Here is a 126768-nt window from a genome sequence, read left to right on the forward strand (position 1 = left end):
CTGGATCATCCAAATGGTCATTGGCAAACTTAAGACGGGCCTTGACATGTGCTGGTTTAAGCAGGGGAACCTTCCGTGCCATGCATGATTTCAAACCATGACGTCTTAGTGTATTACCAACAGTAACCTTGGAAACGGTGGTCCCAGCTCTTTTCAGGTCATTGACCAGCTCCTCCCGTGTAGTTCTGGGCTGATTTCTCACCTTTCTTAGGATCATTGAGACCCCACGAGGTGAGATCTTGCATGGAGCCCCAGTCCGAGGGAGATTGACAGTCATGTTTAGCTTCTTCCATTTTCTAATGATTGCTCCAACAGTGGACCTTTTTTCACCAAGCTGCTTGGCAATTTCCCCGTAGCCCTTTCCAGCCTTGTGGAGGTGTACAATTTTGTCTCTAGTGTCTTTGGACAGCTCTTTGGTCTTGGCCATGTTAGTAGTTGGATTCTTACTGATTGTATGGGGTGGACAGGTGTCTTTATGCAGCTAACGACCTCAAACAGGTGCATCTAATTTAGGATAATAAATGGAGTGGAGGTGGACATTTTAAAGGCAGACTAACAGGTCTTTGAGGGTCAGAATTCTAGCTGATAGACAGGTGTTCAAATACTTATTTGCAGCTGTATCATACAAATAAATAGTTAAAAAATCATATATTGTGATTTCTGTTTTTTTTTTTTTAGATTATGTCTCTCACAGTGGACAAGCACCTACGATGACAATTTCAGACCCCTCCATGATTTCCAAGTGGGAGAACTTGCAAAATAGCAGGGTGTTCAAATACTTATTTTCCTCACTGTATAGAAAGAACAGACTCTCAGCTTTAAAAAAAAAAAAAGAAAAAAAAAAGTTTTTATTCTAGCTTCATGCATTCTTTTTTTTTTTAATCAACATTTGAATATGGGTAAGTTTCATAAAAATAGCAACATTTTGATCAAAAAGCTGAGAAAATCATCCAGATTGCATTCAGAACGATGATCAAAACACAGATGGAGTAGATCGAGTCCATCAACACCTCTAATGCTTGCATGGTTTTGTAGCTCGTCCTGGGTCAACATTTTATTCAGTAACATTATTAATATTGGTGATCGTGTTAATTTACATATGAGATCGCTTCGCTTGTTTCGGCATCTTCTTTGCAAGTGTTTTGATCAGGAGATTCATAAGTCTTTCAGACGATGTGTAGCCTAATAGCGCCCCCTACCGTAATGGAAAAATACCGTCAATGGCGGGGAAAGAGTTAATTGCTAATTATTTAATCATTACTATGCATGCACATTTTCTGAACACATACTGAGAGACTACATGGAACAGTTGTATTTTAGAATATAACATTTTTCACAAGGAACACAGGAACACTTAAAAATTAAATGATACCTCCTGCATGGTTAACCTACAATTTTGATGTTCATAAAAAAAATTCAATGGAGATGTCAATGACTCAGTTGAGACTCAAAGCTGTTCTGAGTCACAGGTTGATAAAAAAAAAAAAACAATACAATAACTGGGAACAAACTCTGGATGAAAAAGCATCTAATCCTGTCGCTGTCTCCACGCTCTCTTTGAATGAGCTGTTAGCCTCCACAGCTTCATCCGTAATAAACTGTGAATATCTTATTGTTTGGTAGAGAGCCTGAAACATTGCCATCTTGCTGCTCAACTGACTGTTACTGATTAAAACATACAATCATCAAGTGGTCAAAGATAGTTTAATTTAAAAAAAAAAATCTACAGTTTTCAACCTCACATCATCAACAATAGCAAAATCCAAGCAACAACCAAACAACAAACATTTCTGTACATTTTTAATCACTATTTTGTACTTAATCAATAAACAAATATAACATTTTGGAGATTAATCAAGGTGTATGTAAACGTATGACTAAAGTGTAAATGTAATAAAATCATAACATTATTAGAAGCCAAAATGTTGCTATGGTTATCACGTTTTCATGTTGCTATGGTTACTATGTCAGTCATCGCAATTTCATGACTCACAGGACTACTCACATTTAAATTCAGTTATTATCACTCTTTATAATTTACAATGTGAACGTAACCAGTGGTCCTCTAAAAGCATGAAAAACAAAACTATTATTTAGATCAATAGCGCTCCCTTAAAGCCATCACTTCCTTACCGCGTTCTGCACTCTCACTAAAAGTTGGACAACTGAAGTTGTCCGCACTGCACAGTGAATCTCTTATTTATATCGCGTATACTTTGTTGTTTATGAGGGGATTTGCGAAAAGATAAAGCTCGTGCTGATTCTGAACATACATTTTGAGAGAATTCTCCGCATGGTGACTCTAAAAAACGCCTCTGATTTGCCACTGCGTTCATGCGCTTAATATACATGTCTGTGATTGGCTACAATGCTCAACGCTGAAACAACACAAGGAGTTTCGTTTCGTTTTTGAATAATATGGTGTCCTCCAGTGCCTGGACTCGACTGTACTCCAAAATGTCCGAGTCCGTGTCAAGTCCGAGTACAAATTCACCCGAGTGCGTGACAAGTCCGAGTTCATTCAAAATTGGACTCGAGTCCGAGTACCGTGTTTTCAATGGCATCCACTGTAAAAAGCTGTAAAGCTCCTAGATCACTTATAATTTTCCACAGCTGAGCTCATATTGTGTTTTTTTTTTTTTTTTTTTTGGTCTACTGACATATATTTATATTATTCGTCAGCCAATCCAAAAACACATTAAATAACTGTACAACCCACTGAAGAGATGCCTCGCTTGGCAGATGGCGCTGCTGTGAATGCACTTTTTTTAACGGTCGCAAAGTAAATTAAAATCTAGTAGTCTACCTTCTCAGACAGTATGTGATTTCGGACACAGCAATTGTTGTGGAAACAATTTTCACTCAGAAATTGCTACTAAAGTCGACAATAAAATAAATAAATAACGCCAACACACTGAATTGTGAAGCAGAAAAACTGAAATAGTATTTTTTTTAACGTAACTTACTCTAATACTTTTTGCTTTATTTAACTAACTTTTTTACCGTGTATAAAGCTACAGAAAATAATTTCTAGAAGACTGATATGTCTGGAGTCTACATTTAATGTCAGTGCACATCATTTTAATGACAGCAAAAGTGATGCATATTGTTTTATGTGTAAAATCTCGTAATAAGCAAAAGTACACTGTGCACCTTTACAATAGGTGTAACGAAAGTCCTTCAACGTAACAACGCCCGCAGAAGCCTCTATGAACTTTAAATAAGCACTGTCAATCACGCTTAGATATAATTAGAATCATAAATCCACGTGACCTCTAATATCTGAATTCGCAGTTTCACTTTAAGAAGCATGTAAACAAAGGCTCTTTTCTGCGTTAGTTTCGGCGGTGGAGGTTTGCCGTAACGGTATTCACGAAGCCTCGAACGCACATCTGGCTTTATCACTACCTGCGTCAATTGCGTATATGTTCCAGAGATTGTGGGCAGATGCGCGCATGCTCAATGTCAGGGGGAGTGAGAGGAGCATGAATGGAGCAAAATGGCGGATCATGTGCAGGTAAGTCAATGATTTTGTTTTGCTATTATTAAATTAATGTATTGTGATCCACTGCAGTCTAGCGATAGATCCCGGGGCTTATTTCGGCGATGCGTACGTGTTTGTTTTAAATGCATGCGTCGCGCGGCGGGAGAGGTTTACTCGCATGCTTTATTGGATGCGATTATCAAGTGTTGACTTGTGGCCTGTCATCATGTTGATTTTAACTCTGTAGTCCAGGCTAACACACAACTTTGCCAGTTGTCTGAAAGTTGTTTTGAAGCAAGATGCAAAGACTTTTATTTTCTGCAGCAGAGATTGGTAGATCCCGAGAGATCAATTATACTACACTGCATGTAACTCTATAGCCACAGTGATGTTTTACATTGTAAACAAGGCATCATCCCTCATCCAACCGCTTGCAATACAATAAATACACTGGCCTTGTATTCACAAGCGATAGTAACTCTCGCTCAGCGATACTTTTTCCTAGAGAAAAGCGTCTCTGTAAGCCCAAAAGCGTATTTGCATTCGGTTATCTGTCATTCTGTTGTTGCTAGACGCAAATGTGTCCAGTTTGCTGAGCTCTCGCGCTGTTAGCCTGTAGCTCGCATGCTAACTCATGAGATTCTCCCGCGCGCCGCCTCGTCAAACCAAAAGCCCGACCAGAAATGTGTTTTTCTTGCAAATTATAAATTCGCTATGCACGTTAGCGTCCTTCGTAGGTTGTAAAAAGGTAATGGTTTTTAAAGTCATCCAAATATATATATACATATATTACTTAACTGTATATTTTCTTCACCTGTAGCGGTTGAGAAGAGTTAAATGACTAACGTTACGCGGAATAACTGCCATTATTGGATGACGTAAATGTAGTGAACCAGAAATACCCTTTTTGAGATTTTATTTTCACTATATTATGCATTATATTTAATGCTGTATTTGGTTTATGAATGCTTCGAGGTGTGTTTTAAATAATTTAATTACACTGAAACGAAAAAACACGATATTATTAAATTCCATTGACTATCACGACATTGTTCTTGATAACAGGGGTTAATGAGCCAACCAAAATAATTTAAGGTGTAATTGACAAATAAAGGCTGCTCAGAATTTAAAGAAATTCTATGTCTACTCCTCATTCACTTTTGACAGGCTCAACACGGTTGTCATAAAAATCTCAATACCTAGACAGCATTTTTCGGGCTTCACTGGTGCGTTAAACACTGTACCATGTTTTCAGACACAGCCACTGCTTGTCCTGTGTCATCTTGTAAACAAGCTGCTCAAGACAGGTCATATTTGAGGGCAAAGGTTAAGGAGGTCACGAGGTTAAACACAGTGTTGAATAACTGCTTATTCCCATGAAACTTAATGAAGTGGGGGACGATGCAGTTGTTAACCTGACTCTCATTTGCACAGGCAACCGTAAACATGAGCTTTCCAGTGTTGTTGTCACGCGTCCTGTTACTCTGTAGGTGGTAAAGAAGCCATTCCATTTGCAGTAATAGATTATTAATTACCATCAGAGCAGCCCTATGTCTTACAGGCCACGTTAGTGTTGCTGATCACATCTTGGTAGTGTAACATACTTATTTTATGCATAAACCAACCAACCAATTCTTCAATATGTATGTTGATATAATTATCAATGCATAGGTTGTGAGGCCAGTAAGTTAATGACTCAGCAGAATTTCTGGCTTTTAACATTCAATTCCTTTCTTGTTTAACAACTCAAAAAGTTGTGCACAATGTCTTAATTTTGTGTTTTTCAACTTAGAGTTGTCTTATCTTGTCTGTGCAGTTCCTTGCTAATTCAACTTCTTTTTTATCTATAGGATGCAAATGCATTTTCTTGTATCTTTATGGGTCCTCCCTGTTCTTTTAGGGTCTCTTGATTCGGTTATCACCAGGTTGCATCAAGCAAAAATGTACATGGGCATGCCCTGAATACTAACTTAAAGTTAGTTATATTTAAACTGTTAAAACGTATTTGCGCAAATATTAAACTAGCCTACTTAACCTTGTTTAACTATTGAGCGCGAAGAATTTTGAAATAACTCTGTAGGCTGTAAGATTCAGATTTTTTTTGCATAATAAACATTAACGTTTTCATTGAGACTGTGCATTTGTTGCAGCTGCTGTTTTTCTGCTGATGCTGATTTTGTATAGTTAGTTATGCTCCACAAGGGAACAAAGGACTGTTTGGAGTCAGAGGCTTGTTGCTGCATAACACGAGTTAGCTCGTTCATTCTCCTCTATTATTACCAAAGTGTATCACTGACTTTTTCTCCAATCACCATAGTCTTTCATGCATGCACGAACCAGATACTCCCTTAGTGACCTAGAACAATAACTTGCGCATTAATTTGCCTAATGGAACATAAGTGTCTAGTTTTTCATAAACCCGCTGTTTGTTGTTGTGATTGTACAGTATGATACTGAAGCTCTCTGGCCTCTGGTTTTAGGATTGTAAGACTTGGCATCTTTAGCATTTGACAATACTTCAAATTGTGTCTTTTTTTGAGGAGATGTGCTGTGGAGTTATTTAATGACTCTAAAAATGCCATGTGGTGTAACCAAGTAAAAATTAACTACACATTTTCCTTCTAATCTTGAATACATCTGAGTGTGTTTCTTGATCTTTATTTTTTTAAGGTTAATGTATTATTATTACAAATAATATATTTTTTTACAAATAATAAATTGTTGAATTGTTAATTCATAAATATACATTTTTGTGGAGTCACACCACATGATATTTTACAACCCGAACTAACTTTATTGACCCTGATGCACAGATATAAGATTAGGCACCACATGACTGATGATTTTGCGTGCAAAAAATTTGTTCAAGTGCTTTTGTCAAAATTGTCTTTTTTTAAAACCGAGATTAAATATTATGCCAAGCTGCTGAGTTTTCTTTATTTTATATATATATATATATATATAATATCATATCATATCAGGACACTTGACCCTGACTTTTTTTAAATACTTTATTTCCCCAAAAAATGATCAAAATAGATTTTAATGCAGAAATTAAAAACATGCTTATCTCAGAAGAGGTGTATTCAAGTCGTTGTCTGTATGCGTTTTAATGTATTTTTGGATGAAAATAGTAGATGTGGTTAATGTCATTGATTGACCACATCCATCATCTAGCTTGATTATGCCAACACATTTCTGCAAGTAGAGTTTATAGAACTTGGTTTATAAAAATAGTTTAGACGTGCTTAGTAAGTTCTTGGAAGACTGCAAAAATATCAGGAATTTTATTGGTTCATCTCACAAATATCCTCTGGATGTTTTTTTATTTTTTTTCTGCCACTAAACTCATGTGCGTCTCTTTTTCAGAGCCTAGCCCAGCTAGAGATCCTGTGCAAGCAGCTATATGAGACCACAGACACCACCACACGTCTACAGGCCGAGAAAGCTCTGGTGGAGTTCACCAACAGTCCGGACTGCCTGAGTAAATGCCAGTTGTTGCTGGAAAGAGGAAGTGTAAGAATTAAACTTTTTGGAAGCTGTGAAGAGCTGAACTGATCAGCAATGTTCTCAAAAATCCTAGTTCTTCCTCCATTAGTTTGGGTTAAGCAACTGTTTAAAAGTGTTTGGTTAGGTTTCCTCGAATTGCAGATTGCTTACTTGACAGTGTATTTGCTTGCTTCACAGTCCTCGTACTCGCAATTGTTGGCTGCAACGTGTCTCTCCAAGTTGGTGTCTCGTACAAGCAACCCACTTCCCCTGGAGCAGCGCATTGACATTCGTGAGTTTATACCATCGACCAATTTGAGATTTAGACCTAAAAAAACCTTGAAGAGACAAAATTGTGAAATAAATGTCATATTGGTTCCTTAGGAAATTATGTACTCAATTATCTGGCAACCCGGCCAAAGCTTGCTGCCTTTGTGACACAAGCCCTGATCCAGCTTTATGCCAGAATCACCAAGCTTGGCTGGTTCGACTGCCAAAAGGAAGATTACGTCTTCAGGAATGTTATAGTCGATGTGACAAGATTCCTGCAGGTAAGGCATAACAAACATTGATATGGTGAGAAAACAACATCCATGTGAACATATACATGTTCTTTGGATTTGGTCTTGTTCAAAACTTGAATTTTGCAAGGACATTTTGTCCTCATTCATGAAACATGAAAACAAATGTTTTTTACATAAATCATTCCTAAAACAAATATTATGTAAACTGCTGAATTAGAATGCAAGTTAAATGCGTTAAAATGTTAAATTTCCATACAAAAGGGATTATTAACACATTACTCACATTAGCTATACTCCTGTTTCATGAATGAGGACCTTTAAACTGCACAACAGTCTATAGAAACATGGTTTTGAATTTTCACCACAAAAATGTTTCCTAGGACTGCACTCTCAGTGAATTACATAATTTAAATGCTAATGCAAATCACATCTTGGTTTTGCTTTATGCCCCAGTTTGTTTAATTTTCGGCCAAAGATTTTCATTCCAGTGCATCACTCAAGCTAAGTTGTCTCATGAGAAGTGTTTGTCACTTGTCACTCATTCTTTCATACTCATCGTAATGGCATAGATGATTACATTGCGTGTTATAGGCAAATTAGACTAATGTTCAGAAATTATGAAGATGTTTATAAGGTTTGCTTGGTTGAAAATATTTTTAACATGCTACATTTTATGATGCTTTCAGGATAGTGTAGAACACTGCATCATAGGAGTCACAATTCTTTCCCAGTTAACCAACGAGATTAACCAAGTAAGTTTCTCCGCTCACAGCAGTGTGTCTTCATTTAGTCTTTCCTTAGTGCTTGGAATTTTTTTTTGCTGTTTGTTTAGGATCAATAACTGTATGCCACATTAAAGATGAATTACTGATTCCTTGAATCTTATGTTCCCCCAGGCAGACTCATCACATCCACTTACAAAACACAGGAAGATTGCCTCATCTTTTCGAGATTCCTCTTTGTTTGACATCTTCACCCTCTCCTGTAACCTCCTCAAGCAGGTGAGGCTAATGCTTAATGACTCATGGACTGCACCATGTATCTGTATATACTCCTTCACAACTGCTAAGCCAGCGTGCTTGAACATTATGTAAAGGACTCAATGCTCTGTTCTGTTTGTCTGCAGGCGTCTGGGAAGAACTTGAATCTAAACGATGAGAGCCAGCACGGGCTGCTCATGCAGCTACTCAAACTGGCCCACAATTGCCTCAATTTTGATTTCATCGGTACATCCACCGATGAGTCCTCAGATGATCTGTGCACCGTCCAGATCCCCACCAGCTGGAGATCAGGTGATCTTCCATTTTTTGGCAAACAAAGAAATGGTGCAAACAGTGTTTGTTTAAAGTGTCTGTATTTTTTTAACCTTCTTAAGATATGCTTATAAAGTGAATTTTCTTGTTGTTGCTTCTCTTGTCTACTGTACCTTTAAGTATGCAAATTATTTTGTTATGGCTGGCTAACCAACTAGCATGTATGCTACCGTACAAAAGTTCGGGGGCAGTAAGATTGTTGGCAAAGATATGAATGCTTTTATTCAGCAAGGACATCAAATTGATCAAAAGTGAAAGTAAAGATATTTATAATGCTACAAAATATTTCTATTTCAAATAAACTGTTCTTTTGAATTTTGTTCATCAAAGAAAAAACTTTCCACAATAATATTAAGCAGCACTACAGTTTTCAACATTGATGATAATAAGTAATGTTTGAGCAGCAAATCAGCCAATGAGAATGATTTTGGAAGGATCATGTGACACTGAAGACTGGAGTAATTATGCTGAAAATTCAGCTCTGCTTCACATGAATAAATTACATTTTAATACGTATTAAAATAGAAAACAGTTATTTTAAATTCTAATAAAATGTCACAATATAAAAAATGTGACTGTATGTTTGATCAAATAAATGAAGCTCTGGTGAACATGAGAGACTTCTTTCAAAAACATGAAAAAAAAAATGTGACTGTACCCAAACTTTTGAATAGTAGTGTGCACGTTTAGTATAAAATGAGGCATTCATGTTTAATTCATGCATACTTTTGGCCTTTTTCTCTCATCTGCAGCCTTTTTGGATTCCTCAACCTTGCAGCTGTTTTTTGATTTGTATCATTCCATCCCTCCCTCGCTGTCTCCCTTGGTGAGTGTCAGATAAACAGCATGATATGCATATAAAGATAAACAAGCCTTTGCCTCATAGATACTGTTAGACTCTTCCTCTAATGATGTGAACTGTTTGTTTGTCTTTTAGGTTTTGTCTTGTCTAGTCCAAATAGCATCTGTCCGGAGGTCTCTCTTCAACAACGCAGAGAGAGCAAAGTTCCTCTCCCATTTAGTAGATGGTGTGAAGAGAATATTGGAGAACCCTCAAGTATGCTGTCCATCTTTATATTTGTTCAAGTGTCTTTATAAATACATTGTAGTATTAGATATGTAGAATAATTGTCATTGCAATTAGGCATGATTATTTCGGACTTCTGTGATTTATTTATTTATTTATTTTTTTAAATAAAGAAAAACAATTTAAATAAAGAAAAAAATGAAATTTAAATAAAGAAAAACAAAATTAAGTTAAATTAAAAACGAGATTAATTTAGATTGATAATAACGGGTAAAAAGCTTAATACATTTTGTTTCTATTATTCTATTTTCCACAATGTCAAAGCAACGCAGCTTAACCCAAAATACAAGCTCAGGCATGCACTTCGGTCCATACACACTCCGCTGTTCTGCGCTCTAGCCAGAGAATACTCCTGTTGCAGGAACACTTTAGTAGGCCAAGAAGAAGCAAATATATTTATTAAGTATAACGAGGTTGGGTTCCTTCAACTGTCCATTCTATTAAAAATGGCTAGGCTATATAAGATAATTGTAAAAAAGAGTATTTTATTACGTCAGATTTTATAGTGTTGGAACATATTCAAGCGCGAATGAGAACCGTTTCGAGGGGGATGGCAGGTGTGCAAAAAAAAACAAAAACAATATTCGAATGTCAAATTTTCAAATCGAATACCAACCCACCGAATGAATATTCGAATATTCGGATCCAGACCTTGGTAGGATGTGTCTTCATATAGGGATTAGCTATATTGGTCATTTGCCAGCATTTACAAGTTAAAGCTGACTGGATGGGTAAGCATAAGTTAATTTCCATTAGTTATTTTGATTATGGGTCATTATATCTAGCTTTCTGCCCACTTTAAATCAGACACAGAAATAAAGCATTGTGGTAAGATTGCATTTATTTGAATGAATTAGTGAAAAAGAGAGAGAGAATGTGTGTGAATTGTGAAATCTATACATAGCAATTGGTATATTGTTGATTGGGCGACGTGGCAATAATTTATTTATTTTTTGTTCTGTAGAGTTTGTCGGACCCAAACAACTACCATGAGTTCTGCCGACTACTGGCTCGACTCAAGAGTAACTATCAACTGGGAGAGCTGGTTAAAGTAGAGAACTACCCTGAGGTCATAAGACTGATTGCTAACTTCACAGTAACTAGTCTGCAGGTGAGTGAAAGACTTCTGATTTGTGATTGTTAACGAAGTTTTGAAAATGTGAAAATTGGCTTTTCAAAGACTGATAATAATTTGATGTGTCCCAGCACTGGGAGTTTGCCCCCAACAGCGTGCACTATCTGCTGAGCCTGTGGCAGCGTTTGGCGGCATCTGTCCCTTATGTGAAGGCCACGGAGCCCCACATGCTGGAGACCTACACCCCTGAAGTGACCAAGGCCTACATCACGTCTCGCTTGGAGTCCGTGCACATCATTCTGAGGTAGAGTGAGCGCTATCTGAAGTCACGGGTTAGGTCCGATCAGCGTGAATGTCAAATATGTGTAATGTTTCTATTAGGGTTGGCTAGATACCTGTAGTTTAGTATTAATATTAAATCGATACCATACAGGGTCTGAATTTCAGCTCAGGTATTGAGCATAATTTTACTCATTCCTGCAGGTTTTCGCATTGATAATGTGTGAAATTACCACGAACATTTATTAGTAAATTAATCAACACTGATTATCACATCAAATCGGCAATTTGGAAACTTTTTGTGAGATGTAATTTCACAAGCGGTGTGAGAGAATCATCAGTACCTCGTCTCCCCTCTCTCTATCTCTCAAATTGAGCAGATTGCTTCTGGCTTCAAATCACATCGCGTCTCCACTATAAGCGAGCTGGGACGCATAAATCGCTCTCAGGACGGCTGACGGAAATATCACTTGCCCACGTCTTTTTAAGCCTTGTCAATTTAAACATGCAGGCGTTTTTTTTTTTTTTTTTTTTTTTATTTAATCGTTCAGTAGTACTCGTGTGCTCTTTGAGAGATGTTTTTCTTTGCACTCATACCCACAGCATGCACACATAAAGCCGCCTCTCAAAGAGCTTGTGCGTTCCAAAGAGATTTCTTTTTCACAGCTTATTGTGGTCAAATACACACAAAATTGTCAAAATGTCTGTCTTGGTTAGTACTCACATAAACGCAGTCAGTTATGTCTTAAATGAATGTAAACAGTTGAGAAAGAAAACGCATGTGTAACAGTATATCGGATCTGCTATCTGTCACTAAATCACTTGACTAAATAACTTTTGTAACTTTAATTGTAAGGATTTATCTGTTTAATTTATACAGTGAAGACTATCCAGTGTTATTTTACAGTGTAGTATTTCTGCACCTGAATACTACTGTTACTCGAGTGCAAATATTGTGAGATCTAAACATCATTGGTTCTAGCTTTATCAACGTTAAAAGAAAATCAATGTCTAAATTAGATCCGTTTGAATGATGTACTCACCTGTCGATTTTGTACAAAGTCAGGATGGTCAAGCAACAGGTGCTCTTCAAGGCTATACCAATACTGGTATACTGCAGTCAACCTTAGTTTCTATATACAATATCCATTCTATACAGGGATGGTCTTGAAGATCCCTTGGATGATGCCGGCTTGGTGCAACAGCAGCTGGACCAGCTGTCAACTATCGGGCGGTGCGAGTATGAGAAGACCTGTGCCCTGCTGGTCCAGCTCTTCGATCAGTCGGCCCAGTCATACCAGGAGCTGCTGCAGTCCACCAACTCCAGCACAATGGACATAGCAGTGCAGGAGGGTGAGCTTGAAACACCTCACATTTCTTGATGCACACACATACGTTATGATACAACTCTTACGTTATGAATGTTGTCCAGGTCGTTTGACGTGGCTGGTGTACATCATTGGTGCAGTCATTGGAGGAAGAGTATCCTTCGCCAGCACGGATGAGCAAGATGCCATGGATGGGGAGCTTGTGTGTCGGTGAGGAATCGGGATCGAAGGCTGTTAAAGCAACACTAAAGATCATTTTTATACCTTAAAATAATGTTTCCAAAATCGTTTCAGTGGTTCATCAAGTCGTAACAGGGTGAAAGGCACTTCTGCATTCGCTTTGCGGCCCTATATCTGCTATAACCACACTATGCAAGTTTGCCAGATTGGGTAGCGTTTCTGTAGTTCAAATGAGACATAAGAAACAACAAATTTGACTTGCTTTACGGTAAGCGTTACAATAGTCATTATTTTGTTTTTCTTCGTTTCTGATGTCACAATACATCATACTTTCATAAAATCATGCAACATACTCTACCTTGTCTGTGGACATCGTTCATTCCAAAGCCGGTGCTGGATAATCAGCGAGCGTGCGTGCGACAGTAGGCTGCGCTAGGCTAAATTATTTACAACAGCGGTAATGGACAATTCCGCTTCCAACCTGTAGGGCGACCGAAGAGGAAAAGTTCTTTGGTGTTGCTTTAAGGCTGTTCACACCTTAATGTTCGGCATTAAAAGTTTCACATGCAATTTGATCGTTCTAAAATCATTCTTTGAAAGTCGGGGTTCAACGTCTTCAGATTTTTTTTAAAGTGGACATTTATGTGATGAAAGTCGAGTCGACGTGCTGCACAGCTTTCTGTTTCTGACACCCTTTTGTCAAGGAAAATAAACGAAGTCAAACAATATTTACATATTTTATTAAAAAAGCTGTTCAGATCTATGGTGTTAATCAAACCACACCACATACAAGAGTACAGAGGTAAGAGAGCTGGGACCAAATTCTTCCCCTGTAGTTAGTTGTGCCATCACTAAATAGGCTGTTTTAAGTTTACAAAGCTAATTTAATATAAGAAATAAATATTTTTTAAAAAGCATTTTTGGTTTTTGGTCTAGAGCATCCAAAAGTTTTAGTTTTGGCCCAGAATTTTAATTTCAGTGCATGCCTAGTTCAAATCCACAGCTATCATTGCACATGCTAAATGTAACTTATATAGCATGTATATTTAATGAACTAGTAAGATATAACTCGTCACTGGCATTAGCTCAGTCATTGCTTATAGAGTCAATGTAGTGTTTCCCCTCATAGTCTATTCTTCAGCACAATGGTAACCACAAATACTTCAACATAACAGAAACTCTTTTAAATGTCAAACAACAGAATTAAACACTAACAGACCTTTCCCTTCACTAAAAAACTAATGAAATAAAATGTTAATTGCAACATTTATTCTCCTTATCCAGTCCTATACAAACCATGCAGGAACTAAAAAAGCCACTATACCCAATTTCTAGTTATCTATAGCCTATATAAAGTTACATTTTAAAAACACTAGTTTAATAACAGCTAAATGTAATCTTTAGCCAATCTAAAAAACTAAATCTTATTTTTATAATGATGTGATTCCTAATTTCACGGCTGTTAAAAACAGTTGATTTATGGATTTTGTGCTTAAATTTATTCTGACAAAGTGGTAAAGAATTACATTTTAATGAATCATTTGGAGATGACTAGTTTTTGTGGTTTATTGCTTGAATATAAACTTCATCTTTTGTCATTTTCAGAGTTTTGCAGTTAATGAACCTCACAGACTTGCGGCTGGCTCAAGCTGGAAATGAGAAGCTCGAGTTAGCCATGCTAAGTTTCTTCGAACAGTTTCGGAAAATCTACATCGGTGACCAGGTGCAAAAATCATCAAAGGTAATTGCAGTTATTTTACAGTTGTAGTTTTTCTGTTTGCATGAGCACAAACTTCAAGCTGTGGTTTGTTTGGACAACATTCAGCTAGTATAGAACTGGTTATTGATCTCTCGTAACTTTCACAGGGTTTTGTCTTTGAACTTTCAGAATGGTTGAATTTGGCAATGGTGTTGTGTCTGGGCTTTGAAAAGAGACCGTCGATTCAGCTTTTTTGCATGCTTAGTTGTGGTTTCACTCTTTTAGTCTGGCTTAATTCTAACTTGACCTGTAGTTTTGAAAACAAATAGTTTTTTTGTTGGAGATGAAAGTGTCCTGTCTCAACTAACCAGTAAGCTGAAGTTTTCTCTCTTGTTGCTCCGATTCTCTGTTCACAGTTTGGAAGATAAGTGCACATAGAGAGACTAGCTGTTCCTTTAAAGGCCAATTCACTTTGCACCGACAGACGGCAACAGACACTTCACTGAGTTTTGTCAAATCGATGTAGGATCCTGTCGGTGTCTGTTGGCATCTGTCGAAGCTTGTTTTCGCCGAGTGAACATGTTTAGTCGTTGCTTGTCGTGTCGAGAAATGTTTGAGAAGTGACGTACTGTAATCTGGTGGTTATCAGCATTGGTCGGCGTGTGTCGGTGCAGTGTGAATTGGCATTAAAACTGTGTTTAGTTCCGCTTTAGCCTGTTGTCCTTAACCTTGGAATTAAACACCTTAAAAGTGCTCCTCATAACTGCAAAAATCATTATGAAGTATTATTTGATCTTGATGTATTGACTTTAATGGCGAATTTGTGTATAGTGTCCCAAATGGCACACTTAATTTGGATTGTAGAGATGCAGACTTTATAGTGTACAATTACATTTACATATATGCATTTGGCAGACACTTTTATCCAAAGCGACTTACATTGCATTTCAAGGTACACATTTACATTCTTATCAATTCTTGCTTTCCCTGGGAATCGAACCCATGACATTGGCGTTGCAAGCGCCAACGCTCTACTGTTTGAGCTACAGGAAATTACCCAACAGCCCGTGCAGCGTAGTGTAGACTCAGGGAAGGGTGCCATTCGTGACTGGGCCATAATCAGGACTCAACTACAATGATTATTTTCCTTCCAAGAATATATTTTTAGCAGTTTAATTTTAGAAAAATATGTATACTGTATTTGCCATTAAATGTTACATTAAGTTTTTAATTTGTAAATTAAACTGAACCGCTTTATCCCCCTATTCTCACCAAACACCCTGTGAATTGTCACAGTTGCTTGCTTCTCGTGGCTTTATTCCCCAGTTTTTTCAGTAGTTTAACATACTAAATGCGTTATAAAATGGATGGTTCCAATCTTGGATGCTGATTGGTTAATCAGTGTTTCCCACAGGATTTTGTGAAACTGGTGGGTGGACCTCTGTCCCTCTATGGGGGTCCGTGGGCACACTTTAAATTTTTGCTTGTTTGACAGCAATGGCGCAAAACACAACAACCTTATATGTTATCACGAGAAGTTTAAATATATTTTCGGGCCGCCACAGTCTAGTTAATGAATGGGAAGCACTGAAATCTATTTGTGGCGGTCAGTGCTGATATTGTGGCGGGTTGCCGCAGATAAATGTATGGGAAACACTGAGTTATTACATCATTCCATTTAAAATGCAGGATATATTAGTAAGAGCTACAGTGTAAAACACCTGTTCAAGATGAATTCAAGATGACATGAATTAATACTACTTTTGTTTTATCCTTAGTTGTATCGGAGACTATCAGAGGTTCTTGGCCTGAATGACGAGACCATGGTACTCAGTGTTTTCATTGGTAAAATGTGAGTATATGTCAACTAATGATGGATATAATTAATAGGAAACCTTACTTTGTCAAGAATTATAATTGAAAAACATTTTTAACGAAGAGTTTTGTTTTAATGCAGAATCACCAACTTGAAGTACTGGGGACAGTGTGAACCAATCACATCTAAGACACTACAGCTCCTCAATGACCTCTCTATTGGATATCCTTACACGCATGTTGCTTTAAATAAAAGTCCATCAACCTCAGTAACAACGCTGACACCGTTTAAAATTAAATGTAAATGTATAGAACCTTCTGTGATGTTTTTGACGGTAAATATTTTCTTGTGTGTTTCCTTAACCTTATTTGTCACATACAGCAGTGTTAGAAAACTAGTGAAACTCAGCGCTGTCCAGTTCATGCTAAACAACCACACAGTAAGTGAACAACCTGAGCTTTTTTCTTAACTGAACTTCAGCTTTATTTGACCCTGTAATATAAATCAAAATATAATTTTTTTTAAATAATAATTTCTTTTAAAAACTATTTTACTCCTTTTTTTTTATTCATTCCTAAAATCGTTTCTTCAGTGACAAGCTGACAATGTCTTGTTTTTCTTCCATGTGACAGAGTGAGCACTTTTCTTTCCTGGGTGTGAACAATCAGGCCAACCTTAGTGATATGAGGTGTCGGACCACTTTCTACACAGCCCTGGGAAGACTTCTTATGGTAGATTTGGGTAAGGGTGTACCTATTATAGTTCATATTTCAAATTCACAGTGGGCTGGCCTTAAATCATCAGATATGTGTGAAATAGAACATAAGTGTCATGTCAAAGAACATCTTTTACAATGTTCTGTCTTTGACAGGTGAGGATGAGGACCAATTTGAACAGTTCATGCTTCCTCTCACTGCTGCGTTTGAAGCCGTAGCTCAGATGTTCAGCACCAACACCTTCAATGAACAAGAAGCAAAAGTGAGATGTCATTCTTTATTGTTGCTGACCTTTATAATACATCTGTACCTCAGTGTTTTTACGTATAATAGATGATCAAATGTTTTGCTTTTTTCTTTCTTTCTTTCAGAGAACTTTAGTAGGACTGGTGAGAGATCTAAGGGGAATTGCCTTTGCCTTCAATGCCAAGACCAGCTTTATGATGCTTTTTGATTGGATGTATCCTTTTAACATGTATTTGTTTAGTTTTTTTATGTGTAATTATTTGTGTATTTGTTTATTTTGTGTGCTGCTTTATTTTTGTTTTTATTTTTTTATTTTTCATTCATTTTTATTTTAAACTATTTTAATTAAAACTGCGCATTTCAGATTGAGTGTCAATTTTAATATGTTCCTTAACAGATCATAGTTACCCCACTTACATGCCCATCTTGCAGAGGGCAATAGAGCTCTGGTACCATGTACCTGCCTGCACCACACCGGTCCTCAAACTCATGGCTGAACTTGTCCACAACAGGTACGCACAGGGCCTAAACTACCTTTTTGCCACCTGCCAGTGACTTAAGAAAATTTACCAGCCATGAGTATTTTTTTTTACCAGCCAGGAAACTATTTTTGCAGAAGCAGGCAGTTATGACACCAAAAATTTAGATACCAGTGAAAATTCACAATTTCCAGCTACAGAAATTAAATAAGTAATCAAATGTAAAATAACATTGCAAAATCTTCATTGTATAAATTAAACATAGATTAATCCATTACTTATTAAAGTTTCAAAAGTTATTCAGTCAAGAGCAGTGAGTGATTTTTCTGACTGTTGTTGTTTGATTAACATTATCAGAAGGTATATAAAGGTAGGGACACACCAAACCGACGCCAAAGAACTAGCGCTGTTGAAAGCGGTCTGTGTTGTCGCTGAGTCTGGGCAAAAAAGCTGTGCTTGAACACCGAAAGGACCACATTCTGCGCCTGCGTGTAAATGAGACAACTGTCTATTTCTGCAGATATATTCGTCATTCAAAAAGGAAAACCGACGCTGCAGATACACAAACCGTAAACAAAGCAGCGCATGCTTACCGTTTCGAATATCAGTCATGCTGATTACTTTCTCTATTCCCCTTGGCTCATGTTATTATGAAAATATTCGCCCAGGATCACTCGGGTAAAATGGCGTAAAATTAGAACAGCCTTCTATGGTTCTCTCACTGACAGCCCGACGCCGATTCTACATGCTGAATCGGCCCCCAAAAAAACCCAGACGCCGTCTGACTAGAGCCAACGGTGCAGAACACACCGAAAAAAAACAAGTTGGCCTACGCTCAAAAACGGCTTGACATTGTCTGACGGCCAATCGTAGGCTTGGTGTGTCCCTGGCTTAAAGCTACTTTCACTTTAAGAGTTAATGCACAGATCCAATATACTGATACACGTGTTTTATTTCTCAACTGTTTATGTTCATTTAAAACAGGACTGACTATGTTTACAAGGATCCTTAACAACGGGTGCATTTTCAAGTGCAAGAAGACATGAAAGAGTTCAATTCAGTATTCACGTGCTGTCTGAGACACGGATTTCTAGCCGCATGCTTCAAGTGTTTGCGCACAGAAAACTTCCCACACAGCGAGTAACGAATTGAACTCTATTTCGCATCTTCTTGCGCTTGAATATTTAACTTGCATTGTTCATGTTCTCACATCATTGCATTGTTAGGATTCATAAAAATGTTATCAGCCAACTGGCGATTGATACGGTTTCATATACTCGCCAACACCGATTTCTACTCGCATTTGGCGCTTGGCGAGTATTAATTTTAGGCCCTGGTATGCATATGTTGCATTTTGCACATGTCCTTGAGAGCTGTGTTTGAAGGTCATGCATGTTCTCTGACTTACAGTGTGTTTTTTACATGAAGGTCACAGAGATTACAGTTTGACGTGTCGTCACCAAATGGAATCCTGCTGTTCAGGGAGACAAGCAAGATGATTACAACATATGGTATAATAATGACCCAGTTTTCATGTTTTAAATTAGCTATTCCTCTGGTTTGGGGTAGAAGTAGCATTAGATTGTAAACACTTTGCCTTAAGTTAAATAATCATTTATTCACTCATCTTTTTCTTTTTTTTTTTTTTGCTTCAAGGGAATCGGATCCTGACTCTGGGCGAGGTGCCAAAAGATCAGGTTTATGCACTGAAACTGAAGGGAATCTCCATTTGTTTCTCCATGCTGAAAGCTGTATTAAGCGGCAACTATGTCAACTTCGGCGTCTTCCGTCTGTACGGCGATGATGCTCTGGACAACGCCCTGCAGACCTTTATTAAGCTGCTCTTGTCCATCCCTCACAGTGACCTGCTGGTAAGAGCCGTCAGGTATCAGGATTGTGTCCTTCAGCATTCAGATTGGTTGATTTTGGTTGGTTGTTTTTCCTGCAGGACTATCCAAAGCTTAGTCAGTCTTACTACTCTCTTCTGGAGGTGCTAACCCAAGACCATATGAACTTCATCGCCAGCCTGGAGCCTCATGTGGTCATGTACATCCTGTCCTCAATATCAGAAGGGCTTACTGCACTTGGTAGGGACCTTCTCTTCAAACATAGGATTTTTTTTTCTTCTTCAGGTGTTTGTGAACCTATGAGCCTGATCTTCGTTTCTGTTTGTCCCTTCACAGACACAATGGTATGCACTGGTTGCTGCTCAAGCTTGGACCACATAGTTACTTATCTATTCAAGCAGCTGTCACGCAGCACGAAGAAAAGAGCGGCGCCCATGGCCCAGGAGAGCGACCGCTTCCTTCACATAATGCAGCAGCACCCTGAGATGATCCAGCAGGTGAGGCTGCATCTGTAGCCATCTGAGGCTTTGAAGGACATCTGAAGATACAGAACACATAAAAAATACAGTTTTACATCATAAATTTAATTATTTGGTGTTCAAGAATTTAGTCTTTTGATTTGTTAAAACATAATTTGCAATGAAATATTCACTCTTTGTTTATTAAATACATTTTCCTCATATGCATCTATTTACTTTGACGTTTAGAAGTGTATTGGAGATATTTGATCTGACAGATTTCTCACAATCTTCTTATCCAGATGCTGTCGACAGTGTTGAATATCATCATTTTTGAAGATTGTAGGAATCAGTGGTCAATGTCACGGCCACTGCTTGGCTTGATTCTGCTCAATGAGAAGGTATGTGGGGTTTGTGTGTGTGTGTGTGTTAGAGATGTCGGAAAAATCAATTCTCTGATACTTCATGATTCTCTCTTCAATGATTCTGAATCGATTCTGAAATTTTGTATTTATAATTTATAATTAATTAGCACTACAACACTATTTGTGATCAGTGCATTGTGTTTGTAGTATTTTGCAGATCTGAGGAACAGCATTGTGAACAGCCAACCACCAGAAAAGCAGCAAGCCATGCACTTATGCTTCGAAAATCTCATGGAGGGCATAGAGCGAAACTTGCTCACCAAAAACAGAGACAGGTCATTTGATTTCATATTCTCATCCTGCTTTGCATTTAAGTTTACAGAGAAATACTAAAGCATAATAAAGTTCCTTTAAAATATAAATGAAGTACTCATGCGCGCACACAAATGTAATTTTAATACTTTTAATACTAATACTAATTTTATAACTAGTGTTTTCTGAGTCAGTGTCGTCTGCAAAGAGGATGTTGACGACGCTGACTCGTCATCCGCAGTATAGTGGATGGAATTTGAGAAAAATGCACGCTAAGTTAATCGTCATACATTAAGCGCAGTTCTATTCTAATTTAGCTTTCATACAAACATTTGGATATTTGCCTAATAATAGCACATATTTATCTAGATTAACGTTAGAGAGAGCAGCCATGTTAGATGGCTGAAGTTGAGCTGCTAATTGCAAGTTTCTAATGATAAGCTTTGTTTGAAGTGGATGAATGATAGACGAAAGTTTGGATTTCCTGCCTGACATACTGTAATTACCACATGGACCAGCCATGTTAACGATCTGTCATGGACTACTTGACTTCACCAACTGGATTTTTTGTAACCAGCCAATTAAAATTTGGTTGACGAAGCCTTCTCCTCAACTATTAGGGGGCAGCCCTAGAAGCTTCACTTTTACTATATCGTATATCCCTAAAGTTTTGAGAGTATTAAAATAATTTTTCATTTATATTGATTTTGCCATGCTAAAAGACAGAAGCTGACACTCGCACTTTCTTTTCAGATGTCATTTAAGTTTATATACTCATACATGCATGCATATATACTCAACAATCTTTCTTTATTTTGCAGGTTTACACAGAATCTTTCAGTATTTAGAAGAGAAGTCAATGACTCCATGAAGAATTCCACATACGGGGTAAACAGCAACGATATGATGAGCTGACATTCCATAGAGCACCAGGCCATGTGGCCCGGCCCCGTCCCGTACTCCCACCCGCCCCTGGCCCGGCTGCCGGGGGACCACCACTGCGCAAGCCTGCACCTCCCGCTCCCCAGTCCCTAAAAAAACCATTACCTCTCTCCCCTCACATCTCCTCCCCCACCCTTTTTTATATATATATAAATATATATATATATACACATATAAATATATACATATTTTAAAGCCAGTTTCAAGAGGTCCTTCTCCTTGACCATTCTCTTGTCATTTGGGGCTCAAAGTCCAAAGAGAGTGAAGAGGGTACGGCTGGGGAATGGTTGGGAATGGGTTTGGGGTGTGGGATGGCACCAGTGTGGACTCTAGAGTGGATGGCACACCCAAACCGCTCCAAGGGATGATGGGAAGTGGGCGTCTGCGTGTGTGTGTGTGTGTGAGAGTGTGTTTGAGAGCGCATGTCTGTGGGAGGAAGGGTTAGGATGAGCTGGTATACATAGTGCTCTGCTTTTGCCTGCCTTGTATAGAAACACATAAGGAAAAAAAAAAGTGTACATTTTTTTTCATAACATTTTCAACAATGTTTATAATTATTACAATTTAAGACAAATAATGAGTGTGATTGAAAACTTTTTACAGTCTAGTAAGTTAGTGCGGATTTGTCTGTATGGAGAGAGTTGTTTATATCCGGGTGACCATGTGGGATTGTGGCATGAGTGCTGGGATTGACACCTGTCCGCAGAGGGGGTGGGATGAAAAGTCATATAGGGTCACAAGTTGTACATTTATTTCCTCCCCCCCCCCTCAAATTGACTCTATAGAACAAAAACGGGAGATATGTAAATACACAGCCCCTCGCATTAGCTATTTCGGGAGGGATAGTTTCCTTGAAATCTTGGGCATAATGAAGTCCGTCTTGCATCAGCCTTCCCCGTTAAGGTCATCGTGACATCCCCACCACCTCCATTGCTGAGGATGTTTAGTTCTGCTCACCTCTGACTTGGAAACGGTCCCAAAATCACCCATTTTAGTGTATGATTATTTCCGAGACCTCCGTTAAAGGAGAACGCACGTGTAACCTTTTCCCTTGTCTCTGAAGGGTTTGATCATGTCGTCTGTGGATTTGATTAGATAAAGTGACTTGGTTGTGGTGAAGTTGCTCTCTGAGCTTTCGTCAAACTGTTTTCCTTGCTTTTTAATCTCACAGACTTCCAGTCTCTCGTGGCTTTATTGTTGATCTGGCGTTCTTCGGTAGTGAAGCCTATATAATGTAGCCGTGTCCTTCCAACAAAAAAAAAAAAAAAAGACCCTGGTACTCAAGTCATTGCGACAGGATCACTCTCGACAGTTTCTCTAGCTTTAACCCCGTTGTTTTTTGTTTTTTTCTCCCCCTGGATTCCAGATTTATTTTTAATCACAGAAAACGCATCGGAATATGGTAGATTTAAACAGAGGTGAATGGAGTATATTAGCAACTTGTGCTACTCAACAGATGTTGCTGCTAACTGTTTGTGAAGAACTAGCTCATCTCTTAACCATGTCCAACACTCATGGATGTTAACTCTTTTTTTGGTTCCCTGATGTGAATGTGTTTTTGGCGACTGTGTGTTGGGTCCATTGAGTGATAAGGTTGAACTGTTTGATTGTTTGTTTGGATGTCTGCTACATATAGTGTAAGCATTGTGACTGCAAAATAAACATCATTGGTTTGTATTAGTATGTGCACGTTTTGTGACCGCCACATCGTGACTAAACTGTCATGCTTTTAGTCAACATGGTCAAATTTGACACATTTTTTTAATAAATGCTCCTGTTATTAATAGCGACGGGTTCCCATGGTCATAGAAAACCTGAAATGTCAAGAAGGGATAGTTCACAAAAAATTGAAAGTCAATGGGTCCATCAACTGTTTGGTTACCCCCATTCTTAAAAATATCATCTTTTGTGTTCAGCAAAAGAAAGAAATTCATACAGGTTTGGAACAACTTGAGGGTGAGTGATGACAGAATTTTCTGTCCCTTAAACTATCCCTTTAACATTAACTGTAAATCATATTCGTGGTAGTCTGCAGTGAATATTAATATTTTTTCTAGTTATGCTCTGCTCAATATACTACTGGACTGAATTTACTATCTATTAGAATAATCTCAGTGTGGCAGTAAAGGTTATTGCAAAAATGCCAAACTTGCAAGAAAGTTGGCATTCGGATACATCAAGATGTTCTCAAGGGTGAACTTAGAACTCCACAAAAGAACCTTTGAATCTGGAATTCCTACTGCATAATTGCATTAATCTAGCTCATTAATTACTGTGAAGTTCTGCTTTTTGTTGAATATCCCGCTTTACTTAGAATGACCTTTTACAGTGAAATGTGAATGCAATTTCATGGCTTTCAAGCCATGATTAATCAGTTACAATATGATAAATTCACACAGTACAGCAGCACTTTTCAGGGGGAAATGTACTGTTATTTATTACAAAAAAAAAGGTGAGACATTACAGGAAAAACAAAACTAAATTTTATCCACCTTCCGACTTATAAGAACAGATGGAAAAAGCTCTTTTACATACATTTACATAGGACGTTTATTATGTATTTCTCCACTTTTGAACTTGATGTGTAAGATCTCTACTACACCAAGAAGGCCACTTTAAATAATACACTGTCATGATTAACTCTCATCTTTTTTAAGTTGTTTGGTTTTTGAATTGGCATTATGGACGATGTCATTGAATCCTTCTCGGTTTCTGGCAATCTCAATGGCGTAAAACTGGATTCTGGTAGCTGAAATGAAAATGGGGAGGAAAATTAGGCATTTTCCCTGTGCGTTTCCTTCTAGCAATATTTTGTTTTCTATTTCCAAGATACTGATCTATTTCTTGGGGACTGAAATGAGTGCATGTGTGGCATTGCATACCAAATATTGTGTTCTCCTCCGTGTAGTCCTTCTGACAGTCTAGACGTAATAATGTACCATAGTTGAAGTCCTCTACAACACCTTCAAACTGGTTACAAAAGGGCCTCCATTTCTGGAAACAAAATTGAAACGGAGCTTGACAGACTCTCTTTGAGTAATGTATAAAATGAAACTCTTCTCGCGTGCAAAAGTAACGTCCCAAACCTCTTTAGCGTCTGCTGACTTCAGCAGGTCCGGGTCCAGAACTCCAATACTGAGGTCAGGAAATGCTTCCCGGAATTTAGTGTATATCTGCTCGTCTGATTTAGTTAGTTTTAGAAATTTAGGCTCAACGGAGGAAATAAGCTGTGGAGAAAGAAACTGTCAGTTAAACTGGACATTCAAGTGTTCCAAAATCGCCGCACGATAGATTGTGACCATTCATTCATTCATTCACTCACTCACTTACATTAAAGTAAATTTCTGCGTGATTGTAGGCTTTCATAGCCCACATTACTTCCAACTGGGCCTGATAGGGAACAAAATACGGTTAGTGTGTTAAAGTGATGATGCTTTTAAAAAAAAATAAAAGTTTTGCTTATTTGTGCAAATATCAAAACATCTCATCTCACATCATTTCCATACGCTTCTGCTGGAAGAGAGAGCGCATGCGCAGCAGCAGTGGCTCCTTCTACCCCCTGTGTATTAAAACAGAAATATTGAATGATACATTACAGAACATTAATACATTTTAAAACGTAAAATTCGTGCCATTAAACCACACAAGACACTGCGATTATCAACGCTGTCAATACCCATGTTAGGCTACTAAAGAACTATCAAAGCATTTTAAACCTGGATTAATATAAATTTCAGTGATTATTAAGGATATTATTATTATCTGTTTTGTTTGTGTTGCCATGTGCTCATGACATGCTTGTTAGCATGCAAGCTAACTATGATTTGTAGCAATATGTGCTGTAAGCAGTAGTGAATATCCGTTAACTGAGAGCATCGGTTCGATAAAATACTAGGCTTGCATGTCGCGTTATTGTACAGTGCGTTGTGTTTGTTGATACGTTAAAATAATTCGTTCCCTACCAGAGATGCAAGAACATTCCCCGTATCCATGCTGACGCCTTTTGACCCGGATGAGCTACAAACACGTCATGACGACAGGTCATGTGATTTAAATGCGTTTTGTTGTTTTCAGTTGGCCGTTCAGATCAGGCATTGTTGCAGTGGAATTGATTTTAGAAGAATTAAAATAATTACAAGAAAAGGCATTTATATTAAGGTGTATAAAAATGAAACGGCATACTACAAAAAAGTTAGCCTATCTAGTGGTTAGGCTGTGTTACAGCTCTCTGTCGGTCATATGTTACAACAAAAGTAAGTTCACATTGTGGATGTGGAAGCATAATGTTAAAAAAATTAAATGCTACATTTATATAAAATGTCATGTATGCGAAATACTGCCTAATAATAAGAGGCTTCAGTGCGTCCTCTAGGGGTTAGGATCTGTAACCGTTTATTTATTTATTTTTTTTTTTTTGTTGTTGTTGTTTTTAAGCTATTTTAATTGATTTAAATAACCACAATAGAATATAATGAAATAGATCTAGACTGGACAGGAAAGAATAGAATAGTCCTTAAAACTTCAAAATAGAATATGACAGGAGAGAATGGGAATATATCGAGGCCAGACAGGAATAGAACATAATAGAACAGTCCTAAAACTAATAGAATATAATAATCCAGGAAATAATAAAATATGACAGAACAGTATAAAATAGGAGAGAAGGGCAGGGAATAGATCTACCAAGACATGAAAGAACAGAATAAAATACAAAATAAATTGTTAGAATATTACAGGGAATAGATCTAGACCATAATAAACTAATAAGGAAAGAATAAAATAGTATATGACAAAAAAATAATTGAATATGCCACAATAGAATAGACAGAAATATATCTAGACTGGGCAGGAAAAACAGAATAGAATAGAAAAGTCCAAAAACTGATAAATAGAATAGAATATGAGTAGAACAAAAGAGAGGGGAATATATCAAGGCAAGACAGGAAGGAATAGATGAGAATATAATAATCCTAAAAAGAAAATACTAGATTCCAGGAAAGAATAAAATATGACAGAACATAAAAAAAATAAGAGAAAGGGGAAGGGAATACTTCTATACCAGACATGAAAGAACAGAATAAAATATAACAGAAAGCAATAGAATATGACAGAATAGGAAGGAATAGTTCTAATAATGTAGACCATAATAAATTAATAAGGAAAAATAGAATAGAAAAAATAATAGAATAAAATAGAATATGACAGAAAATAATAGAATATGCCACAGTAGAATAGAATTAAATATATCTAGACCAGACAGGAAATAATAGAATAGAACCTAAAACCTTCACAATGGAATAGAATAGGAATTAAAAAGGAATTAATAGAATATGGCAGAATATAACAGATTAGCCCTATCCTAAAAACTGAAAAATAGAATAGAATATGAGAGGAAAGAATAGAATATGACACAATAGAAGAAAGGAGAAGGGAACAGATAGGCCAGACGGGAAATAATAGAATAGAATAGTCCTAAAACGAATAGAATATGATATGATAGGAATTAATACAATATTGTAGAATAGAATGGAGCAGAATAGAATAGCCCTGCCCTGCCCTAAAAAGTACAAAAGGGAATGGAATAGAATAGAATAGAATAGAATAGAATAGAATAGAATAGAAAATGACACAATAGAAGAAAAGAGAAGGAAATATATCTAGGCCAGACAGGAAAGAATAGAATAGAATAGAATAGAATAGAATAGAATAGAATAGAATAGAATAGAATAGAATAGAATAGAATAGAATAGAAAATGACACAATAGAAGAAAAGAGAAGGAAATATATCTAGGCCAGACAGGAAAGAATAGAATAGAATAGAATAGAATAGAATAGAATAGAATAGAATAGAATCTTTTTTAAGCGAGCTATAAGTGTAGTAGAATTCATGTAAAATAAAATGTAGACTACTCATATAAAATGTATTGTAACTGTCATAAGGCTTTACCGCGCCCTCTAGTGGTGTAAGGTTCGATTATAACCTTCGTGTTAGTTATTTTATTTTATTTTATTTAAATACATTTTTCAAATACCTCGTGTTATTCAGGTAGCCTATCAGTTGTATAGGGCCTACTTAATAAAGTCAGAGGCGACTTGCACATTTTGAATAATGTGAAATAATCACAGATGTATAAAGACCTGCAGATAAATAGCACAAATCCTTGCAGTAATACTGCATAGGCTCAAAGAGAGGTTTACATCTAGGGATGAATAAGTATCCTATTAAAAGGAACAGGACGGTCCCATCTTGAGTATAGTACAGTTGTTTTACTCTCATTGGCTGGCCATTTACTGTAAAAGATGCTTCAGACGCACATTTCCTCCACAGCGGCTGTGTTTCAAAAACTACACACCGCGTTTTGGGGTTTATTAGCGCGTTCCGAGTCAGCTGACGCCTACAGCGACTATGACGCACAATATGCGGTCTAGGTAGGCAGCTCACTGGTGTTTGAGACACGGCCAATGTGGCACGAGCATATGAACGCGTAATCCACGCAATGATCTTGAGTTGAGTGTTCAAGAGACCTTTGAAATTCTGCATCTCTGGACGGAAAGGACAGAATAAACCGCTGCTTTAAAATCTGAGGTACGAGCACGCGACATGTTTATTTCTCATCATATAGCTGGGATGTTAAATGTGCAGACTAGAGTATAAATGTTCAAATGACTGATGTGTAGTCATGTTTGTTGTTGTTTGATGTAGCCTATGATGGATGTATGTATTAATATTTTGCCGTAGTCGATTATGATCATCAGTAGAGGTTGTACATCATCGGTCACTTGTCCTTATACACGCACAGAGTCGAAGAGATCTCTAGAGGACAAAAAAAAAAAACGATTTTTAAATAAAATGTGTCGTTTTGTTTGGCCATGTACAGCTGTAACCTTCAACAGAATCTTGACTTCAGACAGACCTTAAATATGAATGTTCTCTGTATAGGCCTGTACGCATTAGGCTACTATTCATGACTCGAGTCATGCAATTAAAACAAATTGATTCAATTAAATGTCCGAGATATATAAACGCTTGTTTGATTTATTGGCGAATTACATTTACTTGTGCCCTACAAGCGTCACGAAATAACAGCAAACAGAGTAAATAAATAAAGAAAGGAAAACAGCAACTGTCTCAATGCTGGCACTAAAAGTCGCGCCCCCTAACAGCTGCGCGTCCCCGCGCGCGTTTCCCTGTCTAAAGCAACAGGAAACCACTGCTTCCTTTAAGGATAACCTCAGTCCTGCAGGTTCTTTCTGGGGAGCACTTCTTATTTGTCATTGGTTGTCCAAATTAATGTAATATGCAATGTAATGATGATAATAATAATTATTATTATTAGGCTAATATTGGTGTATAGACCTGTTTTTACAAGTGGGAAATTACCAGTGTTTGAGTAATACCAGACGCTCTGATTCATATTTGTAGAAATATAGAAGGATTGCCTGCACACAAAAACAAAACAAAGGAGCAATTTTCTGTCACATTTCCTCATGATCACACAGTCTGAATTGACAGCATTGATGGTGGCAGTGAAAAGGCTTTCTCATCATCAGAGAAACGTCTGTAAGATGTAAGAGTCACGTTAAGAGATTCTTCAGTTCCTGATGGCAGATTCCCTGCTGTTTTTTCCTGTTGCTAAATAAGCATTTATTTCATATTCCCCATGATGGTCGAGAGACTGTAGACAGATGAAGATGTGTAGTGATGCTGTATAATGAAACACTGAAGCAGGCTGATCGTCTGTTGGATATTATAAATCCAGTTAGACAGCGGATGACCTCCCCTTCCTGCACTGTTTCATTTAGATCCACTTTGCATGGAAAGTCAATTCTGAAGAGAAATAACATTTTTATCTAGTCCAATTCTTTTCTATTCTGCCTGGTCTAGATGTATCCCATTCTTTTCTATTCTTTCTTGTCATATTCTGTTCTATTCTGGTCTGGTCTGTTCCCTTTTGCACTTTTTAGGACAGGACAGGGCAGAGCTATTCTATTCCGCTCTATTCTATTCTACTCTACCATATTGTATAAATTCCTATCATATTCTATTCGTTTTAGGACTATTCTATTATTCTATTCTTTCCTTTCCTGTCATATTCTATTCTATTCTATTCTGTTCTATTCCCTTTTGTACTTTTTAGGGCAGGGCAGGGCTATTCTATTCCGCTCTATTCTACCATATTGTATTAATTCCTATCATATTCTATTCGTTTTAGGACTATTCTATTCTATTATTCTATTCTATTCTTTCCTGTCTGGTCCCCTCTCCTTCCCTCTATTGTGTCATATTCTATTCTATTCTATTCTATTCTATTCTATTTTTTAGGGTTGGGCTAATTTGTCATATTCTGCCATTTTCTATCAATTCCTTCCCTATTCTATTCCATTGTGAAGTTTTTAGGTCTATTCTGTTATTTCCTGTCTGGTCTAGGTCTATTTCATTCTATTCTGTTGTGGCATATTCAATTATTTTCTGTCATATTCTATTTTATTCTTTCCTTATTCATTTATCATGGTCTAGATCTATTCCCTTCTGTGAAATTCTATTAATTTCAGTCATATTTTATTCTTTCATGGATTATTCTATTAGTTTTAGGACCGTTCTATTCCTTTCTGTCCTCGAGATATTCCCTTCTCTTTTCTTATATTGTGTCACATTCTATTCTTTCCTGTCATATACTATCCTATTTTGATAATTTTAGGACTATTCTATTCTTTCCTGTCCAGCCTAGATCTATTTCATTCTATTCTATTATGGCATATTCTATTCTTTTTATTATTATTTCCTTATTTATTTATTATGGTCTAGATCTATTCTTTTCTATTCTGTAATATTCTATACATTTCTGTCTTATTTTATTCTATTCTTCCATGTCTGGTCTTCTATCCTGTCCTAAAACTGCAAAATGGGCTGTAATACTTTGTGTGAAAATATATATGTTGAATAGCGTTGTGATAAGACACTTTCCTGCCACTGACGGTGTCCTCCTGTCATTCAGTTTGCAGTGAAGTGATTCACTAAGAGAAGGTTTAATCAATGGGACACTAATCTGATTGAACAAATCCAGCAGTCAGTCTCTCTGCTGGTCTGATCTTCACAGGATTGTTGACTGAACTCTAGTCAAGACAATCCAGAGCTCTGCTAAACCCCCAGGCTTATGACCTGGATAGCTCTACATGCAGAATAAACCGAAGCCTAAAGAAATATGGCTGCCCAGAGCACGTGCGGCACATCAGTAGTGACGGGGAGGAGTTAGGAAGGGCTTGTTTTCTGGGACGTGATGTGCAGCATGGCCATTGTTCAAACAAGAAAGATCTTCAACAGGAGGGCTTCCTCAGGCTGTTTATGCCAGAAACACAAGCTCCCCAGATCCTCGGCCCGTCACACCGCGCTCCCAGTGGAGCCGGAAGGCCTCGCCAAGGTAATGGATCCTGTATCCATCAGCGCTGTGGAGAATTCTCTTCAGACGGAGCAGAGCGTTGCCCTGGTGACGCAACTGACTCGTCTGATTGGGCGTTGGCTGCTCTTGGTCTGCTGAGATAAGTGCTTTTCAGTTTGGGTGGAGAGAGAAGTGGGTGGGGTCTTCTAGACAGCGTGCAGAGAGAGAGAGAGAGAGAGAGAGACAATGTGGAATGGGAGAAGGATGACAGGAAGTCTGGATCTCTCAGCGTAGGATTTCCTCTTCATCACAGAGCTGGAGCTGAGGTGGAATCCTGGTGTGTATTGTGGCTTGTTTTGCCTCTGAAATTACCCTTTCCTTTCAGACTAATTATGGTTGGTTCTGCGATCCCTTCCTTAATTTATTTTCTTACATTTTTTATGAAGCTATGGATTTTTGGTGCTTGGTCCTGTGCAGTTTGACCTAAATATGCAATATATGTATATATATCATTTCTTTTGAAGTTTTTTCATACCATAAACTTATCACTGGTTTCTTCTGTTTACTTTGGTAAAAACAAAACCGAATTATTACTTATATTCAAGTCCAGATTAAAATTCGGATCATTTCCTTTTAAAATTCAATTTTTTATATCTATCTAGGCCTATATATATTTATATATTGTATGATTTTAACCCTCAAACACTGATGCACATGCTTGGAAGTGTGTTGTGATGATGCTAGAAGGTGGTCTTTTTGCCTCTATATGGGTGTTGGAAGAGTTCTGATCATTTTCTTAATCAGTATTTTTGTCTTGTCTTCCAGTAAAAATATTTAAACATCTTTAAAACAAGAGAAATTTAAAGGGATAGTTCACCCAAAAAAATGTACATTTTGTCATAATTTACTCACCCGCAAGTAAACCTGTAATAGTTTCTCTCACAAAAGAAGATATTTTGAAGAATGTTGGTAACCAGGAAAAAACAATGGAAGTCAATGGGGTCCATCAACTGTTTGATTATCAACATTCTTCAAAATATCTTCTTTTGTGTTCAGCAGAAGAAAGAAACTCATACAGGTTTGGAACAATTTGAGAGTGAGTAAATGGCAGTTTACATTTTTGGGTGAACTATCCCTTTAACAATTGTGTCAGATGTTTAGTTTTCAGAGACAAATGCTGATTAAGAATAAGAATCATATTACTCTTGCATGCTAAACCTCTCGGATGAGAGACAAGGGCATTCTCTGGATCTCGTAAGTGCACTGGCTTCCTTATCAACACAAGCTGGTTTCAGTAATGCTTGAAGCAGGCCCATTAACACCGGTCTGACACACTATGCTGTCTTTTACAGAGTAGTGTTAGTAATGGTATATCATTTAAGCTTTTCTGTGGTTGATCAGCGTACTTTGTAGTAGTACAGTATACTATTTTATCCCGTGTTGCATAAAAGCAACTAAGTTTGCTTATGTATTTTTTGTAATGTTTGATGATGTATTTTTGTAGGCCAAAACCAGAAAACAAGTTTGCATTTTTGGAACACAAGCCCAAGATGTGTTCACGTTTTACTCTACGATATAAAATACCTAATAATACCTCCTTGTGATTGTTTTAAAAAGCTTTTACTTGTCTTGCAGTTGCTGACGAGTGGATAAATGGGAGTACAGAGGTTGTCGGAACATTAAATGTCATCAGGACGAACAGATAAACTCATAAACATAAGTCTGCTTTCACAGACTCACTGTGTTTATAACCATGCTCTTGCAAACTATTATAACTCAGACTTTTCAGTGTTTTTAAAGAAAGAAAGAGTTGTCGGAAGCTTAGCAATGGTGACCTTGTCATGTGACTGTGGTGTAGTTAGTTTATAATAACCCATGTTTAGCTTTTACGCTTCAAAATTCATAAGTTGTGTTCATTTGTGAACAAAATGTGCAAGAATCAAGCTTTTATTTTCTAATGCGAAAGCCGATGGAAATCCTATTAAGCTTTTGTCGAGGGAACCGGTGTGATGCTAACTTCCGGGTTGGCCTACAAAAATACGTCATCCCAGCACCACTATTATTTCTGTATGCTATTAAAGTGTGCTTTTTATTAAGATAAAGTTGGTTAATGCGTTTGACATTGTCTCTGACTTCCTCTAATAAGATCAATATTGTATTACTAGTGGCCATTATGACTATTTAACAAAAGATGGCAGATAGTTTTGCCGAAGTAGAACTTCACTGTGAAAGAAAATCTCAAAAGAATCGACTTCTAAGGTGATGTGTGCTATCTAGCAGTATCCTGAAGTTCACAGCACAAAAACACATGACATCTCCACACAGTAGGTAACTGGTTAGTGCTGTTTAAGTGCTAAATTGTCTTCTCGGCATGTGAATCAGCACTAAATCAAACTTTATTTGAGCCAGATTGAACTTGAATTACAGGGAGCTTGATGCACATGGGTCCCTTCGTCTCAGATGACAGGCCATTTACATTGTGCTCAGAGTGATCAATCACGTCTTCAGCACACACACACACACACACCGTCCTTCACGCCAGAGTAAACCTGACTCGAGCCGATCGCTAACCCTACTAACCAGCAGAGACAGATGCGTATGGCTGAGGAAAGGAAGCAACAGTGATGTTTGGTGCTACAATAGATTTCTCTCACTGATTTTTCACTGAAAAGAAATCTATATTTTTGGCTTTAGAGTAAATAAAAAAGGGAAGGTTTAATATGTTGTTTAAGGGTGTCTTAAAACTGCCAAGGAAACTTGTCTGGATTACCAAAAAGCAAATGAAAATGGGTAACACTTTACAATAAGGTCCCATTAGTTGACATTGGTTAATGCATGCTAACAATAACTGGCGATGTGCAATACATTTGTACCATTATTTATTGTTCTTTGTTCATGTTAGTTCAGGTCCAACTTTTGATTTCAGTAATCTGTTAGTAAATGTTGAAATGAACATTAATTGAGATTAATAAATGTTTTAGAAGTGTTTTCATTCATGTTAACTTTATGATTAATTACTGTAAACTAATGAAACCTTATTGTAAAGTGTTATCAAAAAATGTGGTTAAATCTAGACAGAATTGGCATATTAGAATAAATTATATATAATTTATTTTTTTAATATGAAATTTAATTATAGTATTTTAATATTTTTATAATTATTTGATTTTATAATTTAAAATTCTATGTACTGAGAAGTTGGGTGGTCACATAATGTCACATTGCCCATTTGCCCGTAAATGCATTTCCCTTGACATTTTTGTGTTTTTTTCCCCTGAAGCAACACATGAGCAGTCAAAACAAACCGGAACGAAAAAGCTCTAGCTTTACCCCGAGTGAACTCCATCCAATCAAAAAGCTGTTTTTGCAAATAGAGTATCTTTGTCAGCTATTTTAATGCAAGGAAATGGATTCAAAACGCCTTGAGGCTTGTACCCTGCGTGTTACTTGCTCTTGTCATAAAATATTCAAGGCTCGTCCTTATATGAAATTGAAATTACTGTTAAAACTAATTAGCACATTTACGACTGCCAACCCGAAACCATCTGTACTCAGTATAATTCTCTGCTGTTTTCCGATGCTGGAACCTGATAAATTCTGTGGACAATTCTCTGCTCAAGGTGAAATTGGGTGAGCAATCTTGATGTCACTTCCCCTCCCCCACACTAACAGGATGTCTCTGCGTCTAATGAATTAATGTCTCATTTCATAAAGACATTAGTCCACTGATCCTCTTAGTGGAGATCAGACGGTTGGTGTAACTGCTTTCTTCATATTTAGTAATACTGACAGCAGCCTTTAAAGGCAATTCTTCCAATAATTGGGCAAAAAGAGTACCACCCCCATCTCATCCTATTGGTTGATCCAGTGTTGCTGTGTTAGGCAGTTTGGGATGAAGGAAAATGTTAAAAGTGTCAGAATCAGTGTTATCACTGTTAACTAAACTATTAAAGATTGTTTTTGTTAATTGAAATAAAATAAAATAGAAATATTAGATGAAAAACTTACATTAGAGCTGTTGCCTTGGCAAGTTCTAAAATTACTAAAACTGAAATAGATATAAATGAAAGCGAAATAGAATAGAAATATTGGATGAAAAACTTAAATTAGAACTGTTGTCCTGGCAACTTACTGAAATAAAATGAAGTACTAAAATGATTAAAACCCAAGTAAAAAAAAATAGATATAAAATAGAAATATTGGATTAAAAAAAACATTAAAACTATGGCCTTGGCAACTAACTGAAATAAAATGAGCTTAAATACTAAAATTAATAAAACTGAAATAGATATAAATTAAAGCTAAATAGAAATATTAGATAAAACTTACATTAGAACTGTTGCCTTGGCAACTAACCGGAATAAAATGAGTTGAAGTACTAAAATTACTAAAACTGATATAAATTGAAGCTAAACTGAAATAAAATAGAAATATTGGATGAAACTTACATTAGAACTGTTGCCTTGGCAACTAACTGAAATAAAATGAGTTGAAGTACTAAAATTACTAAAACTGAAATGAAATAGATATAAGTGAATGTTAAATATAAATTTATTTTTATTTTTTTTTGGATGGCGTTTCTCTGTAAGAGGTTTATTTTCACTGATAGTGTACAAACAGAAGCACATTTATAACTAAATTTTACACCAGGTGACTGAATTGAAGAGCATGAGCGCCAGAACCACACCGGAAGTTTACAGGGCTCCACTTTATAGAGCAGCAGCTCCAGAAATTATCTCAATGAGCTCCTTGGTGATGACGGCCTGGTGGGTTCGGTTGAAGGTCAGGGTCAGCTTTTCAATAATATCAGAAGCATTCTTGCTGGCGTTGTCCATAGCGGTCATCCTGGCGCTCTGTTCACTGGTGGTGGACTCCTTCATCCCGTAGTAAATTATGTTGACCAGAGAAAACTCCTAATAGTTCCTCAGCACATCAGCATCAATGTCATCATAGATACCCATGTTCTCTGAGCTTGCAACAGTGTCAACGGAATACAGAGGCTTCTCATCTGTCTTGTATGAAATCACAGACCTGAATCTGTTAAATACAATGGTTCCCTGGTCAAACTCATAACCAGAGTCCAGCAGCTCTGTGGCAATGATGGAAGCATCCACAAAAGTGGGAGGCCTGCGGCCCACCTCCTTGCAGTTGATCAGGATGTGTTTGCCATGGGTCCTGTAGAGCAGACCTCTGAGTTTGTCACCCACATTGACAACCATGACCTCTTTGCCGGCACCAGTGAGCTTGGCGATCTCACTCTTTCAGATTTCAGATCCTGGGACAGGAGTAACAATCAACGGTCAGTTGGTCGGGTCTAAGAAGATGAAGAACAACAAAATGAACACATATTTCGGCACCATCTCCATATACTCTAAAACAGACGGTGTGCAGGTTATAGTAAGGACCAACAGAATCGACCTGATGGAAGACAGGAACAATCACTCCTTCTCTTGGGGAGTCACAACTGAACTGATACTTAACAGGATGAAGGTCACCATAGTAAAGGAGCAACATGTTACTGTGATGATTGATGGGAGGATTTCAGTGATGGTGCTTTTGCATCGGGTGTGGAAGAAGCATCCTGTGCAGGTCGACTTCCTGGGCATTTACATGTCCAACGACAACAAATACTCTGCAAAGGTTCATGGTCTCATTGGCCAGTTTGCACAGGAACCAGAGGTGAAGGTCTACGGTGTGCATGAAGGAGCAGACCCAAAGAAGAAAGAGGCTATGATGGAAGTGAAAGGCAACAAACTAGCTGTTACCAGGGGCTGGCAGAAGGACTACAGACGTGACAAGAAACGAGGTTCAGATGTCTACTGCTGGTTTGTCCATAACAATGGGAAAGGCTTAATTGATGGGAGTTACACCAGCTATATCCTCCCTCGGCTGGACAGCTTCCTGAACGCTCTCTGAGAGCACGGGTGTGCCTTACGCTAGTTGCTAAGAGAGAACAAGACAAGAGATGGCCTCCGTGTCTTTATATTGACCATTCAGGATCAAAACTCGCTTACCTGAGACCGAAAGAGAGATCAGATTGAGAACAGGTTTGGAAAACATGAAGGCTCCTCCTGTCTGCGGATTGTCTCCGGATCACGATCGATCCACTGGATGTACCAGCCTTTGGGGGTCTCATCCACTTTGCAAAAACCTGGACACAGAATCTGAATGAGACATCTAACACTGCCGTTCAAGTTTGGGGTCAAAAGAACTGGCGGCTCCGACCGACCTTCAGTGAAGTGAACATGTTCGCCAGGACCAGCGCGGCAGTGTTCCTCCCACAATGTGGGCAGGTCAGGAATATGACTACCTTGAAGGACATCACCCTGCGATTGAAGTCCATCAAGAACATCCAGAAGATCACCAAGTCCATGAAGATGGTGGCAGCCGCAAAGTATGCCAGAGCTGAGAGATCCCTGAGGCCTGCCCGGGTCTATGGCACCGGGTCTATGGCACTCTATGAGAAGGCTGAGATCAAGGCTCCAGAAGAAAAGAATAAGCACTTGATCATCGGCGTCTCATCTGACCGTGGTCTTAATATAAATATTTGATAAAACTTTCATTAGAACCGTTGCCTTGGCAACTAACTGAAATAAAATGAGTTGAAGTACTAAAATTACTAAAACTGAAATAGAAATAAATGAAAGCTAAATAGAAATAAAAATTAAATAGAAATATTAGATTCAAATTTTACATTAAAACTGTTGCCTTGGCAACTAACCTATATAAAATACTAAAATGACTAAAACTGAAATAGATTTAAGTGAAAGCTAAATAGAAATATAAAAAAAAAATTAAATGACAAAAGCGCATAACAAGAATACTAAAACCTAAGACGAAAACTGACAATATAAATATAAAAGATAATTAAAATATGAATTAATACTATAATAGTATCTATAAATAATACTAAAATAGCACTGCACAGAATCTCAGTGTTTTACACATTTCAGGGGGGTCAGCTTACATATATTTATTAAATATTTGTGTATTGAACTGAGCTTGGAGAAAAATGTTTTAACTGAGGAATTATACCTTTCTAAACAGACTCTTAGAAGAAAAGCTTCTATGTAGAACCTTAAAGGTTTCTGTCAGGCGCTTCATATAGAACCTTTTCCCATCATGGGATCATTTTATGAATTTAGTATTAATTCATTTTTAATTAAATGTTATGACTTAAACAGCTCGTAATCATACTTGATCACTAGGGGGGAAATTAAATAACCCATTAAACATGAAAGTATTATGCAATCATTTAAGACATTTCTCCATATAGAGGGTCCTTTAAAATTGAGTCAAGATCCCTAGGGTTCTAGGGTTCTTTTTTTTTTTAAGACTGCAGATTCCTAAAACAGATGCATCTCTGAATACAGTGCAGAAGCTACGTGTGGAATAACCTTGTTATCCAAATATCTTGTGGTGGGTGATGAAATGAAATGTGTGATATGAGTGGGCGTGTTGAACACCCTCAGTGGGAGGATCAGCTCAGACTGATTTTCAGGAATGCTCCGGTGATAGAGTCTGCTAATGTGAGGCTAATGGGCTGTTTCATCCAGAAACCATTTTAATGAACTCATCTGAATTTCACAATGTTGTTTTGGAGCAGACTGTATTCATCTTTCTAAAATTGTGATTTATTTTAAATCAAAACTCATAGCAGAATATCAAGACCAACTCTCTATTTCCAATTTAATGTGTACTGTATGCTTTCGGAAGTATTGGAAATGCCTTGTAAAATATTGTTTTCCACTAAAAATATCTAAATATACAAGATTTGAAGGTTTTAAAAGTTTTCTTTGAGAAGCAATCAATACTAAGACTTGATTTAAAGGAGTAGTTCACTTTAAAATGAAAATTAGCCCATGATTTACTCATCCTCAAGTCATCCTAAGTGTATATGACATTCTTCTTTCAGACGAATACAATCGGAGTTATATTAAAAAATGTCCTGGCTCTTCCAAGCTTTATAATGGCAGTGAATGGCTGTTTCTGTTTTGAAGTCCAGAAAAGTGCATCTATCCATCATAAAAGTGCATCCATCCATCTATCCATCCATCAAAAGTGCATCTATCCATCATAAAAGTGCCTCCATCCATCATAAATGTACATCTATCCATCCATCAAAAGTGCATTCATCCATCCATCATAAAAAGTGCATCCATCCATCATAAAAGTGCATCCATCCATCATAAAAGTACATCTATCCATCCACCCATCATAAAAGTGCATCTATCCATCATAAAAGTGCATCCATCCATCATAAAAGTGCCTCTATCTATCATAAAAGTGCATCCATCCATCATAAAAGTACATCTATCCATCCATCATAAAAGTGCATCTATCCATCATAAAAGTGCATCCATCCATCATAAAAGTGCATTCATCCATCATAAAAGTGCATCCATCCATCATAAAAGTGCCTCTATCTATCATAAAAGTGCCTCTATCCATCATAAAAGTACATCTATCCATCCATCATAAAAGTGCATCTATCCATCATAAAAGTGCATCCATCCATCATAAAAGTACATCTATCCATCCATCATAAAAGTGCATTCATCCATCATAAAAGTGCCTCTATCCATCATAAAAGTGCATTCATCCATCATAAAAGTGCCTCTATCCATCATAAAAGTGCCTCATAAAAGTGCATCTATCCATCATAAAAGTACATCTATCCATCCATCATAAAAGTGCATCTATCCATCATAAAAGTGCATCCATCCATCATAAAAGTGCATCTATCATCATAAAAGTACATCTATCCATCCATCATAAAAGTGCCTCTATCCATCATAAAAGTGCCTCTCTCCATCATAAAAGTACATCTATCCATCCATCATAAAAGTGCATCCATCCATCCATCATAAAAGTGCCTCTATCCATCATAAAAGTACATCTATCCATCCATCATAAAAGTGCATCTATCCATCATAAAAGTGCATCCATCCATCATAAAAGTGCCTCCATCCATCATAAAAGTGCATCTATCCATCCATCATAAAAGTGCATCTATCATCATAAAAGTGCATCTATCCATCCATCATAAAAGTGCATCCATCCATCATAAAAGTGCCTCTATCCATCATAAAAGTGCATCTATCCATCCATCATAAAAGTGCATCTATCATCATAAAAGTACATCTATCCATCCATCATAAAAGTGCTTCTATCCATCATAAAAGTGCATCTATCATCATAAAAGTGCATCCATCCATCATAAAAGTGCCTCTATCCATCATAAAAGTGCATCCATCTATCATAAAAGTGCCTCTGTAGCGTAAATATCAGCAGTACATCATATTACTCGCATAAGTTGCGCTTTAGACTTAAGTCAAATCCGTATGTTCGTTTGGCCGGAAGCTAGTTATTTTACTTTATAAAGTTTTAAAAATGAATATTTTCCTTTCACAAACTCATCGCTTCGCTTCAGAAGGCCTTTATTAACCCCCCGGAGCCATATGGAGTTTTATATATTTCACAAATATTGAAATATTTCACAATATTCACTGTACTTTTTAATCAAATAAATGCAGCCTTAGTAAGAATACTTATTTTAAGAAAACTTACAATAGTAATAATTCTTTAACTTCTAATAAAGAAAAATAAACATAATTCAAGCAATATATTATTACTGGAAATTGGTATAACAATCAAAATATCCAGGTAACAAATAAGTTAGTTCTATAAGATAACCTGACTTGTTTGTATTTTAAATTCACGTTTGGTCTTTTTATGGTTTATTGCAGATCTGTGTATCTGGAAGAACAAAGAAGGGAGTTTTATAGTTGTCCTCAGTCATGCAGAAGGTAAAGTATGTTGAATTAATTTCATCTTGCTGCCGTGAATCATTGATCTCCAAACACTAGGGTTTCTGAAATATTTATATAGCTTTTTATTGTTTTATTCTCATATGTGTATACTAATCAATAGTCTCATATGTGTATACTAATCTATATTATATTTCTGTCAAAGTAAGCCCATTAAAGCATGATCATATCTGCACTGGGGGTTTTTCCCTTAGTGAGAATGGAAAGGGGGCGTGGCCGAGTGACAGACATAATCAGTTTGATTGATGGTATTAGATATAGGTCTTATTTCTCATTAACAACATGTCATTGGATAAGAGATAAGAGCAGTTAAATTATGACCTCTGACCTTTCTGATCTGCTCCACCGCTGCAGGCAGGGACGGCCCCGTCTTCCCGGGGTCCAAGTGCTCCTGGATCCCCAGCCACCTCTATTGTGGTAAGTAAAACTAGCCTGGACGCTCAATAGCTTTCAGTTTCGCAGATAACACATTCCGTTCTGTTATCTGCCATAAAGCACATGCTCAATATCCCGGTTCCTAGGAACCCCACGAGGCATCTCCGAGGACAACCGCTTCTTTCACGCCAAACTGAACTCAGCCTCTTTCTGTTTAACTCCCCAAAGGCACGGATGGACAATCAGGTCATTGGATATAAGGACTTGGCCGCCATTCCCAAAGACAAAGCCATTCTTGAGGTGGAACGGCCAGATCTGATGGTGTACGAGCCGCATTTTAATATCTCAGCCCTGGATCGGATGGGTCTCTCCAGAAGCAGAGAGGTCAGAAAAGAACCAGTGTCTCTTTAAATCAAGTCTTTGTTTCATTGTGTCGTTTGAGAAGGGTTATTGTACGTTTTACGGCTTCCACTTAAAGTAGAATCAATATATGTGTTTTGGCAAACAGGAAGCTGAATATAATGATGAGATATAATGTTATTAGTTGAGTTTTGTTATGCGTGTTAAATGATTTGTGTGTGTAAAAGTGGCATTTGAATGTCAGGCCTTGAAGACGAAGCATGTACTGTATGTGTGTGTTCTGTTTTCTCTCCTCGTCTTCTACAGAGATCAATGTCGCCTCACTCTATCTCGCCCCCTCCTTCCCCTGAGGTGAGACACCAGGACGGCCGCTAGTCACTGATCACTAGCTTTAACTAGCGCGTTTATCTCCCTGCACACTTCACATGTGATTGCTTTACTGAGACACTCAATTAATGACGCTGCCATTTTAAATTACATTCAGTTTCAGTTCTGTACTTTAATTATGCTTGCTAGCGTGAATATGACACAGTGTACTTTAATTTCATTTAATTCACATTAAAGACATCCACTTATTTTCCATATTATATTTAATTTTTATTTTTTATTTTATTTTTAAATAGTATTGAATTTTAGCATTATCCATTTATTGGTTATTGACCAGAACATGAAAATAATTTTTGTATCATTATCGGACAAAATTTCAAAATTATTTCATTTTTATTCATTATAATTAATAATATTAATATGATTATTATATTGTAATATTGTAATATTTTTTTAAATAATGAATAATGAATTATTAACATTATTAATCATAATAATTAAAATGAAGTCTTTATTCACTGAATAACATTATTAATTTGTATTAATTACTATATAATACTATAGTATTATAATATTGTTGTAATATTTCATATAAATATGAATTAATAATATTATTATAATTTAATGTAATGACTTTAATTCACATATATTTCAGTGCAGACATATGACCTAATCATTATTTAGCTAATATCAAAAGAATTATCCACGTATTATCCATATTATATTTCATTTGAGTTTTTTGTGTTTTTTTTATTTACTAAAATACTATTGAATTTTAATATTGGGCACTTATAATAATTAGCACCATATTGTAATCAGCTAGAATATGAATGTCATGAATTTTAACATGATTTCATATTTATTTATTTATTTATTAAAATAATACTAAGCATTATCATATAATGTTGTATTGTAATATTTTAAATATTGTTTGTGAATATTAATTAAATATATTAATTAACATTGTTATTTATAATAATTAAAATGTAGTCTTTCTCCACTGATTAATATTAGTAATTTGTATTATAATTAATACTGCTTTTCATAAAATATTGTAGTATTATAATATTCTTGTAATATTAACAATTAAAATTATCGATTATTATTGATGCTTTAATTTAATGTCTTTAATTCACATTATTGTGGTGCAGTCATAGAAACATCATTCAACAAATCATTATTTAGCAAATATCAAAATAATTATCCAAGTATTATCCATATATTTAATTTTAGTTTAATTTTATCTTATAAAATGTATTGAATAATAATAATTTAATGTATTGATTTTATATCGGTCACTCACTGAAAATAATTAGCATATTGGTGTCAGCCAGAATTGTAATATTGTGCACTGCTATTTAATTAAGTTTTTTAATTAAAAACTTACTCTAGAACATTGAACAGTGGAATCAAACAGCATTCTATGCTTCTGACTTCCGTTAGCATATTTTACTGTAAGGCATGAGTTTGCTGTGTCATATTATTGATGCAGGCAGTGAAATATGATGGTCTGGCTTCTGTTAACATGCTGAGTGCTTAAATTGTGTCCACTCTTAACGTCGGGATTGAAACATGAAGTTATGTTACCATAAGCCAGTGCTTCATTATTAGCATTTCAGAATAATAGAAGGTATATGCAATTCCCCTGTTTCTTCAGATATTTGCCTCAAAAGAGTCAAAGGAGTGGCCAGAGCAGGGGTCTCCAGGAGGGTCCAACATGGGCTCCACGGTGCACCTCCGCAAAATCAGCCCTGCCTCCAAAGGCCCCATGCAGCACTTCCACAGGCCAGGTGCTTCGTTCATCAGAGGGTTTTCATAGCACAATGTTTCATAATCATTAAAATGTGTTGTAACTGTACATCCATTCATGTTTCAGACGGTGGCATCAACATCTATAAGAAACCACCAATTTACAAACACGGTATTTGTTCATTTATAATGTTTGTTATAAATCATAGATTATTGGTTTTCCAAGGTGTAAGGACAGATTCACTGGTAACATCCTGATGTTTATCTTCTCCCTGCCCTCAGAAAGAGAGACTGGAATGTCTCATAATAAACAGGATGTCATCATTGAGTCCTCCAAGTTCCCAGCAGCCCAACCACCTGATCCCAACCAACCTTCAAAGATAGAGACCGAGTACTGGCCCTGTCCACCCTCTCTAGCTTCTATGGGTAAATGCTCACCAGCTTTCATATTTCTGTGGCATTGGACAGTAGCCCCGCCCACAATGACATTTTATTGGTCTCCCGCTCCACACCACTGAAGGTAAAATGTGGCATTTTCTGTTATTGCACCTTTAGAGAAGCATGCAGACTTACAGAAACTAGTTAACTTTTTAGCATTTATTTATGCATTTAAAATTTGGAGTCTGTAACTCAATCGCTCTAGCACCATCGACTGTCCAAATTTGCACTAATAACTTTTGAACCGTAAGGGCTAGAAACAACATTTTTTCCTCTTATTCCTTGGTTCAAGACGATTCGATTGCATCCTATGACACAATGTTTGTCTGATTTTCATCAAAAGTGGCTCACGTCATCTTCAGACCATGCTGGCAAAAAGTTATTTAAAACTCTTTTGATAGACCAAAACGTTCTCGAATAACGTGCGAACGAATTTGACGAAGAGCACATCAAAATAGATGTATTATTGCTATATTGCTGCAATGCTTTAGCGTATTCTTCAGACCAAAGATGGTATATGTCATCACAAGCATGACCTGAGGCTACCTACAGCGTTTTGGCACAGCGCCACCTACTGGTCAGGAGATATGAAAAATGGCGATTGAAAAAATTGAAATTTTTGCATATAATTTCTGACTGGTTTGCCCAAAAACTGGTCTCCTTTAATTCAGTGCAACATACCGAGTCGAATTATACCCAATTTTCCCACGCCGGACATTTTGAATTTGGTCATAAATTTATAAACTTAATGCTGTAAACTTTGTGTTGTGCCTGATTAGTAAGTGTATGTTGATTGGTTGAATGCATGCAAAACACTGGCACCCGTCATTTTTAAAAAGCCATATAAACACACAGTTTATAGCCTATATATTTACTCCGCAAACATGAAAAACAGCGAGAGATGGACCAACGTCGAAGTCCAGGCACTTCTCAGACTTTACGCTAAGGAGTAAATCCAATGCTACTTTGAAGGGACCAAGCGAAACATGATTATGTATTTCTGCTCAGCTAGCGGCATTGGGCATCACCCACATGACACACGATATAATACTTTTTTTGTATACGTTTACTTTGTTTAATAGTTCTATCTAATAACGTATAAGAAATGACTATTAACCACGCAAGTGAAGGCTTACGTCACTTCAAAGATCCAACTGCCGGTGCGAATGCGACAAGGAAAATGATCCTGGGGGAACATTTAGTTCTCGGGGGACTCCCCTGGTCTCTAGTTCCTATAACTACCCGGTGCGAAAGCCCCTTCATTGGTACAGGGCGATACACTTTTTTACAGCGTCTGTCAATTCCTCATAGAGATCGAGTGGAGAAAGAAAGCAGCCGAGCAGGGAAAACCAATGGAGGACGATGAGTTTGAGGACCTGACTGAAGATGCAAAGAGACTCCAGGAACAGGAACTTCAGAAGGTGAAAGCAGCTTCTGTCTGGAGCAGGACTCACTGCCCCATATCAATAACTCCTGTTCAGATTAATATCCCTCACTGTCTGTCTGTCAGTCTAGAATAAATCAGACGCTGGGCTGGAATATTTTCTCTAAGGCTGGATGATTAAGTGTTTTGTTTTCAGGCCATTAAATGGAAGTGAGTGCTGGAAGGATATGCACACACAACTTGAGGCCAGCGTTTAATGGAGCGCTCTAATCATGACTGGGCTGTTTGTTTTTCAGATACAGTCCAACTTGGGCAAATTGATCCTGAAGGAGGAAATAGAGAAATCAGGGCTCATCCGCAGAAAAACACGTTCCTTGCCAGATGGGACAAACATACATTTGGGTATGTGACGTCTGTTTTAGTCTTAGTGCTCTTCAACATAGTGAAGTGCTTGAGTATTTACACTCTTAAAAGTAAAGGTTCTTTATTGGCAGCTGTGGTTTCAAGAAGAAACTTTAACATCCATGGAACCTTTCCATTGCACAAAATATTATTTATAGTGGGAAAAAGTTATTTAGATTGTTAGAATATACTTTACACTAAGAAAGGTTCTGTGGAGAACCAAAAATGGTTCTTCTATGGCATCACTGCCTCAACCAGCAAGTCACAGAGGACACCCAGTGTTCAAATGATGAAATACGTTTGTGTGAATAGAAAGTCTATAGAGACATGTCTATTGTGCTTTTAATGAAATGTTTCATTTACATTCATTGCAGGATCATCAGCCATTGCTACTAAATCCGCCTCTTTACCTCCTTGCAGTCGAACAGGCCTCACAAGGGTAAGGGATATTCATCTTTAAAGGGGTCGTTTTATACATTTTAATCATAATATGTTCCTCCCCTGAGTTTGCCTATAGATTTTTCATGTGACCCTTTTAAAGATGTGCCAATCATGTGGCAAACATGTCAACTGTTGTTTAAGATGTTCCTGTAGTCCTTTAGTGTCTCTAGTGTGTGTAACTGTTTGTCTCTCTGCATACAGCTGCAGTCTGCAGACTTTACTTCCACAGACAACGGAAAAGTAAAAACAGGTAAAGTCAGAAAACGTTAGTGTACACAAGCAAGATTCTCATCGTGCATTAAAGTTCCATTATAAATGATATTAACAGAATAATACATTTGAGTAAGATTTTGAATCGAAATGCACATGAATATGAACAAATATTTGATACATCTCCCTTTTGATTTAATGATTTTAAAGCTTTTTGGACCTAAATGTATTTTTCTGAATATTTCCTAAATTATTCTGTGTTTTTTTAACTCATTCTAATCTTTTTTTTCTTTATATGTTCCTCAGGTGTACAGGTAAGATGGCTTTGTTTATTTGATTTAACAAGCATGGCGTTTGGGTTTTATGACCTGGAAACCACATCCTGTTCCTGCTACTAATGTATCTTTACCCTGACATTAGCCTACACTCCTTTCTCATGGCTTCTGACTCATGTGATCACCACATACTGTTTGCATACTTAAAGAGGTCCTATTATGCCCTTTTACAAGGTCTTGGTTTTGTTTTTGGGGTGTACTAGAATATGTTTTCATGCTTGATTGTTCAAAAAACATTATTTTTCACACATTTTACATTATTACAACACCTCTCTCCCCAGTCTGGCCCGAACGCGTCGCTTAGTTCCGGTTTCGATAAAGCCCCTCCTTCCGAAATACGCTATGATTGGTTAGCTTGCCCAGTTCACATTTCAGCAAACATTTTAGTATATCTTCTCAAGGGACAATACTATAGAAATGAAATTTGACTTTGAGCTTTAACGATGCAACATTACACACTAACTATTGTTGAAAAAGTGGAAAAGCATAACAGGACCCCTTTAATAATGAGTCAAAAGATGCTGGTTCATTATTATGGATGTAATGAAACCCTCCTCTCTAAATGTACCTGTCTCATATTGATCTCCTTTGTCCTGGGGGGCATTTTTCTCGGGCTGGGGTGGTGGTGTCTTCATAGAATGGCGATTCACAGAGTGGGAGAATGGACAGAGGAAACTCTCTTCCTAGTATTCTGGAACAGAAGGTGAGGCAGATCTTAAGAGACCCTCCAAAGTTTTCATGCTCTGCTTCTCTCTTCTAACCCCATGCCATACATTCACTCACTCACATCCATGTTGCTTCTAAGCCTTGCATCCATTGAATGCAGAATTCAATATGGCAGCATCACTGAAGGCAACAGTGAACTGAAAACTTTGGAGGCTGAATGTGCAGTAAACATTCTCCCTAGAGCAAACCTTTTGGAAGCTTTTGGCCTGTTTTCTGTGTCCAATGAATCAAACAGGATGAGTATTGAATATAATGGTCCCAAAACATAATAAAATCTCACCTCTCCCTTCAGATATATCCATATGAAATGCTGGTTGTGACCCACAGAGGGCGCAGTAAGCTTCCTCCAGGTGTGGACAGAACCAGATTAGAGGTAAGTCACAGATGAGCACTAACATTAGTAAAAAATTAGTCAGTTTGAGGTCCTTGAAAGGTGAAGTGTGTAAAACCTATCAGCTCAAAAGAAAAATAATATTAATAAAACAATATTCATAATAAATAATTATTTAAGTATTATTATTACTAGTTATTATTATATTATGTTTTCCAAACACTTCTACAATAGATAAATAATATTTTTAAAATACATTTTTATTATTTTCAAATTGTTCATTTATTATTATTTCTACTTTTCCCAAACACTCCTACGCCAAATAAATAAATAAATACATTTTAATAAAATAAATACATTTTCAATAAACTATTATTATTATTGTGTTCCAAACACTCCTATGACAAATAAATAAATAAATAAATACATTTTAATAAAATAAATACTGTTTTCAATAAACTATTATTATTATTATTATTATTGTGTTCCAAACAATTCCTACGACAAATAAATAAATAAATACATTTTAATAAAATAAATACTGTTTTCAATAAACTATTATTATTATTATTATTATTGTGTTCCAAACACTCCTACGACAAATAAATAAATAAATACATAATATTTTTTTAAATGCCTTTAAATATTTTCAAATTGTCAATTATTATTATCAACTATTATTATTATTGTGTTCCAAACACTCCTATGACAAATAAATAAATAAGTAAATGCATAATATTTTTTAAAATGCATTTAAATATTTTCAATTGTTACAATAAAAATAATACATTTTAATAAAATAAATACTGTTTTCAATAAATTATTATTATTATTATTATTATTATTATTATTATAATTATTGTTTCCCAAACACCACTACGACAAATAAATAATATTTTTTACATTGTTCATTTATTATTATTATTGTTCATTATTGTTATTTTTTTATTTATTTTTTATTATTATTATTTTCCCAAACACTCCTACACAAATATATTTATTTTTAAATACATTTTTATATTTTCATATTGTTTGTTATTATTATTACTACTACATTTTTCCAAACACTCCTACCACAATAAAATATATATATATTTTCATAAAATAAAAAATATACATTTTTCTTAATATTATTATTATTATTATTAATATGTTTTTCTAAACACTCCTACTACAAATAATAAATGTCAATAAAATAAATAAATATAAGAAATAACTTTTACTTACTATTATTTGTATTTTTTTTAAATGTTTTAATTAAAAATGACACACTTTTTCTTTTCTAAACAAATATTATGATTATGGTATCCATATTGGGTGAATTTTTTTCATATAATATTGATTGCAATATTTGAAGTTAAGTTGTAGGGTTTTGTCTCGGACTGCACGTCTACTGTAAAGTGGCTGATTTTTATCTTGTCTTTAATAGAGGCATCTGTCTCCAGAAGACTTCCAGAGCTTATTTGGAATGCCCATCACAGAATTTGATCGTCTGTCACTATGGAAACGGAATGACCTGAAGAAGAAAGTGTCCCTTTTCTAACATTTGGACATTTGGACACGGACATTAAAAACACTCTCCCTCCAGAGACGCTAGTAATAACCACTCTAATCTAATACGGATGCTATGCAGAAATTTCAAGATAAGCAAGGAAGATGACGCAACATTACCAGACGTTATTTCAATCACATATACAGGCAGTCTTTCTATATGTCTCTGGAGTACATAATTAAGACAGGGATGAAGATTCACACATCCCCTACAGTCGCTCCATATCTGAAAACTCGGATTATTAGTGATGGAATATCGATTTCATAAACCGCTCTAGCCCTTTCTTTACGCCTTATGTCTATTTCAAAATCTTAAAGTGCCCAGAGAAGTTTATAATAATAGGCCTATATATTTACACAAAGTTTAAATTGTAAACCATCACTTTTTTTCAACTGTGTTCACTGATATTACACTATAAACTTAATTTATTGTATCCCAAACATGTATGGCACTGTACATATATCATGTTATTTTTATCTATTCGTGATGTTGATTCAGTTCAGCTTTAACAATCACTAAAATTCCTTTTTCATTCATTAAAAAAATGCATGGACACGGAGTCTACATAAATTATTTATTTATAGTTTTACTGATAAAAGGCACTGCGATATATGACTCCTATTTGTGCTATTAGCAACAGTGTTAAACTGTGGACTAATTTGAAATATCTAAGCTCAGGCTTTGCTGGAAAGCTCTGGCTTTTGGTTCTCGTACACTGTTGGTGCTTCATGCAGTAGGTTGTAATTACTGAACAACACTAGACGATCTTTGTTCCACACGAAGCCACTAGCAAACCATTTACTTCGATTTCTAATGTCTGTTGTCGATGCATACATACGGTTTTTCACTGCCGTTAGTAGTTCTTCTCCACTGCGGTCTTTTAAAATGGCATAGGTGTTATCAAGTCATGCACTGCACACTTAATGGAGACTGTCTAACGATTATGTGTCTGGTCATAGTTGTGTCTCATTACCGTTTTTCTGTAACAACACGGTGTTATGTTGAAAAAAATAAAAGCTTCATGTTAGATTTTGTCAAGAAACATTTGTAAGGTAAAATTATATTCAATGAAAAACCATGCCGCATTATAATAATCTCCTAACTGTGCGCACTTGTATTGTCTTGTTAAATAGAAAATGTTGACAACAGTTGTTCTGCTTCGTATTCTTTTTTTCTTTTCTTTTTTGTGGAAACTGATATTTTTTCATAGAAAGTAAGCATTTATTTTAAATTAAAAAAAAATTGTAACAATGTAAATGTTATACTGTCACTTCTGATCAATTGAATGTCCTTGCAGAATTAAATTAATTGTTTCTTTGAAAATCTTACCCTAAAACTTAAAAAAAGAAAGATTTTCACTGTACATTATACGTTACTTCATACTTTTAACTTACTTTTAAAAATATTTAACATTTTTATTTATTATATTTTATATTATAAACATGCTTTTTATATTTTTTATTTTTATCTTACTATGTTATTTTTACATTTACAATCTATATGATAAGATAACTTATAACTGGCCTTTAGTGTTGTAGAAATGTTTAAACTATAACCATTTTATAGTGATGGAAAAAGGAACTGTCGGTGTACAAAGTATTCACTGATTTTAAGCAACAAATGTGGACACCACACTATTAATCAGTTTAAACTATTTAGTACATAACATTATGACACTTTAATGTAGTTCCATTAACATAATGACCTGCTTATTTAGAGAATAACAGGCACTGGAAAAGTGAACAATGAAAAGTGTTTCCTATTTCCTGTCTAGTCTGATTCATATAGCCTAACTGAACACAAGGTGTCAGCAGTGTTCAATACGTCGGGACTACTGTATTGTCTATTCTGAGACTCTCTTCCTATAAGCTACTTGCATAATAAATATAGTTTTATACTATATACAGGGTTCAATTGAAAACAAATGCCCCCAAAAATGAGAAAAATAAAACACAAGATAAGTGTTATATCAGGGTGTTAAACGTCAAACTAACTTCGTTAGAAGTTTACTTCTACTTACTATATCCGTTCCCTCCTGCACCCCCCTCATTAACTTGTCCACAATATGGAGCTCAATTGTATTCGTAGGAGCGCTGCTGCAGATCTCCATTGTGTGATTGGAGAGGCAACCCCTCAGGTGGCCCATCAGGTCTTTAGACTTTGCTGCAATACCTTTCACTTTCTGGCGGTCTAAATGGTCTTCTGGCTGTTTCACTCCCACGATAGAATGACTGGAGACAGGTCACGTGACCGCCTGTGAGTCAGACCAAGACAAAGGATAAACCGCAGGGAAGCCAAGTGCATTGAAAAAAAAGTGCTTTTCTTTACCCGGTTCCGAGACTGCAGCTGGTCCAGTAGTGAGTCCGTTTTACCCAGTGCTCGGTGCTCCATTGTGCTTAGTGGCCCTGAACACGGTTATCTGCTATGTATTTTCCATTCCTTTCATGTCTCTAAGCTTTAAGACATGAATGACAATTAGGTCTAATAAAACTTTGTATGTGAGGGCGCAGCGAATGTCAAAACATGCAAAGATATCAGAAGTAAAGCCTAATAATAATCCCCCATAAAGTAGCATAAATTAACCACTTTTAAGTCTCACCCCTTCGACTTTGATCCCATTTTAATTAAATGCACGTGCATGTTAGGTGCTGTATGTAACTTTTTCACTCTACTAAAGCATAAACATACCATATGTTTGCATATATTGAGGAAACATGCTAAGTTCACATACTCGTTTCTCTGAAAAACACTTCTACAGCCAGTTATTTTACTTTGAAATGTGTGTTTCCAGGCTGGAATGTTTGTTTTTGTTTTGGTCTGCCAATTTGCCAATTTTCATTGTCAATCGCGCTTGTTCCTGTTGTGTGTGCTCAAACTGGCAACCCGTGTAAGCGCCGTCCAGGCTGAGGAGCACGTGGCGGGAGAAACGACGATCTCCGATATTTTGAATTGGACTGCAGTACCTATTTCGACCACTAGTTGTCATTCTTACAGACTGCACTTTTAATTACTCAAAACACAGCGCGCTAGTCAAGCAGATACAAAATGTAAATGTAATTTATTTTGAATGCATGTTTTTATTTGCTACAGAATTCTAAAACTATAAAGTATAAAATGATCTGCTCATTATTTGTGCGACTAATAGCCTATAAGTAGTAAGCATGGCTTTGTGTTGTTTTACACAGAAATTCATTCTGCTCACGTTTTGTAAATGAAGCCGGTTGAGTGTTGAAACACTTTGAAATATCATCATCTATCATCATCTCATTTCGAAGTTTTTATGATGCAGAAATTGATGATGAAGCAAAAACAGGCAGCATCTTATCTGCCGTTCGACTTCATTTTGCATATCCAAAGCGCGCCAAAACCCCACAAATGTTGTCTTCCTCTGCTATAGATTAAGGTTAAAGTCACCATGAAATCAAAATTGAGAAATCAAAACTGAATTAATCTTTAATCAAAATAGCTTGCAGTGACATCTCTTCTCTGATGATGTGTTGGCGCGAGGGCGGGACAACCTGTCACTCACATGAGATCGACCAATAGCAAACCACAACCATCCAATCAATTCCACATGGAAAAAGTCAAGTCCTGCCCTACATGTTGTCTTGTTTGAGAAGCAGTTTCACTCGGATATAGGCCTACATCAAAATAGGGAAGAAAAGCCTATCGCAACTTGAGTTTCATGCTGGCTTTAAGCAAAGTTCAGTGTGTATTTATCACGCAGAAGGGGAAATGGAGATGGCAGAAACTCACTTGAGTGGAGGAATGCTGTGGGACGGAGAAACCAGGGCAGATGGCTAACCCTCAAGTGAGAAGATCTAATTCAAAACTTACATTTCAGTGCATAAATGAAAGTGTGTGCGGAAGCCCTTCAGCAGCACTCAAAAAAGTTATGTGATGATTCTGAGCAGCAGACTTGCACTATTTCCTCAGTGCTAAATGATGCATCTTGCAGCTTCATCACACCTCCGCTCATGGTGTAGATGCATTTGGTTCTTCAGTGCCTCTGATGCAGCCGTCATGTTTCATCTGCACACTCTGTTAAATTGTTTTGCAGAGGCTCTACACATATTAGCGTTTAGTATGTCCAACTTTCCTCAAAGAAATGAAGAGTTAGAGACATCCGGGCAGAGAATCAGTTTGATTCCATTTCATAAGTTCTAGAAGAGCTCCTTTAATTCGATTGCGATTAATTCAGTCATTTATAATGTCCATTTTGCTTTCATATGAAATAAAGTGTAAATTCTACAGGGCCGTGTTTCAGATTTATCGATCTTGAGGAATCGAGCTCTTGCATTTTGATTCACTAATAAAATGGGTAATAAGAATCAAGCCATTTGTTTCTGGAATGGGCCTGTTTACACCTGGTATTAAGATGTGTCTCTTTTGTCCACTTATAACCACTTCTGTCCTGATCTTTACCCACCATGTATGGGGGATTTTTTTTCAGATCTTTCGGTCAAGCTTTTAATGTTGTTTATATGTCTATGTGGTGTTTTAAATATGCTTTAAGACACACCATGTTCTCTAGGTGTCCTCTATGGTTTTCTAGGTGGTTGCTTAGTAGTGCTTGCCTGTGCAAAACCTACTAGTCAGTATATTTTTTTAACATTTGCATCAGTCAGATTTAAAATGCTGACTTTAAGTAAACACATTTGCACTAATCATATTCAAGCCCTACCACATAGTAAACAAGCATCGGAGACACTTGGGCTTCTAGCGTAAGCTAATGAAATGCATGTGTAATCGAATATTCATTAGGGTAATATTTATTAAGAAAACGAGTATTGAGACAGCTAGGTTTATACACCATCTTACAAAACAAACACTGAGTGCAAAGCATGTACAAGCAGAATACTGATACAACATGTTGACTAAGAAGTTTAAATTATAAATATAATATTTAGCACATCTGGTCACAATATGTACAATCTTTCTATATAAAGTTCTTGAAACCCTTTGTGAATCAATGTATTTCACCGTTTAGATTACATTACATCAGACAACAACACATTTACATTGTAAAAGTGCAGATCTAAAACAAAAGACAATGAGGCAATGTGCCACAGGCCTAATATCTACACATTTAATAAATAAAAAATGCCACAACACTTTTAAAGGGTTAATAATGCAATAGAATTCCATGCATATTTACACAGTACCTGAAGCTATGCATAACATTTCTGATGAAGAAATCGCTAAAAATCTGAAATTAGTACCCACATAATTTTTTTTTACCTATTTATTTGTTTACATTATTGTGTATTGTGAATAATTTTTCTGTTTTCATTTTTGAAGAAAAGACCATATGTTTTGTCACTCATCATAGAAATAAAGCTATCTCATGTTAAATTCAAGGCTCAGAAGCACAACAGATAGGGATTAAAGGTAGAGTATAGGCAATTTTCGGAGAGCCTAGCAATAGCGAGCTAGCTTTGAAAGCATAAGATCCCACCCTCCCTTCAGAGCGTCTCCAAAGCCACGCCTCCTTCAAAACACATGATAATGGCCTGAGAGCAAACAAAAGCGTCACAAGAGACATAACATTACAATAATACTGAACAAAAACAACTTAATGAGCTCTGACCTGTACCACCTGACTGCTGCAGATTCAGTTTAGCGTTGATAGTATTGCCATTGAAACGCATAAATTCAAGTCTCTTACAAATTGGTGTAGTTATGGCGTGAACACAGCATATTAAGTTTGTTGTTTTGGTTCAGGAGGAACTGTAAAAGGCAGCTGCTGTTTCGGTTGCGGTGCTCGGTGACTGACGTCTGTCTAACTCTGCATAGCATGAAACGCACTGATGACGTGTGATGTCCGCGCGAATAGGTGCGCGGAGGTACGTGTTGACAGGCAGGTAGGACATTCAGACCGAATTCAATGATTGGACAAACATTGTATGGTCCTACGCCTTCCACAGACGATATATATACACATGTAAATACATAGTAATTGCTATCAGGATGCAAAGAGACTTTCAACCAGCATAACAAAACATGTTTCTGGAACAAATCACCCTGCCTTTAAGACGTTTCACATGACTTGATCAGGCTTCAGCGCACCACATGAAGAATGTTGCAGATTGCATCACAGAGGGATGATTTGACAAAGTTGCTTTGTAGCATAAAAGCAGGAAATGTGCAGAATGAACAGTGAATATTACATTAATAAGAAACGGCTTGTTGAATGTGGGTTCCTGAAACTTTCAACCTCAGCTCACTGGAAAAACGTGCCTGTGGCGACATTTCTGCAAAAAGATGTTTCGTGACACTTTCAAAGCAATGAAATGTCCAGTGAGTTGTGCTAAAAGAATGTTCAGTTTCTATCTGAAACAGATTGTGAATCTGGCAATGTTTTATTTAGATGGTTGTTGTAAGTATTACGGCAGTTTGTAAATTAAATGTCAGGTGAGTGGCACTAAATGGTAAATCGCGTTTGATAATAACATACGCCATTTCAGTTGAAAACTGCAGTGAGTTGTGTGTATAGGTATGTTTTAAAGTTTTTTAAAAAAGAGGTATGTTTTTCCAGTGATGTTTTGATGAATCTGACTTATTCCCAGTGAATTCCTTCCAAACTGTGTTTCTTGACTTTTAGAAGAGTCAAGAGGATATATTTTGCACCATCCCATTATATAAACAGATTGAGAGCAGTCAGAGTTTTAGAGCCTCATGCACTCCCATAGCCGAGAGTCGACGGTTGATGTTTCGATAACGGCAGCGTAACAGGTCTTTATAAGTTGAACGCAGGTCTCGATTGAAGAAGGCGTAGATGAAAGGGTTCATGAGCGAGTTGGTGTAGCCCAACCACAGCAGTACCCGCTCCAGCCAGACAGGGGCGCAACTGCAGAGCAGCCCGCAGATGAACGGCCGCGCTGTGGTGAAGAGGAAAAACGGCAACCAGCAGAACGAAAAAATTCCCATGATCACCCCAAGAGTGGTGGCCGCCTTCTGCTCCCGCCTGAAAATCGAGGCGCTCCGACGTTCGCGGTTCAACAGGCAGGAGAGGGTGGAAAACTCCTCGGTAGCTGCAGGGTTCTTCATCCCTTGCATGCAGAGCCCCTCTACGGTGGCCAACGCTGGTTCAGGACAGGCCATCTGAATTGGGGGAAGTGCGGCGAAGTGGTGTTTGGCCCCACTTTTGCGGGCAGCTTTGAAAATCTTGTAATACATGAAAAGCATGACCACCATTGGGATGTAGAAGGCCACAGCTGTGGAGTAGAGGGTGTAGCCCACATCCTGGCTGATCAGACACACTCCCGCAGTGTTGACGTTCTGAGCCCAACCGCAGAATGGTGGCAGAGTGATGGATGCAGACACCAACCAAACGCCGACTATCATCTTGGCCATAAGCTGTCCATTCTGTCTCGCTGGGTAGGTCAAAGGGCGAGTGATTCCGAGGTATCTGCGGAAACAGAGGATAACACGTTTAATGAGGTAACTTCATATGACATGTTTCACGTTTTAGCAGAGAACTGCATTCCTCAAAACGACTGAACCCAAAGATCTCGCACGTACCCTGGTATAATCCAGATATGGCTAAAAATTCCTCAAAAGCACCAGACCCAAGAAATTCCTAATGACCTGAATTTTGCCAACAAACGGAGTGGAAAAGACATTGTGTTCACAGCTAAATCTCTGGTATGTCAGACAATCCAACTAACCAAACAACTCGGCCAACAAAAGTAGCATCCGAATATGCCTACATCCCTACCATATATAGTGGGGGAAAAACAGTGTCCAAAAGTCCAAAATCACAGTATTCATAAATTCATAATAGGCGTAAAGTACCAGGATGACCTACTACTACTGCTGAGATTCTGAGTAGTAAATCGACTGACAGCGAAAGGCACACAACCTGCGTTCCTCACCAAATGTAGTACCTACTCAGTTTTTCGGATGCTCAATTGGATTCATATACATATAAGAACAGTATTGGATTGGGTTCATAATCAGTTGTTCTTTCTTTCCGAATGCACTCAGTGTCAAGGAAAAAAGCTAAATTTCTCTGTGTGCGTTAAACTTGCATTAAGATGTCCCTCTGTTTCAGTTGGCTTTGTCAAAGACAGCATTAGCATTTTCACTCTAGTCTAGATGGCTTCAAAAGCTTTCAAAAAGAAATAGGGATTATAAATATGTAATGTTTGCATTAGCAGTAATTCTTGCTGCATCTCTCTCTTCTCTGTGCTGTTAATGCTTATAGGTATACCCTTGGACATGAAAGAAGGAATATAGCCTGTTACAGATGTTTCTGATCTCATTGTCCACATCATTAATGTCGAGACTGAAACACACGTCTAAAGTTTACAGTTGGAGCTGTGGCTTGGGGGTTATTGTGATCCAACATGTTTAGCTTTGGTGACACGAGTTTGAATCCTTGAAATAAAAAAATCACATTCTCTAGAGATTTTCCCACAAATCACTGCATTCATTCATCAAAATCTGTTTCACTGCAGTGAGCATTTCAAAAGACTTCAGTGTAACTAAAGATTCTATAAATTTTGAATAGCATATACGGTACATTGGCTTCTCTTTACCTTCTAAAGCAGAAAGTCTCTATACCCTTGCCCACCTCTAAAAATAAAAGCTTTCATTTCACGCATGAGAATCCCTCTGATCAAGAAAGGGCTTAGAGACACACTTATTGGACCGGACACTTAAGGTAGTTAAAACCTTTCATACACCTACACAGAAACTCCATATAAATCGCTGAACCATGAAACCATTTTATATTAGTTGCTAAAGTGCTCTCTTTAATTTTTTAAATTTTGTTTATTACATAGACAATTAAAACATAATGAGTTAAAGATATCAAATATAATTAGGAGGTTATATTAAAGGTAAATTAGAAATCATTCTTTATTTATTTACTTTTAAAGAAGGTTTGTTCAAATAACCCTACAGTACATATGAGCCATAGTATTAGTGAAAGCCTCTTTATGTCATCATCAAATACTGTGCTATCATATAGGCTAAATCAGCAGGGTAGCATCTTTTGATGTTGAGTACTGTCTACACTCCAGTTTGCTCTTTCTGCCTCCTGTCATACTGGATGAAATACAGCACACTTGCAGAAGCCTCTCAGAAAACAAGAATAATAACTAGATTAAAAACAGTAGTGAAATGGGAGATGAACAATGTAGTCTAGGGGCAGTTCTCAAGATTGGACGGCTGATGCTAACAGCAGCAGGTCAAGCAAATGAGCGAAAGTTACTGTAATTCTTAAAGAGTCAGACAAGATTTGAGAACCAGCAAAATGATTACAAGGGACTGCAAGGACAGACATTGGTAGTTACGAAACCCAAGCTTTGAATGCCATATTCGGTCATTAGAGACAGTACACCAGACAAAAGCAGCTAATGCTAAACGTAAGATTAACAAGCTTTCATTCAGACAGACAGGTGGATGAATGCGTTTCATTCTGAGTATCATCAGAAAGCACTTAAGTCAGTGTCTATGTACTTCAGTCATGGGCATTATGTAATCACAGCATAACATTCGCTGCTGCTGTAATTGATATTGAAAACAACATTTGCTGTTGCAAAACCCATTGAGATACCTACGTAGGTAGTATTTTAAGACATCATAGGTGTACTCTGCCTCATAAACTAAGGTAAACTCCAAAAGCTGGCCAAATAAAAATAATCAAATGTGTCCACAACAGAGAAGGCAGTTCCACTGCATATTTTAATAGTTTTGGTTAAAATTAGCAATACTGTTTTTATAGGGGCTTTCGCACCGGAGGAACCTTTTCATAGTTCCTAGAACTATTGGCGAAAGTACCTGGATTTTGGCGTGTTCGCACCGCAGGAACTAGGAACTATTTTAGTTCTAGGAACTATTTTGGAGGAAATAATTTAGCTCCTACTTCAGAGTCGGGTCTAAACCAGCACTATAGGAACTACAGTGACGTTAGTGTACGCTGATTGGCCAAACGCACGCGAAACACCAGCACCCGTCATTTTTTAAAAGGCTGTGTAAACAGACAGATTATATATATATTTACTTCACAAACTAACTCTACGAACATGGAAAACAGTGATAGATGGGCCTCTTAAACTTTACGCTGAGGAGAAAATCCAACGCAACTTTGAGGGGACCAAGCAAAACATGATTATGTATTTCTGCTCAGCTAGCAACACTGGACATCAACCACACGGCATACTAACTTTTCATTACTGTCTACTTTCTATGTATAATAGTTATATCTAATAACATATTAGACTGTTAGACAGATCGTAAACTAATGAACACGGAGAATGCAAGCACTGTGTTTTAAGGCTCTGGCGTTCTCAGCGCCGTCAAAATAAAAGTCACAACAACAACTGCGGCTTACGTCACTTCTGAGTTCCTACTGGCGGTGCGAATGCAACCAGTAAACGTTCCTAGGGGAACCATTAGTTCTCTGGGAACCAGACTGGTGGTTAGTTCCTAAAACTAAGTTCCAAGAACTATCCGGTGCGAAAGCCCCTTATGCTTGAGTATTGCGCTGTTAGCTTAGCAACATGCTAATAGCAATTATAAATCGCAATCTAAATTGATTTTAAATAAGTCAAATGCAAGTCTTCTGAGTGGAACACCATTTGTATGCCGTTTGTAGCATTCCAAATGAGATTCCATGACAATTAGGAAGTTCACTTAGAAGGAAGCTGTCTATTTGCAACTAAGCAGCTCAGTAGGTTTTGGAACCCATGTTATGTTGTAGCAGCTGATTGTCTGAAGCTAGCACAAAGCAAGAGTTTTTTTGTAGCATGATGGGCAGACAAAAGTGAAAAAACAGATCAAAGCAAAATTGAAGGTCTTAATATGACAGGATTGTTATGGGTGGTAATGTTTAGATTACATCAATATTACTGAATTTGCAATGTAATGAAAAGCACTCTTGAACCGTCAAATGTATCAGAGCAAATTAACTTGAGAGAACAGCAGTAGTCAAAAACAAAAAAAGAAAAAATCTGAGGGGACATTATTAGAGATCTGTAGGCTACTTTCAGTATCATTTGACCTTCAAACCCCTTTAGTGAATAGTTTTATTAAGAGGATCTTTTCAAATTGATAAATTGCACTAATTTACACTAACTGGATCTTTCATGTCTGTTGTATTTTCGCTTTCACATGCACATGAATGGTATTAAGTGTGGTATTAAGGTGAATGGTATTAAGTGAATGGTATTAAGAACATATAATTTCATATATGCCATATAATACCTAGTATCTATAGTACTCATTTGGATTGAAGGTTGTTCAGGAACATAAAAACTAGCTCTTATATTGAAATGAAAAGCCATATTGAAAACAGAAACATCTCCATCAGGTGCATGGAGACTTTGGTTGGTTGGTATTTTGTAATTTTAACATTCGTCTTCTAAATTAAGCCTTAAAGTTGCCTTAAATAATGACTTCAAGTTGTAGAGAAAACTTTTCACAAAGCTTGTTAAAAGAGAATATTTCTACAGCCATCTATAATCCTTGAATTATTTATCTTCAGCATTTGCAAAATGTACTATTCACAGTATAATTTTAGTGAAGTAGTCAAAGTCTAAACCTGTTTTGCAGCCTTGCAATCTTATAGTCACTCATGAAACAAAGTGTAGGATGGTTGTAAAAACAGGCATAATTCTCAGCCCACCTCCAATCACCAGGTTATTCTACTTCCATGCATCTACAGGTACACATTGCACTGTCCCACGAATGCCAGAAACATTCAGATTTAGGCAGCAGATACACGTTGTCAGGCCAGCGCTTATCATTGAGACTCGTGAAAGGACCTAACATTTTAATTGAATAACCGCTGCCAAGCAGGGTGTTCCAGCATGCAGTCCTCACCTCCTGGGGTTCCAGCGCAGAACTTTATCAAAGAGCACCATCAAAATTGCATACGCACCAGGACGCAGCTTCAAAGTCTAGTTCATACAGTCTCAAATTACATGGAAGCATTTTTTAATGCTCTGTTTATTTATTTAGGGTTGCTTTTTTCTTTTTTAAATATTATAATGGAAATGGATACCCAACATGCTTTTCAGTTTTCATTAAAAAATCATTAATAAACATTGTGCAATATTTGCTTAACTAACAGATAAGTAGCTCATGTACTTTCAATTATAAAGGAGACCGGGGATATATTTTAGTATTAGGTTTGGAGTCAAAAATACAATTACATCAATTCTTCCATCATTTAGATTTGAATGTTGATACTCTTAAAACTCTCTAAAATTAGGACATTGTGGATTTTATCCTCCAACGAACAATTCCATAATTATCATATTTTGCAATAGCAAGTTCAAATTTCAACAAAATAAATGTTTATGCCATTTTTTATTCATTAATTTGTGTGTGTGTGTGTGTGTGTGTGTGTGTGTGTGTGTTTGTGTTTAATGAATAACAGATTGGGGAAGGTTTTCACACTGATATTGGAGCATGTCAGTGAATATTACTTACATGGGTTATTTATATAATTTTAATTTTTTTTCATTAAGTTATAATAAGTTTTATTTATAGGGTATTTTTCTATTAATTGATTGAATAACCTATCTATATATTTTTTATACAAAATATAGATTTATATATTTCTGTTGCATATTATTTGAAAATCATAACATCTTGACAACAGCCAAGGATATACAATTCATTGAATATCTATATAGATTGTATACTATATAGATTTTATATAATTTTGTTGTATATTATTTGAAAACCAGCCAAGAACATAGAACATTCTGAATATCTAGGCTATATATATATATATAGTTTTTATATTATATATAGAGAGAGATTTTCTATAATTTAGTTTTCAAATATTTTAATATTAATTGAATTATAAATTATTCTTATTTGAATGATTATTTGAAAACCATAATATCTTGGCTATAGCCAAGCAAAGCATATACATAAACCCATATTTAAATAATGATATGTTAAGCATTATAACATCTATTAACGTTTGTCAAATTATTTGCCAGAACTGCATATGAATTCAATTTCTTTAAAAGAACTAAAACCTTTAAAGAATCTCGAACTCTTCATATGATCTTACCTGTCCACACTGATCACACACAAAGTCATTATTGAAGCCGTGCAGCACATGACATCCATCCCAATAAAGACATTGCAGAAAACCTCCCCAAACAGCCAGACGCCCCCTGTCAGGTCAGTCACTATGACAAAGGGCATCACGGCTACAGCCACAGAAAGATCAGCTATAGCCAGAGATACTAGCAGATAGTTGGACGGTTGTCTGAGTTTCTTCACGACGCACACCGCAATAACGACCAGAGTATTCCCCATCACAGTGACCGCAGTGATGGTGCTCAGTAAAATCCCAATGACCACAGTCTTAGTAAAGTCCAGGTCCAGAGTCTGCTGCTCCCCGCACGACTCATTACTTTTGGGCTCCGCTGTGGTTAATAGAACAGTGGGGGAAAACTCAGTTGTCCCATTGGAAAAGGAGATTTCGGTCTCTCTGGAAAAAGAAACCAGTTCGGCCCCATGTGTCGTGAACATCACTGTATCGAGATTTTGACAGTGAATAAAACTTCCGCGCGCCTGAAGTGGACAGTAAACGTCATGGTGCCTACGAACTTTCCGAGTCCGGCTTCAGCGGTCCTAACAACAAAATACACCCGAGGAGAGTGATGAGAAACACAGAGAACTCTCTCAGCCTCGTTCCGCTGAGGGGGAGAAACAAAACACGGGCTATAAGTAGTTCTGAGAGCCGTTCTGTGAAGAATAGTGAACCTGCCAGTGAACCCTGACAGACGCTAGTGCACAACACTCTTAGCCTACAAAATAAAAAATATTAGTTTTGAAATTAAAATATGCTTTCAATTAACGCCACTTAAACACAGCGTTGGTAAAAGAGTAGCTATTGATATTAAATAACTTCATGATATCCTAATTTAAAAAGGATATCCTACGTCGTTAAGAAAAGTTCTGGCTTCTGATTGGCCAATACAATGTTCTAGTCCTGGTTTATTCCACAATATAACGTTGTCGTTGATATATGCTTATGGATTATTTTTGTTGCATAGCAACGTCAAGTTTTCTATATTTATATTAATATTAAATATTAGATCTATCTAGGCCTATTACGAAAGCTATGATGATATAAGATAAAATAATAGCTATTGCTTATTCAGGAGCTCGGTTTTAATTCATTCAGTAGGCTAGCCTATAAATAATCGATCAAATTCCGAAATACTCCTTTTTGGGTCTGCAGGGTGTTAGATATAAAATTAAAAATGTTTAATCACCATGTTCCAGCATGATAACACATTTGAGACGGTTTTTTCAGATGTTGGCTACATTTTATTAAAGCAAGCACTCGCCTTGCTCATATTTGAATGTTTATGCATAACACCATAGCTCTCTGTAGAAGGTCGCCCTCTGGGGATGAATCTTGGCTTCAAAAACTTACCATAAAATAGGCCTACATCAAATTAGCTATAAGCCTAAAGGAGCCTAATAGTTTGTTATATAATCACCTCATCAGTACAATATTTATAGACTTCTATACTGTCAAATGCTCACTTTATATTTTAATGTACTCCATCATACTATAGTAATACCATAACAATCTTTATACGGTCTATTTTAAAACAACAAAATCATTCATGGTTTCTCTGATTCAGTTTCATAAATGCATTGTTAACAATTTTATTTTTTAAATATTTAACGTTAAAAGTAAGTAACCTGGTTGTCTTAAAATTTTGAGTTCAGTGAAATAAAAAAATTGAGTTACACAATGAAAGAGATTGGTTTAATTAACAGAAACTCAATCTGAACCACATGAATTATCTAAGTTGATTTGACAAAAGAAAAAAAGTTGCGATACCAAATCATTAAATATTTTTACAGTGTGTAGAAAAAACAATAGGCCTGAGCCTGACCCCAAAATTAGAAGAATAAAAATGATTCATGTTATTATGGGGTAGTAAAATATAAATCTGGACCCTTATACATCTGCTGTGGCCATGAACAGTTGGTGAAAATCAGTAGGCCTATAGGGTAATATATCGTTCAAGTCAGGTTTATAAACCATTGAACAGTGAAACAATCTGACTCTTCTCTATTTGACCACTGGGTGACAATGCTGGATTACTGTTTATGAATTATCTCCCATTCATAATTATAACCTCCACAATGTGTTTCTCTATAATTGTACTGGTCTATAACATAGCAATTTGTGTAGGCTAATCAAAATCATTGGATTATCCCAGACGTATGGATAATTTTATAGCGATGCATATGACTTCATATGGCTAGATGTAGGCTATGTTAAAAACTACACTACCCACAAATATGTATGCCGAGCACAAGTCGCCATGTTGTAGGAAATCCGTTTGCACTGTGGATTAGAGTTTAATCCGCAAGAAGGGAGTCAGGACGACTCAGTGGATCAAACAAGAAAGAAGAAAGACAAAACAGTGAGGCACGGAATTTGAGCGTTACAGTAAAACCAAACCAGAATACATATTTATTATTTGCAGGCCACTGTGGTCGCTTGACAAAAACTGGCAACATCTCGCGCACAGCCTTTTTATTGTCCCCCCGCCTCCTTTCCCTCATGAAGTCTGAGCCATTTTCTGGAATCGGTTCTTTTGAAGATTTTAAAGAACCGGTTCAGCAACCAATTTAGCGATTCTTATACGTCGTGACGTGATTGCGTCACCGGCGTGGCATTTATAGTCTGTCTAACCTTGAAATTAAGCCATTTGTAAGCACATATTGATAATTACTACGAGTTTTATTACGAGTTTTAATAAAATGATGTGTACATGTCCAAATTAATAAAAAAAAAGTTAAATAAAATACAAACATTATCCCAGTAGCCTACATTTTATTAGGAATAGGGCTATGCTATTAACAACTTCATTAACTCACTCATCAGTTCTCTGACTTTGTTTATTGTGAATCGGACATGTCTAAAGGATACGCTTGGGAATTTTCTGAATAAGCCCTCTTCACTTTGGAATATTATCCTTAATTATATTTTTTATAAAGTTGGTGGGCTGGATAGGCTATTCTCCTATTTTGTAATTATAATGTTGCAAAGATCCCTATCAAACTTTCTAATTTCCATGCTATTGGCTAAGGCTTGGTCTAAAACTTTTCTCCACACAGATATGACTTATGGAACAATAAGGATATTGTCTACAAAAATAAACCACTTCTTTGCAACTGGTTCAAAACATGCGTACGGCCTATTTTAGTCCACAGGGCAGGTTTAAAGCTTATTTGGATTTTTTTTCTTCTTTTTTTTCCTACCATCAATGAATATGGTGTTGTTTTCCATGCCATTACCTCTGGAGTGTCTTTATTGCTGCATGTTTCTACATTTCCATGGCCATAGCCTGTCTCCCTGAACTTAACTGATACAATGATTGGAAGCATATGCTTTTCGAGAAACAACAAATAACTGTAATATCAGAGCTCTCTTCCAGAGAGAGGCAGTAACAATTCCTTACATTGTATATTAGGGGAAAGTATGGTCCTGAGTATCTGCTTACCAATAAAGTAAAATAAATAACATTTAAATTGATTCATAAAGTTTACCCAACTAAAGCCTTAATAATTTTTCTTTCAGTCACTCTCCTGAGGAAAATGTTATTCACTTGTTTTGGCTATACTACCTACGCACAGAAATTGTTGTCAATTTTTTTTTTACTGTTTATCCAATTTCATTTTGTTTGTGACTTTTCTTTCTCTTTTAAATATGTTTCTTTGGATTGTTTGAATACTCAAAAGAGACGGAAAATATTACATGTATTAGCCTACATAACATTATGTCATGCTAGCAAAATTTCACATAGGCCTACATAAAAAAAAAAAATGTTCGGCCTCTAAACCTCTCTTTTCTTTATTCAAAATTGATCTAGCTAAGGAAACTATCCAAAGCTCTGTTAATCCTAAAGCAACGAAAACTGTATATTCATCTTTTGTGCCCTCGTGTGGGCTAATTTATTTCCTTTTTGTTACTCTGGCAGTACGTCTGCATTGTCTTGTTTTTTAGGCTATGTTTAGTTTAAATTACATTTTAAACATAAGTAACAATTTAAACATAGGGAGGGGAGACAGTTTGAGACAGGATGAGTCGGTGAATTGTTGACTCAAGAACCGATTCAGTCATATTCGACAACGAGCCGTTCAGGCAGGATTTATGAACAGGTTCAAACGATTCCCTGAAAAGATCCGACTCAACCGAACGATTCGTTCATGAATCGGACATCGCTACTCCCTCGGAGAAATTGACAGCAGCTGGGTCGCCTGTGTGAGCAAACCCGAAGGACAGACACGGCAGAAAATAAAACTCTGCCGCTACAGTGGGCTCCCCCTTCCCCTTTCCCCCACCGTTTGAGTGTACATATCAACAAGCCGACCCGGACGAGCGCGCTGACTCCGTTTCCCCGCTTTTATAGCGGAGCGGTCAGGACTTTCCTCGCGAACTGAAACGTCAGTAGCTTAGCCGAGCTAGCGGGCTAACGCGACTAGCTGGGTTCAACTACAAGGAGGAATTACAGTTATTCCACCGAGAAAAACTGAAGGATGTCGGGGAAGGAGCAGAATAAACAATCCACCACCGAACGGCTCGTAAAAGGTACATTCTATATGAAACCGTACGTTTTTATTCAGTTTTACTGGTTTTGTGTTAGCTAACCCGCTCTGGTAGCTGATGGGTGACATTCAGTTTGTGTGTAACGTTAATATAAAGATAAACAAGTGTAGACATCTGTTGTGTTGACTGACTTTTGGATAACTTAGAAAGTCTAATGACACACATGTTGTTGGCTAATTTGACAGGTTGGCTAAGGCTGCATGGGATGGACTGGCATGAATTAAATGAGATCAATGAAGTTTTAAGCTGCAGTGTGCAAACAGTACGCAGAAGGAAAGCTCTTAGTGAATTAGACCATTGTAGGGATATTAGTGGGAATGCAATTTTACTCAGTGGTCTGATATGCAAAGCCCCGATGATTCATGAAATTGAAATTGACAAAGCCGTGTCAAGAAGAAGAAGAAAAAAACATTTTACATATTGCAGGTGTTTTTCTCTTTACTAATTATATATATATATATAAATATATATATATATATATATGTGTGTGTGTGTGTGTATATATGTATGTGTGTGTGTACATATATATTTTTCACAGCAACATTTTTCAAAATATAAAAGGATTTTGTATGTATAGATTTATCTAACTTTTTAAAATGTAAACATTTTGGTGGTCTTTCTGGTTACACTTAATATATAAATCTTAAAATAAGGAATTACTTTTTAAAATGTATATGTAATATATATTACTGAATAAACATATAAATCTTAAAATGAGAGATGAATCAAACTTTTTTTTAATGTTAAAAGATTTTGGTGAGCTTAAAAGCCACTTACTGTTTCAGAAAGACTGTAGAGGTTTACATGCCTTACATGCACAACATTGACTCTGCTAATATTAATTCACATTATTGTAGTACATATGCTTTCATCCTCTTGCTTCCATCCTTCCTTGGGATTTAGGCAACATCAGTGATCTCGGGACAGTTTAGTTCAGAAAACGCTATGCTCAAAAACTGTGTCACTTACTTTACCTTGCTCCCTTGACTGAGATAGAACTAAACTAATTGAAGTTATCCGTGTGATCCCAATTAACCTCATACAAATAATCTTTAAACTCAAAAAAGGATTGACCCCTGGTTACGTGGTGTATCAGCTCCCTATCAAGGGCTCGTGGGAGTTTCTTATATCAAAGGAGTGAGACACGTAGAATACACTAATTGGATCATTTGGTCCGTAGCTTCATGGGTATAGAAGCACCTGGGGAACTTGGGCTAGTTTTTGATTAAAACTAGTGTGTCCGCTGACATAGTGTGTTTTCTCCTCTCAGTTTTTTATGTGCTGCTGTCAGCTCGATGTGTTTTGGCTGATCGGGCTCAATTAGACGGTCTCTGTAATGAGCTGATAGCACTGGGCTCTCTAGTAGTCTGGATCCGTAATGACTTGCATCTTCCTTCCCAACTCAGACCATTCAGCGATCTAAATCGGTAAAAAAAAAAAAAAAAAAACCCTCCTCATTAAAAAGAGCCGAAGCCTGTTTCTGTCTAGAATCTGTGATCCCCTTTTGCAGGAACAGGAGCATTTCAGCTTCAAATTAGTTCCAGGTTTCACTGAATGCCTCTTTTCAGTTTAAGCACTCCAACACCTGGATTTTATGCTACACGTATGTTTAATTGCAGGCTGTCTGAAAAATGTTTTATTTGTAAGCCACGGTGGTCAGACATCCATGTTGCGGAAGGTTCAAACTTGAGAATTATTCAACGAAACGAGAGAGGGAACATTGTCTGCGGAATGATGCAGGTGTTAATAGAGTGCATTAGTGCCTGGTCACGTTTTCAGTGGCGTTTTTCCCTTCATTTTTCCCATAGGGATTTTTAAAAAGTATTTGTTAAAGCGTTATAATCCATGAACCAAGCCAACTAGATACAAGGTGAAAAAGTATAAATCAGACAAAAAAGAAACAGAGGTACAAGACTTAAGTGGCACGATCAGAATCCTTGCGTAGAGACAGAACGCAACATGTCATAATCTGAAGACCACACCCACCGGGGGGGGGGGAACAATCCAACCGTCTCCATTGACTTTGCATTGCGAGAGGCTGCCTCCTTGTCATTTCTGACTTATAACAAAAAACAAAACAATGTCGAAAAGCTGCTGTGTGAGAAGGTGTACAGCAAACAAGCTAAAAAAACCCAGAAATAAGTTTTTATAATCTGTCGACCCCAAAAAACGAGCGTTTAAGGACACAAAAGTGGGTACAGGCTGGAACGAATGGGTAAATTGGGATCCTGACACTCAGTATGCACTAAAAAATGCAGTAAACATTTTGTCACTGGTAAGTCAAATGTCAGTTTTATATATTATATTTTTGTAAGCTAAGCTGTACTGTCGCCGATTACGTTCCCTGCTCCAGTGGGCCACAGCTCTGCACAGTTTAGCTCCAACCAGCTCCAACTCATACCTGCAAGGAAGTTTCTAGTAATCCTGAAGACCTTGATTAGCTGGATCAGGTGTGTTTGATTAGGGTTGGAGCAAAACTGTGTAGAGCTGTGGCCCTCCAGGAATTGAGTTTGAGATCACTGCCTTAAATGCTCGTTTTTTGGGGGTCGACAGTTTGTTTGCTGTACACCTTGTCACATAGCAGCTTTTCGACATTGTTTTGTTTTTTGTTATAAGTCAGAAATGACAAGGAGGCGGATGGCTTCAACAAAAACTAGAAAATGAATGTGAGTTTTTGGTCTTCCAGAACCTGACTGTTGCACTCTATTGTTAATTGTTAGCACCTTGAAACCATTGCCACCCAATGACCAATCAAGCATTGAGTGCTGTTGCGCCCGTATTCTGATACCACCTTGAGATGTTCTGGGTAAGCATTTTTTTTTTTCTGGCCGATGAAAGGTGAACTCGAGTGTAAAAAGAAAAATCTTCCACGCTCACCTGTTGTTTCGTTCAGAAAATATTGTGTTTGGAAGGTAAAATAACTAAAGCTTGTCTTTAAAAGGACTATAATCTTTGTGAGAATGAACTCCAGCATGATTGAAGTGCTGAGTGGGAGTTGAGGTTCTCGCCAAGGCCGTGTCTTGATGAGTCCTCCCACTGCTAAAGCACGGAGCGTGGGGAATCAAGGATCGCAGCGGCACTTTTCTACTCCGCACTCATCAGCCGAGCCTTGCTTGGAACAATACCACGGAGGCGGAGGAAAGCTGAGGTTAAGTGCCTTTAAAAGCTTTGATTAGTTGCTAGACGTTTCCACGCAACTCTTTTCTCACTTTCCCCTGCTGAGAACGGCAGACAGTGCAGTAGTTGTTGTGCTGTGTATTTAAACATGGGCCAGCAGTCCGTTGAAAGCTTGTAAGGTTGGCATGAAAGAGCAATTCAAGTTGGGTTGCTGTTTTTGTAGCTATTTGCTGCTCTATTATACAGGCCAAACTGGCTTTAAATTCTGTATCTGTTTGAAATAAGAGCCAACCATTGCATTTTACTCAAGATCCAAAAAAGATGCTATATTATGTAGCATGAGCAGTTTTTTTTATATTTTAATTAGATTGTATCATTTCAAGATTCAAAGCAAACAGAATGGTCTGACTTGAGCTTTTTGAAATTATGCTGCATAAAACATACCTGCACAAAACAAAACCAGCAGATGGACTGGATGAAAATGCTAATTCACTCTGTCTGTAGGTGGCGCTTATGGAACAGCAGCGATATAGCGTTTCCTTGTTACCGCTGCACACTTTAATAGGCATTAAACGGAGGTAATATAAAAAAAACGCCATCAACTTTTCTGAAGACAGTCGGTTCCCTATAGAGACACATTCATATAAACCCCCACCTCCAATTCAATATTTATATTTTTCTCCCAATATTTTCAAGGTCTGAGCTTGGTCTGCTTGGTACAGTTTTTTTCTCTGCGGCACATCTGTGCTCTCCTCTTTTCGTCCTTCTTCTGTGTGTCCCATCTCTGGCCTGTGTTAACGTCATGGTTATAGACTTTATAATATTTCCACATTTTGAGAAATTATTGCAATGCGGTTTATGTACAAGATCAGCCACCCAAAAAAACCCACCATCAATCAGAACTGTTTTTTGTTTTGAACGCATGATCGGCAACCGGTCGGTTGACTTTGATGGCAGGTTGTCTGGTGCATCTCTAATCAACAACATGAAATCATATCACCATCTAATGCATGTCGTCTGGAAATGAGTTATGCAGCTGATGCTATAAAGTTTTGGACCCCTGTCAGGCTGCTGGTAAATTTGATGTTTTGACCTTTTGGCTTATTTACAGATAGAAACTAGAGCTGTCAGGGTCAACGTCACCCTGCTTGTGTAATTATTCTGTCCTCATGCATGATTAACGGACCTCGGGCCAGTCTCACACAGCAGCGTCTCTCTAGGTTCGCTTGTACCTCCCAAGATAGCTCTCGTCATCCTTGCCCAGAACAAGTCCATGAGATTTCTTACCAAAAATGTTCTCTAATATTCTGTAAAAATACAGAAAAAAACAGTTAGTGTGATAAAACCACAGATCAGGCTGACACAGGAAGTAACGACTTTTCTAGCTTCCTTATTAATATACATGCGGTCTGGTCCAAATGATTCTTAAAGGGATAGTCCATCCATAAATGCAAATTCTATTATCATTTAATCACCAACTTACTTGCTTCTGCATAAAAAAAGAAGATATTTTCAGTAATGTTTCAAATCTTTTTGTCTAAACAATAAGCCAGTGAGGTCCAAAACAACCACGTTAGACCCCATTGACTTCCATTATATGAGCGAAAAGATTGAAAATATTTTTCAAAATGTTATGTTCTACCGAATAAAGATATTCATACAACTTTGGAATGATATGAGGGTGAGTAAATGATGACCGGATTTTCATTTTTGGTTGAACTATTCCTTTAAGATTACAGAATAAATTTGGTTTCAAATGCATCTTTGAATGCATTTACACTTTTTATGGTTGGTCAGCTATGAAATGACCAAGTACAAAAGAACTGTTTTTGTTCTTGAAAACTGACTTGCTTTTAAGTGGGCCTTCAGTTTGGTTTTGAGATCATACACACACAGTATGTTGGTACTTTGATAGTAAAAACCCCATCCCGTCCTGAGGGCTTAATTTTCACATGCAAATGCACAACACTGAGAGGTTATACATTTTCGCTGCCGTTGCTGCAGAAGAGTGAACTCAACCCTCGATCCAGATAATAGCCCTGTTACGGCTTTAGTTAATATAGGCAAATGAGCAGGTGTCCTTCCTTTATTCTGTCAAGCATGAAAGATTCACCTTGTTTCTCTTCCTCATACTGGCATGCAACAAGACCAACACCCCCTGACAATTTCAGCCTGAGCAGTCTCCGAAGTCATTTTGTAAACCCAAATTGATCCTAATTCTGCTATTGGAGTCCCTGGAAGGTTCCTGTCATCTGAGCTCGAAGCTTTATTGTGGTCTATCATGCCTGTGGTCCCAGCGCTGAAAGCCGTGGCCGTCGGCCAGACCCACATTCTTTTGAAGAGCGAGTCGTGCCAACCTGGCCTGTGACCCTAGCGGAGAGGATTCCGTATCGATGCCAACAGCTGGCCTTCTACCCCACCCTAGCTTCAGGACGTAACTTCCCCACTCCTCTCAAACTGGTTTGAATGTTGTGGAATTCCTGCAACTGAAAATAGCTTAAGGCTCGGGGGGTTGCAGAGCAATTCCAGCAGGCATTTGTTTGCATGCCGCTCGCCCATGCGCGCGGTGTCTGAATGTAAAATCCCAGCCCCCAGGTTGTCAAGGGTTTGTTTAAGCTGTCTTCTCCACCACGGCAAGGGCTTCGTGTCTTCTTAACAAGGCCTTTGCGCGTTGGTTGGGGGAAGGGACGGGACCAGCTGTGGCCATATGTGTTCTGATAACCCACATAGCTTTGTGGGAGAGTCCCAAATTCTGACCAAAAACTGTAACCGTTATTACCGTGCATATGTTTCACTTTTAGTTTCTGACAGGCAGCTTGGCATTGCCCTTTTCAGACAGCCTCATTGCAAACTGTATGTTTTCAGTTATCGTAATGAATTGAGTAATAGATTGTCGTCTTGCAACCAAGTTTCACACGTCAGTTTAAATCGCCTGTATTCAGGGAAAGAATTGAAGCAATGCTAATTAGTGTTGCATCACGTGCAAGTATTGTTTTTGTGGTCGTTTTTTTCTTCTTCTTCTTCTCCCAAACCAGTTAAATGCAAAGCATGCCATGCAGCAGTGTCATTGGTCAACTTATTCACAGTCACCGAGCAAGAAAATTTCAGACTTCATAATCAGAGACAATGACAAACCATAATGCTAACTTCATAATGTGTTACCAACACTATATTGAGATTAAGGTTAGTGCTTAATAGGGATGCACTGAAATTTAGGCCACAGAGAATTATCGGCCGAAAATTGCAGCTTCAGTTTTTTGCCCGAAAGAGAAAAAATGTAGAAAATATATGCTGCCCCACCCCTCGGTGTTCAGCACTCAGGTTTCTCTCTCTCTCAGCATTTTTTGTAACTTTGTGAGCGGCTCTGCTTTCAAAGATGCACAACTTTAGAAGATGGAGTGGGCTCTATTTAATAAACCACCAATCAGCAACTCAGAACAGTTGAGCAACATATAGCAATGGCATGGCTGCTACCCAGAAACACCCTTGCATCATGACATTTAGAGAAAAAATATATATTTTTAGGGTTTGGTGTTTTCAAAATCCATAATGCTTAGTATTAACCCTTTGTGCTGTGGCAAGGAATGATACCTCAAATCGTGTGGCTTATTGTATGGTTTTTGGCTGGTGGACAATAAAACAAGAAAATAAATCACGCTGACTTTTTCAGAACACCTTAGCAGCTACTCAGAACAGCAACCATAGCAATGCCATGGCAACCACCCAGAACACCCTAGCAACATTGTGGCGAGTTTTGCACAGGCAAGCAATAGTGATGTGCAAAACTGCATATTTTTCTTAATCTTGAATAATTAGGCTGGTTCAGGTTCTGAACATTTAAAAATCTAGTTTGAACAATATAGATAGAAGCTTTGAGTTACTTTTGATGGAATCCTGAAAGTGGATAAAATCTTGGGCTGAGATATTTATACTTGGAGTAACACCTTTCTGTTTATGGTTCAGCGCTTTTATCACACACCATCTGGCTTTGAATTTGTGAAGGAGACGCACTTCCTTAACTTGGAGACACCCCCGGTCTCGGATGCTATGAGAGACTCTGAGACTGCACCACACTGTTATCGACTCTGCATGGTTGTGACTGTAAACATGCTGCTTTAAATTTAGACATTTGCTGCGACGTTCTAACGGGTAGCTCCAAATCAATATGGGGTCTGGATTGCTCCGGCACAAAGCTGTAATCCATTTTGTACAGCCAAAAACACACATAATGTCGTCTTGTAGTTGCTTAGTGTTTTTCTAATGTATCAAATGCTCGCCAGCAGGGTCTCCCTGTGACTAACAAGAGTAAAGAATTGAGTCTTCCTTTCTCCTCTTTCCCGCAGCGGTGCCGTACCCTCCCACGACGCGGCTCACCATGAAAGAGCTGTACGAGGACGGCAAGCCCAAGGTGGAGCTTTTGAAGAGCCACCTGGTGAAAGAGGGCCGCCTGGAGGAGGACTTGGCCCTACGCATCATCAACGACGGCGCCAACATCCTCCGCCACGAGAAGTGCATGCTGGAAGTGGAGGCCCCCATCACAGGTAGGCTATTGCGCACTCAGCCGTGTGCTGCTTGTTCTGATGACTCACTGTGCGGCGACACTACAAACCTGTCGTGATTGACAACCAACATCTACATCCAGGATGTGGTTCGCGCAGGTTTTTCGCTACACCTAATGCCGTACGATCGCAGAAAAACACGATGCCCACTGTTGACGGTGCTCGCCCACATTCCTGCTTGCTTGGATGAAAAATGAGATCATAGTTCGTTTGTTGGTTCACAGTGATGTAGTTCTTTTCATGAAGAACATTATGAAAGTACAATCAAGGTTCTGCCGTTACTTGATAGGGCATCTCTGATGTCATCCTTAATCTTTAAGGTTTAGTCTTGGCCCCAAAATAATCCTCAAGCCAGCGAGAAGAGCGTGATTATTTTCATATGGAGCTAGTCTTCCACAGCAACCTAATGTGGCTGCCCTATAAAGGTCAGAGAAACAGTTGCATCCTAGACTCTCTCGCACACACCCCCACACTTTAATTCCCCAGCGGAGGCCACAGGAAACCCCCAACACTCGCCATACACTCGAGCAAACACACAAACAGGTGTGTGGATATAAATGGGCACGTCTATCCACATCTATCCCCCCTCAACCCCCCCTTTGCACACTCTCATGTTTTTCATAACACACACTGTGTGCGCGTAATAATTGGCCTACAAGAGAAAAGCAAAAAAAATAAAAAATGGTGGCGTGCATAATGGAGATGGTGTCTCTGCTTGCTGTTTTCTACAACTTCTTACCTTGTGGAGGTTTAAGAGGAAATGATGTTGGTTTGGCCACATCCTGTTTAGGGTGACCACTATTAATATTTTTCACTCTGCTGTTTTTGGTGGGCCTAGTATTTGTATACTTCCGTCTAGTGGTTTTAAGATCAGCTATTCAAATCTTAGCATTTCTGCTACAGATTTTTTTCCTTCACCTTAAGATGACCCTGCATGTACACAATGTGATATTTCTTCGTTTCACAAGGTTTTCCAATGTTTTTGGTTTGGCAACATCCTTCCAATCATGTCACTCTGTTTTCGTTTCAACTTCAAGTGTTTGTCTTACTATGTTTTGTCGTCCATCTTCAGTGTGTGGAGATGTCCATGGGCAGTTCTTCGACCTGATGAAGCTTTTTGAGGTGGGGGGTTCCCCGCAAAACACACGCTATCTATTTTTGGGAGACTATGTGGATCGAGGCTATTTCAGTATTGAGGTGAGTGTTACTCTGTAATGATCACACGTTATGTAAAATAGGGTTAAGTGGTCAACAACTTTTATAATATGCATATTTAAAGGAATACTACAGGTTCAATACATATTAAGGTCTATCAGCAGCATCAGTGGCATGCTGTCGAATACCATAGCAAATCATTTAAACTTGCTTCTGTTTGCAAAAAAGTCCATTTGCCAAGGCATTATACATGGAGAAAAGTTAAAATATACACACATTATTGAAATTACAGTCACTAGAATCTACATTTATACCTGATAACATGAGGCTGGTGTGATCTTTCACTTCCCCATATAGTAACCCTGGTAAATATGGTAATTTTCACATTCACACACACAGATAACACAAGGGTTATTTAGCGAAAACTGTATGTGCAGAAGTTACATTCGTAGACGTTCTTCTCCCACTAACACTAAAAATGATTTAAATTTAAACTTTTAAACAGCTTACCCCTTAAAAAATCAACATAAACACATTAACAAACATATAGCTTCAGATTTCTGCTTTTAAACTGTCCATAGTGCTATACTGTACAAAGTTTTGTTTATTTAATTTTTTTTGAACTGGTGGACACAACCTTATTTTCTCTGGTAATCAACAGCATGCCATAGTGATGCACTGACATTTTGACAACCAAATATATTTTGTCTAAATGCCAAAACAAATCGAATTTGAATATGATGTTCAATTAGGACTCAGGTGATACATTTGACTGTAAACATTTATTTATCATCGTGGAAAAGCTACTACAGGTAAACATGTCAGCAGTGTGATCAAAAAGGATGCTAAAGTAGCAATATATAACATTTGTTTGGCTGAAACATTGAGAGGCGGAACATAAAAAGAATTCGAAAAACTTTACTATCACCTGAAAACATAACACCCTGAACAGTTCAGTTACCCAAATTTAACTTCCCTGACTCTATTTTTGGTTTTAGATTTTGTCTAAATTAAGAATGTACTTTTGTTAACTTATTTTGGTGCATGCCACAAATGTTGTCAATAGCCAAATCTGTATGAAGGTAAAAGAGGAGCAAAACTCAAGAGCACGTAGATGTGAATTTGAGAACTTGTACAATAAATATTCGTACTTGTACGTGAATATTTACACTCACAGCTCCAATGTGAAAACATGTAAAATAAAAATCTGAAGTTGAAATTTGCACTCGCAGACAATAGTCACAAACCTGTATTCTGAATTTGAAGCTTTAGACAAGTAGTCACACATGTGTAAAATGCCATTCACAGAAATACAATGACAGTCACAAACTTGTAATATATATTTGCATTTATTTATTTGCACCTAATATATCGCGAAAAGAGTAGCAAAATTCAAGGCATGAAATTTGAAATTGCAGTGACAGATTTGAGAAGTTGCAAGTGCCTAATTGAGGTTGTACTGCGAATGTGAATGTAAGAATAAATGCAAATATATATTACAAGTTTGTGACTGTCATTGTCTTTCTGTGAATGGCATTTTACACATGTGTGACTACTTGTCTAAAGCTTCAAATTCAGAATACAGGTTTGTCCCTATTGTCTGCGAGTGCAAATTTCAACATTCAACTTCAGATTTTTATTTTAAATGTTTTCACATTGGAGCTGTGAGTGTAAATGTTCACGTAAAAGTATGAATATTAATTGTAGAAGTTCTCAAATTCACATCTACGTGCTCTTGAGTTCTGCTACTCTTTTACCTTCAGAAATCTATTTTAAATCTAGAAAATTGTTTTAATTAAAAGAGGCTAGTTTGTGTTTTAAACTACTTTGTAATCACTATAAAAAGTCCTTTGTATTTTTAAGGCTTTGTGAACACATCTTGCACATTGTAAACATTTAAGATGTTCACATTTAATGTAACTTGGCCTTCAGAAGATGCCATGTGGCCGTGCTTTTCTAACAGCCTCTGTTGTACCAGGATGCATTGTGATGATGCAGTCAGCATGTCGCCTCGGCCTGTAGCACTGTATCATCATTGTAAAGCAACCACAATGATGAAGCAGATGGCATTAAAGGATTATTGATCCTGCCATCCTGTAGGCCAGAGAAAGCGTTTCTCAACATCGAGGTTACATGTCATTTGGTTTGAGAAAAATTCTGGTCCAGTTTATCAGCTGCAGTCTTTTATATCGTTGTCTGATGTCATTCTAAATGGGCCTTGAATGCGAGTCCTCAAAAAGCTTCCACCTCTGCATCTCTCTTTGGTTGCAAAGTTCAGGGACGGGAGAAATGTCATGGTTAAAAGAGGCGGCGTAAGAGAGCGGACACACCGCTGCTCAATACCATCAAACACAGTTGAGGGTTCAGGGCCGCCCGCGTGCAACCTGAGACTCATAGAGAGCATGTGTGTTTCACAATAAAGGCCACGCTAAGTTCCTACTCCCTCCCTGGACATCACAGACCACAGAGGACTGAACTTCAGTCATCCGCCACACCACCTGCTAATGCCCTCTGACTGAGACACTGCAGTCATCAAACGTTTCGTAGGTTAGGCCACCAGACTTCGCCCCACCCCGACATCCAGATCTGTGTGGAGTACGCTTTATTTTCAGTATTTCTTTCACTATAGGACTGGCCTTTTTAAAGAGAACTGTCCACTGTTATACAGCGGTGTTCTGTGATTAATCTAACCAGGTGTGAACCCAAAAGCCTTGCTGGTGTTTAATGGGATAGCATGCCAATGACAAGACAGGCCAAGTTTTTTCAAGAAAACAATACTGAGAACTTTAGACGTTTCAGTGCTTTCCAGTAGAGAGATGATATCAGAAGCGAATGTGAAAAGATTGAAATCTTAGTCTTGCTTAATGTAGCAAAATGTTCTTTGTCTACTCGGATGTGTCAGTGGTTCAGTGTGTTTAGAGTGTACATGAGATTCGGCTTTGGAAATTCTTGTCTGCTAGCGGTAGTTTAAAGTTGGGGATTCTTACTGTATACATACAGTAACTAAAAATCGTACACTACTGTTAAAGTGTTTGTTCATCAAGACCCTTTTCTATTTTAATACATATTTTAAAATGGTATTTATTTCTGTGATGCAAAGCTGATTTTTCAGCATCATTACTTTTGTAGTTCACAAAAATGTTTAACACATTACAGAATAAAAGAGTAGTTGTCCAGTTACAATCTTGAAAATAGATATAAAAGAAAATTATTTTATGGGGAAAAAATAGCATTCAATTCAGTTTTGTGTAAAAATGTCTTAACTCATTTGATTGGAGTACTTGGAGTTAAGAAATTAACTCAGTTATTTTATTTGTTGATGGAACTATTTGTAATGGAAGGACAAGTCAACCCCATTGCATTATGGGATATAGTATTCTTTACAGAGTGTACTAGTCTCAGTGGCAAATGAAGTCAGTCGTTTAGGTATTCCGTGCATAAAGGAAATTTGCATACTGTGAATACTAGTGATCTGTTATGATGATAGAAGGGTTTTCATTTTTGTGTGATCTATTCCTTTAATAAAATGTCAGGAGTAATGGAGGTATAATCCTCTTAAACACTGAACCTGCATATTAGTTTGAGCTAAATCAAAATACTAATGTTTAGAGATACTGATACCTGATTATTCAAAATGCTATCTGCCGATTGTTTTTTTACATTTATTTTTTTATTTTTTTAAGGACAAAAATATCCCCCAACTAATGCTCTAAAGTTAAACTATACAGGGATCCCTCTTATTTGGTACATTACTATAATATTAGAGGTTAAAATTAACAACAGAGCACAAATTATTATATTCAATTACTATTTATTTTAATAAGCTCCTCTCTAGTGTTTTTATAGTAACTAACAAACTGTGAGCAAACTGGATAACTTTCCTGAGGTACATGCAACGTTAAGTGACATTGTTCACAAGCTGTTAAGTGACAAGCTGTTTTATTGACGTCGTTCACCGGTTGAACTGAGCGATTACACAAGTCTGATACATTTCGGTAAGTTCAACGGTGTGTTATTCATGCATGCATGATATTCATGCATGTTTTTTCATGCTATAACATGCATTTAGAGAAAGAGATGGCTAACGCTGCCGCTTGAATGCAGTTGCTGCGTCACATTTAAGAGCGTCGAAATGCCATTTATTGTTTCATAGGGTATTCATAGGTTCAAATAGAGCCTGCTTTAGCGGTGCTTTTTTTTTTTTTTTTACTGTTAATGCATTGTCGCATTAACTTCACACACATTATGAGTTGCAGAGTGAAATGTTTTCCTGCCCCCTTTTGATTGACAGGATATAATCTGCTCAGATCATCAGCTGTTTTTATCATATATATGAAAGTATCGCTAGTGTATGTGGTTCATTTTGTTGATGTGTGTTCTGTTTGCATCTGCAGTGTGTGCTCTATCTGTGGACCCTGAAGATCAACCACCCAACCACCCTCTTCCTCCTCAGGGGCAACCACGAGTGTCGGCATCTCACTGAGTACTTCACCTTTAAACAAGAATGTAAGCTCAGCTCTTTAGAAACACTGTGTGTGTGTGTGTGTGTGTGTGTGTGTGTGAGAGAACGTTATAAAGAGAGCGAAATGAGATTTTACCACATCCTATCATTCAACTCTGTCATGGCAATTTTTTCCATGGCATCCCGAGAGAGCTCATGTCTTCTTGAGAGTATTGGATGGCGGGCCACGGGCACAGAGCTCAATCACAATCCCTCAGCGCTCGTCAGGGCTCTTCCCTCCCCACTTAGATTTAACTCTGACAGCTAACTGAAACCCTTCCACCAGCAGCTGATGATCATAAGCAGACCCACACAGAATCTGTGCAAAATTGTAACGCCTGTCATTTATGCAATTTAAAGTCCTTGTCCTGTACGTGTTCATTAAATACTTTGGCTAATGTAAATATGCTTCCAGCTGCCACTTTGCAGTTTTCTCAGCCTTCTTTTTTTTTTTTTTTTACAGTGTTAAAAAGTCTATCTAGATCAGAAAGCAAAATCATTTCATTTTGCCTTCGACCTTGTATGCTTTTGCTTTCTTTCATCACTCGCGACAGCTTCAGAGAAATATCCACTCAGAAGACGATTAGGGTAATGGAGTATTTTGACTCATGTCAAACTGGAATATTACAATTAGGCTACTTATTCTACCGGTTATGTTGGACAATACCAGTATGAAATGTTTTACCGGTTTAAAGCAGGGCCATTATTAATGAAACTTACTTGATAACAACAGATCCTATCCTAAGTTAACAAATAGAATACCCTTAAATAATGTATAGAATGTATAGTTGCGATTTTCGCTGTTTGTACAAATAATATCCATAAATGAGAAGCACGTTCAATCACGGCAAGCATTGGCCGTGGTAACGAACAGTAATAATTTGACATGTTCTGACTTATAGTCTGTTAACTGACTTTTGAGGCATTTTGTTAATAGTATTGAGTTTGTGCTTACTGGTCCTGCACTGCTTAATGATTCAATTGATTTGTAATAAATTGGCTAAATTTGGATTATAATAAAAAAGGATATAATGCGAGGTAAACACATCACATGTATATGAGCTATTTTTCTGCAGCATTCAGTATGGAATTTGTTTGAATGATTGATAAATTCATAAATGAAGTAGACTATTTCAGATGGATCACTTACAGAGACTACTAGTCAGTTACAAAATGTCCGTTTATAAGTTATGGAAATGAAGTCATGCTGCACATCCCTAGTTTGTATCCGCAGAATCCTGGCTGTTTCTCCATCGAGCTAATCAAAGAGCCTTTGATTATGATGTGCTACTTCACCAATTGCCGGCGCGTTGCAATGTTGTTCTTTGCTCATCACGAGGCAGCCTGTTTCTCATCTGTCAGTGCTGCTGTTTACAATACGCCGCACGGTTGGCCCGTTCTAAAATGTCAGGATTTAACGGCGGTATGCGGCCCTTGTTCCACGTGTAACCTGTGTCTGGCCTCTACTTCCTTTAATCAGCCTCCCGCCACGCTGGTTTCTTCAGTTCATCCCAATTAGCACGCAGATCTGCTGTAACATCACCTAACAAGGCATGCAGCCACCTCCTCCTCCATCTATTCCTCCAGCCTTGGAAAGTTGGCAAGCCCATCTGCCCTCACCCACCCAGCATTACTGCGATATGTCAAACGGACAGCGTGACAGCCTTGGCTTGAAAAGCTCATCACCCCGCTTGCGCCTGTTCAGAGATACATGGGTGTTTTTATTGTGGTTCTCTCATTGCAGGCAAGATTAAGTACTCTGAGCTGGTGTATGATGCCTGCATGGAGGCCTTTGACTGCCTTCCCCTGGCCGCTCTGCTCAACCAGCAGTTCCTTTGCGTTCACGGAGGCCTGTCCCCCGAGGTCACCTGCCTTGACGACATCCGGAAAGTAAGTAAGATGTGAAGCATCACTTTGAAGCATCACTGTGTTCTGTGTACCTATGGTATTCTGTGTCCTGGGTATGACAGTACCAGATGATGGTGAATATGTTGCAAAGGCAGCGCTTTGATCCGTGTAGTGATGATGCTTTTAATGGGGAGTTGTGCCGCTAAATCACAGCATGCTGTCAACATGCTGAAACCCTCTCTGAGAAGTTGAATCCCATTTAAAGAACTGCCACTAAGATAACAAAGATAAAAAAAACTTTATGAAATCTTGGTAAACTCACTTGTCTACCTCATCATTTGAAATTGTTGTTGGACAACTAGCGACCACCCTGACTCATCCCTATTTATTATTATTAACCTGGACCAGTGTTAATTTTGACAGCAAATTTAGATTTAGTCAGTTTTTTAGCAATGGTTTTATCTTTAGTCGTTTACATTTAGTCAGAGACATTTTTAAAGATGCGAAAGAGAGCTCAATTCAGTACACATGCACTGGCGTTTGAGGCGGCTTTCTGTGCGAGCGCTTTTTTAGGTCGTCACGCTTTTTCAGATTAATCCATATGTCTGCTCTTCTCTTTCTCCCAGACATTTACATTTTTTGTATGAGACATGCAGCAAGTGTATGCCAACTTATGTCAACCCGTCAGGTTGAGAAGCACGTTACAATTCAAATGTGTGCATCTACCGCGTTTGACATCAGTTCTGACTGGATCTCTTCCCAAAATCGTCCCTCCCCAACATTTTCATCTTGTTTTTATCTGACGAAAATGTAAATAGATTTTCGTCATAGTTTCTGTCATTCAATACTGGATTTTATTTTATCGCGTTGACAACTGATGACAAATTATTCATCAACGAAATTGCCACTGGCCTGAACAAGATGATTTGCGATTTTGTAGAAATCCTCACCGATCATGTAGATTTTGAACAGATTGAGTTTGTATTGTTGCAGTGATAGATAAGGTGCTCTGATTGTTTGCTTTGCTCTGCAGTTAGACCGGTTTAAAGAGCCGCCAGCTTTCGGGCCGATGTGCGACCTGCTGTGGTCTGACCCTGGTGAGGACTACGGCAGCGAAAAGAGCTCAGAGCACTTTTGTCACAACAGTGTGAGAGGATGTTCCTATTTCTACAGGTACTCCAGCTGACAGTCTACCCACATGCATTTGTTCGATAGCTGCCTACTCAGTCCCCGTTCACAGTCGCACCCCTCAATGTTAGTCATGGCGTTTTGACTGATGGACTGCTGGAATCGCTAATTACACCTCTCTCCGTCTCTAACAGCTACCCTGCAGTATGTGACTTTTTGATGAATAATAACTTGTTGTCAGTTATAAGAGCACACGAAGCCCAAGATGCAGGGTGAGTCCACTGCACTGCACACTCTTAAACCAGTCTATTTGCAGCAAGAGCTTCAATTCTATTTTAACAGCTGTTTTTAAATGAACCCCTGACAATTTCGGTCCCATTTCACTGACCTCCTTAGGTATCGAATGTACAGAAAAAGTCAGACGACAGGCTTCCCCTCATTAATCACAATCTTCTCTGCACCAAACTACTTAGATGTGTATAACAATAAAGGTAAGAACTCTCAAAAAGCCTGTGCTATCATGCTGTGCAGTTTAATATCTAGCCGTATGCTATTTCTCAACAAGGTAAGCCAGTTTTGCTGAAATGAAAATGTCTATTTTTTTTTCTTCCTCTTTTTCAAAATTAATTAAATATTAAGTCTCTCAAAATCAGAACATACTTTCAGTTTTTTTTGTCCTTTCACCTCATAAGCTGCTGTGTTGAAATACGAGAACAACGTTATGAACATCCGGCAGTTCAATTGCTCCCCTCATCCGTACTGGCTGCCCAACTTCATGGATGTGTTCACGTGGTCACTGCCCTTCGTCGGGGAGAAAGGTAGAAATGGCAACAGCTTAGTCTTTTTTTTTACATTGATTTTGACACCTATCAGAAGTGCATTTGCAGAATTATTGGATGTGGGATTATTGGATGTTTTGCGATTTATCAGTTCTGATGGTTTACTTTATTGACCCACAAGGAAACATTCAGACAAAACATCTGCTAACTAAGAGATGTCTGTACAAAATGACCATAGACCTTATGTTGAACACTATGAAGTATGACGTATGCAGTATTAGAGCCTAAGCATGTAATATAGTAGAAGTAGACCAATTTTTGGTTCAGAGAGCATATGTTGGCAGTCTATGTAATGTCTTCTCTCATGTACTCTCAGTAACAGAGATGCTGGTCAACGTGTTAAACATCTGCTCAGATGATGAGCTCATGTCAGAGGGAGACGACACATGTGAAGGTAAGAACATGTAAAGCTGTTTTACTGCACTGTAGCTTTTTTATTTTTTTATTTTACTCCAAATAAATTCAGTTAGACTTAAAGTTGATAACCACTTCTTTTTAGAGGTGAGGGATCAGGGCTCAAAGATTGCTAAAAAAATTTTAATAGTTATTTTAATAATATTTTAGATACCAGTGAAATTTAACAATTTTTAATTCCAATTTCGATATACCACAGCAAAAACAACTACTAACTAATATAAAGTTAAAATATTTGGAAAAACTATTATTTTCAATGCTCATTCTGACCCATTCTAAAATGATCTGTTTTTCCTGTAAGAAAACTGTAATGATTGCCTAACGTTATTGCTAGAAAATAAAGTTCAAAAGAACAACATTTATTTGAAATATACATTTTTGTAATATTAATAATGTCTCTGTCACTTTTGATTAATTTAATGGATTTAGTGTTAATTTCTTTCAAAATAAAAAAGAATTACTCACCCCAGACTGAAACATTTTTGTATATCACAAAAATATTTGGTACGTTTTTTTTACTTTCCACTCAGCAATAATAATGTAATCAACATTTGCTTGAATTTAAATGTAACACAGTGTGCTCCATTAGCCTTCTCGCATAAATGTCTCCTTTCTTCAGTTTCTTTTTTCTCCTCAAATGGATTTCAGCTCTGTTAAATATATATCTGCATGCCCCTCATCTCATCAAATAATAGTTCTCTGATTAGTGTGCATTAGTCCTCCGTGAATAACCCATATATTTCTATTTAGGACACTATATTCTCGTGTGAAAGTTGCTTTAAATATGAACTCCGTGTTCAGCGTTGTGTGATTAAATGGGCATCCTGCTTTATTATTTTATCTGTTTGATGCATATAACACTGCAGAGACAGGAAGTACATAGACAGTGCTTAGTTTGTACATCATGAATGCCTTCAAAGCATGTTCTTTTTGTTTCTTTTTTAAATGATCAAATTTATTACAAACCTTCTAGCACCGCAACATGCACCGCCCTAAACCGTTTTCAAAAACTACCCCAAACTGGGTCTCCATTCAGTCACGTCAGTGATTCAAAATGAATTGCTGCTCTTAACGTAAGAGCCATGAAGTACAGTGATGCCTCTTGCTGTAATGAAACCAGATGAACCCGTTCTGAGCACACATCTGAGGAGCTGTCATGAAGGAATACAGTGTCCCATTTACTGTTCTTGATGCCCATTTGATTTGTCCTTCTTTTTTTTTGAATGGTGCATAATTTTAACTTGGCCTGACACACTTCCTCTGTGTGTCTGTGAGCCTTTTGAGTTTTGAAATGGGGTTTATTTATTCCTTATGGGATTCAGGATGTAATGCCTCATTTGATCTCCAGTATTTTATGACTCTAGCCGTCAGATTAGGACTAGTTTGCATTTTGCAGGTAATGTTGATTACCTCTTTATCATTTTTTTTCTGGATAAAATTAGTTCATAAAATTTACAAGACAAGGTTTTAAGTAGACTGATATATAGCAAAATTGTCCCCATGTACCATCAATGAAACTAGACTCTAACCTTCTTACTCTCTATTTTTGTTTTCCTCTGTCCCTCCCCGTTTGTGGCAGGTGGCACCCCGGCAGTCCGCAAGGAGGTGATCCGAAATAAGATTCGTGCCATTGGCAAGATGGCCAGAGTTTTCTCTGTTCTTAGGTGAATATACACACTTCACATACAAATCCCTCCTGGCCAGGGATTTGACACGCACACACTCATTTCTGCACAACAGAGATGTTGACCACTATAAAAATATCCTGTTATACTTGCGGTAAAAAAACTTGCAGCTGTGGTTGCCAGAAAAATAAAATACTGTGACAGTGTTTCCAGCTTTACAGGATGCCTGTATATTTTATTTTTTTAACTGTGTATTTAATGAAGTGATATAATGACAATATATACCTACTTTAACTACCGAAATCTGTCTTTTTACCTTAAAAAGTACTGATAACCACAACAATAATACAGTTGGCACAATAGAAAACCTCATGATGAATCGGTTCATTGTAAGTGAACGGACTATAAAACATGGTCACTACAGTATATAGATGGTGTACAGGGTCACACACATAAAGACAAAACACCATCAGGGTAAAACACGGTAAAACAGTCAAATAAAATAATGCAATACACATTAACTAAATAACAATGTATGTAATAAAATGGAAACTAAATGCAACATAAACACACTAATCTACATTACTGACAACGACAATAAGAAGAAACAAAATCGTTTATAAAACAGTTTCATCAAATGAGATGTGTAAAGTAGAGACTTCTGGGAATGTCCTTTTTATTTACAGTAAAATTACACATAAAGTGATGTTAAATCATTTACAGTTTTTCACCGTATATGGTAAGCTAACTTATATTTAACCAATGAACAATGAACATTTTTTGTGGTGTATTCTTTAAAAGCATTTGATGCAGGTTTGCAAGATATGAATAATGAATTTAAGGTTGGTCAATCTATTTATAAATGGGTTACACTTTATTTTAAGGTGACTTAGTTACATTGTACTTAGTCAAATAAGTACTGAGTAATATTAACTACATGTACTTACTATAAAGTTAGGATTAGGGTTTGGTTTAGGGTTAGTTACTTGTAATTATGCATAATTTACTGTTATTACTATATTAAGTACATGTGTAACTACGTCACCTTAAAAACTCATGACTGTGTCATGGTCAATAAGTCTTCATTTTTTATTTATTTTTACTGGTTGGACCACATGACAATTTCGAGTCAATGAATTAATACCATTAATACCTTGTTATACCATTTTCAAAAAAAATTAAAGTCCACATGAAACCATGGTGAATACAATGATTACATTTCTAAGAGCTTTGCACATTTCAAAACCCTTTTTCTTTGTGGCCCCTTTTATTTGTCATTGATGTAAAAACAGAAAATCTGTATTTTCAGAGAGGAGAACGAGAGTGTGTTGCAGTTAAAGGGCTTGACCCCTACTGGGACGTTGCCTCTGGGTGTCCTGTCAGGAGGCAGACAGACCCTACAGAGCGGTAAGTCTTGCTCCTGGCCTTATTGAGTGGTGTTGTGGAGGGTGTAACCGGCTCTCCACCAACCCCCTGCTCCTGTTACGCTGTTACTTTCTCAGGCTTTCTGTCTATAACACTCTCTCTCACCCTGTTGCTGTCACCGCCTTGCCCGGCAGCTCTGCCTCTCTCACGGTGCAACACACCCATCATCGAAAGTGATATCGTTAAGAGAGGGGGAAGGTTTTAGAAGGGTTTGGTCATGAAGGGGTTTTCAATCTACACGCTTCAGATTTCCTGCCCTGACAGGGACCTAAAAAACTTCCAAGCACTGCTGAGATCATAGCGAGTGCCAAGGAGCTGCCGTGGGTGATGCTTTCACAGTGAGAGGGGCTCCTGTGAGCTTATGACTATGACGCAATATGACCCAATTTAGCCAGCGCCTGTCGGTGTGCCACGCTTCCTCTCCTGGCCTTTAATGTAAAAACTCACCAGCCTGCTGCATCCTGCTTACCTACTCACTGCCACATTAACATGGTCAGGTTTGTTTTTGATGAAACTAGTTGCCCTTCCTAGAAACATCATAGCAATGTGCTAAACATCACTCAGTACTGCTTAATATCCACTTGGAAACACAGTGACTAGTTTCACATGCTCAAAACACTCGTTTGTTACGGTGAATAAAATGGCTTGCTTCCCATATGGGCACAATAGCTTAACATATCTGAGCACTGCACTCCTATGAAACTCCTAGGCCACCGTTCTGCCAAAACTGCTCATTTTAAATGGTTTTGGTTTTCTAAAGCATAGACTTTTAAGTTGTTACCAAAAAAAATTATATTTCAAATAAATGCTGTCACATCGCAGGATGTGCGGTGTGATCGTAGTTGATCCGTACGCGCCGTACGGATGTGTATCATTATATTGAAAACAGCATACGAATAAACCTGCTGCTGTTGATCAAGACAGGAAAAAGACTTTTGTACTTTAATGTATAAATTAAATATAATTAATATTTGTTAAAGACTATGTAGTGTAATTTTACATTTGATTAAATTTCTGAAAACTGAAAAGTATAAAGCATTTGTATTTTTGTTCTGTTGTATTGATCTATGCATGTAATTAGGAATGCACCGGTATGAAAATTTTGGCCGATAATTCTTTATATTTGAAAGCCAATAAATCTAAATTCAAATTTAATTTGAGAGCCTGATTACAAGAACAAAAGTCTCACCATTAAAAGCCATGTCCAAAGCACATAATTATAATGTTCTCTTTATAATTTGATGTATCCCATATGACAGACTCGCTGCACATTTTGCACTACATTGCACAGTCATTTAAATTGTATTTTAAAGCAATTCAAAGCCATCATGGCGAACAGTATTGTGCATCGCATCCCCACATGTAATTTATTTTCTATGCAGATTATCTCCCCTACAAAATCACCTGAATCATTTTTGAATGATTCATCCTTTTCAAATTGAGCTGTTCAAGTCATCTGGTGAAATTGTTTTAATTTCACAATGTATATCACATAAAAATAAAAATATTTTCCAATATTGTATCGTGCAGCCATAGTATAAAAGGGTATTTATTAGTGGAAAATACACTGAAAGGCACTTCTAAGGGACTCTAAGGGCATTACATTTTGAAAGGCCTTGCTCTAGTGGTCAAACGTCAAGGCACAATAAAATACAACACCGTCTTGTGATTGTAACGTGTCGATGGTGCACTGGGGGAGGGGATGTAAATAAAAGGATTCTTCAGAAGCCGAAAATAGAAATAAAACAACACATCGCTCAAAGCCGTCTCATCTCTCATCTTCCTGTGAAGCCCACAAATAAACTGTCTTCGTACATATACAGTACATTGCATGGCGTTTTTACGGCGAAGGCCTCTCCTTGTTTGGCTATTGTATAACTTCAGCTGTAAAAATAGACTCTGTCCATGTCAAGAGTCGTTCAGAAGGCCTTGCGTCTCGGGTTCAAAAGCTTGGTTTCTCAAACAAACCTCACCAAGTAAAAACTAGTTTTGAAATCTGTTTATGTTCTGAATGAAGCAACTAAACTAACATCTTTTAGGTTTCTCCCTGTGTGGCATGTGAAGCGTTTGGGCTGATTTTGGGAGGGGACGATGAATGAATGGGCAACAGGGAGGGGGTTTGAATGTACTTGTGATTGCATTGATAACTTGACTCACTTTCTTTCCCCGTTCGTTTTGGGCATGGCACTACTACTCATGCTTACACAGCCACCATAGAAGCAGAGGAAGCACAAGGTATGCAAGACATCTGTGAAACCTTCTCAGTGTTGTCTGTCTGTTACCCTCCCCCTGTGATTTACTGTCTGTGCATCTCGTCCTTTTGTAGTCGCCAATATCGTTATTTATTTGTGTGCATGTAGTTCACATGCTTGTTACTTTTAAAGCTAGCAATTTAGTTTGATTTGCACGTTGAGATATTTGTTTGTTGTTCCTTTGTGTTGTTTTGTTGCATTTCGTCTGTTTGCATTTAAAGGTGCCACTAAACGGATAAAAATGACACAAATGATGATTGTATTTCTATTTTTGGGTAACCTATCTCTTTATCCCAGGATAAACTTTGGTAGATCTAGCCGTTGAGAGAGGACGTTTCAAAAAGTCTCACAATCGTGAACGCCAGCACTTCAGTCACAGCTGTTTAAAGGGGGAAGCCAGAGGCAGGGGTGTGAGCAGACCACAGCATGAGACTGAATCTTTGTTTTTATCAGTTTCACTTCCTGACCAAAGAGCACACAGATAAACTCAAATCTAGGCCTGTTTTTGCCTTTAATGTCAGGCTTGACGTGGGTACATCAGCGTTTTTCTGGTGAATGCTATCTGAACTAGTCGTACCCTTACTGTACATCCTCAACTTCTCTTTTTTTTACCCTTCTCATGCTTGGTTTGTTCAGCTTTTTCATCAACTTTTTTTGGGTACTGTTTGGGGAAGAACAGCCCTCTCTTAGAAGTCATGCGACTTTAGTGACTGGAAATGTTCACGTCTAATAAGTTAATGTTGGAATGTAGGACTGCATGATTTGTGGGTGGGAAAAAGACTAATTGCAATTTTTCCTCAAGCTTGTTTTTTTTAAGCTCCAGGTTTGCTGTGCTTTTTTTGATTATATATCAATGTTACTATAAAATAGCAGTAGAAGTAATAATAATTACTATTATTACTAAATAAAAATATTAACCAAAATAATGAATGTTACTATTGTAATATATCACTGTAAAATTACAATAGGATTTGTCACTTACTTTGTTCATTTTCTAACGTTAAACCACCAACTATTTATTTGGGCGGAAAACTATAGGAAGCCTGCATAGCCGGTTTATAAGTGCTTCTCATTACAAATTTGGTAAGATGGCTGGCGCATGTTGCGTTCCCAAATGCACGTTATAAGCAACCCAAGCTCAGAGCCGAATTTGTGTGGCATTTCCTGTGAACGGAGCTGTTTGCGTGTAAAAGACACACTTCGCTCTGAAACAGTGCATACATTTATTTAATTCATTCGCAGCCTTTACATTTTAAAAATCCATATCGCAATTTGTTTAATTTCCGATTTTTTTTATTTTATTTTTCAGTTTAACAGATAACTGTGCAGCATGTTTTGAAAATCTAGTCTCAAATCTTACGGCGCATTCACCCCATGTCGTAATTCCCGTAGGGAATTACACTTGTAAAAAGTGTTCACGTCATTATAGAACTTGTAATTACAATTTGTAGACTTTTTTTTTTTCTTTTTTCGGAGAGATCCGACTGTACCACCAGTCCCCTAAAGATTAATTTTGCCATTGATAGTGTTGATGATGTAATTACGACAAGGCGTGAACACAGCTTTTTTAATCTTAAGGCTAGGGTAATCTGTAAACTGACACGGTAATATGCACAAGGATACCAGTAATACCCAAAACGAAAGCAAACATTGTCATTGTTGTATGTCACTTCAAAAGCATTATTTAACTTCGTGCTTCCATACTTCCAGCCATCCAAGGCTTCAACCCTCAACACAAGATCCAAAGCTTCGAAGAAGCACGTGGACTGGACCGGATAAACGAGCGAATGCCTCCGCGCAGGGACAGCGTGCAGCCAGACGGCACTGCCAACTCCATCAACGCAGCCAATTCCCCCGACAAGAACGGCACCAACGCACAGGCGTAGTAACCCAGCAGCTACCTAGCGCTCTCCCTCATCCTTTCCTTTCTGTCTCTCTTTTTTTTTTTTCTCTCTCCCTCTGTTTTCCTCTCATTCTCTCTCTTTTTGGTAGAGGTGATGCCCCCTACATGCAAAACTCTCCAGGACCATTTCGGGGAGAATCGCACAATACCATGAAGAGGGTGTAGTGAAAAACAAACCATGGTTCTTATTTATTTATTGAAATAGATGATAAGAAATGTAAGATCTGTAATGGTGGAAAAATTGAGATGAATGAATACATACGTGATGAATATTACATGTGTACATAAACAGAATATATATATATAGACATAGCATTGGGGTGGTGTAAGGTCATCTTAGATTCAGTAGTTTAAAAAAAACAAACACAAAAAAACAATCCATTTTGTAAATTTACGTTTATAAATTAGATTTATTTCTGACATTTTTTTTTCATTTCTTTTCTTTTTTTTTTTTTTTAACAACCAAGACTTGCTCGGCAGAATTGCGTTATCGATGTTTGTGCGCTTGGCAAAGGAATTTTTTGGCCGGCATAATTATATAGAATGCTTATTTGTGAATACACAAAGCAAGTATGATAATTGTTGATGCAAAAAAAAAAAAAAAGTTTTATTGAAACAATGTGAAAAAAATACCTTCATAATGCCAATTATAGCTAAGGGGGGTGCATTAATAACAAGTGTTGACACATTTATATGTACATGTACATTTTCAAGTGTTCCCTCAACCAAATGTAATGTTTACTTTGTTTCATTTGTTTTCTTTTTCCTGTTCATAACTCAAATTACTATACTGATTTGTAATCAATAAGGTAAAAAAGCAAAAGCCATCCTGTAAGATGGTTGGAGGAGCTTGTTTTTTTTTTTCTTTACTTTTTCCCTTCGATTTGTAGTCAGTCACGCTTTTATCGGCCTCTGCCATAATTTCGAACACTTTTAGACGCATTTTGTTAGAACCATAGTGGTAAAAGGCACGGTTTAACTGCCATGATTTTACACAGACATTTTTCTTGCCGCCCATAATGTATATGATAAATGTGATTGGATGAGGTGAAACGTTAAGCATCTCAGAAAATGAGCATACATGCCTTACATCCCGTCTCATCTCGGCTAAATGAAATTAGTTAAACCGAAAAGTCTTTCAGTTTAGAAATGTAGAAAATTTTCTGTTTCTACAAAACCATTGTAGCCCACCAGTTGGATGTTTTTAACATTAAACTCCATTTAATTGTTTTTCAATTTGTCTAATTTTTGTACCTATTAAGGTTTGCATCAACAAACTTGTAAGTATCTTCAGCGCTAGTATTTCTATAGCTGAGCAGAACGCTCTTCTAAACGCCTGTATTCTATAGTGGACCATTTTCCACACATATGATTGACTAAAGCCTCATCTTTTGCTTTTACCTAAAGTAAAACAATGTTATTTTGATTGCTTTTACTATACCGAGTGTTTTGAGAAGGACAGGTTTTGCAAGAAATGTTTACCAAATCGTCTTTTCAGACCTTTTGTTTTCTGTTTTTTTTCTTTTCTTTCTTTTCTACACTGTACCGTTATCATTGCATAAAATCCGGTGACTGGAGATTTCGCTGCGCAAAGACTCTGACTTCCCATACGCTACACGTTTGAGGTCATGTGCCATGCTAATAATTATAGCGAGAGTTCTGTGTGCAGGCATTGAGGCAGTTGCTCGCACATTTTTTGCTTAATTTAACGCCGCAAGCAGTTCAGGTTCTGTATGCCTTGCGCAATACTCCATTTTCATGGCGCGTCGTAATACGAGACTTGACGAGGGTAAACCTACACGTTATAACTGTATTTTAAAGTAAATTTCATCCAAAGAAAAATCAGTGTTTTAATGTAATATATGGCTTTTGATCATTGACAAAAAAAAACAACTGCTGATTGTATATGATCATTGCCTCTGCATTCGCTTGAGAAGAGGCGAGTGCTCAAATCAGCGATGCAGTCGTGTAAAGAAAAAGAAAAAAAACACCTGTTGACGCTTTACTCTTTGAGATATAAAACAGATATGAGGGAGGCCTACATCCTTAAACAGGTACCAAAAGATCATCATGACCCCACGACCACCTTTTCGTGTCCTCTTTTTAAGTGTTTGTCTCTTCAAGTCTTTGTTTTATGTTATGAGCCTCTGCAAACTATTATTTTGTTTTAGTTTCCTTCATGTTTAATTTAAAAGGGGATGTCTGGTGTTAGACAATCAGGGGTTTAGGGTGGAAGGGGCAGGGTTTTGTTTCATATGGGAGAGGATTTGGGGCGTTCGGACCACTGACCCCGTTATAGGAGGGATTCTGTTGCAAATTCCAAACATATCTTGCAGAATCTACTAAAAATGTTTAAGATCTTTTTTTTCTTAATAGCTATTAAAAGAGGGCAAGGAGGAGTTTGTGTCAAGTACTTGTATTGCGAGGCCTCTATAAATCTCGAATTATGTTGATGTATCGCTCCATTAAAAATGAAAGTAAAATGAAATACAAAAAATGTTGGGGAAAAAAAAACCTGGTGTTGTTTCTTTATTTGTCTTTGAATTATGTTTCCAGATTCTTCATATAGCATCTGCTTTTACAATTTGAGTTCCTGATTGATGGCAAACTAGTGTTTTGTGAGACTCCCTTTGTCGTTTTCTCTTCTTTATCCATGTCTGTGCTCGTCAAGGTTTCCTATGATTACGACACTCACATTTTCAACATTCTGTGCTTGAAGGACAGCTAGTGTAGTTACCTGTCTGAACACATCTCACACACACAAGCACAAGCACATGCCGATTAAGGCTGAGATTATGTGGCTTGAGATAAAGAATGCACACTAAGACATTGTTGTTGGCTAAAACTATTGAAATCCTTTTTCGTTAATTGAAATCCTTTTTAGTTTTCGAATTGAAATAAAGCTAAAATCAAATATAAACATTAGATGAAAAACTTGCTTAAGATATAATAAAATAAGTGTTGCCTTGGCACTTAACTAAAATAAAATAGTTTAAGTTGAAGCACTAAAATGACTGAAACTGGAATAAAAATGAAGCTACATAAAAATATAGATTTATAAAACAAATAAAAAATGACAAAAGCACATCAAATTACTAACACTAAAATTAGAATGAAAACTGAAAATATAAATGCTAATTCAAAATATTAATAAATACTTTATTGGTATATTAATAATTCTAAAATAACACTGTAAAAAGTGATCAGTTGACTTGTCTTAAAAAAGTGAGGAAACCGGTAGCCTTAATTTAGTGAATAAACCATGCGCAATTGAAAAAAAAGTAAGTTGTGGAATTGTCAAGTTCACATAACTTAATTTGTTCAATTATGCATAGTTTATTTACTTAACTTAAAAAAGAGGGGAAACCAGTTGCAGTAAAATTAAGTTAACAGTGCAGTAAGATGTATTTGAAAACATTAATATTTAGTCATATCAAGCTATTTGATATTTTAATAACTACATCTATGCATTAATATTAATCATGTGCAGCAACATGATAAAATGGTGCGTCCATGTTGTGTTATACCCTGAACATGGGTTTATTATTTGAAAAGCTCAATTTTCAAATCCGAAGGTCTTGTTGAATGGTGTTTTTAGACTAGATTCGTGTGAAGGATGCAACTGAACACAAAATAAATTCATGCTTTTGTTTTATTGAAGGGCCTTGAACTGAAGCAGGCCCTTGAAAATAGCATTTGTTGCACCACATAATATTTCTATTCACTTATTCAATGCCATTTTAAAGCCTGCTCGCTCCCAACCAACCTGAATAATTCCAAGAAGTGCTAAAAGGATTAATGTCAGTTTTCCATTATCAGTCAGCAGATCACGTGGAGCATACATTGAAAGTCCTGCAGGAAAATAAACCACTCGCATGATTTTACAATAAATTAGATAACTACTGCTCAACCCAATTATGATTGCAATTATACACTGTTTTTAATTAGTACGTAATAAAGCTCTCTTCATGTGAGGTTGAAAACCAACATAATTAAATATGATAATGTATAATTTAAGTGTAACTGAGCCTAGAAAGTACTACCACATCTTTCTGAATTGAAAATGTATGTAGACTTGAGTCTGCTGCTGAATGTGGGGAGGTTATCAGATTCATTTTTACTGGATTACTTAATATGCAATCCAGTCTATTTGTTCAGCAGTCCATTCAGAAACGAGCTCTTTTGTCGAATTACACGAATTACACATGTTTGAATCATCAATGTTGATTGGAGATTAGGTAGTTGTTGGAAATGTATAAGTGCAGGTAGTGTCTTGAGTACATCCATCCTGTTGATTTCTCTTAAATGCTTGTGAATATGAGTGTTATTTAAAGACCCCCTGAGGTGAAATCAAGTATTTAATGTGATGTTTTAAAATACTTTAATTTCTGGTTCAAAAATATATAATTGAATTAAACCAATATTTCCATTTGCTAGGCATTGTGTAGCGTTTACTACAGTCAGCCAGGTGGATCAGGTGGACCGAGCTGGTGTGAGTGAGTGGAGGCGGGCACTAGTTCGCATATTCATGGGTCCGCGTATACTAAATGAAGTGAAGCTATTTTAAGGGACGAAGAAATTTTAACAGCGATTAATATGTCATTTGGATTATCAAAGATGTTTTAAAGGGATAGTTTAAACTTTATCCAAATCAAGACTTTCGTTCATCTTTGGAACACGAATAAAGCTATTTTTTTAATGAAATCTGAGTGATCCATTGGCAGCTACGCAACTACCACTTTGACGCCGTCCATATGAATTGAGCGGTTTAGTCCAAATTTTCTGAAGAGACTCGATCGCTTTATATGATGAACAGATTGAATTTAGTCTTCTATTCACATAAACATTGATCAGTGAACATAAACAGAAGCTCAACCGAAACTGCTTGACATGCGAGAAACTTATTGGTTCTTGCGGAAGCTCAAACGTGCTGCGTAACACGAGAATGAACCTCATTGGTTCTTGCTGAAGCTCAAACGTGCTGCGTAACAGGAGAATGAACCTCATTGGTTCTTGCTGAAGCTCAAACATGCTGCGTAACAGGAGAATGAACCTCATTGGTTCTTGCGGAAGCTCAAACATGCTGCGTAACAGGAGAATGAACCTCATTGGTTCTTGCGGAAGCTCAAACGTGCTGCGTAACATGAGAATGAACCTCATTGGTTCTTGCTGAAGCTCAAACGTGCTGCGTAACACGAGAATGAACCTCATTGGTTCTTGCTGAAGCTCAAACGTGCTGCGTAACACGAGAATGAACCTCATTGGTTCTTGCTGAAGCTCAAACGTGCTGCGTAACACGAGAATGAACCTCATTGGTTCTTGCTGAAGCTCAAACGTGCTGCGTAACACGAGAATGAACCTCATTGGTTCTTGCTGAAGCTCAAACGTGCTGCGTAACACGAGAATGAACCTCATTGGTTCTTGCTGAAGCTCAAACATGCTGCGTAACACGAGAATGAAACTCATTGGTTCTCGCACATTAAACAAAAATGCTTGAGCTTCTGTTTACCACAACTGATGTGCGCATTGATGAAAGTCTGTTATACTGTTTGATATTGCAAACTGTTATTTGTAGTCTTGTTTTATTTTTATTGTATTTTATTATAATCATAAACGCACTGGCTTGTAGAACAAATAGTTTTACCTTTTAATGCATTTTGTTTTTCTTCTAGTTATTTGTCTATAGCAGTTAATGTATTATTAATGTATTGAAAGTCTTTCACATTTAGATAAAATAGGTTTATTCAGTGTTGCAAAATAAGATGGATACAGGATTTAATATTGCCAGAAGGTATCAACCAATCAGAATGTCTTATTTCACCTAGGGCACCAAATAAGCCAGAACCGCTACTGCTGCAGGGGGACTTTAAGAAACTCAAGCGAGTATCTCAAGTGGAGAGCGCCCTCTTGTTGAGTAGTGAGGTGCTGCAGGGGCAGGGTCACACTTCACAGTGCACTTAACATCGCTTTCTGAGGTAGGTGGATTGGAGCGGTTATTCAAGCTAGTTGCTGTCAGGTTTGCTGTGTTTTTTTTTTGTCGTTGATGTGATTGGCTTCACAAGCCCTTTTTTAAATAATCCTCTGAAAGCACATTGTCCCTGTATAGATGCTATTGTACTAACAACAAACTGGCTTATTTAATGTAAGCCAGTCTCATCCATTATGCTCAATGAGAAATGGGATTATCTAATCCAATAGATGAAATACAGTCATCATGTGCAGTATTTAATCTGAGGGATCATTTATCTGTACCTGTAATAATGCCTTTGTAATCTGATGACAACGGATGCTCTTAAAAATCTCATCCCGCTTTCATGCCTGTCCACAGTTCTCCCTAGCATTGTGGAGGCGAGCATCACTCGTTTTTTCTTCAGTAAATGAAGAAAAACTAAACAAAAACATTTTCTCTTTTGCTACTGTGAAGGACATGGTCATATAATGTGGTAACATTCAATACAGCCCACGTTAGTTCCCCCGATATACAGGAAGATGAGTAAAACAATGCAACCCACAACGGCGGTGAGCTATTAGAAGAGCTGAATAGAAGAAACATTTCAGGAAGTGAGAGAAGACCCTTCCACATATTAGAGCGATATTATTAAAAGCTGAATCTATAACTTTGAACTGACTATTATATGAATGTCATTCAACTGATCTTTGTTTCCAAAATGTTTACTGTATGTACAACTTAAACATCTTAAAGGTAGGTTTATAAAAGGTTTAATTTTTATTTTTGTTATACTGGTTGAAACTCTCTTCACATCCTGATCTGCCTGTCACCATGTATTTACATACCTCCGCGCACACGGCATACTCATTTCATGAGGCTATGCAGAGTTGTAGACAGACAGTCACTGAGAGCCACAAACAAACAGCCGCCGCCTTTTACAGTTCCTCCTGGACCAAAACAATGAGCTTATGCTGCGTTCACGCCTTGTCGTAACCGTAATTACAATATGGCAACCCGTGACGTTCTACGTTTAATTATAGAATGTTCTGTTTTTATTATTGTAATGTGCATGAGGTAATTTAACGCCGTCTCATGACGCTATGCAGACTTCGTGTTTTGGAGGAGGCGTGGCTTTGGAGACGCTCTGAAGGGAGGGTGGGATCTTATGCTTTCAAAGCTAGCTCGCTATTGCTAGCCTCTCCGAAATTGCTTACCCTACCTTTAAATAATGAATCCTGTGAGTGGATAATAACTGCAGGAGGTTTATCATTTGAAAGCACCAATGGGATACAGTATATAAATATACTACTGTTCAAAAGCTTGGCGCAGCAAGACTTTTTAATGTTTTAAAAGAAATCTCTTTTAGGGTGCATTTATTTGATGAAAATACAGTAATATTGTGAAATATTACAATTGAAAATAACTGTTTATTTTAAAATGTAATTTATTCCTGTGATGCAAAGCTGAATTTTCAGCATCATTACTCCAGTCTTCAGTGTCACACGATCCTTCAGAAATCAGTTTAATATGCTGCTTTAATGCTCAAGAAACATTTATTATCATCAATGTTGAAAACGGTTGTGCTGCTTTATATTTTTGTGGAAATGTTGATACATCATCTTTCAGGATTCTTCGATGAATATAAAGTTCAAGTACAAAAGCATTTATTAGAAATCTTTTGTAACATAAATGTGTTTACTGTCACTTTTGATCAATTTAATGCATCTTTGCTGAATAAAATAAAAATCATACTGACCCCAAACTTTAGAACGATAGTGCAAGTATATTTAATTTCCTGTTTTCATTTTTGAATGAGTGGATTCTGTGCACATTACTTTTTGTCAAAAGAAGCTTGTTTTATGTAGGCTACTTGATGTGTGTGTGCTTAGCAATAGCCGAACAGTTGGATTCTTGCAATTGCCCATTGTGGTGTAAAGGGTTTGCAGAGCATTATTGACCACCCACACATACTGGCGTGGCTACTTTTGGCTGTTCTTTGTGATTTATTTCTCTTTATCTGTCTTTGTCAAGGCCGTTGTCTTCAGAATCCTTCTGAAAGCTCATCCTACAGCATGGCTGTGTTTATTTTTCTTGTGTATCTTACAATAGAACCAAATTCTAAGAGTTTGACTTGTATATAATAACTGCAGCTTGCACTCTTGAGTATGAGGCTGTGCTGTATTGATAAAGGGTGTTTTTAGGCAAGACTCGCAGAACAATACATGATCCTTTTGGCCTCGATTAATGCTTTTAAAACAGCATTCCATCCCTCTGCATGATCTAGTCCCTGACATTTTTATTTTACTGTATTACTGAACACATTTTACATTTTTTGTATTTTAATTTTAAGGCTGTAACTTGACCTTGATGCAGCTTTTAAAAATGTTTTAAGAATGAGATCATGCTATTGTGTGCAGATTTTTAGAATATCGTCACACTGTTGCTGTTTCATGCAGATTATATGGTGCGCACACAATTGCATTTAATTAAGAGTCCAAAAAATGCTTGGCAGAAGAAGCATGGTATCACTTACAGTACTTCAAACAATCAAGCCTGATCTGAGCATTTCATCCGTTTATGCGTGTAAACAGCTCCACCTGCTGTCTCACTTGCTGTTTCACTTGCATTAGTGTAGAAATTATTAGTTCACCTCCCAAGAGTCGTTTGTTCTTTTGTCACGTGACATAACCGCTGAATTGGATATATCAATAATTCCCAAACTTCTTTCCAAACAAGCGCGTAGTCAACTCTTACAGTTAACATTATGCGTTTCTGGTTTCAAATAGTTTTTTTATTTCTTACACTTCATAATTTTTTGCATTTCTGTCATTTAAGGTTCTTTTTACATAATATTGAATGTGGTAATAAAGAGTTGGTAATGCGTTAAACTTTATCCATATGATGGGGGAAATCACTTTGATAAAGCAAAGATGCCTTCATATAACAACAACATAGAAAAGAACGAACGCGAAGACTCGAGAGGTGAACCAGGGCTGCCAACTCTCATGCATTTGGCTTGAGACTCATGAAATTGACACTTTTGTTTCTTTTGTAAAAGTTTTCCGGATATAACTTCCCTTTTTAATGCACAATTTTCCTTACAAATTATATTATCAGCATTACAATGTGAGTAAGCCGAGTGTGGCCGTGTAAAATGTAAGGAATGATACCCCCCTTTCTATATGGATTTACGTTTAAATTGTTACATATTAATGGTATGGAATTAGTGTAATTAGTGTTAGCTCACTATCTTAGCTTTTTTCAGTGCATTAGGTGAGGTAATCTGATATTAGTGATTTTCATTTATTTATCAAAAGACTAAAACTGGTACCGTTTTGGAGAGAAATTGGGTATTTTTTAATATTTAACTCATCTCATGGTGTGTGCTGAACTATCGTATGAGTTTCTAAAGATTTTTTTAATTCTTTGCACAGTTATGAACATTGATATTTTATGTGCAACAATAGCATGCTCAGGCTCAGTGGCCTTACACCTAATTTTAAATCCATTTTTTTTTTTTCAAACAATATGATTTAAATGGTGATGCACTGATTTGATGCATTTTAAAAAGATGGATAGATATTCTTCAATCTTTCTGACAAAAAAACAAAATATGTGAATTACAGTATGTGCAATGTTTATTTATTAATTGTAGTGCACAGTGTTTGTTATAAGTTTGTTATAAATCCACAGCTCAGTACTCACTACTCACTACTCATGAGTACTTTTAAATTAGCTACTTTTTTACTGGTTTTACTGTATTGGTACTTTTACTTGAGTGTGTTTTTTCAGTACTCTTTCCACCACTGCCTATGTCACATAACGTTACATTTACCTCAGGAAAGCCACTTAATAGCACGTTAGTTGGCTAGAAAAATTAGCTATAGAGAGGAGTATTTTGCTAAATATGTGCACTATATTACTTATTTATTATATTTTTACTTATTTTACTTATATATCATTAGAATATTATAACGTTGTTATTATAATAAAAACCGCATTATTTATTTGAGTTGTTATTTTTAACCTTTAATAATAATACCAGCTGCAGGGCTCTCAAATGTTTTCAGCCTTAAGTGATTTTTTTATTTTTTTTTTCTTGAGAAAAATTTACATGTAGGCTCTACTGTACCTAATATTTATCCAAATGAATCGATATTGAATCAAGGTCGGAATCAATCACAAGAATTTAATTGAAATCGAAAAATGTGTCAAGCAATAATAAAAACCGTAGCCTACCATTGATTGATCCGAACTTTCCATTAGGCTACTGCTGACATGCAACTCCATTTCATAAATGAGCTGGAACATTTGATTGTTCTCTTCAGGCAGTTATCTATTTCATTTAAATGGCACCCTTCATGATTGCTTCTCGTTAGCCCACTCTAACCTTGTTTTCTTCTGTTTAGGTGTTAGAGCTGTTTTTCGTTTGACAGCTCGTTAAAGGCACACTATGTAACTTTTTTGCTTTAAAATAGCAAAAATCACTATATCTATGTTATATATATTTTTTAGTTGTGTACTTACATTATCCCGACTGTTTCCAACAACTTTCAAACCAGGAGAAATTTTAATTTAATTCGAAGACACGGACCGTTTCTTTATTTCCGTTTTGTCGCCGTCAATGGCATCATATCCGCGTTGTCTCTGGTTTCCGCTCGTACTGCCATGGCAACCAGAGCTATGAACCAGAGCCCTCTGATAGTAACCAAAGCGACTGACGTGGACAATGTAGTTCGCAATGTCTATTTGCACGCTGTTGTTGTTTCGTTCAAACAGTATGGACCATGGCAAGCAGACTTTGGATAAAAAAGGAGAACTAAAACGAGAATCAATATCAGCGCTGTGTTTTCGAGATGCCTAGAGCTCCCATAGACAGTAACGTTATATAAACGAGAGCTCCACGTCCGAGACTTCGACCGCTTCTACATGTACTTTATTAAACAGGTGAGCACATTTACATAAAACTAATCAATGTTATATAGTTCAACAATGATAAAATGTTAGAATATGATCTGTATGTTATTCTAATGTTGATAGCTTACTGCTAGTCTCATACAGACAAACTAACACATACATTTCAACACATTCAAATGCAGTTTAGTGTGCTAGTGTAATGTTAGACCAAGTGAAAACAGCACTGCGTTACCTCACAAGTTTAATTTGTCTAATAAACTGTGAGTAGTAATTCTGCGTGTAGTTCGGTAGAATGAAATGTCCATATTCCTTTTATATCCGCGGGAGCTCGCATCGCGTGTGGAGCTGATAGCTTTCTCTTAGCATTCCCGAACTGCTTCATATCACAGTCATGATAAAAGCATTGATGTATTCAGTCATCCATAAACATTATTAGATCGGTCGGCTTGACGTTGACGACAAGTTCCATAATTCTTAGCATGTGTTGCGTCATCAAACTACGCCTTTGTTATTGTAAATAGTTTAGCGACCCCTAGAGGAGAAAAAATCCCATACTGTGCCTTTAAGGCGTGTGTAAGCACTTTCTTAACAGCTGACTTATTAGCACTTATAGGGTACATTTACATGACAGTGATGTAGAGTAGACTACTAAAAACGGAAAAGTTTTTCCTTCATGTTTTTTTTTTTTTTTTTCGCACTGACGACAACGTTGTCAAAATGATCCCGTTCACATGGATCCTCGAAAACAACTAAAAAAGCTATGTTATTCATGCCAGGCCAGTAGATGGCGATGGCACTTTAAGAAACAATAGGTTACTTGCGTAACCCCGGTTCTCTGATAGCATTAAGTGAGGTGTCTCACTATGGGATACGCCCCTTCCGCGGATTCCACAGAAGCCCTATTACATTACGCCAGCCCCAATTGGCTGGCAGACATGACGCAGTGTCTGGGAGTGGCTACCCCACCCCTCAGTATAAGAGAAGCAGCACTGCGTCATTACGACATTCAAAACAAGCACACCTCTTCCTCGCTTCACACAGCAAGGAGGGTGATCTGGTGAGACACCTCACTTAATGCTATCAGAGAACCGGGGTTACGCAAGTAACCTATTGTTCTCTTTCAAGCATACGTTTCGGTGTCTCACTATGGGATATACTAACTCCCGTAATGCCAGATAGCCTGCCTCGAAGTCTCCTGCCAACCACAGCACCACCTCTAGGGCTGAATGAGTCCCATTTCATGACTCAACTCCAACGCTCAAAACTGCATGCGCCAAAGTTTGAGCTGTAACATCCAGTTTATAAAACCTTACCAACGTATGCGTTGAGGACCAACTCGCCGCTTTACAAATATCCTGTATCGTGACTCCTTTAAAGAAAGCCCACGAAGTTGACATTCCCCGTGTTGAGTGCGCACGTAAACCAGTCGGGGGCGCATGGCCCTTACTGGAATACGCCAATGAAATCGCCTCCACTATCCAGTGCGACAAGCGCTGCTTAGTAATCGGCTTCCCCATTCTTGGCTTCATCCAAGATACGAACAGCTGATCACTCTCCCTGAACCCTCTGGTTCTTTCTATGTAGATGCGTAAAGCACGCACAGGGCACAACTCATTTAGCTTTTGCTGTCTCGGTGAAGCAAAAGGTGGTGGATAGAAAGCTTTTAGCTCAAAAGGAGTGACAGAATTAACTACCTTGGGCATAAATGCAGGATTAGGCTTCAAAACTATCCCTGCATCCCCGGGCATGAACTGCATACATTCTGAATGCACCGAAAGCGCATGAATCTCACTTACGCGTTTCGCCAAAGCTAACAGCAGCACCGTCTTAAACGACATTATTTTAAAATCAATCTTGTCCAGTGGCTCAAACGGGGACATTGAGAGCGCATCAAGTACCAGTGCTAAATCCCATGAAGGGGAAAGCGGTTTTGAAACTGGCAAAACGCGACGCGCGCCCTTCATGAACCTGCACACTAAAGGATGCTGCCCAACGGTTTTACTATCAAAACCTATGTGACAAGCAGAAATAGCGGCCAGATACACCTTAACGGTTGAAAACGCTTTTCCTTGGTCTATCAAATCCTGTAGAAATGATAGAACTATTGCCACTGAGCATTGCAAAGGAATCTCATTCTTAGCCGCGCACTAGCGCTCAAACACGCCCCATTTGCAGTCGTAGAGAGACCTAGTCGACGAAGCTCTAGCATTCTGTATAGTTCTGATGACATTGTCAGACAGACCGGTTGTGTTCAAATTTAACCACTCACAGGCCAGGCCCATAGTGCCAAGCGTTCTGGATGGGGATGAAGGATTTCCCCCCCCGCCTGTGACAGTAGATCTCTGCGTAACGGGAGAGACCACGGGTCTTTGTATAGCATACGTATGATCTCCGCCAGCCAGTATTTCCCTGGCCACCTCGGAGCTATTAAAATCAGCTTTAGTCCCTCCTCCCTCACTCTGTAGAGTGTTGGGGATATTAATGCTATCGGTGGGAACGCATACAGAAGAGTGCGGGGCCAGTCGTGTGCCAGCGCATCTATCCCCAGAGGCGCGCTCTGATCTTTCAGGGAGAAAAACAGAGGACACTGAGCATTGTCGTGGGACGCAAACAGGTCCACTGTCGCTCTGCCGTATAATTCCCAAATCTGTTCGACCACTTCCTTGTTCAATTTCCACTCTCCGTAGAGTGGATTTCCCCTGGATAGCAGATCCGCACCCTGGTTCATAACGCCCTGTACGTGCGTCGCTCTCAGGGATAAAAGATTGGCATGGCTCCACAAAATCAGTTTGCGTGCCAGCGTGTGTAAGGGAAGTGATCTTAGGCCCCCCTGCCGATTTATATATGCCACAACTGTGGTGTTGTCCGTTCTCACAAGAACATGATGTCCTTTCAGAAAAGGAAGAAAATGCTTCAACGTTAGAAACACGGCCAGCATTTCCAGATAGTTTATGTGAAGATCGGTCAGATGATGACCCCATCTTCCATTCACTATCCTGCCCTCGTGAATGCCCCCCCAACCGGACAACGACGCGTCCGTCGTTATGACTTTTCTGGTTTGAACCACACCCATAGGAACCCCCTGAACCAAGAAGGTCCACTGGTGCAGTGCAAAGACCGCCTCTGACGTCACTCTCACTCTCCTTCGGGAGTGTCTTAGTGGGTCCAGTCTCAGAGATGCTACCCAGCGCTGAAATTCCCTCATAAATAGTCTGCCTAAGGGAATAACCATTAGGGCTGAGGCCATCAGACCCAATAATCTGAGGCATGTGCGGAAGGAAACAGTTTTCCCCCTCTGAAACTCGGCCAGGCCTAGGGTGAATTTTCCCACCCTGTCCTCTGACAGTCGCGCTCTGAATGTCACAGAGTCCAGTAACAGCCCCAGATATGTTATAGACTGTGCGGGAGTCAAAACACTCCTTACTCCACTCCTTGTTTAACTTTAAACCCAGTTTCTGAATGTGTTCCAGAAGCATAGTTGTGTGATTTTTCGCTTCTTGCTTTGACTGAGCTGTCACCAACCAATCGTCTATGTAGGTAGCGAGACGAATGCCCCTTTCCCTGAGCGGGGTCAGGGCCGCTTCTGTACATTTTATAAATACTCTCGGGCTGAGAGACATACCGAATGGTAAAACCAGGTACTCGTATGTTACTCCCAGGAAAGCAAACCTCAGGAATTTCCTGTGGGGTGGGTATATGTTTATGTGAAAGTATGCGTCTTTCAGGTCGATTGATGTGAACCAATCGCCCGGGCGCACCAGATTTAGGAGTGTGGCATGAGTGAGCATTCTGAACTTGTACTTCCTTAGGTATTTGTTCAGCGCACGTAGATCTAATATGGGACGAAGAGCACGAGTTCCTTTCTTTGGGACTAGGAAGTATCTCGAGTAAAACCCACTGCGGCTTTCCTCGGGTGGGACCACTCGTATCGCCCTTTTCTTCAACAGGGAGTTTATCTCGTCCTGAAGAACGTGCTTTAATTCTCCCCGCACCTGAGAATGAATTATCCCTTTGAAGTGCAGGGGGGATTTTGCAAACTGCAGCCTGTACCCGAATTGTATTGTCTTTAATACCCAGCGGGACTGTGTGCACTCTCGCCAGTAGTCTATTTGTAGCGTTCTGGCGCCATCGTGTGGCTGAGTCATGAACGAGTTTGTGGTCTGTACTGCGCATGCGTGTGTACACTTAGAGTTTGGACAGAGTCTGTGTGGCTCATCACCTCTAAGGGCTCGAACGCTCCCCGAGGTGATGTTATAATGTGCTCTTTGAATATGTTTTGCAACATTTTTTGGGGAAATGTGTTTTGCAACATTCTTTGGGGGTACAGTGAAAACTTTGAGTTTTGAACATGAAAAGTGCTTGTGACTAGTGGGTGGGTGTGCACCACTGCACCGTGTCTTTTCCTTTTCACCGCTCTGTTTCCCCCGGCCCAACCGGGCGCTGTTTTCCCCACAGAACATCTGTGCACCGAGGAACTCGTCATGTGTTGAACGCTGAACGACTGAGGGTCGGGAGCTAGCAAACTGGGGGGCTGTTGACTCCCTCCCTTGGGGAAGACCGTGTCAAACTGCCGCCTTCTTCCTCCTCGCTCCCTGAAGATGGGGCTGGGGATGAGGCTGAGGGGCTGGCTGGACCGTCTGAGCTGCTGAGGGCGGATAGTTCTTCCTATGCCAGCCAGATCTCTGCTCTTGCACTCCACTCGGACCCGCTGCACTCACGATAGGTCTCTGCCATTTCGGAATGCGAAAGCTGGGAGGTGGGCGGGCCGTAACCTGCGCGAAGGTCTGCCGGGGTGGCGGAGGGGGTGCAGTCTGTGTCTTTCTCGGCATACAGAGTTGCAAAGCCTCGTCGTCCCTCTTTTTCTCTTCGCATCGTTTTTGCATCAGTGTCAGAGCTGAGCCAAAAATGCCCTCTGGAACGACCGGTGCATCCAGGATGGCTTCTTTTTCCCTGTCAGAGAGATTAGCCAGATTAAGCCATCGCCCTCTCTCTTGGATAACCATTGTGGCCATGGCTTTCCCAGCAGCTTGAACCGCGCATCTCTGAAGACGCAGAGAGAGATCCGTGACAACACAGATCTCTTCCCAGTGTGTCTGACCTGGTGTGGTAGACACTTCGTCCTGCAGCTCCGCTTGGTATGCGGTCAGCAGAGAGATCGCGTTCATAGCCCTGGCAGAGAGCGCGACTGCTTTATAAGCGCGTTCCGTCATGCTGGACTGGAAACGGTCAGCTTTAGATGGCAAGGTCGGATTTGCAGCCGCCGTGCGCTTCGGTTGCAAGTGCGCAGCAACCAGTGGCTCCATGGGGGGCATTCGGAGAAGGCCTTCCTTCTCCATCCCCTCCACATCTAGAACGGAGCCGCCCTGCACTGGCATCTTGCTGGTAAACGGCTTGTCCTTCCATGCAACCGCAAGCTCCTCGAGGAGCTCTGGGAAAACAAGAAGGAGCTGCCGTGCTGCTCGTTTTGCACTCGGCAGCCTCTTCCCCTCATAGCGAGATTTTGCAGTCTCTGCTACCACGGTCGGCCACGGAATATTAAGTTTCTCTGCAGCGTGTTTGCACACATCTTGCAGATCAATACTCACGAGCGGGGAGGGTGGTGGCCCGCCCGCCTCTTCCATGGATCCCGCCGCAGCGAGGAGCTGTGCCGGTTGTGCGGAGGTGAGGAATGGTGAGTCCTCGAAATCTTCCTCTTCGGAAAGAAGGAAGTCCGATTGCTCCTCTCCCTCGTAATTAAGCGCGTCCTCTTCCTCGTCCGAGCTCAGACTGGGTTCGGTAGGTAGAGGCATGCACACATCGAGCTGCTCACTCCAGGATAGAGCTGCTGTGGTGGGCAGCTCTACAGGGATGGATACCTGCGGGGTGGCAGCTGGCCCGCGCGGGGCTAGGTGTCATGAGGGGATCCATGCCAGACAGGCTAGCTTGGCGTGCTAGTCTGCGACGAAGGCTCTTCATGGTGAAGCGTGCGCAGTGTTCACATGAACCGGGATTCTCGATAGCCAATTGAGCATGTTTCAGCCCGAGACATGCAGAGCAGACCTGGTGTGTGTCTTTGCATGAAATTTTGTTCCCGCATGAACAGAGTCGCACAGAATCTCCCCCACTAGCCGGGACAGTCTGCATTGCTGCAGCCATCGTAGTGTCGAACAATCCTTGCAATCGGCTGGAATGCTAATCGAAGGAGCCAGGCGAAAAACGCCGTGGTGGCCAGTAATTCGTCCGGAGGTTCGTAGAAAGTTTGTAGGCTTCTGGTGTGAAGCGAGAAGAGGTTTTTGAATGTCGTAATGACGCAGTGCTGCTCCTCTTATACTGAGGGGTGGGGTAGCCACTCCCAGACACTGCGTCATGTCTGCCAGCCAATTGGGGCTGGCGTAATGTAATAGGACTTCTGTGGAATCCGCGGAAGGGGCGTATCCCATAGTGAGACACCGAAACGTATGCTTGAAAGAGAACACTACGTGCCTATAGACTGAACACATGATACGCATGAGCCCAGCAAACAGATTTACGTTGTGGCAACGTCTGTGGCACGTTGCATTTCTGCTATGGTAACGTCGCTGTCTACGTGTTGGCAACATTGTAATAACGTAGGATTGTATGACGCGACAGGGCTGTTTGGCAATTCTGACCATTTTTTTTTTATGCTAGAGATAATCCCCCATTTAGCATGTTATGTTTTGCGGTTAATTTTTAATTAGTCAGATAATAGAATTATAACCATTTTAAATATTGTCTATCCTTATTATTTATGGGCCTAACAGTAAATTAATTATAATCAACACCTGCAAGTGTACACTTTGAAAAGTAAAAATGACATAGAAGGTTAGCAACTTTATAAAAACTGATCAGTTACCGAGCAGACATTATAGGCTAGCATAAATGGCAGACAAATCAAAGGAAAAAAAATAAACAGGTGTGCCAGTTTTTTTTTTCTCTGTGCGTTTTCAAAAAAGGAAAAAACATGAACGTGCAACAAGTATGCGCTTAAGTCGCTGTCTGTTCAAGGAGTGCTGAAATGTCAATTACTCATCATTACAGTCATTTTGGTTTCATTGTGGCTTATAAATTTTGAAATAAAGTTAAAATATTTGTCATACCTGACCAGATGATGTTCAACTCTTTTTCTAACGGTAAGAATTAAAGGATGAATACTAAAAGAAATATAGCTAGCATAGTAGTAGCTGCTGTACACAAGATCGCAAACTCCGTGAATTATCAGATAATGTTATTCTGTCCCTTCAGTTAGACTGAACAAATAAGTGTCACATTAGACAAGGAAGTTGTAGGTTTAATAATTAGGCTACGTATCTTATTTAGCTGAGGTAAATTAAATGCAATTCTCTAGTATCCTTGCTGAGCCCAACGAACGGACGACTGAAATTTAAAAGGCTGATTTTCGCGCTTCAGGGCAGTGACGAGTACATATAGTCCAGTGGTTGTCCAGACACCCTAGGCACAATGGCCCTGATTGGTGGTTCAATGTCAACATTGTGACAACTCTGTAACAACCTTCACCACACAACGTAGTTATAGCAACCTTTTGGCCATGTTGTTAAAACGTTTTTATAAGGTTGGGTAGGCTACGTTGTGCCAATTCTGCGTTTGTTGGGAGGTTACCGGCTTCACAAATTCGTGTTTTTGTAGTTCACACTGAGACGATAACCGTTGTTTTATGAATGAGACGATAACCGTTGAATGAGACGATAATCGATAACCGTTGTTTTATGAATGAGACGATAACCGTTGAATGAGATGATAACCGTTGTTTTATGAATGAGACGATAACCGTTGAATGAGATGATAACCGTTGTTTTATGAATGGCCAAAAGTTTTCCATTTTTAGTTGGAAAAGGTGTCAGGTAAACTGCCCCTTTGACTTTAGTTAGATGATTCCATAATTTTTTCCCTCAACGTGATTCCATACTTTTTTTCTCTACTGGAAAAAAAAACATGCCATTAATAAAAAATGGGTTACAATTTATTGTATGGTGTCATTGTTACAGTTTAATTATAAAATCAAGCATCGACTAATACTAATTAACAACATGTACTTACTATAGTCTTAGGATTAGGGTTTGGTTTAGGGTTAATTGCTTGTAATTATGCATAATTTACTGTTAATACTGTAGTGAGTAGCCTACATGCAACATGTAACGTTAACTCTGTAAAATAAAGTGTTACCAAAAATGTAATTGAATTTGTTTGAGGTATGTTTAATGAAGCCAGAATGTTAAGCTGCTATTGAACTAAATTTATTTTGTGTCATATCTTTGATTTATTAGCTAAACAGTAAAAAAAAAAAAAGCTTGATGAACTTGATGAACTAAGTGTGATGATTCCATAATTTTGCCAGGGGTTGTAAATAAGACACAGGAGGGTATATCAAATGGTTAATTCTGACTTTTCTTGAAGATGTAACCTTGATCAGTACACAACCCTGCGTATTCCTTTTCCATTGTGCTCCTCTTACATTCAGGCGTAGCAGGAATCCATGGCAACCACAGCAGCTGAAAGAATCCAATCAAAGGTGTTCTCTTTTTTTTTTTTTACTCTATTAAGAAACTGTTGTTCACTATAGTGTTCGAGTCATTTGTCGATTCAACTGAAGGCAAAAATTGATGTTTATATACTTATGTTCTCATATTTGTGTCTGGAGACAAAGTACCATGGTTTTCCAGCGACAAGTAATTTGTCAAGATGTTTGTTTTTTTAATGGCAATATCACAATAATAATCCTATTTACATTGATCATGTCTTCATGTGTCTGCAGTTTCCCATGTGCAGTGCTCAAGTACTCGCCTGTACTGCTTCTGTATTATCTGGAGAATGGCTGTTGCTAAACCAAACTGCATGGAGTCACATCTCCCACAAAGTATGTCAAGAACACACGATAAAACATGAATAATTTGCTTGGCAAACTGGCTTTCTGTCTCCGCATAATTAACGTAGAGTTTACATTGTTTGTGTTTGACCCCCGGCAGTTCTGGATGGAAATTATGTCATAATCAAGTTCTGGCCTTCTATTTTCATGTTCAGGAATACAATCGTGTGAAACTATTGAACATTCTGCAGGATCAGGACATTAAAAAAAAAAAAAAAAATTACCTGGTTCTTGACAGATCTTAAAATTAGGAAAATACAACCTTGGATGAACAACACCACATGACATATTACACAGTGTCATGGTTTATTTAACAAAAACTAGGCCAAAATGGAGAAGCCATGTGTGACAAACTAAGTACACCCTTACAGCTTCCATAGGAATTAAGAGTGTAAGTAGCAGTCAGGAGCTGATAATCAAATGTCTTTGATTTATTGATCATCAGCAAGTGTGATCAACTCTATAAAAGCAGACGTTTTGGCATTTTGCTGGTCTGGAGCCTCTAGGTGTGTGTTAAAACACAATGACAAGCAGGAAAAACACCAGCAATGATCTTAGAGAAGCTATTGTTACCACCATCAGTCTGGGAAGGGTTATACGGCCATTTCCAAACAATTTGACTTATGGCTTGTTTTGCAGCCACAGGACCTGGGCACCTTGCAGTCATTGAGTCGACCATTAACTCCTCTGTATGCCAAATTATTCTAGAGTCAAATGTGAGGCCATCTGTCCGACAGCTAAAGCTTGGCTGATATTGGGTAAGGACAATGATCCTAAGCACACCAGCAAATCAACAACAGAATGGCTGAAAAAGAAAAGAATCAAGGTGTTGTAATGGCCCAGTCAGTGTCCAGACCTCAACCCGACTGAAATGCTGTAGCAAGACAGTAAGAGAGCTGTGCATAAACACATAACCACAAACCTCAATGAACTGAAGCAACATTGTGAAGAAGAGCAGGGCAAATTTCCTCCAGAACGATGTGAGAGACTGATAAATTCATATAGAAAACGATTCCAAGTAATTGCTGCTAAATGGTTCTACAAGCTATTAAATCATAGTGTGTACTTAGTTTGTCTCACATGACTTCTTCATTGTGGCTTTATTTTTGTTAAATAAATAATGACATGGTGTAATATGTCATGTTGTTGTTCATCTGAGGTTTAATTGACCTAATTTTAAGACCTGCTAAAGACCAGATTTACAGTGCATGTCCTGATAAAACCATAGATTTCAAAAGGGGTGTACTTTCTTTTTCACATGACTGTACCTCACATCCAATAGGGAAGAAAAGACTATCACAACTTCTGTTTCATGCCGACTGGCTATTCACACTGCACTTAAGGGGTTATCGTCGTTCTAAACCCCACTTTAAAGCCTGGGTAAAGGAATGTTCCACACTTGTAATTTAGAAACTGGTTAGCGGCGCTTTTTACGAATGAAACCCTGCTCTGGATCAGCGTTTGTAGGGGGAAAATGCTAAAGGATGATGGGAAAATGTGTCAACTGGAGTAAAGAAGAGACCATTTCATTCTTACCTTTATTGTCTGGAAAGACAAACTTGATAGTAGTCACGGCCAGAGACTGGATGATCACCTACAAATATCAGTAAACGTGACCCCTCTATTTTCAGCCACTAGAGAGCGCTGTTCTCAAACCACTAACTGTGTGCACATCGAATCATATTTATTCAGTCTGAGTCAAACCGTGCTGTGACAGTGTTTAATTATGCTAAACCAAGTGAGGTAGACACAATATCTATTATTTCTAAGAGGAAATAAAAATTCTATAAAAAAATAAAAAAAAGTGGTATGGACATATAAATATTTTTTCCAGCCAGGGCTTCTTTTTCATGGGTGACTGTAGAGGAAAGGCATGTAAAGGAAGAGTACAGAGAGTCACTGTTAGTTACATAACAGAGTCCTCCTGTTGATGGTTGTCAGCCACATTGTAAGCAGTGAATAACTGAGACTTATCAACATAAGAGTCAATGTGACGTGATCCTTCCTTCCGTTGAAGGAGCAGTACAATTTAGATTACTTTAATCAGGTCGTTTTGAGTTTGAACGTGCAATCAGTGCCGGATGTTACACTACTGTTGTACTACTGGAGCCAATAGACTATACTCTAAAGGACCTAATGGCCTTCTTTGATCCCACATAGTGTTCCCAGCTGTTCCCCTCTGACGATAGCACCACACTAGTCTATAATAAAAATAGCTTAATGTGTTCTGTTTCCTCAGAAATGTTGAGTATCAGCGTAAGAGCACACATTTGCCATTGAAATATACACGTATTTATAGTAGACCCTTCCCTTTCCCATCATAGAGAAATGACTGGTGGCTTGTGGGAGCTAAATATAAACACTGATTATGGCATTTGATTACACTAGCTGGCAAAAGTACAAGCTGTTTCGCTTTTTCTAAATCTGTTTTTTTATAATTCATAACTGGTGTAATTCATAACTGGAATAATATTGTGCAGTGATTCACTTTTGTTGTTAATTTATAGTAACTGAAAACAAACAAGCCAATAAAGGCTATAAAGATTTTTTAATTTATTTAAATTTTAGACTTCCTTTAGACTTAGCAATTTATTCAAAGTTTTTTAGACAACTAGGCTACATTTAGACATTGAATGATATCTGTCCGTATTCTGTAATTTTAATCCTCTAAAACTGTAATTAAGATTAATTCCATGAATATATATTTGAACTATCTCTCTCTCTCTCTCTCTCTCTCTCTCTCTCTCTCTCTCTCTCTCTCTCTCTCTCTCTCTCTCTCTCTATATATATATATATATATATATATATATATATATATATATATATATATGTATATGTATATATGTATATATATATGTCCAGCTTGGACAGCCCCGAAACCTGGAAAGTGGGCAAAAATCCCTGCTGCAGTGTGTGCAAACCTGGTCAAGAGCTACAGTAAACGTATTATCTCTGTAATACGTATCTCTGTATTATCTCTGTATATATATACAGTGAGGAAAATAAGTATTTGAACACCCTGCTATTTTGCAAGTTCTCCCACTTAGAAATCATGGAGGGGTCTGAAATTGTCATCGTAGGTGCATGTCCACTGTGAGAGACATAATCTATAAAAAAAATCCAGAAATCACAATGTATGATTTTTTAACTATTTATTTGTATGATACAGCTGCAAATAAGTATTTGAACACCTGAGAAAATCAATGTTAATATTTGGTACAGTAGCCTTTGTTTGCAATTACAGAGGTCAAACGTTTCCTGTAGTTTTTCACCAGGTTTGCACACACTGCAGGAGGGATTTTGGCCCACTCCTCCACACAGATCTTCTCTAGATCAGTCAGGTTTCTGGGCTGTCGCTGAGAAACACGGAGTTTGAGCTCCCTCCAAAGATTCTCTATTGGGTTTAGGTCTGGAGACTGGCTAGGCCACGCCAGAACCTTGATATGCTTCTTACAGAGCCACTCCTTGGTTATCCTGGCTGTGTGCTTCGGGTCATTGTCATGTTGGAAGACCCAGCCTCGACCCATCTTCAATGCTCTAACTGAGGGAAGGAGGTTGTTCCCCAAAATCTCGCAATACATGGCCCCGGTCATCCTCTCCTTAATACAGTGCAGTCGCCCTGTCCCATGTGCAGAAAAACACCCCCAAAGCATGATGCTACCACCCCCATGCTTCACAGTAGGGATGGTGTTCTTGGGATGGTACTCATCATTCTTCTTCCTCCAAACACGTTTAGTGGAATTATGACCAAAAAGTTCTATTTTGGTCTCATCTGACCACATGACTTTCTCCCATGACTCCTCTGGATCATCCAAATGGTCATTGGCAAACTTAAGACGGGCCTTGACATGTGCTGGTTTAAGCAGGGGAACCTTCCGTGCCATGCATGATTTCAAACCATGACGTCTTAGTGTATTACCAACAGTAACCTTGGAAACGGTGGTCCCAGCTCTTTTCAGGTCATTGACCAGCTCCTCCCGTGTAGTTCTGGGCTGATTTCTCACCTTTCTTAGGATCATTGAGACCCCACGAGGTGAGATCTTGCATGGAGCCCCAGTCCGAGGGAGATTGACAGTCATGTTTAGCTTCAGTGGACCTTTTTGTCACCAAGCTGCTTGGCAATTTAGCCCCCGTAGCCCTTTCCAGCCTTGTGGAGGTGTACAATTTTGTCTCTAGTGTCTTTGGACAGCTCTTTGGTCTTGGCCATGTTAGTAGTTGGATTCTTACTGATTGTATGGGGTGGACAGGTGTCTTTATGCAGCTAACGACCTGAACCCAATAGAAAATCTTTGGAGGGAGCTGAAAGTCTGGATTGCCCAGCGACAGCCCCGAAACCTGGAAAGTGGGCCAAAATCCCTGCTGCAGTGTGTGCAAACCTGGTCAAGAAGTACAGTAAACGTATTATCTCTGTAATTGCAAACAAAGGTTTCTGTACCAAATATTAAGTTCTGCTTTTCTGATGCATCAAATACTTATGTCATGCAATAAAATGCAAAGATTTTCTTGATTTTTTTTGTTTTAAATTCCGTCACTCACAGTTGAAGTGTACCTATAAAAATTACAGACTTCTACATGCTTTCTAAGTGGGAAAACCTGCAAAATCGGCAGTGTATCAAATACTTGTTCTCCCCACTGTATATATAATTATAATTATTTTATTTATTTATTTTCAAACTGGTTGTTGGAAATGACAATAATACAGTGACAATACAGGCTATAGGGTTATTTTGGTGACTGTACATTGTCATTGATTTTACTTATTATAAATACAATTTTAGCAGTATTTTTTTTACCTTACAAGTCTTTTTAAAATAAAAATGTTATACTTTGATATACTCCATAATTAATTGTTAAATTAAGTATAATTGAAATATAGAATTTTTCACTTACAGTTAGCAGGTTTTTACTGTATTTTTATTTTGTTAACTACATATTGACACATTTTAACACTTAAAAAAAAAAAAAAATGTATGGAGTCCTAAATTCATATAAGTCTTTCTTAAAAAGCTTTCATGGCATGGTGTACTCGTTTCATGGCACATGCACTATAATGCATGCATGGAACAAGTACGATCATGCGGAAAGAACAATCAGTTCTTATTTCTGAACATTATCTCATAAAATGAGAGAGTTGCATGTTGTTCTTCATTCCCAAACCAGCATCACCGATGAGATCTAGCATTCTGCCCAATGAAACAGCTCGTTTACTATGTTATGTCCTACAGGAGGAAGACAAGTGCTAAAATATTTAAAGTTTTTGCTGAAATTTTAAAGAACTCTAGTCATTTTCATAAAGTTTGAAGGTGAATGTCATGCAGGTACTTCCCAGATGACATAAAACATTTAAATGTTAAACTTGTAAAGATGAAATCATCTGAACTAAGCAAGTGGTCTCACCCTTTGTGTCCCCTCATCATCAATAAAACAGATAGTATGACAAAATACACTGGAGATACTTACAACTTCTCTAAAGCAAAAACTTGAGTTATGCTTCTATTCTTTCGAGTATTATATAACCTAGTCATAATTTAGATATAATCACATATGATTATAATAACACACTTCCTTTACAGTTTAGACATTATTAATCTTTCTTTCACCACGGTCGCTTGACTTCAACCATCAGCATCAATACGACAACTTTTTCAGTTTTTATCTAAAAAACATTTTCCCAGACCGTCTGAGTTAGAATAATTTATAAGAGCACAATTATACGCATAATGATGCTTTAAATGTGGACTGAGTTTACCTGTTCGCCATGATGACGTTTAATCTCCTTGACAGTCTTTATAGTCCCATTTTGCCATTTGTTAGCTACCACCTTTTTCAAGACACATTACACCTTTAAAAAAATTGGGCAGCCTAATACTGATGTATTTTGTGTTGTAGAATAAATCGTGAAAGTGTCTTGAGCTTGAATCCGTTTTTATTTTAAAATGTATTTATTTGAATTTTACATTTTAATTATTTAATTACTTAATAGCTTTTCATTAAACTCCCGAACCCCCAGTTCCTTCATGAATGCCAGTTTGGGAAGCCCTGACAATGTAATATTTAATGCACTTCATGTTGTTGAAAAAAAAAAGGAATAGCCTATGTTTTCCTTCTCTTTGTATTTTTAGGCCTATCAGTATTCCTATTCAAATCGATGTGATAACGATTTGGGTAAAAAATAAATAAATCAATAAATAGTCAGATTATATTACTTTAAACATGTAATGTAATGGATTACGTTACTAACTACAATTTTTGTCATGTAGCCTATAATTTGGATCCCGTAACCCGACTTCAATTTGTTAGTAGCCTAATCTACCCAGCAGCAACACAAATTATAACACAATTATAGTAGGATATATTAATATGTAGGCCGAATTATATTACTATAAATTCTTGTAAATAAATAAATAACTGCATAGCCTAATGTAGCCTAATTGATGGCACTACCCTTGTGAGGAAACAGGCTACATTGCTATTCCATTGTGGCTGTAGCAGAACTTAGCATACTGTCATAAGCCAATTTAGCTCATCTAAATCTGTTAGACAAAGTTGAACTGAAATTAACAGAAGTTACTCATCTTTGCGTCAGAGCAGTTCCCAGTCCCCCCCCCCCCCCCCCCCCCCCCCACCCCCCCTAAAGTTGGGCGTTCACTAACCGACCATGTGACGTCACCTCTAAAGGGAATTCTGGCTCAGTCAGTCAGTCCCCTATAAAACCGGCTGTTATCTCCAATGCTGGAGTCACTGAGCACACCCGCTGCTAACAGACACAGGACATATCGCAAAACTGTCTTTTCTATCTAACGACATGTCTTCATACGCGTCTTCAGACTCGCGTCGCGTCAGTCCCGCCATCGGCGTCAAATTCGACACGGCGCACCGCAAGAAAGCGTCGCCGAACATCTTTGAGAACATCAACCAGGACGTGTTGGTGAAACTCTTCGAGAAAGCAGGAGACCTGAAGGCGGTGGAGAGAGCCAGGAGCATCCTCACGCTGCAGCAGGATCCCGAGGGAATCTCCAAAGCGCTTATGGCTCTTCAGCAGGACAAGAAGGACAAATATATGCTTATTACTGGACTGACGCGCCAGTCGCTGAAGTTTCGTTGAGAGAAGTTTTCGTCGGGAAACTGCATATGTGTGCACAGATAAAAAAGACCGTGAGGACTCGGCACACATGCTGGAGGCTGGTGTTCTTCAAGACTTCGTGCTGAACTTGAGATGGTGTCCTCCTACCAGAGTCATGTTGGTGTGCTGTGAAAATAAAGAGCTTGTCCAGTGACTGACCTGAAGTTTGAGCCTGAAGACACCCGAGTGACACGTTGATGCTTCTTGACGCACCATGAAGAACATTTGAAGTATGGACTGATGCCATGGGCGAAATTTGATTATGAAGAGATTCAGTAACGTTAGGCCTATCAGCAATGTCTATTGCAATGTTTTTAAAAAAAATGTTTTTTAATAAAATAATCTCATGAGTATTTTTTTCTTTTTTCTTTTCCTTGTCACTTTATGAGTCAACACTGTCAGGTAAATGTGTAAATATGCCTATTTATTATATTGCTAAAACGAGCATTTAGTTCAGCGAATGAGGGTGGTTTCAAAATAGTGTTTAGCTCCATCTTTTAAATTTAGTGTCAACAAAACGGCTGTTGGCTATTTTGTCATGCATTAACTCCATAAATCCGTACACAACTTGTTTATAGAAAATAGCACAATTAGCTAGCCTAGCCTACTAATTAGAAGAAAAACTATAATCAGTAATTGAAAGAGAAATCTCACAGCACTAGTAGCCTATATAATGGAACGAGTAGGCCTATCTTCAGGATGAAGTTTGTGACATTACATTAAATGTCAAAAATAGCCTATACCAGCCTTGAAGTAGGCCATAGCCTATTTTTCAGTCTATATTAAGTATTGAGTTATAATCTTATAAAACTATAAGGTGCTGCTGTGGCATGCCGGTTGCTCTTTGAAATTTCGCGGGCAAAAATCCAGTCATTTCAGGGTAATTGGTTTTTGGAGCCTTTTGGTTAGGCTATCATAAAATCTAGAAAATCAAACTCAGTTTCTAACAGTATCCGATTGTGTAGGCTAATCATGATAGGGTGACGTAAAACATTTGAAAAATGATTTTGGTCAAGCTCTGGTAAATAAATTTGTGTAGTGTGGACTTCCATAAAGAAGACCTAATGCACCAGATAAACTAGCGTGCAGCCATCTTTAGAATTTTGTGTTTGAACTTCCGTTTTTGTGGTAGCTCTGTATATTTCTATGGCATCGCTGTTGAAGAGTAATTAGCTGGTGAAGTGGATTTACTCATTGTAGAGTTAAAGGGATAGTTAAAAAAAATGAAAATTAGCCCATGATTTACTCATCCTCAAGTCATCCTAGGAGTATATGACATTCTTCTTTCAGACAAATACAATCAGAGTTATATTAAAAGATGTCCTGGCTCTTCCAAGCTTTATAATGGCAGTGAATAGCTGCATCAGTAACTGGAGAACACTCTGGCGCTTTTCCTGGTACGGCTCACTTTTACTGACTGCAGTGAAACTGACGAATCGTCAGGTTCCTCCGTGAATAAGCTTTAACTTTCTCCATGTTTACATCCTGCCAGGATGGCATCTACAGTAGCAGTGAAGACATCTCTTCTCTTGTTGCCCTTCGACTGAAAATTACATCCAAAAGCCGCACAACGTGGCATCGTAACAGTATTTTATTTTCCAAGTTGTGCTGCGGCAAAAATAGCAACAGGTAGCGCCGACTCGCGACCATTCGACATCATCGACACAGAATGCACTGCACACCTAAAATTGTCCAAAATATGAATAAAACGATGTGGATTTTTTAAATAACGTAAATCTTTCATGGATTTTTTACTACATATTTCAGTAAGAGACATCATTCATGTTATATTAACCGAGCGGTTCATTTATAAATCCGTAAGATCTTACCTTCATGATGTAGAAATACAAACTGGAAAACAGACCATAACCAGCACAGCACTGAAAAGGGACGGGCTGAATTAAAGCAATTATTAAAACATTTATTAGGCTATATTTTATATATTGGTTCTTTATTAATGAATATATCATAGTAAATAGTGGAGCGGCTAAGTGATATAATCGTTCAGTTTATGATACAAGCGTGAAAATTGGCATGAGCAGTCTCCATGGGTCACTTGACAAGAAAATTGTCCGAGCCACTTGAAATTTCAAGATTTTTCAAAATGGCCGATGGCCGACACCTTAGTGGAGCAGTTAAGTGATATAGTGGTTTATTTGGTGATACAAGCATGAAAATTGGCATGAGCAGTCTCTGATGGTCACTAGACAATAAGCCACCCACAGCTACTTGAAATTTCAAGATGGCGGCCATTTTTCAAGATGGCCACCACCAGTGGAGCAATTAGGCTTAAGAAATCATTTACTTGGTGATACAAGCATGAAAATTGCCATGAGCTGTCTCAAAGGGTCATTTGACAAGAAACCGCCCACAGCAACATCAAATTTCAAGATGGCGGCAATTTTTCAGGATTACTGCCGCCCGCCATGTGGATCTTTAAATGATACATTTTCTCATAGAAATGTATTGGATTCCTCAAAAGACTCTGTCAAGAGAGGTAGTTTGACTGTGTTTTGTCTGACTCCTCACCCATGACCTGTCCAGTTTGGTAAAGCCTGTCAGGAGTTGCCTCCCACCGGCATAGCTCTCAGGGTTCATTGAGGTACACAAGCTCCCTTACCACGACAAGGTAACAAGTGACCCACAGAGACTGCTCATGCCAATTTTCATGCTTGTATCACCAAATAAACCACTATATCACTTAAAGCCACACCGCGGAACTTTTGCGGGCGCTAGGGGCGCTAGACCTGTAACTTTCACGTCTAGCGCCCCTAGAGGCCACAAGCGCCGCAGCACTGTCGCAAAAGTCTGCTCCATGAGTATATCAGAGCCTATGGTCACGTGATGGCCGTAAAGCGATACGTTCTCCAGGTCACATGACCTGGCCAACGACGGTCCGTCTTCTCCAAACTTACATAGGCGGTATTTCAAGAGGGCAGCCCCGCTCGGAGCATTAATAGTGTCAAACGCTGTATATTGGCCTGAGGAATCATTTAAAATAACTCGTATGCGTCAACTCTTTAGGTCACCAAGTCCGCGGTGTGGCTTTAACTGCTCCACTAATGTGTCGGCCATCTTGAAAAATGGCCGCCATCTTGAAATTTCAAGTGGCTTGGACAATTTTCTTGTCAAGTGACCCATGGAGACTGCTCATGCCAATTTTCACGCTTGTATCATAAACTGAACGATTCTGCCAAACATAAGCACTTAGCCGCTCCACTAAAAGGAATTAGGCCTATATAAAAAAACTAGCATGCAATTAAAGTGAATTATTTTAATTAAAGGGAATAATTTTTCCTTCACACTTTTGGGTAACATTTTACAATAAGGTAAATAATTTATAATAATAATAATAATAAATAATAACAAATCATTTGTTAACATTAGATAAATAGGCCTACATTAGTTAACAGGAACTAACAATGATCAGTCATTTTACATTATTTATTCATCTTAATGTTAACCAACATTTACTAATATATTTGTAAAATTAAAAGTTTTATTTGTTAACATTAGTTAATGCCATGTGAACTAACATGAAACAATGAACATTAAAAATCCAAATTTTATATGCATAAAATCATCATGTGCTCGTATACTGTTCAAAAGACTTTATGAAAAGAAAGTATGATTCTGAACCACTCATTATATGGCTTAAATGCAGATTAAATATTAACAATAGTCTTAGGCCTGAAGAGATAGTATTGTTTTATGGTGAGTAAACTTTTTGATGCTAGAAATCTTTTCAGCCAATCATTCACGCTAAATCAGCAGAGTCCCAGAGCAGATAGTCCTAATAGTGTCTGTTCACTGAGATAAGGGTGTTTTCTGATGTTGACAGTCCGTTATCCATCAGCAAGAGCCAGTCTCTTCTAGTTTGATCCAGTTTGTGTGCTCTTAAAGGCGGATGTCATTATAGGTCAGAAATATGAAGTTGTTTTGGCAAAGGGATAAATATCAGATGAGCTATATTACCAATTTTAACCTGGTTTCAAGAAGTCTGTTGGTATACAGTGGACACTTCTCACATCGCAGTCATGCTTTTTTTTTATGACACGAATGCAAAACTGTTTTACTATATCTTTGTTTAGGGACCAAAACTATTGTTTACCGAAAGGCTGACTCGATGAAGTTAAAAGCTCAGATTTTTCTTTCTCTCTATGGGTATTATCACAACAGTGGTGTTTGTTTATGGTCAAACAGAGGATCACATTACCCTGAATCTAATCCAACTGTCTCATTGAGTCTGACTCGAAATGCTTCTTTATTTCTCTTTTCTTTTTACAAACCGAACAACATTAAAGTTTTTTAAAGCTAAGGAAGCTTTCAGGTATCGTGTAGGCTATATTTTTAAAAACACCAGTGACTGGGGCACTTGTCTTATGTAAACAGTCATAAACGTTTTTTATTATTATTATTGTTGTTGTTATTATTAATAGAAATAAATGTTTATTATTTTGCAATATTTATTATTATTATTGTATTAATATTTACACATTTAATATATATTTAATAATGTAATACATCAAATATAGAGTATGCATTTGTTAATATTAATAACAAAAATACAATATTATTAGTAGTAATAATAAAGTTGTTTATTATTGTTAAAATAATGTATTGTTTATTATTATACATTATATTATATAATTATACATTATTATGTAGACATGGAGGAAGATGAATCAAGTGATTTAGATTTAGAAGCTCTGGGAAGCAAAATACAACCATGCAGCCAGGGTAAAAAAAAAAAAAAAAAAAAATCTTGGAGAAAGAAACATTTTGAAATCCCTGAGTGCACATTCAAAGGGCCGAGTATCACACAGGAAATCTTCTAACGCCCCTGGAGTATTTCAGAAAGTTCATAACAGCAGAAATGCTTGAGCTCCTAGGAACAAACTCATTTGTACAGTGTGCAAAAATCTGGAACTCAGAAGAATGTTAACACCACTGTTAAAGAAATGGAAATACTGATTGGTATCCATCTGCGCATGGGTCTGCACCAAATGCCAGGAAATCGTGCATACTGGGAAAATGACGCAAGGTGTCCCATGGTGGCTGACAACATGTCAAGCAACGGTTTTCAGACCCTGCTAGCAAGTCTACATTTCACTGACAACAATGATTCGTCAAATCGGCAAGCAGGGGATAAGTGCTGGAAGATCCTTCCATGGCTTGATATGTTTCGCAAACAATGCCTGGCTATCAACCCGGCTATCTTCCCAGAAAAGTAATAATTTTGATATATGTTGTGGAAAATAAAATAAAATAAAAAAACGATAAAAAAAATATTTTTTTCAACTGAGAAATAAACGCCCAATGTGACACATATGTAACATTAAAAATGTATCATAAAAGCCCAATGCCACATTTATGTAACATTACAGATCTTTCACAAGGAGGGGTTGTATTTCAAAAACAACGGCAGAAACATGTTATAAGTGGTCCATTTGGTCTGTTTTATATGCCCCATAATTTTCCTATAAGGAGGAATTGGTCTGGGTTCTTATGGGTTAATATAGTATTTATATTTAAACATAATATGTTTACATAACATTAATTTATTAAATATAATACATTATATAATATATTTCATTGTTATTATTATTAAGTTGGTTGTTATTATGTTGATGTTGATTATTATTATTATTATTGTTGTTGTTATTAATATAAATAAATAATATTTATTGTGAAATAATATATTTACACATTTTATATATCTATCTATAAATTACAGAAACGTCTGTCTGTCTGTGTGTGTGTCTGTGTGTGTGTCTGTCTGTGTGTGTGTCTGTCTGTTAACCACATATCTCTCAAACCGTTAGTCCGATGGATTTCAAATTTGACAGGTGTCTCGCTACGGGCACGAGTAAGTGCAGTGCCAAGTTTGACGTTGTTTGGATGAGAAATGCTAAAGATATCGTTAAATATATCATTTTTAGAAGGTTGTGGTTTAAAAATAAACATTCTGATATTAGAGGGTTGTATCGGTCAAAGAAGCCCCAAGAAGGTTGTGGTTTAAAAATAAACATTCTGACATAAACACTCTGTCAGCTACACTGTTTACTTCTGAATATTCTAGTTTGGTTCCAGAACGTGATAAATCCATTTTGATTAATTTGAGTAAAAATGTGTTTTCTTTACCAATAAAGTGGCAAGATGAAAACCACTATTTTCTGTTTCAAACTTTCACATAGCATCTTTAGGTTATAATATCATAAAAAATTCAAATCCAGATATAAAAACGGATTATTTTTCCCAAAAAATGCAATAAATTCATGGCACTTTTTTTTTTCAAAATGCAATTAATCCATTGAATCAATATAAAAGTTATTTTTTATCATATTGAAACTGTTGAAATCAGCCATCGCTAAGAAATATCTCCTGAACTTTTTTGACGGCGATCAGCTCACAAAAACTGATTTTGCACGGGCACTTTGCACTGCTCCCTGAATCAACGCGCTTATTCATTTGTGGATGTTAACTGAATTTGTAAGTCAGCTATGCTGTTTACTTCTGAATATTATATTTCATTCTGGTGCGCTTAAAGTTATCGCTACTGTGTAATAGTAGCCTATGCTATTCACCAACTAAACATATCCTATTCAGTGTGTTCACAGTCTCTTTCACGGGCTTCATTTGTAGTAGCCTATTCACAAACTGTTTCCTCAAGCATAGCGTTTTCTTGGAGTTCACTGTGTGCTTTCTACCATGCACAAATAAAAATGTCACTGAACTTTTGCTGTGTAATTGTAACAATGAGCACTCAAACACACCAAACCAACAATTCCTAAAAACACACTCAAAAACTGATTTTGCACGGGCATTTTGCACTAGTATTTAATAATAATGTATCAAATGTAATAAATCAAATATATAGTATGTTTTTAATAATAATAATACTATATTATCATTACTAATATAAATAATGTTGTTTATTATTGTTAAAATAATGTATTATTATTATTTATATTTAATACATGTATATTTAACATTATTAAATATAATACAATTTAGAATATATTTAATAATAATAATTATTGTTGTTATTATTAATGTATTCATATTATTATTAATAATTATTATTATGTTGATGATGTTGTTTTAGTGGGTATTTTCTACTTGTTGCTTGCTGGAAACGATTCAAATTCCAGATTAAACCAGTTTTATAAGAGATGGGAAGTTCAATTTCAGCCAAGAGTTGTGTCATCTATTAGTGATCTTTTCATCTGTATGTGGGCAGTGCTTGTCAGTGTGAGTCACCCTGACAGTGACCCTTCCAGAACATCAACAGTACAAACACTCCTTTGCACAGTCAAATTCATCAGTCCTATTTTATATTAAGTGCCTTTAACTGCTATGTACTAACATTTAATCATTTTATACAATGCATTTTTTGCGTACCTACATGTTTCATGTAAAACATTTTAATGTAAGCACATAGTAGTTAAAGACACCTAATATAAAGTGTGACCAATTCATTTAAAATAACTAATCTGGTTAATCACATTTTTAGCAGACTGACACAACTGACAGAATATTATCAAAAGATAAACTAAATGCAACTGGCAAAAGTCTGTACTGTTACTCACAGAAATATAATAGATCCTTTCATGGGGTCAGACTGTCCTGAATGGCCATGAGGACTCTTCTCGGAAATCAAACGTCAGACCAGATACTGTGTCAGTATAAGATGGAAAAATGACTGAATATTATTCATCCTCTTAATCCTGTCTGATTTACTTAGTTCTGCTTTTATGAAATAAAATGTCAGAAAATAATATATTTAGGCTGCTTGATGATAACCGTTGAGTCCTGTTCTGTTACCCGGTATCCTTTAAAAAGCTCTTAATTTTTTCATTTGCAGTGTTTTCATTTACACAGGCGTGTTGTGGTAAAGTGCTATATCTCTATAGGTCACAGCAGGTCGTGATAAACGCTGAAACTGTGTGTGTGTGTGTGTGTTCTGCTGATTAACACATTTAACTGAAGCTGGTGTGCTGTGCTCATGTCATATTTAAAGTTCTGCTTACAAACT

General features: G+C 37.7%; 6 protein-coding genes and 1 pseudogene across 10 annotated transcripts; 4 read left to right on the forward strand and 3 right to left on the reverse strand.

The window, feature by feature from the left end:
- Positions 1-3395: 3395 nt before the first annotated feature.
- On the forward strand, positions 3396-21751 carry xpo7 (exportin 7). Its single transcript, XM_084104002.1, has 28 exons — positions 3396-3517; positions 6854-7000; positions 7172-7265; positions 7358-7524; positions 8184-8249; positions 8394-8498; positions 8624-8789; positions 9563-9636; positions 9748-9867; positions 10862-11008; positions 11104-11276; positions 12411-12604; positions 12684-12789; positions 14365-14500; positions 16237-16310; positions 16416-16496; positions 16650-16713; positions 16907-17015; positions 17146-17252; positions 17362-17450; positions 17641-17748; positions 19144-19226; positions 19372-19586; positions 19664-19802; positions 19899-20059; positions 20323-20421; positions 20593-20720; positions 21519-21751. The coding sequence occupies exons 1-28, from the start codon at positions 3500-3502 to the stop codon at positions 21610-21612; spliced, it is 3264 nt and encodes a 1087-aa protein (XP_083960128.1). The 5' UTR covers positions 3396-3499; the 3' UTR covers positions 21613-21751.
- A 2298-nt stretch (positions 21752-24049) lies between these two features.
- pbdc1 (polysaccharide biosynthesis domain containing 1) lies at positions 24050-25686 on the reverse strand. The gene is made up of 6 exons (XM_084104003.1): positions 25602-25686; positions 25133-25198; positions 24970-25029; positions 24726-24866; positions 24522-24633; positions 24050-24388 (listed from the first exon to the last, which is right to left on the reverse strand). The coding sequence occupies exons 1-6, from the start codon at positions 25629-25631 to the stop codon at positions 24276-24278; spliced, it is 522 nt and encodes a 173-aa protein (XP_083960129.1). The 5' UTR covers positions 25632-25686; the 3' UTR covers positions 24050-24275.
- A 2255-nt stretch (positions 25687-27941) lies between these two features.
- On the forward strand, positions 27942-50624 carry dmtn (dematin actin binding protein). Of its 3 annotated transcripts, none has more exons than XM_084104005.1 (15): positions 27942-28225; positions 40766-40825; positions 41201-41263; positions 41450-41605; positions 41888-41932; positions 43566-43698; positions 43785-43829; positions 43940-44083; positions 45407-45516; positions 45776-45881; positions 46256-46320; positions 46524-46577; positions 47505-47570; positions 47886-47966; positions 49354-50624. In XM_084104005.1, the coding sequence occupies exons 2-15, from the start codon at positions 40817-40819 to the stop codon at positions 49465-49467; spliced, it is 1191 nt and encodes a 396-aa protein (XP_083960131.1). In that variant the 5' UTR covers positions 27942-28225; positions 40766-40816; the 3' UTR covers positions 49468-50624. The 3 variants fall into 3 exon arrangements, 2 of the variants coding, with proteins under 2 accessions (XP_083960131.1, XP_083960130.1); XR_014604616.1 differs by lacking the exon at positions 27942-28225 and adding an exon at positions 31202-31353 and having other exon boundaries at positions 46524-46572; positions 46839-47570; XM_084104004.1 differs by lacking the exon at positions 27942-28225 and adding an exon at positions 31202-31353.
- LOC311076107 (ATP synthase subunit gamma, mitochondrial-like) lies at positions 35589-36303 on the reverse strand (annotated as a pseudogene). The gene has a single exon. The product of its transcript is annotated as an ATP synthase subunit gamma, mitochondrial-like (transcript).
- A 3615-nt stretch (positions 50625-54239) lies between the features above and the next one.
- On the reverse strand, positions 54240-63202 carry LOC311076773 (5-hydroxytryptamine receptor 7). The gene is made up of 2 exons (XM_084105200.1): positions 62516-63202; positions 54240-56887 (listed from the first exon to the last, which is right to left on the reverse strand). The coding sequence occupies exons 1-2, from the start codon at positions 62980-62982 to the stop codon at positions 56137-56139; spliced, it is 1218 nt and encodes a 405-aa protein (XP_083961326.1). The 5' UTR covers positions 62983-63202; the 3' UTR covers positions 54240-56136.
- Positions 63203-66689: 3487 nt separating this feature from the next.
- On the forward strand, positions 66690-92321 carry ppp3ccb (protein phosphatase 3, catalytic subunit, gamma isozyme, b). Of its 2 annotated transcripts, XM_084104753.1 has the most exons (14): positions 66690-67075; positions 74554-74751; positions 75842-75966; positions 80319-80430; positions 82170-82315; positions 83307-83446; positions 83596-83673; positions 83798-83892; positions 84094-84219; positions 84557-84634; positions 86234-86318; positions 87589-87686; positions 89913-89939; positions 91667-92321. In XM_084104753.1, exons 1-14 carry the CDS (start codon positions 67024-67026, stop codon positions 91840-91842), a joined length of 1536 nt encoding a protein of 511 aa, XP_083960879.1. In that variant the 5' UTR covers positions 66690-67023; the 3' UTR covers positions 91843-92321. The 2 variants fall into 2 exon arrangements, with proteins under 2 accessions (XP_083960879.1, XP_083960880.1); XM_084104754.1 differs by lacking the exon at positions 89913-89939.
- A 25465-nt stretch (positions 92322-117786) lies between these two features.
- tcimb (transcriptional and immune response regulator b) lies at positions 117787-119083 on the forward strand. Its single transcript, XM_084104625.1, has one exon. It carries the CDS (start codon positions 118413-118415, stop codon positions 118710-118712), a length of 300 nt encoding a protein of 99 aa, XP_083960751.1. The 5' UTR covers positions 117787-118412; the 3' UTR covers positions 118713-119083.
- Positions 119084-126768: the final 7685 nt, after the last annotated feature.

Source organism: Abramis brama, assembly GCF_963993115.1.
Source record: "Abramis brama genome assembly, chromosome: 25".
NCBI lineage: Eukaryota > Metazoa > Chordata > Actinopteri > Cypriniformes > Leuciscidae > Abramis > Abramis brama.

Excerpts from the sequence above, each read along its gene's own strand:
- dmtn (XM_084104005.1), top strand. Across the intron at positions 43,830-43,939 it reads ACCACCAATTTACAAACACG|AAAGAGAGACTGGAATGTCT; the intron begins GTATTTGTTCAT and ends CCCTGCCCTCAG. Across the intron at positions 46,578-47,504 it reads GAAAAGTAAAAACAGGTAAA|AATGGCGATTCACAGAGTGG; the intron begins GTCAGAAAACGT and ends GTGTCTTCATAG.
- pbdc1 (XM_084104003.1), bottom strand. The coding sequence starts at position 25,631 with ATGGATACGGGGAATGTTCTTGCATCTCTG. Across the intron at positions 24,867-24,969 it reads ACGCAGAAATTTACTTTAAT|CTTATTTCCTCCGTTGAGCC; the intron begins GTAAGTGAGTGA and ends CTTTCTCCACAG. Across the intron at positions 24,389-24,521 it reads GGAGGAGAACACAATATTTG|CTACCAGAATCCAGTTTTAC; the intron begins GTATGCAATGCC and ends TTTTCATTTCAG.
- xpo7 (XM_084104002.1), top strand. Across the intron at positions 7,001-7,171 it reads TGTTGCTGGAAAGAGGAAGT|TCCTCGTACTCGCAATTGTT; the intron begins GTAAGAATTAAA and ends CTTGCTTCACAG. Across the intron at positions 7,266-7,357 it reads GGAGCAGCGCATTGACATTC|GAAATTATGTACTCAATTAT; the intron begins GTGAGTTTATAC and ends TTGGTTCCTTAG.
- ppp3ccb (XM_084104753.1), top strand. The coding sequence starts at position 67,024 with ATGTCGGGGAAGGAGCAGAATAAACAATCCACCACCGAACGGCTCGTA. Across the intron at positions 80,431-82,169 it reads CTTCACCTTTAAACAAGAAT|GCAAGATTAAGTACTCTGAG; the intron begins GTAAGCTCAGCT and ends CTCTCATTGCAG. Across the intron at positions 84,635-86,233 it reads GGGAGACGACACATGTGAAG|GTGGCACCCCGGCAGTCCGC; the intron begins GTAAGAACATGT and ends CGTTTGTGGCAG.
- tcimb (XM_084104625.1), top strand. The coding sequence starts at position 118,413 with ATGTCTTCATACGCGTCTTCAGACTCGCGTCGCGTCAGTCCCGCCATC.
- LOC311076773 (XM_084105200.1), bottom strand. The coding sequence starts at position 62,982 with ATGTTCACGACACATGGGGCCGAACTGGTTTCTTTTTCCAGAGAGACC. Across the intron at positions 56,888-62,515 it reads TGTGTGATCAGTGTGGACAG|ATACCTCGGAATCACTCGCC; the intron begins GTAAGATCATAT and ends CTGTTTCCGCAG.